Source organism: Mesocricetus auratus, unplaced genomic scaffold (assembly GCF_017639785.1).
Source record: "Mesocricetus auratus isolate SY011 unplaced genomic scaffold, BCM_Maur_2.0 Super-Scaffold_100676, whole genome shotgun sequence".
Taxonomy (NCBI): domain Eukaryota; kingdom Metazoa; phylum Chordata; class Mammalia; order Rodentia; family Cricetidae; genus Mesocricetus; species Mesocricetus auratus.
Window position 1 is genome coordinate 186870538 of NW_024429266.1, and position 122227 is coordinate 186992764.

At 42.4% G+C, this 122227-nt stretch overlaps 4 protein-coding genes and 1 long non-coding RNA gene across 8 annotated transcripts; 2 read left to right on the plus strand and 3 right to left on the minus strand.

The window, feature by feature from the left end:
* Nucleotides 1–7416: 7416 nt before the first annotated feature.
* LOC101822348 (ovostatin homolog) lies at nucleotides 7417–55346 on the minus strand. 2 transcript variants are annotated; one of them, XM_040737943.1, is made up of 36 exons: nucleotides 55201–55346; nucleotides 54709–54892; nucleotides 54050–54206; nucleotides 52606–52658; nucleotides 51846–51866; nucleotides 48283–48451; nucleotides 47749–47833; nucleotides 46065–46182; nucleotides 44955–45066; nucleotides 44548–44657; nucleotides 44061–44219; nucleotides 42992–43219; nucleotides 41888–41942; nucleotides 40992–41137; nucleotides 40297–40446; nucleotides 37410–37580; nucleotides 36563–36701; nucleotides 34670–34772; nucleotides 34004–34232; nucleotides 33081–33210; nucleotides 30311–30429; nucleotides 29026–29077; nucleotides 22745–22828; nucleotides 21708–21884; nucleotides 20427–20508; nucleotides 19655–19811; nucleotides 17125–17199; nucleotides 15757–15922; nucleotides 14796–14998; nucleotides 13566–13775; nucleotides 12551–12675; nucleotides 11950–12040; nucleotides 9900–9968; nucleotides 8489–8588; nucleotides 7772–7846; nucleotides 7417–7567 (listed from the first exon to the last, which is right to left on the minus strand). In XM_040737943.1, the coding sequence occupies exons 1-35, from the start codon at nucleotides 55287–55289 to the stop codon at nucleotides 7794–7796; spliced, it is 4371 nt and encodes a 1456-aa protein (XP_040593877.1). In that variant the 5' UTR covers nucleotides 55290–55346; the 3' UTR covers nucleotides 7417–7567; nucleotides 7772–7793. The 2 variants fall into 2 exon arrangements, with proteins under 2 accessions (XP_040593877.1, XP_040593878.1); XM_040737944.1 differs by lacking the exons at nucleotides 7417–7567; nucleotides 7772–7846; nucleotides 8489–8588; nucleotides 9900–9968; nucleotides 11950–12040 and adding an exon at nucleotides 12047–12385.
* Nucleotides 30648–31261, minus strand: LOC101838802 (mitochondrial pyruvate carrier 1 like). The gene has a single exon (XM_013123622.3). The coding sequence runs from the start codon at nucleotides 31249–31251 to the stop codon at nucleotides 30829–30831; it is 423 nt and encodes a 140-aa protein (XP_012979076.2). The 5' UTR covers nucleotides 31252–31261; the 3' UTR covers nucleotides 30648–30828.
* A 12144-nt stretch (nucleotides 55347–67490) lies between the features above and the next one.
* LOC121136912 lies at nucleotides 67491–95425 on the plus strand. The gene is made up of 3 exons (XR_005874101.1): nucleotides 67491–67657; nucleotides 90982–91038; nucleotides 94459–95425. It is a non-coding gene; the product is annotated as an uncharacterized LOC121136912 (long non-coding RNA).
* Nucleotides 86031–94675, minus strand: LOC121136911 (killer cell lectin-like receptor subfamily B member 1A). Of its 2 annotated transcripts, XM_040738425.1 has the most exons (6): nucleotides 94571–94675; nucleotides 92600–92698; nucleotides 91515–91589; nucleotides 90617–90771; nucleotides 90167–90282; nucleotides 86031–86908 (listed from the first exon to the last, which is right to left on the minus strand). In XM_040738425.1, exons 1-6 carry the CDS (start codon nucleotides 94653–94655, stop codon nucleotides 86761–86763), a joined length of 678 nt encoding a protein of 225 aa, XP_040594359.1. In that variant the 5' UTR covers nucleotides 94656–94675; the 3' UTR covers nucleotides 86031–86760. The 2 variants fall into 2 exon arrangements, with proteins under 2 accessions (XP_040594359.1, XP_040594360.1); XM_040738426.1 differs by lacking the exon at nucleotides 92600–92698 and having other exon boundaries at nucleotides 94571–94670.
* A 13575-nt stretch (nucleotides 95426–109000) lies between the features above and the next one.
* On the plus strand, nucleotides 109001–115876 carry LOC121136913 (killer cell lectin-like receptor subfamily B member 1A). 2 transcript variants are annotated; one of them, XM_040738427.1, is made up of 6 exons: nucleotides 109001–109133; nucleotides 110912–111010; nucleotides 112021–112095; nucleotides 112854–113008; nucleotides 113343–113458; nucleotides 114997–115876. In XM_040738427.1, exons 1-6 carry the CDS (start codon nucleotides 109049–109051, stop codon nucleotides 115142–115144), a joined length of 678 nt encoding a protein of 225 aa, XP_040594361.1. In that variant the 5' UTR covers nucleotides 109001–109048; the 3' UTR covers nucleotides 115145–115876. The 2 variants fall into 2 exon arrangements, with proteins under 2 accessions (XP_040594361.1, XP_040594362.1); XM_040738428.1 differs by lacking the exon at nucleotides 110912–111010.
* Nucleotides 115877–122227: the final 6351 nt, after the last annotated feature.

The following is a 122227-nucleotide window of genomic DNA, read 5'->3' on the forward strand; positions in this document are numbered from 1 at the left end:
TACACAAACCACATCTGCTAATAACCCAGATTGCAATTCAGTACTTGTTGTTAAATTAGTTTTTCTTTTAATGAACTCCTGTGTTTAGGATAATTCTTGAACTTCTTAGTTCTAGACTAAGCAATCAGACTGCAGAGCTACTGTCTACAAATTGAAAAATAATCACCTCTAGTTTTCCCCCATGCTGTCTCATTTATGGCTGTGCAGTTGTCAGCAGGATGTGGATAGCAATTGGAAAAGGCAAAAGACAGTGTTCTTTCTTTCTTTCTTTCTTTTTTGGTTTTTACGAGACAGGGGTTCTCTGTATTGTTTTGGAGGCTGTCGGTAAAGACAGTGTTTTTAGGCAAAAATGGTCATTTATACATGAGTGTAGAAAATTCCAGAATGACCCAGAAGAACTAATTTCTAATGTCCTTATTTTCTCATACTAGAAATAAATTTGAGTGAAATGGGTATTCAAAGCTTGAGATTAGCTGAAGATTCCTTGATTGTAAGAGTTACACAAATATTGATGTTTTAAATTGTCTTTTTCACAAGAAACTTGAAGGAATGTCTTCTCTCCAGGGCACATCCAAAGTACATGTGACATTGGGAAGAGGGTGTTCACATCATAAAATAACAGTCATATCTAGGGTCAACTGTAGGTCAGTGATGGCTGCAATAATCATAAGATTATTGATCATCCACAATTTCAAGGATTTCAGAAACGATGGTGAAATAGAGTGAGGCCAAAGTTGAATCTGAATGGCAGACTTTTTTTGCCAGATGTCAAACATAACCGTGTAGAGCCCAGGAGATAGCTCAGCAGGGTCAAGGCACTTGTGCCCAAGCCTGGAAACCTGAGTTTGAGCAGCAGGACTCACATGGTAAGAGAGATAAGTATCCGTGACTCTATGCTCTGACTCTGCACCTAGACTATGGCACTTGCCCAACCCCACAAGATAAACAAATCAGTGTGTAAAATGGTAAACCCCATGGCATTCCAACAACTATTGCACATTCATCAAGATGAACAAATTCATACTCTATTAACCACAAGGCTTTAACAGCAATGACAAAAAGATGCTGTTCTGAAAAAAAAAAAACCAAATGTGGCTGAATTATAGCATTAAATACATACACTAACAAGGGTTTATAAAATATCTTTATTAGTATTGATTCATTGTCCTCTTTGCATCTCAAGATCGGAGTGTTAGAATCTATTTTATAGAGCCATGAAAATAAGTAAAACCCCACCATTACATTAGTATACCATCGCTGGGCAGTGGTGGTGCATGCCTTTAATCCCAGCACTTGGGAGGCAGAGGCAGAGGCAGGCGGATCTCTGTGAGTTTGAGGCCAGCCTGGTGTACAGAGCTACCCAGAGAAACCCTGTCTGGAAAAACAACAACAACAACAAAAAACCCCCCAAATATTACTATATCATCACTACAAGATTAAAGTTTGTGTATGTTGCCGGCTATAATGGTGCATGTCTGTGACCCTGGTATTCAGGAGACTGAGCAGGACCCAGCTTCAAGGTTAGCCTGGGGGCAGGTGTGAGTTTAAGCCCAGTCTCAGAAATTTGCTGACCCTGCCTCAAAATAAGTAGTAAAGAGCAGACTAGGGCAAGGTGTAATCCCAGCACCTGTGTGGCAGAGTTGGTGTCTTCACCGCTGTTAATTTTGGTATGTTAAACAACCAGTCTTTTAAACTATCAGAATAAAACTACTTTAAAAAAACTGTGGAAAACATCATTACCTTTGGACATAGTTCTACACCAGTGTCACTTCCCGAGCTGTGTGTTTGCAGAGTGTTGAGCAACTGTGAGTGGGCTGAGAATGAAAGTGTCCTCCCCATGTCAGTGTACATTGGGGGAGCTACATTTTCAATTACTGGTATCCTGAGACATAGACTGAAGCTCACTTGAGTACATGGCTTTGCACACAAGGGTTCTAAGGGAAAACAGAAGTGGGAATAATCATTGTCATAACTCATCCAGCGCGGTAACGTGGTGTGTTTTCTCCCATTGGGAATCTCACTCTGGCAGAGAGCAGCGTGGAAAATGAGAGGGTTACACAGTGTGTTTCCACCCTTCAGCTCTCAGTGTGTGCTCCTGAGCCGGGTCTGGGAGGGAGGAAGAAAGGCAAATGGGACGTGAGGAATGTGCTGTTTTTATTTATCCAAACCACCACATTCTACTCCCAGGCCCCCCTGGGCTTGCAGCCATATCATAATGAAGAAATACATTCAGTCCAACTTCAAAAGTCCCTATCATTTATCACAGTCTCAGCAATGTTTAAAAGACCAAAGTTCAAAGTATCTGAGACTCATGGCAATATTTTTAAAGATTTATTTATTATGTATACAGTGTTCTGTATGCATAAAAGTGCATCAGACCTCATTATAGATGGTTGTGAGTCACCATGTGGTTGCTGGGAACTGAAGCCAAGACCTCTGGAAGAGCAGTGAGTACTTTTAACCTCTGAGACATTTCTCCAGCCCTCATGACTATTTTTTAACTGTAGCCCTCTAAAAGCAGCAGGACAAGCTGCCATGCCTGATGTCAGAGGGCTCTTCAGATGTCCAGTTCCTTTCAGCTTTGTTGACTGTGACACACTTCTCAAGTCTTGGGCTGGTTCCACACTCTGTATGTGGCTCCTCTTGACAGGCATGCTACAGCTCTGGCATCTCCAACATCTTGGAGTCTTCAATAAAACCCAGGCTTCACTTTCACAGCTTCACAAAATGTTCTCTCTGGGTCTGCATGCGCTGACACATTCCTGACCTCAGTGGCTTTCCTTAGCTGAGGAGGGAGATCCCATAATCCCTTCCTAGTACGATTGGCTCTAAAGTCAAACGATTTTGGTCAAACTCAGTGACCCAAACTACGAAGTTCTGCTGCTTACTGGGGTTGGAACATGACCCTCTTCTTCTATTACATTTGCATCAAGTTTTGTTGGTGATGATTGTACTGACTAGTTTTATGTCAACTTATTTGAAAGAAGAGAGTCTTAACTGAGAAAATACCTCCATAAGATAGAGCTACATGGTATTTTCTTAACTAGTGATTGATGGGGAGGGACCAGTACATTGTGGGTGGTACCGTTCTTAGGCTGGTGGTCCTGGGTTCCATAAGAAAGCAGGGCGAAGAAGACAGGATGAGCAAGTCAGTAAGCAGCACCTCTCCATGGCCTTTGCATCAGTTCCTTCCTCTAGGTTCCTGTCCTGTTTGAGTTTCCTGTCTGACTTCCTTCAGTGAGAAATAGTTATATGGAAGTTTAAGCCATAAACTCCTTTATCCCTAAGTTGCTTTGGTCATGGTGCTTTGTCACAGCAAGAGTAACCCTAAGACGATGGTTTCCTTCACTGCTTGTATTTCTTCCATTTGTTTTCACGAACTGGAAGCTTAGCTGGGTCTTGCTCTGAGATCATCAACTCCCTTTATTCCATTCAGCATCAAGGTTTTTTTTGAAAGTTTTTATCTTCTTGAGCACTGGACTTAGCTTTATTACACTTCCTGATGCACCCTTTCTTCTTAAGTTGTACAGCTTGTATTTCTCTTTGTCCAACTTGTTCCTTTTCATTAAGGATCAGCATAACAGGAATTACTAATAATCACAGGATCCAGTCAATAGCTGGCTGTCTTGAAATCTCCTTTGCCACACCATTAATCTAAAACTCTTCAATTTAGCCTCAGGCAAGAACAGTCTTTAGGTCACTTACTAATATTCTTCCCCTGTGAACCTCTTTAGCTGGACCCCCACAGTTCAATGTCTTCCATGCTCCTACTAGCTCCACTTTCTAGACCAATAGTTCCACAGCCTTCCGTATTTCTCTATCAAATAGCAGAGTTAGGCCTGTTACAACAATACCCAAGTTCTTGGTACCAGGTTTTGTTAGTCACTGTTTCATTGCTGTGAAGAGAAACCATGACAATAACCACTTTTATAAAAGAAAACATTTAACTGGAAACTCGCTTACAGTTTTAGAGGTTTAGGTCATTATCATCATGGCAGGGAGCATGTCAGCACATATGGCACTGGAGAAGTAGTTGAGAGTTCTGTCCTAATCCACAGAGACAGAGACAGAGACAGACAGAGAGATAGAGACAGAGAGATTGATCTGAGTGAGGTGTGGGCTTTTGAAAACCTTAAAGGCTACCCTAGGTGACACACTTGCTCCAACAAGGCCATGCATCTTTTTGTATTATTACTTTAATTTATAAATAGCTTGCTTCACATGTCAATCTCAGTTCCCTCTCTCTCCTCTCCTCCTACACCCCCCCAACATCCTCCCCAGCCTCCCACCCTATCCCCACTTCCTTCCACATAGGGGATATCTAGAGTCTGTCATTTCACTCAGGGCAGGTTCCAGGTACTCCCCTAAGAGTCCAGGCTGAGAGATCATCCCTCTTTGTGTTATGGACACACGAAGTCCTTTTGTATGCCAGGGATAAACATTGATCTACTGCCCAGGGTCCCATAGGTTGCCCAGGCCTCCTCACTGACTCTAACACTTAGGGGTTCTGGATCAATCCCATGCTGAAGGCCATGAATCTTAATCCTCTTAATTTTATCAAAGAGCCCCACTCTTTGATGACTAAACTTTCAAATATATGAGCCTGTAGGAGGGCATTCTTATTTAAACCACTACACATGAGTTTTTTATTTGAGTTACTACCAGGATGAGGTGGGGGTTACTTACAGGAAGCAGGGATAACTCAAAAGTAGCTGTATCTCCAGAAAGGATGCCCCCATGGGTGACAACTCTCAAAAAAACTGTCTCTAGAGCTCTCTACACCACCTGTAGGCATGGTCTTAACATCTTTGCTTTCCACAAGTGGTGGATCTCCACCCATGGAAATTGCTTATTCCTTTTGTACTGTTGGGTAGGGGCCTCAAAAACTTTTAAATTTTTACTCTCTTGGATATGTGACCTTTTGTTTCCATCTTGAGGTTCATGAGCCTTCCCTTCTGTACTGGAAGGAATGTGCCAATTTGGAGAAGGAATATGCCATGTAACACACTATCTTCAAGTTTTCATTGTACATGTTTTTCATATTCTTGGTTAGATTTGTTCATATATATTGCATACACACACACACACACACACACACAATGTGTAGATAACATTCTCTCCAAATTGTTATGAACCTATAGGTTGTCCTCACTAACTGTAGTCAGGTGGTCATATTAGAACGAGGACTCGGGTACCTCTTCTACCTAAAACCCTGCAATGAGTTACAGTTTTGTAAGAGAGAAAGCTAAAGTCTTAGCGGTGACCCTTAGTCCGCTCCTAGTCTGGCATCTGGTGCCCATCCTTGATTTCTTCTGTTGCTTTATTCAGACTTAGCTGCTCTTTCTTGATGACACAGTGCATCTCTGCCCTATGAACCTGTTTATTTTCCTTGCTGACCTTATAGCCAGGAGTAATCTTTCCTGAGGTATCTGTGTCATGAACTCCTTCATCTACATCAGGCCCTTGCTTAAATGTCATTGCTGCATGACATTATCCCTGAAGCCGTGTCTCATCTTTCGATCTTTCCTGTCCCCATCTCCCTGTTCTGGATTCTCTAGTCCTTACAGCTCCCACAACATTTATCACCTTCTCATTTTTTATAGTATGTTTATGTTATATCTGTGTGCAGTTTGATTACATTATAAACACACTGCTTATCTTTGCCGTCAGAAGGTAGGACCACAAGTGTGACTATTCCTATGCTTTCATTCACTGTTATCCTGAACACCAAGGGAGTGTTCCGCCACTGTCAACACTCAAGGCTAGGGCTCTGTACTAGGTCAGCAATGACATGGTGGACAAACAGGGAGCCCTCCTTAGTTCTTCAGGAGGCAGATCAGCAATTGGCCAGCTGCCTGTTGTCATCATCAAGCCCTTCTTCCATGCCTATAACCTGAGAAACCATTTAGATGTCCATGTAACTACTGAATGCACACATTGATCTTTGTTTAGGAAAAAAAAGAAGTTTCCCATGAACATATCAAACAACAGACAAGCAAATTACCTCAATTTTCCTGGAAATGCTATGCTATAAGGAGTATATTTTGCTTGAGTGGAATCTTTGAATATTCAGACAGACTATGTTTATTTATTTTGATATTTTTATGAGTGCTGATGGCCCACTTACATGCTTGACTTGCTGTGTTTGATAAAATAGAAGAACGGAACTGAAACTAAGTGGAATAAACTGAATCACTTACATATTGAGGCAAATGCTCACTGTGGTGTCACTCAATAGGCATATTGGTTAAATGTGTGTAGGTACTATGAGCATGATACTCTGAGCAGAGGAACTTCACGAGAAAACACATCTACCCACTTAAGTGCTTTATATTTTCAAATTTTGTTGTATCCTGGTAGTTTAGGACAGCTGTTCTCAACCTGTGGATCATGATCCCTGGAGGGTGTCAAACAAGCCTTTCACAGGGGTTTCCCAAGCTTATCAGAAAGCACAGATGTTAGTTGGGCATGGTGGCTCATTCCTTTAGTCACAGCGCTTGAGAGGCAGAGGCAGGTGGATCCCTGAGTTTGAGCTCAGCCTGGTCTAAAGAGTGAGTTCCAAGACAGCCAGGGCCACACAGAGAAACCCTGTCTTAAGCAAAACACAAAAAATAAAAAACCAAAAAACAAATAAACAAACAAAAAAGAGAATCTTAAAAAAAGAAAACAGATACTTACATTATGATTCATGGCAGTAGTAAACTGTTATGTTACAAAGTAGCAGAGAAAATAATTTTATGATTGGGGTCACCACAACATGAGGAACTGTATTAAAGAGTCACAGATTAGGGAGGTTGAGAACTCCTGCTCTAGGAGGTCTTGGTTCCAAATTCTTTAACTGCACAACTGGAGAACTGGGTAGCCTTTCCTTGTCTGTAAAGAATCTTAGGGAAGCCAGAGTTCTTAGAGGTGATATAGAAATTTTTTGTTTCTATTCTTCAGCTTTTTGTCCTCAGATTTAATTCATTAGCAGAGCTGGAGCGCTAAGTCAGACCAAGAGTAGGTGTACAGTATTGCTTTCCTGGTACAAGTGATGCTCTTGAAGCAGTACAACAGTTTTAAATGACAAAATGCCCTTCAGTTAACTCCTCAACCTTGTGCTCAGTAAATCTTCACTTCATTCAGGGCTCTCTCCTGCTTCCTAGCTGCCCCAGTTTCTGATCATGCCCTGAAAATGCGTTATTGTGTGTGACAGAGTCCTTTTTAACTTTAACCTAATGTCCCCCACCTCCTCTTCTTCTACCTATTTCTTTCCCTCTTTGGGCTTTGGAGGGTTCTAGTTCTGAATAGTTTAGGTGCCCTAACTTGAGTTTAAAGATGAAAACAAAATGAAGGAAATTACTCAGTTGCACTCAAACAAAGCCCTGAGATTTCCATAATGAAAACTAGGAAGAATAGAAAACAATGGCCTCAGACTTGAAATGACGTCATTTAATGGGAATAAAGGAAGTGAAGTTGTCAAGAATCATTGTGACTGAAGACTCTTCAGGATCTGAGGTGGCTGGTCATGGCTCTCTGTTAGGGTGGTGACCTGGAGAACGGTTTATTCAAAGGAATAGTTTCCTACCTGGGATTTAAAACATAGTTTAAACAATAAATACACACCTGTATATGTCTCCATATATAAATACATTTGTAAAAATACTTAACTATAACATGCATGCTGACATGTAAGTATCTGTACATATATGTTTATGATCTGTCAAATTATTAACAAAAATGAGAGGCTTTAAGAGGCGTATGCATGAAGGCCTTAATACAATGTCCTTACTTTTCTCTAGGCTCTGCTTTGTCTATTGGGAATCCGAATTGCTACTGATGCTGTAAGACTCAAGGGCATATTCATCTGAAAAAGAAGAAGAGCATTTCTGTATCAAATCTCCAACTGTGTGTAACTAGACTACAGCAGGCCACACAAAGACATTAAACCTTATCTTTCCAATAATTTTTCAAGAGAAGTAATCACTCATGCCTTTTATCGATTCTTAACTATTTTACTAAAGCATGTCATGTGATGGAATGCATTAAAATAGTAAGGACGACTGTTCATCTACTCCTTGACAGATTTTCCATGCTGACCTTTCAGAGGATGTGTCATGATTGCCACAACACACTAAGTGTTTTGAAGCGTAATTCATTATATTTTTCCAATAAGGGCTTTCCCTTCCACTCTTAAGTCAAAACTATAGAAGCAGCATGCAATAGCAAAATTTTGATTCGGTAACAACAACAATGGAAAAGGCTTGGAAGGTTAGTATCATTTATATTTCAAGGATGAGTCTTTTCACAATTCATCCAAGAGATTCTAGGTGTTAGGATTCCTTGGGAACTGGCATTGTCATGATCCACATCATGGAAAAAAAAAGTTGGCATAATACAAAACCATCACTTGTTCACTTTTGGAAGACAGAGTGATGGTTTGGGGAATGCAGTGATTCAGAGAGTGTGAGCTACAGACATGTTCAATGGCTATGACATGGTTGCTTACCTTTTTCATAACTGTAGACCATGACTGGGGCTGGCTGGATGTTGGATACAATGTTGGTTTGCTTAACAGAGAAGGTGAGGCTGGTTGGTGCCCTGGAAACCTATAAAGACACGAATGGTAAACAAGTCCTAGCAGGTCTGAAAAAAGAAAATCCTGAGAAACTTACTCTACATGCTCATGACCTCCCTACTTAAAACTGAAAGCCCATCACTATCATATATAATAGCAAAAGTAACCAGACAGCTACCATTAAATCATGTAAATGTTTAAGTCACACTGCTTAGCTGAACACAGTAGAGAATTTTTTGGTTTGTGAGAATGGGAATAACGTGTTCATGGAAAGGATGGCTCTAAAATTCACATCACAGTTTGGAATGCCCCACCCCCCAAAATAATAATAGAATTACTATATGATTCAGAAAGCCTACTAGTAAGGATGCTTCCAAGATTATTATCTTGAAAAGGCATTGCCATGCTCACAATTGCCACTTAAACATTGGTCACAAGGTACAGAAATAACTCAAAACAACCAAAGTCTGTCTGTCACTAGATTGATGGATATAGAAACCATGGCACACATACAATAGGAAATTACTTGACATTTCTCTAGGACAGGGAGAGTCAGTTTTCTTCAGGTGTGTGGTCTCTGGTAGGTTTACCATGTTACAGTGGATGGTTTTATACCCATGTGTGTATGGATAGCACTTCAGACCCACTGGGTTATTAAAAAAGATGACACAAAGTTGGGGGAGTGTGTGTGTGTGTGTGTGTGTGTGTGTAAGGGGAATAAAGAGTGACTATGATGTTGTATACGTGTAGGAAACTCAGTAAGAATAAATTTTAAAATATTATACTAAAAAGGTAATTATATGAAGAGAGGGTTGTTTGTTTATAACAACTAACCTGCAATGCAAACGCATATCAAAATGTCACAGTATACACTTTAAACATAAACACTTTTTTTTTTGGTTTTTCGAGACAGGGTTTCTCTGTGGCTTTGGAGGCTGTCCTGGAACTCGCTCTGTAGACCAGGCTGGCCTCGAACTCACAGAGATCCGTAAACATAAACACTTTAAACAATAAAAAATCCTTAATTGGAGTTCAAGCTGAAGAATAATTATTCATCTCTGTAAATGACTACACTACGTTCTGTAAGGGATGAAGATGCCTCTAAATGTGAGAATTATCTCGTCGGACAACCATGACTTACACGAAATAATTTGTTAATACAAAGGATATGATTAGTGAGGCAGAACACTGACTATATTCAATGTCTCATTGAAACAATAGGCCCTTTCATATACTTATATAATAAATAGAAGCTTTTAGACACCCTTCAGAAGACAAAGCCATAAAATAAAACTCAGAAACAAAGCATTAAGGAAAAAAAAACTACTGTTGTTGAACTTACATTTCTCAAGTAGAAAAGAACATGGCCATTCTTTGTGTCTGTCTTCATCACTTGGCCATTGTGTTTAAGCTTTGAAGAGATTCACAGGAAGGGGTGAGAATCAGGCATTAGAATAACCAAGAGTCCTCATCCAGAAATGAATACTGTGCCTTCTATTTAGGGAAATGTCACTTTGCACCTCAGTGTTTCTGTGCACACATACAAGGGAACTTGGTAAAGAAATACATGATGAACCCTGGGCACAGTTACTGTGTGTCAGTGCAGAATAAGAATATAATTCCCTGTCTGTGCTACTGGTGTTATGTTCAGGAAGCTGTCTCCTGTACCAATTTGTTCAAGGGTACCACCCACTTTCTCTTCTAAGAGGTTCAGTGTGGCTGGATTTATGTTGAGGTCTTTGATCCATTTGGATCAAATGGCGATAAACATGGATTGATTCGCATTCTTCTACACCAGTAGCACAGACAGTGAGATCAACAATTAATAAATGGGACCTACTGAAACTGAGAAGCTTCTGTAAGGCAAAGGACACAGTCAGCAAAACAAAAAGGCAGCCCACAGAATGGGAAAAAATATTCACTAATCCCACATCTGACAGAGGGTTGATCTCCAAAATTTACAAAGAACTCAAGAAGCAAGTCTCCAAAACACCAAAGGACCCTATTAAAAAGTGGGCTGCAGAACTAAATAGAGAGTTTTCAATAGAGGAGTCTAAAATGTCTGAGAGGCACTTGAGAAAGTGCTCAACATCCTTTGCCATCCGGGAAATGCAAATCAAAACAACTCTGAGATACCATCTCACTCCTGTCAGAATGGCTAAAATCAAAAACACCAATGACAATTTATGCTGGAGAGGATGTGATGAAAAGGAGACACTCCTCCATTGCTGGTGGGAGTGCCAACTGGTTCAGCCACTTTGGAAATCAGTATGGAGATTCCTCAGAAAAATGGGAATAAACCTACCACAAGACCCAGCAACTCCACTCTTAGGCATATATCCAAATGATGTCCATTTATACAACAAAGATGTCTGTTCTACTATGTTCATAGCAGCTTTATTTGTAATAGCCAGAACTTGGAAGCAACCTAGATGTCCCTCACCCGAAGAGCAGATAGAGAAAATGTGGTACATCTACACAATGGAGTACTATTCAGCAGAAAAAAAATAATGGAATCATGAGATTCGCAGGCAAATGGATGACACTAGAAGAAACCATCCTGAGTGAGGTAACCCAGTCACAAAAAGAGAAACATGGCATGTACTCTCTCATATATGGATTTTAGACATAGATCTGGGGAGTGCCAGCCTACAATCCTATGGCCAGAGAGTCTGGGAAACAGAAACTTCATTTAGTGGCTGATCGAAGAAGAGGCAGACTCCCTTGGTTAAGTACTGAGCTGAACTCAAGAAAGCCAGTAACAGAGAGGGAGGACTGATGATCAAAGGGATTAAGACTGGGCTGGTTTAACCCCCAGAAACAGCTGACCAGACAAAGGTTAACTCTTGAATCCCAGGTATCAGCCTGGGAATCCAGCATGGGACTGATCAAGACCCCCTGAATTTGGGTGTCAGTGAGGAGGCCTAGGGAATCTATTGAGCCTTGGGCAGCAGATCAGTACCCATCCCAAGTATACACACGGACTTTGGACTCCCATAGAACAATGTGAGGTGCACTCTCACCCTGAACTCTCGGGGAAGGGTCTAGGCCCTGCCCTATATGAAATGACAGACTATGGACACCCCCATGGAGGGCCTCACCCTCCCTGGGGGAATGAGGGGGATAACGGGGGGGGGGGTTGGGGGGAGGGCACGGGAGGAGGGGAGGGAATGGGAGAGGGACCTGGAACTGACTTGTGAAGCAACCTCGTTTCTTATCTAAATTTAAACTGGAAAAAAAAAGAATATAATTCCTCCTGTCCCAGTAGAGACAAACTACAAATATGAAACCTGGAGAGGTGTGCTTGGATGATGAATTCCATTGTTTAGTTAGATTTTTTTTTACGCATTCTCATTTTCTCTGTGGTAGGGAACAGGGCCACTCTTATTTACCTCCTCGATGGATGAGAGGACAGGAGTAAACCCAGAGAGCATCTTCACATCCACAAGGACCATGTCGGAGCTTTCGCGAGCTCCCGTATACCTGCAACGACAAAGCAGACGTATTTCTATGTGGATTTAGAAATGCGAGCTCTCCCAGCGAGGGTGGCGGGTGGACAGATGTGCCAATAAGCTGAAGCCTGGAGAGCTGGCAAAAGCTTTGTTCTCCAACGTCAAAGAACCAACGCGACTGAGCCGCAGAGGACGGGATGACAGTGCACAGAATGGCATTAGCTGGTGTAGACGATGAAGTCTCCTCAGTCTCACAAAGTCAGAATTTACAGACAACATTTCCTTGCTTATGTTATGCCTGCTCCTGTCAGCTTTAGATTTGTCAAACACCGGGGGCAGATCTTCCACACTGGTGATGTCAGCAAGGCAGCAGCACCTAGGTTATAGCCGAGGAGTGAGAAACATATGTTTACAGACCTTGCTGAAAATCTAGTTGCTAACCCAGGAGCTACAAGAACAGTGAAGTGACTGTGGTGTAGACTATCACCCACCAATACGGGGCTCACTCATCATTCAAATTTGTTCAAAATGTGACACTTACATGAGGGTCACTGTGAGGTCAAACTTCTTCTGGAACACATCCGAAGAATTGCTTTTCCCCATTTTCAAGGAAAGAGAAAATCCCGATGCCTTCTGAGGAAACGGCACGTTGTACCTGAGGGTGGCCTGGAAAGGATTGCACCTTGAAAACCATTCTGTAGTAAGAACTGAAGGACCTGTATTCTGTCTGACTCCATCGTTATCACCAGGGAACCAGGATAAACTAAATGTAGTTTTCGTGAGGTGAGGCATGATGATGTCATTTGATGAGGATGGACTACTCCAAGAAACTTGTTAGCCAGCTATGCTTATGCAGAACTGTCTAAGAAGAAATCTAATTATTAAAAAAGGTTCAGCTTGCATTCTCTGTGCTTGTATGAATGTGTATGTATATGGAGAGAGAGGATCATGGAATGGAAAAAAGAGCTCTTATTTGAGAGGGGATAATGGAGCACATATGACATGAAAGCAGAAGGGGGTATTGTTGGAGAGGGAGGGTCCAATAAAAAGGGTGAAGGTGGAGGTATCAGGGAAGGGAGACAAATAAGAACAGAACATGCATGAAAATGCTACCACGAAGCCTATTGTTCTGTGCGCCAACTTTGTTTTTTAAAGACGTATTTATTTTATGTGCATGGGTGTTGTGTCTGCATCTGGGCACCACATGCGTGCAGTGCTCAAGGAGGCCAGAAGAGGGCAGCATATCTCCTAGAACTGGAGTTATAACCACCATGTGGGTGCTGAGAATCAAACCAAGGGACCTCTACAAGAGTATCCAGTGATCTTAATCACCAAATCGTGTCTCTTGTCCCTGTGTTAACTTTTAAATTAATGAAAATTGGAATAACTTCTGTATAACATAGCTTGTATTTCCTGCTGTTGATTATAAATAAGTGAGGGGAGTAGAGATAATTACAGTAAGAGTCAAGATGACCAAACACTGCACATGTAACTGAACAGTGGTCTGAATTCTTGCAGGTAAGCTCAGTTCTCCCTCTGAGGAGGGATTCCATTACCTGGATAAACGTACAGCCTTCTCCATCTACATCCACTGAGTATTGTCCGTGTCCTTTGGATAGTTTTGAGCGTTGTACCAGAAGGCGGTTATCATTGTCCACGGGGAAAACCTCTTCAGATTCTTCAGTGCTCAAGGTGACGGTGTTTTGAGAGTTAGAGCCAGTTAACTTCATGTATTGGGTTAGGGCAAGAAGGCACACGGCGGTGTCCTGCATGGAACAGGGGTACAAGGTCAGTCATTGCTGACCACGGACTTTCAGTCACTCCCCACCAACATTATTGAAGCTGGTGATGGGGCAAATGATGATGCCCCGCATGACAGAGGATGTTTACATGTGTGAGCATGTGTGAGTTGCTGCCAATTCATTTTTTTTAGCAAATCTTAATTTGATTTTAGATTTCGAAAAATAAACAACCATCCCCACTGCTGAACATCATGTCAAATCAGTCAGAAAGTGACAGTGTGATACAATGTGATGACTACACTTCTGTCCTTCATATTCATAGAGGGACAGAAGTCAGAAGGGAGCCTTTGGAAATTCATTAGCCTGCCATCTCATGGGGACTCAGCCTTAAAGCAGGAGAGGAAGGGACATTGTCCTTGTTAGATGAAATCCCAGTCTTCAGTTTTTCCTGTTAGGGAAAAACTGCTTCAAGACCATTCAGTTTCCTGTCCTCCTGCCTTTTTCTTTTCCTGATGTGGAGACCACAGAAGCAAAGAGAGATCTTTATTCCTAATTGACATGTGGTTTGACCACTATACCATTAGCCATCTACGGTAGCAACACCCTGCTCTTACAAAGAAAATCCCTTCTAGATTTACATTCTGCTTTCCATGTTGCAATAGAGACATAGACAACCTGAATTCCTTAAAGGAGAGTGGTGGTCCTCATTTATTATCTAAAATAGTCTCACAAGAGTGTCTGAAACACAATGATGAGCCCATGACTAAATAAAACAGGATTCGGAATATCAAATGTGGGGGCTGGAGACTTGGCTCAGTGGTTAAGAGCACCGTTGCTCTTACAGAGGACCTAGGTTCAATTCCCAGAACCCACACGGTGGCTCACAACCATATGTAACTGCAGATCAAGGTAACCCAACATGCATACAAAGCATTCACACACATAAGGCTAAAAAGAATTTAAAATGTTCTTCATCCCTTTACTGTTATCCTCCAGAGTGGCATCTTCTGCATTAAACACAGGCACTCCTGTCAGGCTAATCACCTGTGTGGCAGAGAAGCCTCCGTGGGAGTTCATCCTCTGGGCAAGCCACTGCACGATCTTACTAGCGTAATCAAGGTCCTGAGAAGTGACAGCCAACAGCACGTAGCATGTCTTCTCAGTCTCGCCAGAAAGTGCCGAAGGAATGAACGATGGAGAGCCTTCTGGTTTGTGTTTCTCTTCTTTCTCCCAGTATATCATATTATCTGAGCAAACAAGCAAAAAAGGTCTCTCTAAAAAGAATTTTCACCGTCCTTAAAACAAGCTCCTCTAAGTTACCCCTTCTGAGGGGACTTCTATTCTTTGGATTTCTGTTGTGACCTGAATTTTAAACTCATATACTGAAGCCTTGACCTCAGAATGTGACTGAACTTTGGGAGGGGCTCTTTAAAGTTTTCTAGGGCGCCGCATGGTCCAGTGTGGTGGTGAGTGTGAGACAGGAAATGCGGACACACAAAAGGGTGCCGAGGCTGTCCACACACAGAGGAAGCACCCAGGGCAAAGGGCAAAGCCCCCACACGCCTGCTATCTGGGTCTTAGACTTTCCTGAGTGTAAGTTGGCCAGTCCGTGGTATTTTTCTATGACAGACCCTGGGAAATAAATATGGTGTCTCCTTAGGGTCTTAAGTAGTTTTGGAAGTAACCATTATTGTCTGCAGCATGCTCAATTTCCTTTACGTCACCTGTCTGAGAAAAAAAATTGGTGGACGAGAGAAAGAGGGAGATTAAATATCTGTTGCTCTTTGAAGACGGTGCTGACTGGCTCTGTAGGAGAAGCAGGAGCACCTTGGGGGAGGGAGGGAGGGAGGGAGGGAGGGAGGGAGGGAGGGAGGGAGGGAGGGAGGAGGGAGGGAGGGAGGGAGGGAGGGAGGGAGGGGGAGCTCTGATCCATGCCCTTGATGAGGTCTGCACTTTGTTTTCAGGAGCTTCCTGTCTAGTGAAGACAAATGGTAGCGAGACTTACTCATTTTTGTAGCAGATTGATCCAGGATGGACAGTAAGGATTTTACTTGCTGTTCTTTTCCAGCCAGTGCAAACACATAAGCCAGAATAGCTTGAGTGTAGCCATTGGCGACGCCATTTGAATATGCCTCCTCCAGGCAATAAAGACCATTGCGGAGGGCAGGAAACTAGTGGGGAGGAGAAAATGTTTGTGATCCCTGAACTTTTCATGAGCTCACCGCTGAATATGTATGCTAACCACCGCTTACAATGCAGTTTGCAATGTACACAGTATATCCCTGAGGCACATTTTACATACAAACCTATCATATGTATTCACATACTCTATTTTTAAAGAATCAGAAAAATAAGCTTGGACTATTATTAGTATGGGGAAAACAAAATTTAAGGAGTAAAGTGAGTTTTAATATTAGATTGGCAATGTTTTACTTATAATATAAACTTCTGTGTGGCAAAACTTACAGTTATATGTGTGTGGATGTGTGCGCATATCCGTGTGTATGTGCATGTGTCACGGTGGTCAGAGGATGGGTTTGGGTGCCAACCTGAAGACCGCCAATTACCTCATTGGAGATAATGTCTCTTTTTGGCTGGGGCTCATGGATTATGTCAACCTTACTGGCCAGAGAGTCCCAAGGATCCTCTATTTTCTGTCTCCTCAGAAACAGGATTACAGTTATGTGCTAGCATGTTAACCTACATTTGTACACGGGTTCTAGAAACAGAACTCAGGTCCTCCTTATGCATGTGAGGCAAGCATTTTCCTAACTGAGCGATCTCCCCAGATCACACATGGTCCTTTTAAACCTAAAATGTTTTACTTTCATGCTTTAAATAGAGGTTTGTATTTCAAGATGCACCAACGACCCTTAACTCACACAGCATCTCTTTTAGGAACAGATTTTGTAACTGGATGGTCTGTGGACTGAAACCATACTGAAAATGCTTCAGTGGCTTGAAAACTAACTTCTAGACTGCAGCATCACTGAGAGCAGACTCCTTTGCTTTTGGTTCTGGGTCTTGCTGTCTAGATCCTTTTGCCTAGATTTTATGGACACTGGAGTTACAAATGAACACTGCCACAGCAGATATTCATAATCTGAACTTCATGGCTGTAGTTCAGGGAACATACACACACCTGAGATCTTGTGAAAATGTTTTTCCCCCCAAGAGTGTATCCAACCTGGGGGAAACCTCAATCCTATGGGTGAGCCAAGAGAACTGTGAATCCCATCAGTTTCAAGGATGGTAGTGGATTAAATGTTGTGTTGGTAACTTATCCTGTCTAAGAATTTCAAGTCATCCTGAATCCAGGTTCTGTCAATGGTACATTCAGCTAAATGAAGCCGGAGATGATAGGAATCCGTACACTGGAATCAAATCCAACTTCAAGGAACGCCCCGACAACGTATGCAGTGAGCACAACATCCTCTTCATCACTGCCCTGAAAACAAAGGAACAGTGAGCCATACCGGAAGGCCAACACAAAGAACAACTGTTTCTGGATTGAGACTCTCAAGGGAAAAAAATGCTCGCACAAACTTGTTATTCGCAAAAACACTTTAACATGTAGTTTTTAGGTTAGGTAAATAGTAGTCATGCTATCTGGGTGAGATTCCACTAACACTCAATGGAGTAATTACGTAAGAATTTTAAGCACACGTATGTTGTGCATAAGTGCATAGCATTCTGTGGCCTGTGCTTGGCCTGAATTCTGAGCAGTTCACATGGCTGTTTTGGTATGAATCTGAAGATAGACTGAAAGGAGATGAAAGACTTCGTGGAAACTCCGGCAGTTACGGTAGTGTCTTACGCAGGCTCTGCTGCTGTGACGAACACCATGACCACGGTAGTTTGCTTGTAATTGGTCCCCATGAGCTCACAGGGAGTGGCACTATTAGAAGGCGTGGTTGGAGTAGGTGTGGCCTTGTTGGAGGAAGTGTGTCACTGTGGGGGTGGACTTGGAGATCTCCTATGCTCAAGCTACCTCAGTGTAGACAGTTGACTTCTCATCGCCTGAGAATCAGATAAGGAATTCTCAGCTCTTTCTCCAGCACGTGTCTGCCTGCCTTGAGGATGAACTAAAGCCCTGAAATGTAAGGAACTGCAATGAAATGTTTTCTTTATGTGAGTTGCGTGGCCACGGTGTCTCTTCACAGCAATAGAAATCCTAAGACAATGACCAAGAGCAGCTTGTGGAGGAAAGGGTTTATTTCACCTCACAGACTGTAGTCCCAGGGGTCAGGGCAGGAACTCCTGGCTGAAGAAGAGGCTATAGAAGAACACTGCTCACTGGCTTGTTCCCCCAAACTTGCCCAGTCTGCCCTGGGGTGGCATCAGTCACAAAGGTCTGGGCTCTCCCACATCAATCACTGCTTAAGAAAATACACCACAGGCTTGCCCAGAGGCAGTCTAGTGGAGGTATTTTCTCAATTGATGTTCCTTCTTCCCAAACGACTCCAGACTGTGTCAAGTTGACATAAAACTGTGGAGCACATGCTATCAGGACTCTTATATGAGTATAGTGCGAATTAGGAGAATTAAAAAAACACTTGGGATTGCACACTGATCATGTATAAAAATTCCCCGGAGAAAATTGGCATTAAACCAGAGACTGAAGTTTTTGTTGCAGTTTGGTTGGCTTTTCTTTTTGCCATGTTGTTGTTTTTTACAGAGTCTCACTAGGTAGCCTTGGCTGGCTGGAAGCTCCCTAGCGGACAAGGCTGGCCTCAATTTCACAGAGATCCTTCTGCCTCTGCCTCCTGAGTGCTTGTATTTAAGGTGCAGGCCGCCAAGCCTTGCTTTTACTTACTGAGACAGGCTCTCATATAAGGCACTTGTTAGTTGAGGACATCCTTGAACTTCTGCCCTTCCTGTCTCTGCTTCTCAAGGGCTGTGGTACAGGAATGAGCCGCTAAACTTGGAGCAATCCTGGTAGGGTTTGTGTGGTACACTTGGGGCTCAATCCAGGGCTCCATGCATACTGCAAACACTTGTAAATGAAGTTCCTAGAAGGAAGTCACAGCTTCCTCTGAACAAGGTTTAACCACTGGTTAAACCATCAGTGGTCGTCGTGGAGAGGTTGGAATGCTGCAGGTCCAGAACCAAATTCTTTAGCCTCCTAAATGGCCATTCCTTGTGTACCTCTGTGACTAATGGATAAAAACTGTCTGGAATACATTAACTTAACCAGTCCCCAGCTCCCACCAATGAATAACTGTCATCAGACCTCTGAGTCCTGGGGCCACGCCTCCCTGCTTTGCTGTGATCACCTCGTCAGTATTTCCACCAATGTAGCTGAAAAGTTCTCTGGGTTATGACTTTCTTTGTTCTGGTACCTAAAACCTTAGTCAAATTGTTACAAAGTTGACACATGGAATTTGGAGAAAGCTCCATCTGTGTTTCTGGACCATGGTCACTCATGATTGGCTTCAGAGGAAATGATCTCCTGTTCTCTTTGAGGTGAGAGCTGTGTTTTTGTGTTGACACACTCTACCAGCTGAGCTGCATCCCCAGCCTGAGACCATGATTTAAACCTCAGGATGGAAGCACAGAAAAGAATTCTTCACACTCAAGACCTCTTCCTGTCTGACTCCAAATTTCCAGTGGCTTTCTGTGCCGGGTCCTCCTTCTTTTCCTCTTCCCAGTTTAAGATTGCAGAAGCCTGACTCTGTAGAAAGACCAAAGGCTGAAGAAGGCAAACAGAAGACTCGGGCAGGGTTATGTCTAGGCTCTGGTTAAACAGGACTGATGCTCATGGAGAGGATGCAGGGGCCCTGTTACTGCAGAAGACTCAAAAGGCATAGCATTCCCAAGGATGATGTACTCCAGGTGCCGGAGAGTGACAGAGGCAGATGACAGAGAAACAGGGAGAGAAAGCCTCATTGTGAGTCCCTTACCTCCCCAGCATTGGTGACAAGCTTGTCATTCCTTCTAAAGCACCCATTTGTTCTCTGTGTTTTTGAAAGCCAGATTAAGGTCTGTTTGGGGACCGAGTCTTCAATGAAAATATATTTCTTCATCCTCTCAAATGTCTTGAAAGTGAGAGCACTGAGCCTGTAATGGGATCACAGCAGAAGTTAGGGGGACGGATGATGTCTGCCACTCAACAGGCACGTCAGTGTTGCTCCCTTTGGGGAATGCGTCCACACGGACTGTCCAATGTAGACAGTTACTAGTCTTGACTGATAGTAGCCCTTTCTCTGGGATCAGTAAAATATGATGAACAGAGAATTTGTAGAAATTAGAGCAGGTGGAGTTTTGCTACCCAAAGGTCTGTGTAGTCCATTTGATTACACATACCCAGAAACAAGGACTGGTATGATCGGTAGCCCGGTGCTATGGGGCATCTAATTTCCTTTCCCTGAATCTAAATGAGACTAAGAGGCACAGAGTAAGATGTGACACTTGTCATGGAGCTGCCGGGCTGTGACATCACAGAAAACCATCACTAAATGATCACACAGCTGAGCAAGCTGCATGAGACTATGCAGATATTGTTGCATCAGACTGGAAATAATACACTTTGGGGCTTTGTTTTGTTCTCTGTAAATCCACTGGGAAACTCACTTGGCTGGAAATCTCCCACTGAGCACTAGTTACTGTCACCTTCTTGCAAATCCTGCTTAGAAGAAAACCTGTATTATTGAAAACAAAGTTTCTATCTCTCACCATATACTTCCTTTCTGATTGCTCTGGCAGAACATGTTGTATGAACCATCGGAGTTTTTGAAAGACAAATGCTTCTGGTAACCTAAAACACAACATAGTAGCAAGCTGATTTTTAGCCTTGGAGAGAAGGGATAGAATGGCGTAGACTGGGTGAATGCAAGCCCTGGCATGTGCTAATGTAATCACTTCAGCTTTGGATCCTGAAACTTTAGGCTCTTTACATTCTCTGTGTAGACAGAGAATGGCTTACTTAAAGGCTGTTGCAGCACTATACTTAGCAATCAGTACCCGTCCCTTAATTAAGGTTATTTTACTTCACTGAGTTTTACTTTCCTAAGAAGAAAACCCAAGCTGCATTTCCTCCTGGACCTGCCCTCAAGCTTACATTTTTATGTTGCTTGTGTACCGTATTTCAACACTCAGATCCAGTCACTTCACTGCGTTGGAACACAGCCAAGCAAGCAGGTCTAGAAGATGGCAAATTAGTCATTTTCCGCCACTATTCACAACCACGACAAATAAGCTATTATGGTAACTATGATACCTTTTCAAATGAGTTCGTTGATATTAACTCCATTATCATCAAGGTCCAGGGAGCATTTCAGAGGGAATGGAAAGAATGCAAGAGCCAGAGGAGGAGGAGGAATGCTGGGGAATGCTGTCTCCAGGGCATGGTGTGGCTATTACAGCTGTGAGCTCACATCAGCTGTGGTTACCCATGCAAGAACCACATAAGATAGAGCCCATCAAAAGCCTGGCATAGATGGGCTAGACGGTCTCCAGACACAGTTCTATACTAAGGAATATTTGCTGTAGGCTGGAGCCTCATTGTTTATTGAGGGTGTGGCCACTGCTATGTGTCTCCTATTCCATGCCCATAAGGGCTGTGCTAACTGGGCTTGGCGGGTTATAATAATAATAATAATAATAATAATAATAATAATAATAAATAGACACAAAGATAGCAGGGGTCATGTTGGGGAGGGTGAGGTGGGAGTTGAAGGGGAGATATAGGAATGGATAAGACACTTTGTTGTTTGCATGTATGAATAAAGAAAATTTAAAATGAAGATGAGTTCACAATTTGTGATGGTTGTACGTCATAAGGTTAAATGATGGACACAGATTTTAAAGTAAAAAAGAGCACAGAGCTAGGACCCAGAGCACCTAAAAGGTTCACTTTTGTCTCACCAGGAGGCCACAGAGTAAGACTGATCACATTTTGATGTCAGTTGCAGTTGGTTTCGCCTCTGTTGGCAGAAACTACTCATCCCCTCTCACCATTGGTTAAGAGAAGCAGCGCCTTGGATTTGACTTCTTCTGTCAGCTGTTGGGTGGCTCTCAGGTAGTCGAGTATGTAAGTGTCAGACGCTAGCTGGGCAATGTTCTGCTCACCACACCCATAGGGCGTGTGGAGAAGGCTCTCCAGGTTCTGCATTGTGACTCCTAGAATGTCCCCTAAGGACGGAAAGGGAGAGTCATGCACTTACCTTCATGCTGAGCCGCTGACTAGGCATTAGAACCTGTGGCTATTAATGCGTGATGGGAGCAGAAAACATTTAAAGTTGACTCTAGAAGGTGCAAACAGGAGGCTGGGGAGGTGGCCCCATGGTTAAGAGCCCTTGCTACTCTTGAAGCAGGCCTGAATTCAGTTCCCAGTTCACTTCCAGGGGAATCAATGTTTCTGGCCTCCTTGGGCACTGTGCTTATGTGCACATACTGCCCCCTCTATAAACACAATTTAAGATCAAATAAATAGAGCACACAAACAAGCCAAAATTTCCTCCTGAGAGGGGTTTCGTGTATAAAATGTTCCTGAAAATCTCATCTCTACAGCATGGAGGATGCTTAGGAAGTGTGCTCACTTGCTGGCTTGTTTCTAATTTGTGGTTTTAGATACTGAGCTGATGAAATACAAGCTATAATCCATCCCTCTCCTACAGGCTTCAATTTTGGTGATAGATGAACTAACCTTTACTTTTAGGAAACATCTCTCTCTTTTATTTAACCAAGAAAATTCCCAGTATCACAACATACCATAATCTCCAAGAGGCGAATTTAGCTTTCATATTTACAGATCATAACAGGGTCTCCTGTTTCCTGAGCATTTGCTGTTACCCACCATTGGGAGCGAGGCATAGGGATGCAGGTCTGGAAATTCCCTGCCTTCAGATCTCACGTGGAAACAGGCACAAAGAGTGGTCTGAACACAATTCCTGCCCTGATAGCTTAGAAAACATCTCCATTCTGCTATTTTAGAACTTTTGTCTTTTAGAACACCTCAATCAAGACTTTGATACAGAATGTAATAAACTCACCCACAATAGTGACAAAGGATCTGACCGACCCTTCCACTGCATTGCTTGGCAATTCTAGAAGTATTTGCTTTGAGACTTTGGTACCTGAAAGAAAATACCCACACAAATATGCAAAGACTTCCCTCTACAAGCCACAGCAGCAGACTTTTGGAGCAGCTGTACGAGGAAGTTTAGTTTCGCTTATTAGACAAAATGAGATTGTGAATTTGAGACAGTGAGATGGCTCAGGGGGTGCCTGTGCCACCAAGCCTGATGACCTGAGCTAGTTTAGAATGACAACACATTCAGAAACTGATGTATGCTTTGTCTTAGACAGTGGTCTCCATTTTCTATCAGTTCAGTGCTTAAACTGCATATGGAAAAAAATGAAAGATATAAGACTCATAGCTCATGGAAGGAATGCTCAACATTAAAATCAAACTACCACTAACCAGCTAAAACAATACTCATGATGGCCACAAATCAGGGGACTGAGATCCAGTAATGAATCTATAGACTACTTTCAAAACAAGAACATAAAAGCAACCACTATGCTAGGGTTAATTTGAAAACTGAGTTCTCCATTGATCAAAATTGTGAGACAATCATATGAACAAAGAAATCAAAGCATACAAGATACAGGAAATAGTCAGAGGCAGACTAATCTTGTTAGACAAATGAAAAAAACAAAAAAATAAATGTAATTCATTAATACATCAAAGAAAATAAAACATTAAATAGAGATTCCTGGTTTTCATTTCCACCAATGGGACCAGGTGAACCAGGTCCTGTATCTGGGCCTGCCTTCCAGTGCCTGGGGACTGCCACTGAGCCTCCCCTCCTGGCAGGAGCCTATACATCCCAGATTCCTGGTCTTCTTTTCCACCAATGGGACCAGCTAAGCCTGGCTCTGTATCTGGGCCTGCCTTCCAGTGCCTGAGGACTGCCTGGGGACTGCCACTGAGCCTCCCCTAAAGGAGAGAGCCTACACACCCTAGTTTCCTGGTCTTCTCCTCCACCCATGGGACCAGGCAACTCGGGGCCTTTTTCTGGGCCTGTGTTCCAGTTCCTAGAGACTGCCACTGAGTCTCCCCTCCTGGTGGGAGCCTACATACCCCAGATTCCAGGTCTTCTTCTCTACCCACGGGACTAGGACTAGGACCAGGAAGAGGAGAACTACCAGAGTATTGGACTTGCTTGCACCCACCTAAAGGGAACTCTGGTCCCCTAACCACCAGGCCAGGAAGAGGCTCTTTCTGCACCCACTAGAAGAAGGTATGGGAAGGAGACAATACAAAAACACACTCAGCAACAGAAAAACAAATATGACACTGCCAGATTCTAGAGACGCCACACCAGCAAGACTCCAACATTCCAATGCAAATGAAGCAGAAGAGAATGACCTTAAAAGCAACTTCATGAAAATGATAGAGGCCCTCAAAGAGGATATGGGAAAATCCCTCAAAGAAATGGAAGAAAAATCAAATCAAAAAATGTAAGAAATGGGAGAAAAAGCAAACCAAAAAAATATGCAAGAAATGGAAGAAAAAACAAACCAAAAAATCCAAAAAAATGCAACAAATGGACGAAAAGACAAGCAAAAATTGCAAGAAACAATTCAAAAAGTGAAAGGGTTGAAAACTGAAATAGAAACAATAAAAAACACAGTCTGAAGGAAGGCTGGAAATAGAAAAGCTGGGCAAATGGTAGGTACTACAGATGCAAGCATAACCAACAGAATACAAGAGATGGAAGAGAGAATCTCAGGTGTTGAAGATACATTAGGAGAAATTGATTCATTGACCAAAGAAAATCTTAAGTCCAACAAATCCCTAACACAAAACATCCAGGAAATATGGGACACCATGAAAAGACCAAACCTAAGAATAATAGGTATAGAAGAAGGTGAAGAAAACCACCTCAAAGGGGCAGAAAATATATTCAACAAAATCATAGAAGAAAACTTTCCCAACCTAAAGAAAGACATGCCAATGAAGGTACAAAAAGCTTACAGAACACCAAATAGAGTGGACCACAAAAAAGTCCCCTTGCCACATAATAATTAAGACCCCAAACATACAGAATAAAGAAAGAATATTGAGAGCGGTTAAGGAAAAAGGTCAAGTAACATATAAAGGTAAACCTATCAGAATTACACCTGACTTGTCCATGGAAACTCTGAGAGCCAGAAGGTCCTGGATAGATATTCTACCAACACTAAGTGACCGTGGATGTGAGCCTAGACTACTATACCCAGCAAAGCTTTCAATCACTATAGGTGGACAAAACAAGATATTCCATAACAAAACTAGATTCAAACAATACATATCTACTAACCCAGCTCTACAGAAAGTTCTGGAAGGAAAACTACAACCAGAAAAACATAGTCAACAGCCTATGACTGTTTACCAACAGCCAAAAGAAAAAAAGGGGTGGAAATCCACATATAATTCCACCACCATCGACCATTCCAAAGCAAACAAGAATGAGCAATCAATGGTCATTAATATCCCTCAATATTAATGGTCTTAACTTAACTCACCCATAAAAAGACACAGGCTAACAGAATGGATTCAAAGACAGAACCCATCCTTCTGCTGCATTCAATAAACACTCCTCAGCCTCAAAGACAGACATTACCTCAGAGTTAAAGGTTGGGAAAAAGATTTTCCAATCAAATGGACCAAGAAACAATCTGGGGTAGCAATCCTAATATCTAACAAATTAGACTTAAAAAAAATCAATCAAAAGAGATGAAGGAAATAATCAAACTGAGGGCTGAAATCAATAAAGTAGAAACTAGGAAAACAATACAAAGAAGCAATGTAACAGAGTTGGTTCTTTTAGAAAATCAACAAGATAGACAAATTTTTATCCAAAATTACCAAATGGCGGAGTGTGTACATGCAAATTAACAAAATCAGAAATGAAAAGGGGGACATAACAATGGACACTGAGGAAATCCAGAGAATCATCAGGTCATACTTTGAAAACCTATACTCCACAAAATTCCAAAGTTTAAAGGAAATCAACAATTTTCTGGATAGCTATCATTTGCCAAAATTAAATCAAGAACAGATAAGCAATTTAAATAGACCTACAACCCCTATGGAAATAGAAGCAGTCATCAAAAAATCTCCCAACCAAAAAAAAAAAAGGAAAATTCAAAGAACAGCTTATACCAATTCTTCTCAAAGCATTCCACGCAATAGAAGCAGAAGAGTCTTTGCAAAACTCTTTCTACAAGGCTTCAATAACCTTGATACTCAAGCCACACAAAGACACGATTAAGAAAGAGTACTTCAGACCAATATCCCTCATGACCATTGATGCAAAAATACTCAATAAAATACTGGCAAATCGGATCCAAGAACACATCAAAACAATCATTCACCATGATCAAGTAGGATTCATCCCAGGGATGCAGGGATGGTTCAACATACGAAAATCCATCAGTGTAATCCACCATATAAACAAGTTGAAATAGGAAACCATAGGATCATCTCACTAGATGCAGAAAAAGCCTTTGACAAAATCCAACATCCTTTCATGATAAAGGTCTTGGAGAGATCAGGGGTAACAGGAACATACCTAAACATAATAAGAGCTATATACAGCAAACCAACAGCCAACATCAAATTAAATGGACAGAAACTCAACGTGATTCTGCTAAAATCAAGAACAAGACAAGGTTGTCCACTATCTCCATACCTCTTCAATATTCTACTTGAAGTTCTAGCTAGAGCAATAAGACAAAAAAGGAGACTAAGGGGATACCAATTGGAAAGGAAGAGGTCAAACTTTCACTATTTGCAGCTGATATGATAGTTTACATAAGTGATCCAAAAAACTCTACCAGGGAACTCCTGCAACTGATAAATACTTTCAGCAAAGTGGCAGGATACAAGATCAACTCAAGAAAATCAGCCTTACTATATACAAACGATAAAAGGGCTGAGAAAGAAATCAGAGAATCATTGCCCTTTACAGTTGCCACAAATAACATAAAATACCTTGAGGTAATGCTAACCAAACAAGTGAAAGACTTATATTGCAAGAACTTTGAGTCTTTAAAGAAAGAAATTAAAGACATCAAAAATGGAAAGATCTCCCATGCTCTAGGAGAGGTAGGATCAATGTAGTAAAAATGGCAATCCTGCCAAAAGCAACCTACAGATTCAATGCAATCCCTATTAAAATCTCAGCACAATTCTTCACAGACCTTGAAAGAACAATAATCAACTTTATAGGGAAAAACAGAAGACCCAGGATAGCCAAAACAACCTTATTCTACAAAGCAACACCTGGAGGCATCACCATCCCTGACTTCGAGCTCTATTATAGGGCTATAGTCCTGAAAACAGCTTGGTATTAGCACAAAAATAGACAGGTAGACCAATGGAACCGAATTGAAAACCCTGATATTAACCCATATATATATATATGTATATATATATATATGAACATCTGATCTTCGACAAAGAAGTTAAAAATATACAATGGAAAAAAGAAAGCATCTTTAACAAATGATGATGGCATAACTGGATGCTGGCATGTAGAAGAATGCGGATAGATCCATGTCTATCACCATGCACAAAACTTAAATCCAAATAGATCAAAGACCTCAACATAAATCCAACCACATTCAACCTCTTAGAAGAGAAATTGGGTGGTACCCTTGAATGAACTGGTACCGGAGACTGTTTTCTGTATATAACACCAGAAGCACAGACAGTGAGGTCAACAATTAATACATGGGACCTCCTGAAACTGAGAAGCTTCTGTAAGGCAAAGGACACAGTCAACAAGACAAAAAAGCAGCCCACAGAATGAGAAAAGATATTCACTAACCCCACATCTGACAGAGGGCTGATCTCCAGAATTTACAAAGAACTCAAGAAGCAAGTCTCCAAAACATCAAAGGATACAATTAAAAAGTGGGCTACAGAACTAAATAGAGAATTTTCAATAGAGGAGTCTAAAATGGCTGAGAGGCCCTTGAGAAAGTGCTCAACATCCCTAGCCATCGGGGAAATGCAAATCAAAACAACTCTGAGATACCATCTCACTCCTGTCAGAATGGCTAAAATCAAAAACACCAATGACAGTTTATTCTGGAGATGATATGGAGAAAAAGGAACACTCCTCTACTGCTGGTGGGAGTGCCAACTCATACAGCCACTTTGGAAATCAGTATGGTGATTCTTCAGAAAAATGGGAATCAGCCTACCATAAGACCCAGCAATTCCACTCTTAGGCATATATTCAAAAGATGCACATTCATACAATAAGGACATCTGTTCCACTATGTTCATAGCAGCATTATTTGTAATAGCCAGAACCTGGAAGCAACCTAGATGCCCCCCAACCGAAGAGTGGATAGAAAAAATGTGGTACATTTACACAATGGAGTACTATTCAGCAGAAAAAAACAATGGAATCTTGAAATTCACAGGCAAATGGATGGCACTAGAAGAAACCATCCTGAGTGAGGTAACCCAGTCACAAAAAGACAAACATGGTATGTACTCTGTCATATATGGATTTTAGACATGGATCAGGGAGTGCCAGTCTTGGACACAGAACCTTCAACCAATGACTGATGGAAGCAGAGACAGACCCGCACAGCTACACACTGAGCTGAATTCAAGGAACCCAGTGACAGAGAGGGAGGACTGATGGGCAAAGGGGTTAAGACTGATTTAACCCCCAGAAACAGCTGATTTGAACAAGGGGTAGCTCTTGAATCCCAGACAGATGACTGGGAATCCAGCATGGGACTGATCAATACCCCCTGAATGTGGGTGTCAGTGAGGAGGCTGAGGCAGTCTATGGGACCTTGGGTGGTAATCAGTATTTATCCCTGGCATACAAATAGACTTTGGGTGCCCATTCCACAATGAGAGATGCACTCTCACCCTGGACTCTTGTGGGAGGGTCTAGGCCCTTCCCTGGATGAAATGACAGACTCTGGACACCCCCATGGAGGGCCTCACCTGGGGAAAGGAGAGAGTATTGGGGCGGTGTTGGTGGGAGAGCATGGGAGAGGGACCTGGGATTGACATGTGAAGCAACCTTGTTTCTAATTTAAATTTAAGAATATATAAATAAAAAACAAAAACAAATTAATAAAATGTAAAAAAAAGAGAAAAAACATGAAATAAAGTAAAGCCTACAAGAGAAACTTAAAATGCATGTACATGGTAAGTGGGCTCATGGTTTGTGACTTGTGCACAGGTCAAGGAAGTAGATTGCTTACAGATTTACCTAGGATCATCTAACCATCTGGAGAGCTGTCTTACCTTCTGTGCAGATAAGGAAACTCTGGCTTGTTTCTTTTTCAATACCTTCAGGCTGTTAGAGAGTAAGCAAAAATGAGAACAGAATAATAAGTTGGGTCATTTTTCCATGAAGGAAAAGAGACCAAATATCAGTTACCAGAGACATGGCTGGCCCAGGGTTGTTCCTGAGAGTCATTTATTATCCCTATCTTATTATGTGGATGTCCCTTTACAGTGTCAACACCCCTTAATGCCCTCAGTTCCCATAGGTTGTGCAAATATAATCCTATGTCGAGAGGTGTTGGTGGTGCATGTGTTTAACCCCAGCACTTGGGAGTCAGAGGCAGGTGGATCTCTGTGAGTTTGCCACTATAGGCTCCAAAGCAATACAGAGAAACCCTGTCTCAAAATACAAACAAACAAACAAGCAAACAAAAATTAACCCTGTGTCATTGAGTGACATTTTCAACTGCTCTGCTGATTTTTTTTTTTTGGAGACTAATGGGAACTGCTCATAAGCAAAGAGCACATGGATTTCTCTCTTGGACTTTAATATGTTGATTTTTTTTGTGTTCTGACAAATAAAGATTGCCTAGAGATCAGAGGGCAGAGCTAGCATTAGTTAACCACAGAGGTCTGGAGGTCTGTACAGAGAGGAGACAGGAAGTGACAACACAGGGCAGAGACAGGAAATGATAAGGCAGGGCATAGACAGAATCTTGCCCTTTCAGTCTGAGGATGCAGAGAGGTAAGAGGTGACTGTGTCTGTTCCTTTGCTCCTTTGCCTGTCTGATCTTTCAGCTTTTGCCTCCATATCTGACTCTGGGTTTTTACTGATAAGACCAATTAGGGTCACACTTTATCTGGTGTCCAACACAGGGCTCCAACCCAAGACCCTGGGATTAAGATCATACTTTACTTTAGGATCAGTTGAAAAGAAGTGTGGGGAGCAGGAGATGTACAGGCTGCTTCACGTCAAGAAGAGAGTCAAGAAATCACAAAGCATGTTTCAAGGGGCCTCATCATCCTTAGTGAGGCTCTGTTGGTTGGTTGGGTTGGGAGATGTGGAGAATAGAACCCAGAGCTATGCCCAGCTACTCAAATATTCTCCCACCAAGCCACCTACCCAATAGGGGCTGAGGAATTGATTGAAGACAGGATGGATGTGTAACACTGTAATTTGTTCAAAGCAGAAGGTTTATGTCAAAAGTAACTGTGGTCAATTAAGCCTTTTCAAGAATGTCCTAGTTTATCTCTTAGACACTGTTTCTCATCTGGAAGAATTTGGTATTTCATATGTACATACCTCTACCAGTAAGCCTTTGACTACGGTGTCTTTCCAGTTGACATCTTGTTGCTTACTGGCATCATTGGGGCAGGCACTACTTTGTTTGGATGCAGCCACTATCGTAATACTTACTTTACCTGGAAAATATTGCCAAGCATAAGATAAAGGATACTGATACCTTCTCCAATGGGAGACGCTTCAGGTCTGTCAATCATGTCTTGACTGAGATGAACCAAACTCTACCATCATACCAAAGTTTAGATCTACCCGCTTCTTTTCCTATCTGGAGAGAAGACAATGGTATGTTGTTCTACTTATTTCAAGTTACTCATTTACTCCCTTAGAACTTACAAAGTTTTGTTTTTTCAATTTGATTCTTTTTTAATTAACCAAACTGCAGGTTTTAATTGGGTTTGTACTGTTTCAGAGTCCAAACCAAAGTTTTCCTTGGCCTTTCTTTAGGAGGAATAGAGTCCAGCGCTTGCAAGCTGCAAAGTCTGGGTCAGGCTGCCCCTCCCATCCCCCAGTCATGAAGCTTATTTGGCCTTTGGGTTGCGGGCCTTGGCCCCACCAGAGTAGTAGTGTACCAGGCAACGGCTCCCCTGAATGCTCTGTGCCACCACATTGGTAAAATGGCACGCCAACAGCAGGTAATTTCGAGGCTGGACCCGGTAGGCAAAGCGCATGAAAGCCATGGAGTAGAAGATGAGCGCTGTCGTCATGCGGCCGCTGATGATGTCAGGGGGAGCCTTCATATCCTTGAAGGCGGCCAATGGAAGGCCCCAGTTGGCCACAGGACCCCAGAAGTGGGTGCTGGTTATGTAATCCCGGAACTCCTTGGTCTTCACATATTCCTGAGTTTTCCGCACTAGCGCTGCCAACGCCGCCATGGTCGCCTCAGTCAGAGGAGTGCCAACGGTCGAGCTGCCAGCCAACAATGGAGCACCGAATGCCAGCATCGCAGCCAATGCTGACGCAGCAACAGTCAGCGGCCAACTTACAAAGTTTGAAGACAACATTCTATGAACCTGTGCCAACACCTTGATATTGTTTATAAAGATGATATTGGGCAATAAACACCAGCTATTTGGAGGTTCTCTTCCTTCCTTTCTTCTTTTTTGAGATAGGGTCTCACCATGTGTCCTGGCTCTCCTGGAGCTCACTTACATAGACCAAGTCTAGAATTCACAGAGATCTGCCTGCCTGTTTGAAGCTTCTGAGGGCTGGGACTAAAGGTTTGCACCACTATTCCTGGCAGTAACTAGGGCTTCTAATGTTTCCCAAGATCAAAGAAAAAATACCACCACACGTGGTAATAACTGGGGTTTCCAGTGTTTTCTAAGATCAGGAAAGGAAAACAGTAAGATCTGATACAGCACAAGGGCCGCCAGAGATAGCTGAATGCTGGCAAGAAATCGTTGATTTTAATTTCTGTGGTATCACAGTATGTAATCAAAACTGATCTCTAGTATCTTGGTATATAGAAGCTGGAGGATTGGGAAAGCTTACTCTCAAGGCTTAACATTGCCTGTGTGCTATAGACATAAGAAGCATATTGTTTGTTTCTTTGTTGTCAGTTTTGCTCATTTCTTTGCTTCGCACTGTCGGTGAGCGTCCCAAAGACATAGCAACAAGTGCAGAGTGAGCTATTCGAAGATCTTACATAGACTAAGAATCAAGAAAGCTTAAGTCTAATAGAAAAAATGGTCTGCATTGAATCAATATCACAACTGAACTAAAAAAAAAACCTTATACTCTCCACTGATGATAATACAATGAATACAAGGAATTGAATAAAGGAATTATATTGACATAAGTTTGAAAAGCTTTCCCAGACTAAGCAGCATCTACATTTAGCCTTTCTGGTTCACTAAACTTTTAACTTCCTCCTTCTCCCATATCATCAACAAGAGACTTCTTCTGAACTGCCAGGCACTAGAGAAAAGTCCTCAGTATTTGATTCAATGGTTGGATTTGGGTATCCAGTGACCTATTTAGTACATTTAGCTTAAAAAATAATCCCAGTGACTCTCATAATTGATGATTGTGGCTGTGCAGAAACTTCTGTAAAAGTGGCATTTTATGTGACTATTGGGTAATGCAGCAAATGCCAGAATCAGGGTAGCATTAAAGAGATGTGGTCTTTATTTGGGATATGATATATGGACTTGGTAAGTCACACACATCAGCATTTGTGCCATATTTTAATCTTATTATATTTTTTATGTGAATGAATGGAGTTTTGTTCCACAGAGTATTAACAACAAGCAGCTATACAGGGCTGGAAGATGGCTCAGTGTTTAAAGCCACTTGCTGCTCTAGCAGAGGACCTGGGTTTGGTCCTTAGCACCCATATAAGGCAACTCACAACCACCAAGTTCCGATGGAACACCCTGTTCCCAATTCCCTAGGCACCCACATGCACATGGTGCATTACATACATTCAGGCACATACATAAGACACAGAAAATAAAATACTTTTTTTTGGGTTTTCCGAGACAGGGTTTCTCTGTATTGTTTTGGAGGCTGTCCGTCCAGCCCAGCCTCGAACTCACAGAGATCCGCCTGCCTCTGCCTCCCGAGTACTGGGGTTAAAGGCATGCACCACCACTGCCCGGCTAGAAAATAAAATACTTTTAAACAAGGAAATTATAAGAATTTTGAATATAGGGAAATGAATAAAGGAAATTAAAAATATGATGTTGAAGGAAAACATGGTTCTTCAGAAAATCTAAGAAAAGCAGAGGTCGATAAAATGTGGATCAATCCATGAAAGACTGCTGCTTACCCAGTGTCTTTGGTATAATTGTCCAGACATATGTTTTCTGCTCTCCAGCCTGGAGAACATCACTGCCATTGTTACTCAGGGTGGTGATATTTGCTTCATAATTCTCAGATGCTTCTAACTGAACAGAAATCTAAAAACAGAATAATGGCCACAGGGGTAGCACTTTAATTTCTCTCTCTCCTTTCCTTGAAATTCTACAGTTTATTGCACAATGGTTTCTTCAATGTCGTCGAAGAAGTTGACATTTTCATCTTAAGATTTTCTTTATTTTAACTTAGCAAAATAAAAAAGATGCCCAAGGACTCATTCATAAATTCACAAAATAGTAGAACATGTATAATCACAAAATGTCATTCTCACTTTAATTTCAAGTCATTGTGATTTGAAACAATTATTTCTGGGGCTACAGAGTTCACTCAGCAGTTAAGAGCACTTGTTACTCTTGCAGAGGACCTGGGTTCAGTTCTCAGCATCCATGGGGTAGCTCACAACAGCCAATAACTTCAATTCAAGGGGTTCTGATGTCCTTTTCTGGCCTCTGTGGGCACCAGAAATGCACATGGTACATGTGCATACATGTAGACAAAACAATCATACTCAGAAAATAAAATAAGAAATTAAATTTTTTTTTTGGTTTTTCGAGACAGGGTTTCTCTGTGGCTTTGGAGGCTGTCCTGGAACTCGCTCTGTAGACCAGGCTGGCCTCGAACTCACAGAGATCCGCCTGCCTCTGCCTCCCAAGTGCTGGGATTAAAGGCGTGCGCTTATTATTGATTTATTATCCCTAAAGATTATAGAAAGAAGTGACTTCCTTTTAGTATGAATTTTCATTTGTTAATAAGCTATGGTGACATTTAATGAAAATAATAGTGAATACTTTAGCTTGCTGGATATTTGTTTCCAGGTCAAAGGTGGTGACTTACCTCTACACATGTAGTCAGGTAGCTAAAGACATTGACAACCACATCACTCTGTTCATGTTGGACAACGGAGAAGGGTGAGGCAATTTCAATGAAGAAGGGCTGGAAGATGTGTAGATACGCTTTGGGTGAAATGCCGAACCCAGCTTCCCCGTTCACACAGAAGGCACTGGCTTCCCATTGGGTTACAGTATCGGGGACAAGGAACGAGATATTTGCTGACCCTGAGGAACTGAGAAGACAGACTGTGGGTGACATCTGTCCTCTGGATACCTGAGTTTATGCAGAACATACACAAGCACAGTGACTGAGGTTACATATGTCTAGCTGAGTGTCTGTAGAATTGAACCTTAGAAATGCCACATTTCTACAAATACCTTTAAAAAGTTCAGGTAGCATATATATACCTGCATGAAATTTATAGGAGTGAAGGTTTGGTGGGAAAGTAAAGCTGTTTAACAGAACAAATAAACAAACCATCAAATGTGATCAGGATATACAAATGAATGACTTTTTTTGTTTGGTTGGTTTTTTTTTTACCAATACTTTATCACTTTATTGCCCAGGAATAAAAGTTAACAAATCAAAAGAAGAAAAATAGAGATAGAGACATACAGGGAAGAAATTAAGAAAAAAACACCTAAGAAGTAACAGAAAAATGAAACTCACTCTACATTGATGAGGTCCCATATCCAGGTCTTGGGGAAGTGTGTCCTGACTGTCTCTTTGATGGCCTCTTCTGCATGGTTGATGCTGTCTACGGCGTCACGAACTAAAATGAGAGAGAGAGAGAGAGAGAGAGAGAGAGAGAGAGAGAGAGAGAGAGAGAGAGATGCAAAGAAATGTCTTATGCAGAAACAGCAAAAGTATGTGCTGTCCTTCATTGTCACATGCCTAGTTAAGCTGTGTGTGTGTGTGTGTACATTCGTGCATGTGTGTGAGTTTGTGTGTGTGTACATTCGTGCATGTGTGTGAGTTTGTGTGTGTGTACATGCATGCATGAGTGTGAGTTTGTGTGTGCATTCGTGCATGTGTGTGAGTTTGTGTGTGTGTACATGCATGCATGTGTGTGAGTTTGTGTGTGTGCATTCGTGCATGTGTGTGAGTTTGTGTGTGTGTGCATTCATGCATGTGTGTGTTTGTGTGTGTGTACATTCGTGCATGTGTGCGAGTTTGTATGTGTGCATTCGTGCATCTGTGTGAGTTTGTGTGTGTGTGCATTCGTGCATGTGTGTGAGTTTGTGTGTGCATTCGTGCATGTGTGCGAGTTTGTGTGTGTGTGCATTCGTGCATGTGTGTGAGTTTGTGTGTGTGTACCTTTGTGCATGTTTGCGAGTTTGTGTGTGCACATTCATGCATGTGTGTGAGTTTGTGTGTGTGTGCATTCATGCATGTGTGTGAGTTTGTGTGTGTGTACCTTTGTGCATGTTTGCGAGTTTGTGTGTGTACATTCGTGCATGTGTGTGAGTTTGTGTGTGTGTGTGCATTCATGCATGTGTGGGAGTTTTTGTGTGTGTGTGCATTCATGCATGTGTGTGAGTTTGTGTGTGTGTACATTCATGCATGTGTGCGAGTTTGTGTGTGTGTGTGTAATTTGTGCATGTGTGCGAGTTTGTGTGTGTGTTCTAGGGATCAAACTCAGGTCCTCATGACTGCACAGCAAGCAGTTTACCCACTGAGCCATATCCCTGGCCCTTGAGTTGAGCTCTTAACTTTATCAAAGCTAGTATGTTTCAACATGAGTGACACAGAAATTTGCTCCTAGGGCCTAACACTGATTACTTCAAATCTCAACCCGGTGCCACTATTTTGATGCTCAAATTTCTATATTTGTTAAAAAGTTCCAACAAAGAACAAATCACCTTCAGGCAAATCTGGATGAATTAAATCTCTGCCCTGAGTCTTGGTTGACATGCCAATACCTGCCAGCTATGCCACTGGCATTGTTTTTGCAGTTAATATTTCTAATTCTCCAGAGTATTTGTCTTTATAGGAGTGGCATGTAGGCTGCATAGGATGCACTTTGTCAGTGTTTCTACATCAAAATAATAACTTTGGAGCTGGGCATGGTGGTGTATGCTTGGAAACCCCAGCATTGGACAGGTAGAGTCAGGATGATCAGAAGTTCAAGGTCATCCTTGACTACATAACAAGTTTGAGGCCAGCCTGGGCTACGTGAGACCATTTCTCAATACAAACAAGTATTGTTGAGTTGTCTTACACCATGTCTAGTTGCTGCCTGTATTACCCTGTATAGCCATCTTCACATCTATTTTGGGGCCAGCCTGGACTACAGTGAAAGACCCTATCTTAATAAACAAACAAAAAATTTAAAACATTATGAAAGGCAGAAAAAACCTAAACTTTTTCTTGTATCAGAAGCTAGTTATTTTTTATGATCAAAAATATTTCCAGCCTTTCTTGTTGAATTGTAGAAATTCTAGTTCTTGTTCCAAATCATTACAATTCAGCTACAAGACCTGTTTGACATGGTTTTATCTTACATACACCCAGTCCAAAGAATTCTACTGTTACTCCAATAGGAAGGTCTAGGTTACACACAGGCAGAAGCAGCTGGAGCACCGTACATCGTTGGTCCCTTTGGGCCATCAAATGTCCTCAGTATGTGCAGGTTTTCCTGGGATGAACATACTTCTGGTTTCCGGTAATGGAAATTAGTAAAGATTTTCAGACCCATGTCCTTTCAAAGAAAGAAGCAAAAAATTACTTTCCTCAGAAAACCATGAAAGGCCTAAAGTCACAATAAACTGACAATAATATTCTCTGTGTTAGTCGTGATCCAGTACCATAGGAATCAAGTCTTCTTAATTTGACTTACATAAAAATTCACAGTTTGGAAGAAAACTAATAATCACCATATTTATTATTATTAATATTTTCATGTTTTTTTCCATTTACGCTTAAGGGAAACCAGGAAATCAGGGCTACTATTGTCTTAACAGCAAACACGTATGCACACATGCATGCGCATGCCTGTACACAGTGCCCATACAATAAACAGCAAACTGGGACTTGAACTAAAGCTTGTCTGACTCAGTGTCCTCTTCTTAAACTGCTATGATTCTGATTATAAAGATCTTGTATGACCCCTGAACATGTGTAGCTGGTAGCCTCTCTTTATGTGGAATACAGACTGTAAGTTATCTTCTCGGTTTAACTATTGATGCATAAGAGGTATTGCAATAAATTGAATACCATCTCTTGGGTTCCATGGTTTTAGCCACATAACTTCTTTTCAGCAAACAGAAAAAAGCCAGAAGGATTAGCATGTCTTTTTATGAATATTCTGTCAGCACAGTATAGAAAGGATCTACCCAGTGAGAGAGATGAAGATGGGGGATAACTAAAGCTACAATAGGGAAAGTTGCAGACTCATCTGTGATCTTACCCTGAGAAGATTAGCGATGTCTCCATCCCCAGCATTGCTTGCAGGTGTATAATAAAGTCCATTGTGGAACAAATCCTTCTGAGGGATGCATGGGCCTACTCTATCATCATCCAGGTTGAGACCATGGTAGAAATAACCATATGAGTAGATATTTGGAAGCAGGTTGTATACCTAGGAGAGGAAGATATGGTCCTTGGTGATTTTAAGCACTTATTATATAATTACAGGATTAGAAAATTTTGTGTCATAACCATTTATTTCTGAGTCAACCTTCCAAAAACTCAAATGAGATCAATTGTGTTTTATGTAGTCAACGTCATTTGAAAAAATTTCTGGCAGGATTTGGGATAGCAAATAGAAAGAAAGAGGTCATGGAGAACTCTCGGTTGTTCCAAAGCCTAGCACACAGATAACAGCCTGAAGTTATAATAGTAGAATTCTCAGACCAGAAGGATGATGTCAGCTGCTTGAATCTAATTATTAACATATTAAAACCTTCCATATAAAATACAGCACCAAGCAATGAGCAAGCTGTCAAAGTGCTTTATAGACTTGTATGAAAATATTCTTATGAAGCCCAGTGCTATGTGCAATGAATATGCAGGAATTAAAAAAAGTCAACAAGGAGTGAGATCAACAACTTATTCTTTCACCATTATGAGGGACAGTGAATATTCCTGCAATCTCCTAGCTGTAGGATTAAGCATACCATGTTCTGAAGGTTTGCAAAAAAATGTATGTAAAACTGAAGGAAAGCTTAAGAAACTACATGCACAAAGGGAGAATGACACAAAGACATTAGAAGAGACACATACCAAATTAAAAAGAAATATAGCAACAACTCATGTCAGCATATGAACCGTCTTCCCTGGACGCAATAACTCCTAGTGAATGGGAAGGGCTCGAAATGAAGGAGCAGCTTCTACTCACTGAAATGCACGACTCACGCGGTGGCAGCTACCTCGTGGGTGTAACTGACAGAAACTAGCGTGTGAACTGGCCCTTGCAGATAGTGCTGGAAGGAGGGAGGATGTATCAGGGTGAGACAGAGGGCACACTGCAGCTAACGCAACCTCTCAGCCGTTTAACTACACTAATGTGAGTGACAGATTTTAAAATCCTGCTAAAAACAGCAGCGACAAAATTAAGTAAGAGTGATGTAGCAGAGCATCAAACCCAAACCAAACAAAACCTCCCCAGAATCCACTTTACATTCAGTTTATAACTCAGCAGAAACGATGGGTGAGCCAGTAATTAATATAATAAAACATAAAGGAACATAACCGTTGTCTCAGAGAGCATAGTTCATAAGTCATAAAGACTTCCTTCGTTTTCAACAAAATGAATCTGGCAATCTACATAAAACTCTTAATCTATGGGCTGGGAGAGATGGTTCAGAGGTTAGGAGCACTGGCTGTTCTTCCAGAGAACCTGGGCTCGATTTCCAGCATGCATAGACATATATGCAGACAAACTATTACACACATAAATAATAAATATTTTATCTTGATCTTTTGAGAAACGAGGCCAAACTGGCACCAATTGAGAGACAATACTTAAATGGGCCAACTTTTATAAAACAAACATAGAAAGTTGTCAAGAGGCTGTCATATATGAGTCAGCAGGAGCTCAAGTTCCACTATGGTTTCTACTGAGGCAAGAACAAGGAAAGGGAGGGAGGAAGGAAGGGAGGGAGGGACAGAGGGAGGGAGGGAGGAAGGGAGGGAGGGACACAGGGAGGGAGGAAAGGAAAAAGGAGGAAGAAGGGGAAACAGGGAGAGAGGGTGAGAAAAGAAATTTTCTATTTGATGGCAATGTAATACACACAGAGAAACAATGAAAAATATAATTCACTTAAAGGAATTCAGCAAAATGTAAATTACTATGCATCTGGGTACATAATTAACAGTAGAATACTTAGTGGAAGAAAACTTGTGTATAACAGCAACAGAGTTATTATGACACAGTTGTGAATAAACAAAGATTTACATAAGAAAATTATTTAAAATATAGCTCATAAATGACAGGAAAAGTATGAAAACAAAAAAATAAATAAAGCCAAATTATGAATTAGAATGTTCCCCCATTAGGGGGCAATGATGAAATTGATTTGTAGACCCCATGTACTTAGAGTAAAAGTACCAGTTAACTTTCCCTCCTTGAGCTAGAGAACTTAGAAGTAAGCTGATATTAAAAATCAACTGAAATAGCAAAGGGGTGTCCTGGAGTTGAGATGCCTGGGGTGCCCTCGCCATAGGAGTTGATTCCTACCAAAAATAAATCTCTATCGTTAAAACTGTGGGACAGACATAAGAAAAGAAAAACCAATGGAATAGAATGTAAAATTGAGGAAATAAACTTAATAGACAGAAATGCAGTCCAGGGTAAGGCAGTGTCTTGTATCACCTGAGCAGAAATAACTCTCGACTGGATATGTTTTACTTAAGAAAAAGATGAACTAGAGAAATATTTCCTATTAAAGGAACCAGGACTCCCAGAAAAACAAAACAAAATGAAATGAAAAACCAGTTTTCAAGGCTGGTACAAAGAAGATAAAGATAGGCCTGGGTCAACCTCGGAAATTACTGAGAGCTGAGAACAAAATCCAACATCGTCAAAGGCACAGAGACCAACTGAAAAATTCTCACTATGATTTTAAAATATCACATTGTTTTAGAGTCCTTAACCTTTTACAGTTATCTATAGAGTTCTGTATTACTATGAATGCCAGACAGGAAACCCATGTAGTTAACGACCTATCCTAGTTACTGAGGAAAGAAGAGAGAAGCGAAGACTTGATGTCCCCAGCATGTCCCATCACAAGTCAAAGTATCCCACAAAGGGCAGGGCCTGCATCCACACGGCTTGGGGGAACAAGGGTGCTTACACTTTCAGGCGACAGCTCTTGTTCGGGTTTCAGCAGAAGCACACTTTTGTCCACTGCTCGCAGGCCACAGAAGGAATCAGGGGCTGCTTGAAGATGTAGCCTGGTGGTGGAGCCAGGTAGGTCCTGTTCCTTTGAGAACTTTATGCTAACCTGAAGTAGAGAAAGGACGGCAGTGAGGACACACGAAGAGGATGTGAATAAATCTTGTTTTTCCCTAACAAATCCCGACAGATTTCTGTATGTGTGTTTTCCTGTGCATTCTCAGTTCCCTGTAGGAACATCTCCTTTCACCATGCCCGGGATCCCCATGACCGGGCATCTTGAAGATGACTTTTCACCACTCCCATTCCTTAGTAACTTAACTGTGGGATTACCGTATGAAGAGTACGAGGGGGTCAGACAGACGGGGCTGTCGGGATGGCTCAGAGGGGAAGAAGGCTTGCTACCAAGGTGAACAGCTTGAGGTGGATCCCTGAGACCACATGGAGGAAGGAAAGAATGGAATCCTGCCAACTGTCCCCTGATCTTCATGCACTCACTTCATGGGCACACATGCATGTGTGCACGCACACACACACGCACACACACACATGCACGCGCGCACACACTAAATGAGTAGATTAATGTAAAAACAAATTTTATAAAGGAAGTGGCGGGAGGCAAAATGCTCACGCTGCTGAGAGAAGAAACATCACCTTGTTTTTAAAGCACTTGTCAATCTGGAGCTTGACACTATCCGCAACGATTTCCCCGCTGGGGTGGAGAGTGTAGACAAAGAGGACAGCCAGCGGTGCCAGATCAGCGTTGATGCCGATCGGGAATGAGAAGTTTCCATTCCAGGCTGGGGAAACAGGCAATTCACAGACGACATGGTGCTAACTCATATCTGCGTTTGCTTAGGTGAAAGAGAATGGTTTGCAGGTAGAAAAAGTAAACTGGGTCCTATTCCAGCACAAATAAAAAGCGGGGACTTACACACAGATGAAGATCACATTACAATAGCGACGTCTTAGACATCACTCTGCTACAGTGGACATGGTTAGCTGACCGTGTTGGTACCAGCTAATGTTTGCCAACTTGACACAAGCTACAGTCTCCTGGGAAGAGGAGACCAATTAAGGAATTGCCTCCCTCTGATTGGCCTGCGGGCATATCTATAGGGCATTTTCTTGACGAATGAGTGATGTGGGAGGGCCCAGTCTGCTCTGGCGGTGCCATTCCTGGACAGGTGGACTTGGGAGGTATAAGGAGACAGACTGAAAGTCAGTAAGCAGTGTTCTCCCATGGTTTCTGCTCCAATTCCTGCCTCCGTGTTCCTGCCCTGACTTCCCTCCATGATGGACATATAGGATGAAGTAAACCCTTTCCTCTCCACGTTGCTTTGGCCCGTGTTTTATCACAGTAACAGAAAGCAGACGAGAGCAATGATAGAAAGGTAGCAATCTCCTTGTTCAGTCTATCCCGTATGTTACCTCAAGTCATGATATCTACTACTCTCCAACTGCAAGTGGGAATAAGTGCCCATCCTAACTCCCAGAAAAAAAAGCATGGAGATAAAGTGGATTTTTCAAAACAAGAGCATCGTATCCACCTTGGCTTCTGACTTCCTTCTGTCCGCTGAGAAAGATGCTTCCTCTCACCATCACCTGTGCCAGACAAAGAAAACCCTGCGTGAGAATTGCAGCTAACATTGTAACATGTCACCGTGGACTGACCCGTGTGAGTACTGCAGCTAACATTGTAACATGTCACCGTGGACTGACCCGTGTGAGTACTGCAGCTAACATTGTAACATGTCACCGTGGACTGACCCGTGTGAGTACTGCAGCTAACATTGTAACATGTCACCGTGGACTGACCCGTGTGAGTACTGCAGCTAACATTGTAACATGTCATCGTGGTCTAACCCATGTGAGTACTGCAGCTAACACCATATTGTGTCATCGTGGACTGACCCAGCGATTGTTCTGTCCTGTAACAAGATAGCTTCCACAAATGGATATTAAAAGGGAACTTCAAACATGTTAGGCCAGAAAAGAGAAAACACAAGGAACTTTGTGAAGCCATCTAATTCATGTGCAAGCTGGTGGCTTTACCTGCCCATTGTTTGTCATCTGCCTCTGCTCCATGCTGGGACATGGAGTGCCTACAAAGCTGACAGGTCACTTGATAACACACGAAACTCTTTAACAGCGCCTCAAGCCTACTAACGTAGTTTGTGAGTCTAACTGATTCCACAGTTGTTTCCAGTTAGTGGATCGTTTCCACTTAGAGAATGTGAACAATGTGTCCAGGGTGGACATAAGTGCTTGAGGACTAGGAAACAGCTGGGAGATGGAAGTGGCTTAATTTCCAAGTCTGTTTTCACCCTCCAGGAAGCCTTCATGAGAGGGAATGAGAGCAGCTCCTTTACTGCTCTTCATTTTGAGCTTTCCATGTTACTTACCCTCAAAGAGGCTCATAAATATTTGACGTGAAGCATGACAGAATGACTGAAGAAGCAACTTTTTCAGGCTTAGGGGAACTCAGGTAGCCTGGGATTGTTTTGTAAGCCTGTTCTTGTGTTCTTAGCAGAGCCAGGACTACTTAGCAGCCAAGTGGGTACATAGAGCTCACTCAGATTGATGAGGCCTGAGAGACGACACCTCCTGAACCAGGTGATGTGGAGCAGACAGATCCACTGACTGAGACTTACCAAATAGAAGAAGTTCACGCCTGAGGCATCCTTGTAGGCCTCAGGATTTAGGGAGTACAGTACTGAAACCATCTTCTCTTGACTGCATGGGAGCTGCTTTGGCTCAGGAAGGATCTTCAGGAAGCTGTTGGTTCTGGAGTAAAAGCGTGAGACTGAGAAGTAGGCATCCAAATACTCAGGGTCCAACCAGCTGGGACGATGGCAGATTCCAGGTCGGACATAAGTGGCCTGCCATGACAGAAGCAAAGGGAAGACCTTAGAATGACGGGCACTTCCACAGACAGGGGAGGCACTTCAGATGCAAGGCTTCTTGTCTCTTTGGAGCAGGGAGGAACCTGGACCGTAGCTGTCACTGGGGAGACTGGTGTGATGGCTCAGCATGTGAGGGTACTTGCCACCCAGGCTGATTCTTGGGGCCGTTGTGGTGGAAGGGAGAACTCACACAAGGGGAGATAATAGCACCATTCTCTCTTTCTTGTATATAAAAAAAGACATGGCTATGCGATTGTCTAATTGGGTCAACAGTGAACTATTATGCTCTTTACTTTGTGTGGTGTGCTCTGGGTGTTGGGAGATGGTGCCTATGCAACCTAGTGTGACCTGCAACTCAAGATCCTCCTGTCTCAGCATCTTGGGTGCTAGAATTACAGGCATCACTACTATTAATTTTATTCTCTGACTTTTAATTACAGTCAGAGAATTGGATGTAAGATCTGTATCCACTACCCGTATATGAGTCGTGACCAACTGTTTAATCACAAACTTCTATGTGAGTTTCAGAAAAGAGCTCTCACAGCAACTCTCCATCCTTGCACAGCATTATGTAAGGGAAAAGGTCAGGTTTTCTCACACCCCAACTCTACCTCCACAGCAGAGATACTGGCCACGATAGAGTCACTGTAAGAGAGCACCAGCATCTCACTGTCTGAGCTCTGCTCTTACTGAGTCCTGGGTAGACAAGCAAGTTACAGAAAATATGCTACCATCTAAGAACCTTCTCATGCTCCAAGTCCCTAGCACTGGGCCTCGATGGGATTCCTCACTCTCCACCCACCCTGGGATATCTTACTTTCAGGCTGATCTGTGCATCGAATATCTCTGAAGTGTTGATGGAAAATTGAGCTTCCCCATTCCCATCTGTTGTATAATTTCCTAGAAACTTGCCATTGAGCTCCAGTTGCAAAAGCTTTCTCACCATCGGTGCATTACCGGGACCAGAAAACCTAAGCTGCACAGAAGCAGAAATGTTAACACTCTTATGACACAAAACTTCACATTCCTACAGGGAATTTTCAGTCTGTGACAATAGTGGCCACTTAACAGAAATTTCAGTGAGTGGAAATATCCATCCTACTACTTGCACTTACATATAAAACAGGAGAGGCTATCATTTTATACATTGCTTTCTTTTAGCCTAGAACTTTGCAAACATATCAGACCTAGTAATATCCATAGTGGATCATGGACCTAGGAAAGAGTGTCTAGAAAATTCCAAGTGATAATCTGTGAACAAAGGAAACCAAACAAGGTCCTCTTAAAAGTCTGGGCAAACCTACGGTTCCAAAATAAGTGATCCCTCTCCTGTAGAAAGAATCCATGTTCTCAAAGCTCACACTGCCAAGCACCGAAGTGATAAACACGGGGTGTGTTTTACTGATCTGCACACCTGTAAGAAATGATGAAACAGCATCAGGAAGGAAATAATCATTTGAAGAAAACCCACCAGGGCAGGGCATGGGTCTCAGTGGTAGAATGCTGACTGCCTAAGCATGTGTGAGGACCTGGATTCAATGCTTCTGTTCCCCGCAAAAGCCATCTTTAAAAGATGCTTCTTTTTATCCCTTCAAGCAACAATTAATTCATGATTAACAATGATACTGCTACTTAAATTAAATTAAGAATGATTTTTTTCCTCAGTGGGTCACTATGTATTCCCAAGCTGTCCATAAAATTCTATTGTTACCTGTTCCAAGTTCTGTAACCATTACATTAACATTAAATATCATGAAAAATCCAGAGCGGTATAGCTGGAAGACTTTTGTATTGACAGTTTGAGAAATACAGCCATCTTTCAGCTGAAAAATAAACAGGTATAATGAAAAAGTTAGGGATCTGAATTTTGGCATGGGTGCGTCCTACCCTGTACACCCAGGCCTCCCTCACTAAGTTACTGGACCAATAGAGAAAGAGTTAAAGCCGGAAGTTGACATGAGAGAAGAGGAACATCCAGAGAAGGGAGACATCTATACTTTACAGATTCAAGGACGCTTTCCTGGAAGTAATGTAGGCCTGAAACAGTTAAAGAATTAGAATAAAGCTGAATAAGAACCTGCCCCTGGAATAAACGCTAACAACAGATGGACCAGCACCCTTTAAATGAAGGACAGCAACACCTGTGAAGGTCTATTATTTTGAAATAGAGGAAAGGGAATTTTTCACAACTAAGAATGTTAACTAGAAAACTGTAATTTTAGTTATATTTTAAAATATGAAATATTTACTAATTTCAAACTTTAGACATTGGAAGGCTACACTAATTTATTTGCTCCTCAAAATTTGGTCTAGGCAGTTTTGTTACATCCATCATGTAGATGAATAAAAAAGGAATCTCGAAAAGGAATTAAAAAGATGAAAATTAAGATCAATGACTTACAGATATGCACAAAAATATATTAATAATGATAAACCTGGCAGAACAGGTGAGGTTTTAATAAGCAGGATTTAGAATGGAGGAGAACAGAAGTCTAGAACAATGCATACAGAACACTCTGGGTTGCAGGAGTTTCCAAATGAATTGCCCGGGGAAGGATTCTCCAAGGAAAGATCATGGACAACATCCAGCTAGTACAGGACATAGGGAGGCCAATGAGCCCCTCTGTAGCTCTAAAAGCCTACAGGCAAAAGCACCTAGAAGTCAAGGCACTATTTTAAACATTGCATTATCTCCATTTTCTTAGCTCTAACCTCCGCTAACCATACAGCAAAAGCACTGTGAATCCTTTTTGTAAGAGGAATAAAATCATTATGAGAAATGAGTGAGAATATTCTTCGGGAGCAAGCGCATGATCTGTACCTGTTCAGTGAACTGCTCACATATTTCATTATTATTGCTCTTACAATGCCCAGAGGAGGAAAACTCTCTGCACACTCGGATCTGAGCTTTTCCCTGCACAGACTGGCCATAGGTGTACCTAGTGGGAAAAAGTACATCCATGATCACAAGTAGGCAGTACATAGTGACATGTATGGACGTCATCAGAAATCCATGTGACGTCCTGAAGCTGAGCACTTCCATCTAACCACCTTTGAGGCTATTTTCTCCACAGAATTTAGGTGAAATTGACTTATGAAAGGGGACCTGGCTGGTTTCCAAAACAAACAAACAAACAAACAAACAAAACCAAATTCACAGTGACATTCAGTTTTAGATTACCTAAAATATCAGGGAAGAAAAACTATATGAGTAAACATTTAAATGTATTTAATCTGGCAGAAGGATTGGAAAATGAGCTTTCTGGAACACATCCAGCTACTCTGCACTGAAACTAAGAGAAACGACCTGATCTTTCCCCGAGAGAGACAGAGTCCACAATTCTCTGGGGAGAAGGCCCCTGCCCCATCATGTGTTCACCAGGCAGCCCTTTCTAGACTGCAGCTTCAATACATTCAGAGTATCCGAAGCTTAGTGTTTTTATGTCACCTGTTAAAGCATTCAGCAGCTCTCACCAGGTGGTTCTTCATAGGATGGCACAGTTATTGGCAGAATAGATGTGAAGCCAAACTGCCCAGGTGTAACTGCTGTCATCAGAACACTGCCAAAGCTGATGCTATCCCAATACTTAGCTCATGACACTGTGGGGATAATTTTTGTGGCTGCCACCTAATAAACACTATTTTATATTATTGTTATAAATTTGAAAAAAAGATCACAAAAGGATAAAGGGCATCAGAAATAATTTCCCAAATAGAGGATAAATGTTCCCAAGAGCAGATAGGATGTTTTTGTTAGGAAACTCAAATAAATTCAAAGTAAATTATAAACTTCCTTATGTCTATGAAATTTTGTTAGCCCATTTTCCTTCCTTCCTTCTTTCCTTCCTTCTTTCCTTTGTTCCTCCCTCCCTCCTTCCCTCCCTGCCTCTGTCCCTCCTTCCCTTCCTTTTTGAAAATGAGAGCATTCGATGATGATAAGGGTCAGGGAATCCAGTACTTTCACACCGGTTGCTGGAGTTAGGTGAGCGACATGACATTTTTAAGACTAAAAGATCATTATATATTTTGACTTGGTGATTACTGTTAGAGAAGTCTTTCTTAAGTAAACAATTTTCAATTCTAAACCAGGACATTATACAGTTTTTCAGAAGATATCTATCACCAATGTATTAATTACTAGAAAACACAATGTAATAGATTACATGTTATATAGTATAACGATAATTAAGTAAAATTGTTATTTGTATATAAAGATATGATTACAAGGCAAGGAATTAGAATAGACAGACTAGCAAAAATATAGAGCTGTGTGTTTTTAAGTGTTAGATTATATGCAAAGAATAAGTATAATCAGGGAAATTTTTTCACAAAGTGTTATAGGAAAATCAGCTATAACGTGATAGCAATTGGTAGAACATACTGTAGTTTGTTTTCATGCTTTCTTTGTTTTTCAAACATTTAAAATTTTCTACAATTATTTTAATGTAAGTATGTAAATAGCATACTTTTATCCCTGTGGGGATAAATATAAAGTATATACTTACTTTGCACATGCAACCACTTGGAATTGATTGTCTGCAATAGTTATTGTCTCTGGTGCACTGACCTCAACTTCAAATTTGGGCAATACTGAAACAAAGAAACACACTTTCAGCTGACAATCCCTGGAGAGCAAAGCTACTGCAACTAGAACAAACTGTTTCCATGCATGCCATTTTCCTCCAAGTGCCCCGAGGTACACCCAGGTCTGTGGTTTGTTTGTTTGCTTGCTTTTGGTGGTGGTGGTCTATCTATTTTTATTTATTTATTTTGTCTAGCCTCAAAAATTCACCTTTTTTATGTTCTAGCTATTAGATCCTCTCTAGGAGAGTTATCTGAATTTCAGGAAGTGAGATAGCTCTGAACTAAGGGAGGGCCAGGCAAGGATCAGAACGAGGCAAAGAGAGAACCAAGGATGAGACAGAAAAGCAGACAGCAGAGACCCAGTCTGGCTTCAGCTGCTTTTGCCTGGATCTAGAAAGCTTTGTTTGGTTGCCTTGAACTTATCTGCAGGAGAATCAAAAGCAATACTTGGTTACCATCTCGATTAACGGTGAATGGATACACCACTGTCATTCCTGACTGTTTTCTTATGACAATTGTGTAATCCCCAAACATTGGTTCTGGAGTCAAACGGAATGAGAGCTGGGTGATGTTTCTCAAAGTGGTCACGTTTTTCCACTGAAAAATCACGTTGTGTTCAGGATCCTTGAAAACAGTAAAGAAGGACAATCAGAGGTTGCATGTGAAAATAAGCTTTCCTTATTGTGAGTGCTCTCCATAGTTACTGGAAGTAAAGAGTGAACTACACTAATGCTTAGCTAATAACCTCAAATCCCTGATACAATGTGACTACTTCAACATAATCGATGTTTCTGTTAAAACTAAAATTCATATGAAAAATAATTTATAACTGACAACCTTGATTTTATCTTTCAAAAGCAGAGTAGTATAAGCAAAAAAATTAAAAATTCAGCATAATTAGTTCAGAATAGTGTTCCCAAAGCAAAGTGGACTCATAACCGATTACAGAAGGGGTTACTAATCCTAACAAACATTTAAAATGATTGCCCCAGGGGCTGGAGAGATGGCTCAGTGGTTAAGAGCGCTGGTTGCTCTTCAAAAAGACCTAGGTTCTAGTCTCAGCACCTTCGTGGTAGTTCATAACCATCTGTAGCTCCAGTTCCAGGGGAGATCTGACTCAATCTTTTTGGCTCTGCAGGTATTGCATGCACGTGGTGCAAACACATCAGGCAAAATACCCATGTATATTAAATCAATACATTATTAATTTCATTAACCATTGATTTTATTTACTTTGATTAAAATATTATTTTAATTAGTTAAAAGTAAAAATTATTTTTGTCACAGATTTACACCTCTAAGTTGGTCATGGATTATCTGATTACAACCACATGGATCATATGGAAAAACAAAACAAAACAGGATAGCCAAAACAATCCTGCACCTGATTTCAAACTCTACTGTGCAGCTACAGTAATGAAAACAGCTTGGTATTGGCATAAAAACAGACAGGTGGATGAATAGAATAGAATCGAAGACCCAGGTATCAATTCATACACCTATAAACACCTGATTTTTGAGAAAGAAGCTAAATTTATAAAACAGAAAAAGAAAGCATCTTCAACAAATGGTGCTGGGATAACTGGATGTTGACATGTAGAAGAATGCAAATAGATCCATGCACAAAACTCAAGTCCAAGTGTATCAAAGACCTCAACATAAATCCAGCAACATTGAACCTGATAGAAGAGAAAGTAGGAAGCACCCTTGAACACATTGGCACAGGAGGCCACTTCCAAAATATAACACCAGTAGTACAGACACCAAGAACAACAATGAATAACTGAGACTTCCTGAAACTGAGACGCTTCTGTAAAGCAAAAGACATGGTCAACAAGACAAAACGGCAGCTTACAGAATGGCAAGAGATCTTCACCAACCCCACATCTGACAGAGGACTGATTCCCAAAATGTACAAAGAACTCAAGAAACTAGACATCAAAAGACCAAATAATCCAATAAAAAAATGGGGCACAGATCTATAAAGAGAACTCTCAACAGAGGAATCTCAAATGGCCGAAAGACCCTTAAAGAAACGCTCAATATCCTTTGACATCAGAGAAATGAAAAAAAAAACAACTCTGAGATTCCATATTACACCTGTCAGAATGGGTAAAGTCAAAAACACATCTGATGAAAGCTTATGGTAGAGAGGATAGGGAGTAAGAGGAACACTCCTTCATTGCTGGTAGGAGTGCAAACTTGTACAGCTGCTTTGGAAATCAGTATGGTGGTTTCTCGGAAAATTGGGAATCAATTTACCTTAAGACCCAGCAATACCACTTTTTGGCATATACCCAAAGGATACACACTCACACCACAAGGATATTTGCTCAACTATGTTCATAAAAGCATTATTCATAATAGCCAGAACCTGGAAACAGCCTACATGCCTCTCAACCCAAGAATGGATAAGAAAAATGTGGTACATTTACACAATGGAGTACTACTCAGCTGTAAAAAAACAATGACATATCGAAATTTGCAGGCAAATGGACAGAACTAGAAAAAGCCATCCTGAGTTAGGCAACCCAGATCCAGAAAGATAAATATAATATGTACTCACTAATAAGTAGATATTAGACATAAAGTAAATGACAACCAACCAGTATGCCACAACCCCAGAGAACCTAGGCATCAAAGAGGACTCTAAAAAGACATACATGGATCTGCCTAGGAAGGGGGAAAAGACACGATCTCCTGAGAAAATGGGAAGAATGGGAAAAACATATAACTCAATAAAAACAGAAAGAAATGCAGCTACATGGGATCTCTGTGATTTAAAAGGCAGTCCGTTGTCAGAATGCAGTCTCCATTTGATTTCAGCACACTGCTACACACACAAGCTTACTTCCATAAACATTTTATATCTTCCAACTCTGATTAAAGAGATCATGTTTAACCGATTATACAAGGGAATAAAACTGTCACTATTTCAAAGATTTTTTTTTTTTGGTTTTTACGAGACAGGGTTTCTCTGTATTGTTATGGAGGCTGTCGGTCCAGCCCGGCCTCGAACTCACACAGAGATCTGCCTGCCTCTGCCTCCCGAGTGCTGGGATTAAAGGCGTGCACCACCACCACCCGGCTATTTCAAAGATTTTTAATGATTTGTTTTCCTTTACTTTAAAATTTAGAACATTCAATATCCTAGACCTCTTTCCCTTTAGGGATACCCACGAGACCCCATGGTGGCTTAGATGTGAGTGGATGTCACAGAGCTGAATAAATTATTTCCAAAAGAACCAGATGTCATGGGCATTAAGGCTAAAACCCACACTGGGTAACACCGGTGCTCCTCTGAGTGTCCACACTGACTCGCTGTGACTTGTGAATGGTGAACTTGTACTCATCTAAGCCAATGTTAACCAATCTTAGGGTTCTCTTGGCAGAGCACAGCATTAGCTGGATCAGATGTGAAGAAACTGGTGAGCAGTGAAGAGAACGTAAGACTGGCTAACTTGAAACTCATGTCATGTCAAGGGGGTCACCCATATGAAGACCTTAATGCATCCAAATATTAGACAGGTCAGCTGGAAGTTTGCAAGCATCCGTGTTTGCCCACATAACTATGACTTATGAGCCTAGATCCCATATTAACTTCCAGAGTTAACTAATGATGGCAGCACATACTGTATGCAGAGAAAAAGAATACAGGGATTGATTGCTATTTACAAGCAAGCTGCAAGCCAAAAATCACATGACAAGTGCAAGACATGTAATAAAAATCAACAAGGTATGTTTATTCATCAATGATTGTATGGTTTAGAATTATAACATAGAGTGGGAAAAATTAACAAGCTTCTATTTTCAAATTCCTGGCACATTACTCTTGGGGATTCATGGCCAAGAAACCAGTACTCCTAGGTATCCTCAGAGTTTTCAAAATTGTATTTTAAACCTACTTTTAACATTTTTTCAATCATCTTAATTTTTAGTTATGTAAAACTAAAACCTGGAAGCATGCCATTCCTAACCTGAATGTTTTAAAATTGGATATGGAAAGTAGATTTCTTACCTGAAGGGTGATTAAAGGGTACTGAAAGAAAAAAACATAGATTAATACTTTAGTGAGACATTCTTTTGCCAAATAGTATTGCCCCGCAGGTTTAGTTTTTAATTAATTCTTTTAGTGAGTGTATAAATAATGGGCTTTGTTATGATATTTTCATACATACATATCATTGTATCATGCCTGAGTTCATTTCATATCACTCCCTCCTGTCTGACCCCTCCCCCTTTGCTTGTGTGTGTAAATATATAGCTATAGTCTAGACTCCATATGAGAGAAATCATAGTATTTTTTCCTCCTCTCCCCCACTACCCTCTCTGTCCCTTCTCCCTTCAGAACTCTTTCTCTACCTTCATGGTATTCCATTTACTTTCACATAGTGTGTGTGTGTGTGTGTGTGTGTGTGTGTGTGTGTGTGTGTATGTGTGTGTGTGTGTGTGTGTGTGTGTTTTGGATATAATTCTGCATATGAAAGAAAACCTGGCATTTATCCTTTGAGTCTGGCTAATTTGACCTAACACAATGAACTCTAGTTTCATTCATTTTTCTGCAAACTACACAGTCCCATCCTGAACACACACCACACCTGCTCTATCCATCCGTCTGCTGATGGACATCTAGGCTGGTCCCATACCTTGGCTGTCATGGCTTGAACAAGCATGATTGTGCAATATGCTGACTTACATTCCCGAAAGGTGCTTTGTATAGCAATGGATTTGATTGATAGATTTTAGTTTCATTGTACCATTAGAAATTATGAACTCACCAAGTCATCAACAGGTTTGAGCCAGGTGTTCAGGGTCACAACGCGAAAGTGGACTAAAAGAAGAGAGAGTAAGGCCATAAAGTGTTTTCCTTGTGATCCCCACCTTTCAGCCATGATTGCTCTTAAATATATACGTAATTAATCACTTTGCTGTCACACCCTTTGAGGTCAGGAGTCCATTAGGGAAAATCTCTTATTGCATTTATTTTCCCTTCATTAATGATCCTTATTGTCCCCATTGCTGACACCAACAACTGTTAGAAACTTTTACCCTATAAGATGTATGACTGGGACATCTTGGAAAAAAATTAGTGGCAGAATTAATCCGTAGAAGCACAACTGTGAAACATTTATTTTCCTCGAAAATGATGCTAAAAATTTTGTTATTTTAGCAAAACTATAATTGAAAGATGTTGGCTCTTTTGAATGTATCACTCATTCTAATAATTTAGTGAAAGCAATAAAGGGGATATCAGGAAGTGAAGATCTTTCTTTAAGAATTATCTTTGTCATATTACATGTTATAATGTCATAATGAAATTCACTGTCTTGTGTGCTGACTTAAAATTAATTATAAAAGTGAAAGAAACCTACATGAACTGGCCATTCAAAGTACAGTCAAGACTCTTTGGAGGAACTCCCCTGCCCCAGACACTGTCATATCAGTCAGAGTACAGTAGAAAATTCTTGGAGGAAACAACCTCCAACACATCACACCAGCAGGTTCTACAACTGCCAGAAATAAATGTCTGTTGTTTAAGACAAAATAAAGACTATTTTCAGCTCTTTAAAAATAATCATAGAAATAAGCAATATTGATCAGAACAGAATGCACTGGTGATTTCATTTCTAAACCCTTAATTTCACAAGTGAAGAAATTAAATCTCAAAGACCAGGATTTACTTGTCGAAAGTGAATCATTGATTAACAGAGCCAATATTTGAAGCAAGTTGCTCTGAATTACAGCTTGGCATTCTGTCTGCCACAATCTGTTTGGAACAATAGTAAAGAAAGCAGACCCCATCTGATTTGCACGTATTATACCAATAAACATAAAAATACAACAATAGAATCCATAGATGTGGCTGTTGAGATCTTTGCTGTGACTGGCACTACTTGTACAGTGACTCTCCTCTCTTCCCTGAAGGTCCCAAGAAACTTTCGTCATCTGAGGATGAAATAATTGACTACAAAAGAGAACTAATGAACTTGTCAAGTAGGCATGTTATGGATCAGTGGTTTAGATCAAACAATTACACAGGCCATCTGTTCTGGGAACCATTGTACCATGAAGCCTTGTCAGTAGGATTTGTATGCAACAGAAGGAACAGACTGAGTTTCATGATCTAAGGGGTGATGGAAACACAGCAGTCAATGACATTAAAGACGAGCTTTACTAAACTTTACGTGTTCGTTTGGAGAACGTGTTTTTAAAGTGGATTACCAGTGTCTCCAGGTTTGTAGATGGGTGTATCCGTCTGCACAAAAGTTGCATTCTCCTCAGCGGCGATTGCTACAGCTCTCCTTTCAGAGATTTTAAGAGTGTTTCCCTGAGCAAGTAATGTCACAAAGGCCAACTGCTCCGAGGATGTCTGAGATACCTGTTCGTGTAGAGGAGCAGAGAGGGGAAGGTGGCGTGTCTTAATTTAGATGGGCAGACAGGCAAAGCCATGTATACTTTTTTACTTCCTAACAGAATACTCACTGGTTACCTGTTGAAATTGCTTAACTCAGTATAAGGGTCTTTTTTTAATAAATTCAGGTTGCTATCTTCTGTCTATTTCCTTTTTTGTTGTCCTGCACCAAAGCCCTCCATCCTTTAACCTACATTTTTCCTTTTAGACTCTGTGAAACACATTCACTCTCTAAAATAGCCATCGCCTCATCATTTCCTGTAATAGAAAAATTGCCAACGACTGCAGCAGCAATATATGCTGCACATTAAAGTTTTTCCCTTTGTTTTTTGCTTCTCTTGAAATTTCACACCCCACCCCCGGGGTTTGCAAATCACTCCAAATTAAGATTTGTTACTGAAAAGCAACTGTAAGAGAGTTAAGTTCACACCCCACTTGCGCGCCTGCTGCACTATGTTTGGTGCCTCACTTTGAAATTGGCGCAAGCGTAGAAGTGGCCCGCTTCCACAGACTGGTCAAAAATAGTAGTATTGGATCCATCATATTCTAGGATGACACTCAAGGACACAGACTCGTTGAGGTTTGAAAGATGAAGACAGGCTTTTTCCGGGGAAAAGCGCTGGACCACAGAAGAAACCCACAGGATGTATCGCCTGCACAAAGAGAACAGCCAGCACTCTGTCAACAAGTCTAGAGAACATCCACAAACAGCAACTCATGCTACTGAAAGATTTCCCAAACTGTGTAAGTTTCACAGGCAGGATTACGATAAACTGGATGCCCACTGTGGTGTCTTAAGGGCATCCACTCTCCTGGTATTTGCTCAACTCTTAGAGGGCAAACCCACACTCACTTGCTGAAGTTGAAACAGAATAATGAGCCAACCAGATTTTAGCATGGAATCCATTTAATGAGATGGCATTGCCAGCACTTTTATACAGAGAGTTTAGAATTCCCTTACGGTTCTGAAGCCACAGCATCAGTGAGATGAAGCAGAAGAGCACTGAGCAAAACGGTAGGCATCGTTTTGCCCCAGCGGCTGCCGGGCATCTTTAGAAGAAGCGTTCTCTCCTCCTCACACAGGAAGTCAGCTACCTAGGTGCTCCGCTTTCTTTCCTTTCTCTTGTTCTCACCCCGTGGTTGCTTTTATAGACTCACAGAATAGGAGATCAATTACCTTTTGGAGCAAGCATCATGAGACTGATCACATTGCCTCTCCTGTTACCTCGCCAGGGGGTATCCGGTTTATGTGTAACTTCCTGCTAAAAAGTTCGCTGGATGTGCCAGGAGTCAGCAGTGCAAGTTGGACAGGAAGAAGAGAAAACAAAGAAAGTAGGTGTGTGACACCTAGAAGTTCATACTCTTTTAATAGTCCACATGGGGCTGGCACTGCATCACCACGGGAGAAATACTTGGAAGGCAGTATCTCTACAAAACACTATCTCAATACTGAGTCTCAAAAGGAAAATATGTTCAGGGGTCACACATCTCAATATAGACTCATTTTTATGGATAACTGAGTGTGCTAAGTTATTCATTCATAATCTCAACGCTGTAGAACTCAGCGTTAAAATGTTGGTTTGTAGTCAACATTTAGCATGATTTTCTTAGTAAGGTTTACATACCATGTTCACTGTCTCTTCTATAAAATGAAAAATTTAGAGAAAATATAAAAACACATGAATCATGGCAAAAACTAAATATCAACAACAAAAATATCACAGTCTAATTGTAAGTGGATGGCTCATGACAGTGAAATGCTGAGACGAACCTTTTATCATGATGATGATGATGGTGATGGTGGTGATGGTGATGGTGGTGATGATGATGGTGGTGGTGGTGATGGTGATGGTGATGATGTTGGTGATGATGATGGTGGTGATGGTGATGATGGTAGTGATGATGATGAATGATGATGGTGATGATGATAATGGTGGTGGTGGTGGTGAATGATGATGATGGTGATGATGATGGTGATGGTGATGATGTTGGTGATGATGATGGTGGTGATGGTGATAATGGTAGTGATGATGGTGGTGATGATGATGATTACAGGGTCTTATCCTGTAGCACATGCTGATAGCCTGAAACTCCCTGTGTAGTGTAGGTTAGCAGGGCTCAAATTACTAGTAAGAGTCATCATATCTAGCTGAACCTGGTAAACTTTCTAGTGAAGTCTATGGTATGGCAAATCTCCCATATTCTGGGACTTTTTAAATTAAACATTCCTTTTACTTCAAATAGTGAAAAAGTGAGTGTGTGTGCACTGAAGAACTCTAAAATGGACAGGAAAGGCAGAAGCTGGCTTTACTCTTGTGGAAACCTACTTATCTGATGGGTACTTTATTGAACAGTAAAAAATGACAATCTGATTTTAAAATGGGCCAATTATCTGAATAACATTCTCAAGTGTAAATCGTGAATAAGAACATGAAAATGCCCCAAATCACTATTACTATGAAAACGAAGGTTAAAAACCACAGTGAGGGGACTGGAGAGATGGCTCCATGGTTAAGATCACTGGATGCCCTTCCAGAGAACCTGGTTTGATTCCCAGAACCCACCTGGAGGCTAAGAGCAGTCAGAAGATCCAATGCCCCTTCTGACCTCTGAAGGCACTGGACACTCATATAGTGCAAAGACACGTATGCAGACTAAGCATCTGTACACATACTGCTAATAAAGTAAAACCACCATTAGATATCTGCTCCAGTTACAGCAGCTACTATCAAATAACAGATACCAGCCAAAGATGTGGAGGAATGGGGAAATCCTGACATTATTAAATTTAAGTGCAAATTAAATCACCATTATGGAAAATATTCTTAAATTACCTTAAAAATATAAAAATGGAATCATTACATAATCCAGAAACACTAATCCTGGGCATATATCCAAAGGAAATAAAGTGCTTATGTGAAAGAGATACTTATACCTCATATTTATTACAGCACTTTTTTCAGCAGTCAAGTCATGGAATCAACTAAAAAAATCCATGGGTGTATGTTTGGATTGAAAATGTAATGTTAGTCTGTCTACCTAATATATATTGACATACAAATCTGATATTATTCAACTAGAGAAATGATAAGGTTCATTATCTTGATTGAATGATCATATAATATACATATGTACCAAAGCATAACATTAAATAAAGAACTATGATAATTAAATATGATACTTTAGTGGAAATGAATACTAAAGCCATAGCCATCACACACTGTAGAAGCAGCCATTTACAAATAGGGCTCAATTTTCTGTATTTAAAGGCATAATGAATCAAATACTAAGAAAGAAATAAAGACAGAAAGAAGGAAGGAAGAAGTGGGAGAAAGGAAGAGGAGGTGGGAAGAAATAAGGAAGGGGATAAGGGAAGAGGGAGGTATTTCCAACAGGAATATATTCTTGGGGTAGTGGCCTTTTATACTGTATCATACCATCAGGGGGTGACGGCAAGCATCTTGCTTTCAGTTAACAAAATATTTGTGATGCCTAAATAAAATAAACATAGGAAAGGCCAATATCCCACATGCTTGTATTCTTGGTAGGTCCTGTTGAGCCTGAGGATGTACAAGAAAAAGAACAAAATCAAATACACATGGTTACATTAAGTCTCAGGAACCTGTCCCGAATGATAGCACTCCGGACATCACAGGCCCTCAAATGCTGTCTTCCATTTTCTTGCTCCCTTTTCTCATCAAGGAGGGCCATAAAATCTCAGGGCTCCTGTCTCTTGAGAGGAGTCATAGAAATGAGAGCTCCCCATCCCCAAAGGCAGCCCTGAAGCTGAGATGGTCCTTCTGAGCTGGCTCCTTTGGCTTGAATGTGCGCAGTCGCCCAAGGGTCCATTGTAATGAACACTTGGTCACAAGAAGGTGCTGTTGGGAGATGGCAGACCTTTGCTGGTAAGGACCAGTGGGAGGTCTTATGTTGTGGAGATGCCCCTCAGAAAGCATTGTGAAACATCAATTTCTCTCTTTGATTTCCTATTTGGAAATCTAAGATCTTCCACTCACAGGCACCTCAGTCTTGGTATGCTGAGTATCCAAAGCCGTCACCACCGGTCAAACTAGTGGACTTTGAGACTCTTAAGCACTCAATAAACCCTTCTCTTTATAAAATGTAGTATTACTAATAAAAACCCAGAGACAGATATTGAGGTTCAAGTTGAAGACCAGAGAAGCAAATCAACCGGGGTCTAGAGAGTTCTCAACCGTATCAATGCTCAGATGGAAGGGACAATCCACTGAACATCAGATTGCATCAGCACTGCTCTCCACCAAGCCTCAGAATCCTAGACTGCCTTCCGAGACTTCACTGAGCTCCTTATATACTCTCCAGTGCTGAGATTAAAGCTGTGAGCTGTTTCTCTTTTAGACTGATTCACTCTAATGTAGCCCTGGGTGGCCTTGAACACACAGAGATCTGTCTGCCTCTGTCTCCTGATTCCTGGGATTAAAGGTGTGTGCCACCACTATCCAGCTTCTATGGCTAACTAGTGTGGCTTTGTATTCTGATCCTTCAGGCAATCTATATTAAATCACAAATAATATGTCACCCCAATAAAATTTGCTGCCTCAGGTGTTTTTTTGGTAGCCATGCAAAGCTGACTAATCATTGCCTATAAAAAGTTCTCTGATCCACTTCAACTGATAGTGGATCTAAGGATCTCATTCTAGTAGTCATGCTTGGTTCCCAGAAGCCAGGAATACCCCACAAAGAGACAAAGAAGAACCACAACATGGACTTTGTGGTGTTGTTTCCTCTGCTAGCACAAGGTCACATACATTTAGTCCAGTCACATTTCTGTGTTTATCGTTCATCATGTCTAAGCATTAAAATAGACAGTTCAGGGCCTTTTTGTCTCCGTTTCTCAGCTCTTTCATGTCCTATAAAACTCTTATTCAGTAAGTCTGTTATGTGTGTTTCTTCTCAACCTGTCTTTTAGAAGTGTTGACTGTGACTCTATTATCAGTGAGGACAGTAGTACAAATTTCTGTCTTTCACTACCATGTAAGTCGTTAATGTTCACTACTCTTCTTACTCTGGGTTCTTTTTGTTGAGTGCATACTAATCTACTAGTGTTATGGTAGATGATAGACATGACTAGGTAAATACAAATGGCTGAAGTGATCATCTTACCAGAAAGACAAAGATTTAACAGCTAAGCACACAGGTGACTATTGCAACCAGCATAAGTGACGTAGCAGAGAAATAACTACAGGGTATGAGATAATGCATGTTGTGAGGGCCTTGGGGCTGTACCAAGTTATTGTGACAACCCCATGAGCAATACCAAGAATAACTCACTGTCTATTCAAGGAATATGCAAACATCGATGTCAATGCCAATTGATACAAACAATAATTTATTTTGGAACTACAATCGGTGTTCTGTGGTATCACATTAACGCTGTGAATGAGAGCATTACCAGAGAGTTTAATAAGGAGGTGTTTTGGGGATTGGAAGTGTTAGAATGATTAGATATTTTGCAGGTAGAAAAGAAAATCAAGACCAACCCAGGATACACAGTAAGACCATGTTAGCAAAAAAAATGTCATGAATGTAACGACTCTTATATTCCACAGAAAACAGGAAGGTGGATTTAGAATGCTGGGGAAAAAAACTCAAACCACAGAAAGTGACAAGTTTATCCTGGCATTCCTGAGAACATCTTGAACTTCAAGTTCCCCTTTATGAAATGGTAAAGTCAACAGAACTACAGTATTGCCCAAGACCAGTAACCTATAGGCAGCTAATTATGCTTCAAACTAAACAAAGCTATTCAGTTCCCGGTGTGGCACTCCTTTGAAAGGGAACTTGTCTTTTCTTCCTTGAACAATAAGCTGTTTTACAAGGCGAGGGGCCCCTTTGTTCTCAGATACTTTTAACTCTTGCTTCACTAGTTGACAAGAAATTTCCAGGTGTGATATGCGACTATGGACTAGGGATTGAAGAGAGGTAATTGGGGAGAAGCAGGTGCTTCTGAGGCAGGTCAAGCCTCCATCCACCGGGCTGCTCTGCAGCACCAAGAGCTTTCCAATTTCATAAACAGAGCTTTACTCCTTCCATTTGCCAAGGAGCCACTAATCCAAAGTATCATTCTGCCCAGGCAGACCAACAAATGTGAAATCGTGTTAAAGATGACCAACAATCCATCAGTGGAGACATTTCGGATCTGTGACTTCGGATTGACAGTAGAGAAAACACCACACGCTTGGAGCAGCGGTTATATAAGTTGGAGAAATGCTGTGAATGAACCACAAAAACCATAATGAATCTTTGTGTAGCATGCAGTTCATCTCCAAAGCCACCGTCCTTCTGCAGGAAGCTGCAAACTTGATTGGTGGGAACACAGACTTGGCAAAACAGTCACCTTCGGCTGACAGCACCTACTCAACACAGACTTATTTGTTGGCTCAAAAAATATTTACAGATATGAATTTCAGGAGTTGAGATTGGGTAGAAATTAGGAAAGTAATGAAGCGGACAGGCCACAAACAAGCTGAACTCTGATCTGAGCCTGTGCACTAATTTGAAGGAGAAGGTGTGACTTTTCTCTCTATATATAAAAGTGAGTTCTCCTGAATTAGACTCTTTCCATATCAATTCCCAGAGTATAAAACTAAGTTTCAGTACTTTGGAGGGCAGGGGAGGTACTGAGAAGTTCTGTCCTATTTTCTGTATATCCTTTCTTTTTCTTGCTACAGGAAGAAAAATTAAAATTAATTGAAATAGTCTTAGCTGGGTGGGTCTGACCTACTCCATTAAGGTCTGGGCAATCTCCAATCAGCCGGAGCACCCTTTTAGCCTGGGTAGTAAGTTCACAATGGTGATGTATTATTTATGATTTATTAAAGCTTGCCTGAAGATTCAGAAAGCAAAATCAGCCACAAACCATAGAAGCCAGGCACACACCTTTAATCCCAGCAGCCAGAAGCTAGGAGATGGTGGTACATACTTGTAATCCTAGGATTCAGGATTAAGAGGTAGACAGATCTCTCTGAGTTCAAGGCCACCCAGAGATACACAAGATTGAATCAGTCTAAAAGAGTTAACAGATCACACACCTTTAATCTCAGCACTAGAGGGGTATAAAAGATAGAAGCAGGGTCTTCAGTATTCAGTAGATGAGGCATTCATTCTCCAGCCACACTGAAGACAGGAGCATTCAGTCTCCAGCTACACTGAGAGGCAGTAGTTTGAGGCTTGGTGAAGAGCTCGTGCATGGATCAGCCCTTTCAACCTGAGCTAAAGGTAAGAATTAGTGGCCAGCTGCTTTGCTTTTCTGAACTTCAGCTTGAAGCTTGAACCCCAATATCAGTCTCTTGGTCATTTATTTTTCATGTTACAGTTCACTGCAATCTTTTGATATCCCAAAGGTTATGTTGAACATACCGATCTTTCTGCCACTACCGAATCGCTGTGCCACAGTGAGAATGTGTTTTATGCTCTCTTGCCTAGCCTGAATTTGCCTCAGGCCAGTTCTGATTTCCACTTGATTCTGACATTATTCCTGTGACAGTAAATACCAACCATGTTCAGCCAAACTGCTATGATAGATGTGGTGCAAGGTATGACATCACTTACAATCAGTTTCAATGGCTCTATAATCCTTTTGTCGTTGATCATAAAGTTCTGATCACACAAAGCTGGTACAGGGTCCCATCCCAAGATCAATGGCCCGAGGAGCATGGCCGCTGATGGTGTTATCTCCAGTCCCGATTCCAGCATCTCAGATCCAAAGGGCGATGCTCTCGTCCTATTGCAAGGCTGACACAACCTGAAGCATCAGCTCAAAGTCAGGCAGAACTTGGCCTTACTGCGCTGTGAGGTCTCAGTTGATAGCAGTGGCCCACACACATGGCGGGAGGGGCTGGAAGGTCGGCTTTGTTTAGCGGCCAGTTGTAATCTTTTTCTTACTTACAATGAGGTGGCAGTCTACCGGACCTCTAACAGTGGAGCCAGCGTTGATTCCTAGTGCACAAATGGACTTTGGGAGCCCATTCCCTAGGGAGGGACACTATTGCAGCCCAGATACAAGAAAGAGGGCCTGGGCACTCCCCCAAAGGATTTGACCGACTTTGATGGTCCCCCCCTCCCCCGCGAGGCCTCACTATTTTTGGGGAGTGGGTGAGGGGTGGGTGGGGGTCAGCGGGGGGGGGGCATGGGAGGATGGGAGGGCCAGGGAATGGGGGGATTGATATGTAAAATAAGATTGTTTCTAAAATAAAAGAAAAGAAAAAAGTATGAGATCCGAGGCTCCAGTTCCCTGCTGGGAAGTCCTGTCTTCTCTCACCCTGCCCCACTGACAAGCACTTTCCCTACTGGGCCATCTCCCTGGTTTTTCTTTAAAAGATTTTTTTTTCTTAACTTGTGGGAATTAGAAGTTTGTCATCTTTGGTTGCTTTCCCAGTTTTATGTTCTATTGCATTGTGTAATTGTCTTAAGATAATTTCACAGCGTGCCCTTCCATGTTGAAAGAAATACCCAGCTAATTCTGATGTAATGGGAAGCAGCAGTGTCTGACCCAGAACCTCAGCATTCCAGTCTACCCCCTCTAAAGGCCCTCACTGCGTCATTTGTAAATTGACCTGATCTTAATGGCCAACGTGTCAGCCATTTGATAGTTAAATCCATTTTAGTGTAAAATAAGTAAATATTGAAAATATTGGAGGTCAAAATTAAAGCACTTCTAGTGGTAGGATTTTAGGTACACAAACCTGTGAGGTTATTTTGTGTCAGAAGAACGACATTGAATTAATTACACTAATTTTCTTTTTTAAGGTGAGATCTATGAAGTGATATCATTTCTGTAGAAAACCTAAAGGAAAATTTAGCTCATCTTCTCAGTAAATGAATACCTTATGGTTTTCATACTACTCAAAATTTGCTTTTCTAAAAAAAATTAGAGTATCAGCCTCTAATAGTTTCTCATATAATTTGAAACAAAGCTCATAGAACGTGCCAGTTCTTTAAGCAACCTGTGGGTTTCAGTGCACTACAGAACGTGGGCAAGAGAGTCCCGACATGTGAAGAAGTCTGGCCAGTGTCAACCTGCCACATCTACACTATCTAAGAACTTGGACAAAGCATGGAAACGCTGTTCTTGGCGTTTCCATCCTGGGTCTTCTGTTTGCAAATCCACCCTCGCCTCCCAGTCTATTCACTGAACAAACATTCACTTATTTCTTGGATTGACATCTTGGAAAAGCTGTTGTTTGCTCATGGAAGACAGACCTGAGGCCTCTAACAATCCCTACGGTCAAGAGTGGTTTCATTAGTTAGCCCAAAAGATGCTTCAAACGCCCATTGACTATTTGACATAGACAAGGATGGGGTATTTGATTGGGTAGAAGGGCTCTTTGTCTTAATTGCACAGCCAGGCTGTCAATGTGACCATCAGAAGCCCAGAAAGCATCCTTCAAGAGGTCCATAGAGCCAAGGCTTTCTTGTGAAGAAAGAATTTTTTTTGCTGGAAGCTTCCTCGCTGAGGGAGGGTGAGGGACCCTTGGTGCAAACCCAGGGCCTTGAGGGCAGATCTCGTACTTTGGATTCCTGCTGTTTTATAATGAGTGACATTTTGCCATTAGATGTCTTTGGCAGAAGAGTTAACATTAACGGAGAATTTGCAACAGTGCACTTTTGTGGTGCTGTTCCTCGTGTGACAGAACTGATAAAAGTGTCTTAGTGTTTGAGTGTGACACCTGACATACTTTCCTGTTGTGGAATGCTATCCTCTTGAACATTCAGCAGCTGAGACCCGTACAGCATTGGGCCTATGGGGACACTGTGGAGTGGGCATTGCCCTAAGCTACACTTCTTCCTGAGAGTAGAAGCTTTGCCATTGCTGGAGTTGGTATGTCTGGCTTTCAATGGCTCCTGCTCCTGACTCTGGCTAGGAATCGAGTGGGACAATCCCGAGAGAAGAAAGCATGATGGCAGCCATGAAGGTACCATGTATTTTAAATGCAGGCACCCAACAGGAGGTTCCTTTGTTTGTCCAAACAAAGCTAATTTTGGAGTAGACTTTCTTACTGCCCTTAAGAAGCGTTACACACTAAAGATGGATCTGATGATGCTGGAAAATCATGTTCCTTAACAGTTGGAAGTAAACAAGTACAAACTGTTGGTTTTGACAGTATCACAAAGAAGCAAAGCCAGCTGAGAGCATTGCAAGACATTTCCCTGTGGGAGTGTGCTGTGAGTTGTGCTGGTGAACAAGGAAGAACTGCTGAAGTCTGCCCCAATATTCGAGTTGTGAATTTGTCCATAAACTTGTTGTCATCTTGGAATGAAGTGATTCTCATTGTGGAGAATGGAGATTGTCTACTAGTGTGATGGTAACAATCCAACTGGAATGTTATATAAACCAGAAACAAAAACTCCGCCCTCACAAGAGATGTGTGTTTTGTTGGGAAAGGACCATTTGGTTATATATTAATAGAATAATAAAGGCTTTGATTGCTAGAGACTTTTCTAAAAACAAAAAACAAACAAGCAAAAAGAATCTTTTCTTTCTGGTAGAGGAAGGTTGACGTCAAAGCTTACAGCCTTTCAGGAGAGCACAGGCATAGTTCCTGGGCCTTCGGGTTGGTTTATTTCATTTATTTTTATTTGATAAAAAGTACACTTTAAGATTTTTCTTTTTGATGTTTTAAATGTTCTGCTAGCAATGCTTTTGATTTCCATGTTTTCTGTAACTGAAACATTGATGGAGGCCAGGCATGGTTATACACACCTGTAATCCACTCAAGGGCTGGGCATGTAGCCAAGTGGTAGATAGAGTACTTGTCTAGCATAAGTTAGGCCTTAAGTTCCATCCCCAGTGGAAAGCAAAGCCAGAAGGTGAAGTAGTTCAAGGCCAGTCTATGTTACATGGTGATAACACTGATGAACCAGAATTGAGGTAGAACTTGGTGATAGAGGGTTTGTCTTGCACATCTAAGGCTCAGGTTTTGAGCCAGCATCCTACCTCAAAACACACAAACACACACACACACACACACACATACACACACACACAAATTCAGTGTTTCTTCATGTAGTGTTTAGTGTTTCTATTTTTATTACTTACTAACCAACTTTTCTCAATGCAAGAATACAGTTTCCATTTAAAGTCTTTTATGTTCTATTCCATTTATTTGTGCTATCATAGATGATTTAAAAATTTCTAGCCCTCTTGGTGACTCATACCTATAACACTAGCACATGTAAGGCTAAGGCAGGGTGACTGCCAGTCTCTGGTCAGCTTGACCTGAGGCATAGCAAGACACTGTCACAAAAAAGTCAAAGCCTAAGTAAGGCTATAGCTCAGAGTCAGGGTGCTTGTCTACGTGCAGAAGGCCCTAAGTCCCACCTCTACCACCACAATACATCAGTCAGTCAATCTCCGAGTTTGTAAAACTCTCCTTTTTCATCAAGTTTTCCATATTTCAATGCGAATAGCAGTGAATCAGTTATTTAACTTAATTCCATGGATCAGCATTGAAGACAGTTGTGCCTACAATGACTTTTAGCATTGTTTAATGATACCAGTTGGATGGGCTGTAGGTTCTGTATTGAAATTAGTTCCCAGACCTGCAGCCTGGACTGTGTGTGAGAAGCTTGCTGTCTCTGGCCTCAGGCCTCTTTGCAGTTCTGAAACTAGGGTCTGCCAAGATGTGTGTGCACAGGAGAAAGGACTGGATGACAGCTAAGGTCATTTAAGTTCTGCTCTCTGTGCTCACCACTAATTAGCAAAACTACGAAAGCGTCCAGCCCTTGCTTCTGTTATTAGACAAAGCAATTTCTAATTCAAGTTCTAAAAATCACTGCTGAAATAAACTTGTTTATACAGCACAAATTTCAATACACTTTAGGTATTTTGTTCTTTAAGATTCAAGAAGCAGGGGCTGGAGAGATGGCTCACTGGTTAAGAGCACCAATTGCTCTTCTTGGGGGCTTAGATTCAAGTCCCAGTGCTCACATAGTGGTTTACAGTTGTCTGTTACTATAGTTCCAGGGGAGGTCTCTCCTGGCCTATGAGGCACCAGACACTCACGTGGTGTAATACTCACATGTTAAAATAAACAATTTTCTTTTAAAAACATTGAAAGAGCAATTTAAGAATTTGATGATTTGTAAAAAAGTTCCGTAAGTGTGGAAAAGTTCAAAATGACTTCCATATGAAATGGTTATTACCAACAATCCAGTTCCAGTATTTTATATTATTTGGCTTTCTTTTATGTTATGATACACCATGGCCATGCTTTTCATTCTTCGGAACTGCACATGTTATATTGACTACGAAGTTCCTTTCTCTCCGTGAGCCAAGAAACACTTGCAGACATTACTGCCTTGCTCTGCATGGCATTAGAGATTGACCTGACTGGGGTGATGAGGGAATGAAGGAAGGATAGACAGACAAGACAGACAGACAGACAGGCGAGCAGGCAGACAGACACACAACACACACGCACTAAAAGCCTGAGATTGGGTGGGCTATGCGCTCTGATGGAGATGCAGTCACAACACCCTGGAAACTCAGTGTGCTTCTCTTGTGCACGTGAGTGGAGGAAGTGGGTTTATTGTCTACAACTGAAGGAAGAGCGGGCTTAACTAATCTTTGTAGGAGGTCTGTGCAGGGGAGCAGTCTCAGACTGTGAGAGCCCCAGAGAAGGGAGCAGTGGCCCATTTTCTGCACACACTGTTCACATTGGCACATGCACTAAGGCAGGCTTTGCCATGTCTAAGGGTCTGAGGCAGTGGGGTCCTTGACATCATGCCGTGCCCATGTCAACTACCCACATTCACTCAGGACTTCATCAGCTCTCCACACAGTACACTGGACACTGTGCAAGTGATAAGGACACTTGTCCCGCTGCATGACAGGGACTCTGAGCTTGCATAGCCGGGGCTTTTCAAACTTCTATCAGTATCTTACCATCAGTGCTTATATTACAAGATGCATACTTTGCTTTTGAAAACATTGGAGATTTATACTGGAATGCATTCATTCAGTAATCACTCACAGTGCTGTGTTTTCTCCAAGGACAGGGTTAATGCAAATCATCACTGGCACATTGTTCTGGGGAAGAACACACTGCCTCAACAGAGCAAGACTGTAATAAGTGTGTGTTAATAGAAGTAATAAGGAAATGCCAATTTTATTGCTTGAAAAGTGATCCTCAAAGAACGCAGGCTCCTGAGTCAGGGACACTTTTCCTTTAAATGGCACTGCTCATTCTCTCCCTGTGCCTTCTTCATTGTGGTTGGCCCAGGGATTATAAGGAAGTGCATGAGTATTTAAGAAACTTTAAATTCTGGGGGTGAAAAGTGGAATGTTAACCTAAAAAAATTATTTGTGTGGATGTCTTGGCTGCGTGTCTGGATGCCTCAGAGACTAGAAAAGGACGTCACATTCCCTGGAGCTGCAGGTACAGAACCGTATGAGTGCCATATGAGTGCTGGGAAGAGCTCGTAACCACTGAGCCAGCACTCCAGGTCAGCCTATGGTTTCTTTAGATGACAATAGGTGAAAGTCAAGGTGATTTATGCTGTTATGACTAATGCAGTACCATTGTTTTTATTAGATGACAGATTAATGAGGACAAGGAAGAAGGCAGAGGAAAAAAAGAGAAAGAAACAAAGACAGAATGAAGGGGTTGGGGGTGGGTGGGAAGGAAAAAGCCAATGCCATGTGGTGGCTCACACCTATTATCTTAGCACTTGAAAGGCTAAAGCAGGAGGATTGCCATGAGCTTGAGGTCAGCCTGGACTGCCTGGTGAATTCTAGGCCAGCCTGTCTCAAAAAACAAAGGATAACAAGAAAAGGTAAGGACATACCTATCTGGATCTCTAGTTCATACTGATTCTGATCTAATACTTCAGTTCTGTTCTGGCCTTCTGACTTGACATGTTTACAAGTTCATTTTCCATTAAAATGCAACGTGGCTCTCATTATCAACAGTGCCTCTATTGACTCAGGCACGTTAATTATTTGTGATTTGATAAATCTTCAAACTCCCCCAAGACATCTCTCCATCTGCAAGTCTTCCTCCCCCAGCTGTGCTCCTGCATCTCTTCATCTGTACCGCCCCCTGCCCCCTTGACTGTGCTCCTGCCTGGCACCCCTCCCCTGCCTCAGCACCCTGCCTGCTTCCATGAGGACTCCCCAGATCCTCTCTATATAGATGGATTCTGATGCCTCCCAAACTGGAGGAGAAAGACAGGAAACAAAACAGGGATGAAAAGGGAACATGCAGAAGGAAGAAAGAGAAGGAATTTGCTTTTAGTTGTCATTTTATCTAGGTGCTTGAAGGGTCATTTTTAAAAAAAAAATTAAATTCTGCTTCTTTGATCTGTCCTTGTAAATTATTGTCTTTTAAGATTCATTGTCTAGCAATGCTAGTTAGACAATCACACAATACCGACCACCTACATCAGTAAGGTAGAGTGATTTTCTTGCATTGTAAAGCTGTTCAAAGTTTGGAGAAAGAGAAAACAGATGAGGTCTGACCTATGAGGCCCTGTAGAGATGGCTACCACCTCTGTCTGTAAGGAGAGGTACCTTATTAAGGTGCCATTTAGGGAATGGGTTTCAATTCTATATCTTCCCTCTTGACTTCACTAACAGGTCCTTCCGTTAGGAGGGCACCTTTTGTCCTCACCACCTGGCACTCCTACCTACTGCCTGGATGGTAGCATCTGCCACAGACCCCGGGAAGTCTCCCTCTGCCTCCCACTATGGCCCACTGCTGGGTCTTTGTCTTCCTCTTCCAGAAAGCCATGCTTCTGTGGGTATCTCATTTCCATAGATCTTAAAACTATGAGTGACCAGATTTTTATCCTTCATGCAAGTTAGTCTGAGTTATCCTGCATGAGCTAGATTGCCTGGTCCATGAATTCCAGCCAGAAGACATGGACTCTGGGGGGCCCAGAGACAAAGGACATGGGGATTGCAGTTTTCTCTGGTTCTACTTGTCTACCCAAGTCCTGAATAGTCTCTCCATATCTCACTGCCATGTTGCATAGGAGTATTTGAATGTATTTTGAGTTTTCCGGGCATGTAGTGATCTACCTGCATCTTTTTTTTAAAAGATTTATTTATTTACTATGTATACAGTGTTCTGCCTGCATATTAGCAGACTGTACATTAGATGCTTGTGAGCCACCATGTGGTTGCTGGGAATTGAACTCAGGACCTCTGGAAGACTAGTCAGTGCTTTTAACCTCTGAGCCTTCTTTCCAGCCCCAATCTATCTGTATCTTAAACAGCAACGGTTTCTGTTACGTATTTTCCATTTCTGTTTGGGGAATTACATTTCCAGATTATAACTTCTTAAGAAGGGACTGACTCAGATGACTGCCTGAATGTCCCTTTCCCATGGACCCCTTAGTTCACCGTATTGAAACCTTCTGTACTGGCATGGAGAAGGTCTTCTTGAAAAATCCAAATAAGAAGCTGGAGTTTTAGAACTGTCCCAAAAGGGGTGGGTGCGCATTGCAAATTAAGATTTGTTAGTATTTATTACTTGAAAAGAAGATAGGATGTTATAGTATGAAATTCATAAAGAAACATTTGCTGCTCATTTTAGGTGTAAAATTGAGTGTCATTGGGCAAATTGAAACCTCTTGAAAAATCAATGGTTTTTGTCTGTCAAATGAAAAAAGCAACAATATCCACAACATGCGTTTTAAATAAAGATCAAATGGATCGTTTAAAGACACAATATTTAGAATGTATTTGGCCTGCTGCAATAATTCAATAAATACCAAGATTGATGAATTTGTAGAGATTTTGTGCCCAAGCCGAGCTGGGACATGGTGGCCTTTTTGCTGTGGTAGAGTGTGGCCACTGCACAATGTTCTGTCTCTGTGATTCCATACATGTTTATACAGCCTAGTCTATGGGTAGCTTAACTGATATTTCTAGCCAAAGAAAATGTCAGTTTGCTTAGAAAAGCAGGTGGTGGCTCACTGGCTGCCAGGCAGTGGTGTGCATTGTTCCAGGAAGAAGGAGGACCATAAATATTTTTGCTGTGTCCTGGACTCTGCCTAATTGATCTGTCACTGTGCAAATGATTACAACAATGTTTGGTTAATCCAATCCAACCCAAGCACAGAAACATTGCTATCATGCTTCCCCCTTCTTCCGGGAGTCAAAAGCTTGGGAGGGCTGGGATGTGGAGACTGAAAAAACAATACAAAACAAAAATCCTCCAACAACCCCCTTCCAACAAAGTCTAAGTGTCACTCAGATCTTCCAAAGGCCAGCAGTTTTTTTTTTTTGTATAAATAAGGAAGTTCTCATTTGGGATTAGAGAATATCAGAGTCCACATGGCGCTAATGTCTTTGCTAAGCCTTTTATGGTCTGAACTGTATCCGGCTTCCTGTGTTCACTGACCTGTGATACCCTTAAGTATTAGAAGCACAGGCAGACTCTACAGATGTCATCATTCCATATCAAAGGGAAAAAATGGAGTTTTTAATTTTCAGGTAAAATGATTGTTTTGTGAGTTAGCCCTGACCAAAACTAATATAAGTAAAAATGTATAATTGTAATTTTGAAGAAATTATGCAATCACACAAACTACTGCCTCACAGAATAAGACGTTTGTGGGGTCCAGATACATGTGGCTCTTTTTGCTTCCCTAGAGTTCAACCCCATTACAGAAGTAAGATTATGAACAAATCCTCTATACATCTGACAGACTCATCTTTCTCTTATATCTGTGCCCACTTTTTCCTGAACTCCTTTTTTTTAAATTATGGTGTGAATACTTGACATGAAGTCTTCCATCTTAGCAAGTTTTGAGTGCAGAATTCAATATTATTAATTAGCACAGTGTTGCATAGCAGATTTCTAGAATTTACCATCTCATATAACCAGAATTTTATACCCATCAATAGTAGCTCCCCACCCCTAACCCTTCACCTCCATTCCACTTTCTTTTCTATGAGATACACTAGTTTGTATGCCTCTTCTAAAGGGAATCAGATGACGCTTGTCCTTAAGAGTAAGTAGAATCTGGGGCTAGAGAGATGGTTCAGTGGCTAAGAGCACTAGTTGCCCCTCCAGAGGACCAGAGTTCAATTCCCACCACCCACGTAACAGTTCACAGCTGTCTGACTCCAGTTCCAGGAGATTCTGACACACTTTTCTGTCAAGCATGATGTGAACAGACACAGTGAGTTCCAGGACAGCAAGGTTACACAGAGAGGCCCTCCTTCAAAAAAACAAAATGAAGCAACAACAATGATAATGATAAGCATAAACAAATTTTGTTAAGAAGATTAAGTGGAATCCCAGTTACACGCCTCTGACACACAGTATGCTGGGATGTTTGCTTTAGTACTTAAATGACTACCAGCAGATTCTGAACCGGGCAGGGCCAATCAGGAAGTGCTGAACCTTCGAGGTCGGTGGACTCTATGGAAGTCCCACTTCAGAACAAACTGAAGGTGGCCTCGTGAAGGTCACGAAGAGTGGGCTCTGCCTTTCAGGGGCTCCATTCACATGGCTTTAGAGTAACACAAAATTTCCATTTCTTTCTTTTTCCAATCACTGTTTCTCAATCACAAACTCAACAACTTCCGAAACAAGAGCAAATATTTAAAAATGTGTTCCCTAGTTCAGACCCAGTGGATGCCTTCAAATACTTCTTCAAGCACAAAGGTCTTTGTTATCAGAGGTTTTGCTCATACTAAGCTCTGTGTATAAAATCCTTGAATCCCTCATTTCCTAGTGTTGTGCCCAAATTCTGAAACCCCCAAATCACCAAGAGACCCATTTCGATGCAAAAGCCAAGTCTTTTATTGTAGTTGTCTAACAAGCTAACCCCATTAGCTCAGGCCTTTCATCCATTCATCGTGCTGAATGGCTGGAGAAAGACCCAGGGGAACCAAGAGGCAGGGGATATTTTGAGTGGCATGAGAGGAGTGTCTAGGGGTATGCAGCAATCTCAGAATTGCATCCAGGCTTAGGCAGCCTGTCCTGTGTTGATTGGTCAGCTGGTTGTTATGGCCCATAGGCCCTTCCAGGGCGGTTGCTATGCTCTGAACATCATTATTGTGCACTTGTACATAAAGCACACCCAGAGCCGTAAAGCACAGCCCTGCTGGCTAACTTCTGATTGGTTCCTTGCCACGATGAGGGCATCTGACCAACATGTCTTTTCTGCAGTCTGTCAGGGCTGCTAAAGCAGAGGGCTGGTCCCATCACTAGGAAGCCTGTACCTTTGGGCCAAGACGTACAGCAATATGGTTGAACAAAATGCCCAAGTCTACTTAATAGCAGAAAGAAAAGCCTGTCTTTTCCTGCTTTCTGTTTCTAAGCACAGGACAATTGTTCAGTATGTGTTTTTACACCAATGACTGTTTATATTAATATTATGGAGACACAGAGCAGATGTGAAGTATTCAATTACTATTTATGAACAATGTTTATTTTTCAAGTAACCATTTTTGCTTCTTCAGTAAGAATAGCTTGTAAGTTAATTTTAATTTTATTTTTATGTGTATTGATGTTTTGCATGTAAGTATATATGTCTGTGTACCAAATGCTTGCAGTGCCCATGGAGGCCATAAGAGGGCATCAGATCTCCCGGGATTAGAGTTACAGATTCCATTAGTCAGTGTTCTCTAAATTACAAAATGTATAGAATGACTCTTTAATTATATAAAGGGGATTTATTGGAATAACTTAGAGGCTGCAGTCCAGCTAATCCAGGAATGGCTGGTTGTAAGTGGAAAGTCCAAGAATCCAATAGTTGCTGAGTCCACAAACCTGCATGACTCAGCTGGTTCTTAGTGTATGCTGGAGTCAGAAACAGACTAATGCCAGTGAAGGGATGGATGTGCTAGCAAGGTTAGGGCAGGCAAGCAGGCAAAGAGCAAAAGCTTCCTATGTTATGTCCTTATATAGACTTGCAGCAGAAGGTGTGGTCCGGATTAAGCATGTGTCTTCCTGCCTCAAGATCCAGATGAAACGTGTGTCTTCCCTCCTCAAAGGTCTGGACTAGAAGTAGATTCACCTATTTCAAACCAAACCAAAAAAAATCTCTCACAGGTGTGCCCTCCATTTCTGGATTGTAGTTCATTCCAGGTGTAGTCAAGTTAACAACCAAAATTATTATCCATCACACAGATATACAGTTGTGGGCTGATATATGGATGCTGACAATCGAACTCAGGTCCTTTGGAAGAAAGGTCAGGAGTCTGGAATTGATCCTTTGTTGATTGTGGTGCTGAATGAATATGGTGGCATGTTGGTGAGCCAATTATTAAGAATTTTACTTTATTCACATTATGCATAAAATAAAAACACCCTCTAAAATATTATATAGCAAAGTCAACTAGGCAGCTGAATGGATTGGTCTGAAGTCTTGAGAAGAGACGAAACCTAACAGATATGGATTTTTCCAGCATGGTGGCACACACCTGAAATCCCAGTACTGAGGAGGTAGGGGAAGAAGGATTAGGAGTTCGAGGTCATTTCCGGCTACAAAGGGTGGGGCTTCATGGCACCTCCTCTATCCATGATGGATGTTCGAGGGCCTAATCTTGTGCAAGCATCCTTGGCTGCTAATTGCTCATGATCAGTACAGCCCCGGCATAACCAGACGGCTGTGTTTATAGCAGTCCTCCCCATCTCCAGTTCCTACATCTTGGTTTTTCTCTTCTGTGATGTCCTATTGTGGTTGAGCACACAACTGTCACTTACTCTCAATACTTGGGCCACATAACAAGCTTTCACATGAGACATTGCCTGTTGCAAAAAGGAGATTCTCTCCCTGAGGCTGAAAGCTACACTAGTCTATGGGTATAGTAGAAGCAGTTTGACAACATATCCATTTACCATTTTGGCAAGGTTTTAAAATCTCATGGCTGTGTAGGGGCCTCAAATCTGTGGAGAGCAGTTAGTTACCCTCTCAACACTCATGCCATTATCACACCAGTGGACATATCTTGCCTGGTAGGTCAGAATGGTATCATGTTGGATCTCTGGCTGGGTTGAGATCTGATGAGTCTGCTTTTGTAGCAAACACCTGCTACACAATGTATGGTTGCCAGAAGGAAAGGAGCGTGTAGCTTTGTTCCAGGTAGATTTTTTTGTAGCCTGTGACCAAGGTGTATGACATCTTCAGCAATAGGGTCTTATAATCTAACGCTGGGGCCAACCAGGAGTAAGGGCACTAGCTTGTTTATTTGAGGATCCCCTGAGGCCTTTCTGGCCATCAATCCACAGGGTGGTATTTTTCACATGGCATTGGGATTTTAATTTTAAAACCCATGACTCTAGGAACAGCTTTATCTATCCATGCAGGATACCTCCATTCCAAGTTCTTTTTTAAAGTATATTTTTCATTAGCTCATAAAACAGTAGGTTTCTATGTGACTTTTTCACAAAAGGATTCCCTTCTAGGATTTTAGATGTTATTCTTTGGAAGTGAAGAAATGATCTGCAGGTATATTAAGGTTCTTATTCCTTATCTCACCACACACTACTATCTACTACTGTAACCTACCGAGTGCTTGGCCCTGCTTAAGAAACGCTCCCAGTGTTTAACCTTTGTTACAAAAGGCTTTATCTAGTCTTTACACAGATCCTTTGTAGGTCCCCTCAAGTAATACTAATTTCATTTTATTCAATAACAGAATATATTTAAAAACTAAATAGATTTAAAAACATAGTTAAAGTATCAAGGAGGCTGTGCGATCACAGATTCACATTTAATCTGGAAACATGACCTTCGATCTGAATTCAAGTCAGTGTGTGGGACTGATTTGAATATCTTCTCCCACTTGTCCAGGCTAAGAGGGAAAGGTCATCCTTTGTACAAATAGAGGTATGGTCAGCTTTATTTTTGTTGCTGTTGCTTGCTCACTTGGAAAATGACTTTCCACTAGAAAGATTACTAAATAACTTCATGAAAATTTACCCTTTATGAAAACAACTTCTAGTATTCAGCAGGAAATAGAACTCATCCCCCCAAAAAAACTTAACAAAGTTTCAGAAATTATAGATCTCTTTATCCTAAAAGGGAGTTACTGCATAAACTTGTGAGAGAGAAAAACTCCACCACACTCTGTGTTTAAGGCACATCCCTATGGTAAACAGGTGGGACTAGATATGACAGTGTCTAGTATCAATACTAGATTGATCAATACTATTGATCAATATTAGATCAATACTATTAATACAGTTTTATCACTAAACACAGAGAAGCGACGTTTCTGCAATCATCACCCAAGCACATCCCTTCACGACTCGAACATGGGAGTTTACTTTTCCTAGATCGACACCAGGAAAACAAAAGCCACCATCACCACCCTTTGAAGGAAAGGACCTCATCACTACTGTCTCCAGCAGCACAGCAACCATGGAGTATTTAAAATACACATTACCCTTTTTCTAGCAGTATGTTTATAGTAAAGGATACTGATAGCATTGCATATGTGAATACATGCGATGGAGTCAGCTCTTCCTTGGAGAGACCATCATTGTGTTGGGTGTTCTTATTATTGATGAATACATTAGACACCTAAGACACCCTGTGACTTAGTGAGGGTCAGTCAGCTTGGGTGGCCGAGTTAGGACCTCAGTCCAGAGAATCTTCTATTGTATGTACTGTATGTATAGGATACATAAAAAGAGGAGACTTTTTAGAAACAGGAGGTAGCAGCTGCCACAGCTTCTTCCTTGTCCCTACAGAAGCATAAAGAGTCATAAGAAATGGCTTGGTGCTGACGTTGGAGATCAATAGTGTTCACTCAGATACTGAAAGGTGAGACTTCAGTGATTGAAACAGTTGCTGGAAACATCGAATGCTGTAACAGCTTAAGTAACTGGGATAGGGGTCCGTGTTGGAGTGAATGTCACAAAGCTACCCGCCCAACAGGGCGGGGTCAAGGTAGAGATAAAAGGAAGTGAAAGAAAAAGGGGCTTCCCTTTTTCTGCTGGAAGCCAGCCACGCTTCTGACTCCTGGTCAGTGCGACTCTCTCTCTCTGGTAAATAAATATAGTTTTCCCTATATAGTATGGAGTATCGTTATAGGTCCGTTTAGACCAGAAAATCCCCCTTCTTTATTTATGTGCATGAAAAGTAATCTATGGCTCTGAAACATCACTAGGGCCATCAGCCTCATGAACAGGACTTGGAGCTGAAGGGGCAATGGAGATAAACTTGTTTTGATTATTGGCTGCATTAATAAGTACTATCTGATGCTGAACAACACCCTCCTCCCGAAGTGTTAGATTGAAACATCCCTTACTTTCTGGCCATCTGTTATAGCGAGAGGACTCACACGGTTCTACCGTGTAATTTTCTCATAGTGTCCAATAGAGTCACAGTCGGGTGACTGCTCTGGCTCGGGGGGGGGGGGGGGGAGGGGCGGCGCTTTCCTGACTTACATAGCGGTGAAGAAGGGCACCTATCGCTCCGAGCTTCATCTGGGACTGCTGGCCAGAGCACAGTCCTTGCGGCTTCACTTCTCTTGTTGGGATCCTAAAACAAGCGTCCCAGGAGAAACAGGCAGTGCCCCCTTTGAGTTCTGGGGCAGCATCACCCGGCATCTTCCCCACCCCCATTCATTGAATCCTAATCCCGTTCAAGAGCTGGAGCGTGGACTCTTCCCTGTGGAAAATGCCAAAGAATTTGGGACCCAGTTTTTAGCACTGAAATTGAAATGAGGGGAAAACAGTTACACATATCCAGAATGCCAGAAATTCTGTAATGAATTTGACTTGGACTCTTCAACCAACGGATGCCAGTGAAGGAGGGAAGGATGGATGGCTCTTTATTGAGAGACTGAAGGGTCAACAACTAACTGTAAACTGGGAATGGACTCTGGTGTTGGGGGAGTTCCAAAACATATTAGTGATAGTTTAGTAAAACTTGGAAAATTCACATACATTGTATTGTAGAATATGGGGTTGGTCTTTTTGTGTCTTAGTTTTTCCCTTTGCACAGCTTTCAAATCATTCGGAAAAAAGGAATCCAGAGGGATGTAAATGACATTTGGAAAAACTGTTATGATTATTAGGTCTGTATGGGGAGGATACCAGTGAGCACAAAACATTCTTCATCGTTTGGGTAAACGTGAAAACGCCTTTCAAGTGCTTCGCTTTCAACGTTGCAGCTGTCTATTATGGACACAAGGTGGCGATAGACTCACTTTTGAGTTTTTGTGAAACCATTCTGTAACCCAAACTGCACCTAGAAGTAAATACTTTCTATGTAAAATCCTCGCTTGCCCTGAGAGAGTTCACAATGAGTAATTAACACGTAAATCAGCTGGAAGTCTAAGAAGCAACAATTGGACTGGAGAGAGATCTGGGCTCAAGTCCTGGCGCTCCTGCTGATTACTTTTGTGACTTTACTGAGACCATGTGGCTTTCAGGGGCAAAAGGGGGAGACAGGTTTTGAAGATTAGGGCTTTTCTTCTGGCTGGAAGAGCCTCCATTTCCCGTTTGGTTACACATACACACAATGATAAAGAAGATTGAAATTTTCGATGTATCTGCAATTATAGATGCTATTGTGGGTTGTGAGAACTGAGTTGCCACGGGGCAGGAGTGTAAAGGTGCCCTGTGCTGGTGCACGGTGGGTGACTGTAGATAAAGATAAAGCACTTAAAAGGGGGAAAAAGCTAAAAGAACAATTGAATGTTTACATTGTAAAGAAATGATAAATGTTTGAGGGTAGCTGCATGTACCCTGTTTCAAACATTATACAATGTACATATGCATCTCAACACAGCATCCCATAAATATGCACAATTGTATAACTTTTTAAAGATTGTGTGTGTGTGTGTGTGTGTGTGTGTGTGTGTGTGTGTGTGTGTGCAGTGCCTACAGAGGCCAAGAGAGGGCATTAGATTCCCTGGAACTGGAGTCATGGGAAACTATGAGCCACCCCACATGAATGCTGAGATCCTTTGGAAAAGCAGCAAGTTTTGGTAACCACTCAGCCATCTCCCCAGCCCTGATTTTATGTTTTATATATTGGCTCAAAATTTCAATGAAAAGATCAAATGTGTGGATTTCTGTGATTTTTTTCCTCTCCTCTCCTCCCCTTCCCCCTCTCTCCCCTCCCCTTCCCTCTCCTCTCCTTCAGGGAAGGCAGCTGTCTGGGGCCAATTATTTCTCTGGCTTCTGAGTCTCCTGCCCTGAACAGCAGTGATGGGTCCTACCAGGGAGGCAGTGTAAAGTAACAGATTCCCAATGAAGAGACCGCAGTGACAGGGCAGATTTTTGAACTGGCAAGACTGAAATGTTACATGTGTCTTATTGGAAAAGAAAATAGACTAGCCCTTTAAGGAACTATGCCACGATTGCCTTATTCAGGGCTCCTTCCAAGGAGTCTACAACCTTACAGCACACTTTCAGAGTTGCAGCTGTCAATTCAGCTTTCAGAAATGTAGAAAACACCCGGACCTTCTTCTTTCGTCCTTTCAGAACCTGCAATTGTTTTGTCTAAGTGGATGCTGTCAAATCACCTCCTATGTCTGTTTATACCCACAGACGTGGGCTTGCTTCTCTTGGCTTGACCAGAGCTCTCTGAGCAGCGAACAGCTCTCAACTGATCAGAGTGCTAGGAATAAGACTGAATGTCTAGTCAGTGACTGCATGCAGGGCTGCCCTCCATGCATGGCAAGGGCACTTACGAACTCCCAGCAGCTGTGGGTACAGCTAGGACAGATGATTTCCGCCCCTTACTGAGGAGCTAGTGGCGGTGGCCAGATGCCCAGGGAGAGACGGTCAGTCTTTTTTGAGCTTTCTCATGCTTCAGTGGATCCCTGCTTATTGTAAGGTGACTTCATCTCCTTCCCTAAAGACAAGGCAGCAGGTAGGGTGGGATCTTGACTTGATTTACATAAAAGAATATGATGAGCTTGAGTTCTGAGTTGACATCTATTCAGTGACCCCATAAACAGCCCACCTGAGAACTGAGGACCTACGAGTGTGTCAGCCACATGGTCTCTGAGCTCATGTCCCATGGGTGGTGGAACTCAGCCTAAAGCAGCCAGGTCTCAGACAAGCAATCAAGATTCCACAGATGCGTGATTAGGCTGAGACTTGACGAGGACAGACACCCAGTTAATCTCATCTTACACGCAAAGCCACTGGATGCTGAAATGATGGTTCATGCAGCAAAACTCAACAGTCACGGGCATCAGAGGACAGCTGCATTTGTACTTACTTATGCAGTTACAGCTTTGTGGTTCAGATTAGACAGTTTTGTTACATTTGAAATGATTATGGGTCATTTGCTACTGATTTATTTTTATTATTCATTTGGGCTATTTTTGTCTATGTGTTTAACTGGCAACTGTGGATCCTAATTTAGGAAAACATATAACTAGTTCTAAAGTAGCCTAGTTATGTGCTAGCCAGGTGACGAGTAGTGTGAAGAAAATGCATACATACATGGTATATCCCTTTTACTACTGTTCTATGCTGTAATAAAACAGCGTGATTGTCTTAGTTAGGGCTACCACTGCTGTGATGAAACACCAGGACCGAAGTAACTTGGGGAGGAGAGGGTTTATTAGACTTATGCATGCACATCTCAGTTCATCATCAACGAAAGTCGGGACAGAATCTCAAACACTGCAGGAGCTGATGCAGAGGCCATGGAGGGGTGCTGCTCACTGACTTTCTCCCCATGACCGGCTCTATCTGCTTTTGTATAGAAGCCAGGACCACCAGCCCAGGGATGACACCACTCACGATAGGCTGGGTCCTCCCCCATCAATGACTAATTAAGAAAATGCCCTATAGGCTTGCCTACCTCCCATCTTATAAAAACATTTTTTCAGTTGAGTTTCCTCTCAGATGATGTTAGCATGTATCAAGTCGACATAAAAATGTCCTGCACAATTGACCTCTTGCCAGCCTGACACACAAACACATCACCCTTAAGCCACAGTTTTTCCTTTCTTGTTCATCCCAAAGATATCTGTTAAAAATAGAAATAACTCCAAGTCCCACAATCTTTACAAACTCAAACACATTAGAAGTTGAGTTTCTTTAAAATAGCCAATATCATGCTGGAGAAATGCCCCAGTAATTGAAGGTTAGGCTCACAACCAGAAATATAAAAAAGCCAACCTCTTTTAAAATACAAAGTCTTTTAAAACTCAAAGTCTATCAATTGTGGGCTCCTATGAAATCAAAATTAAGTTAAATATTTTCTTACTTCAAGGGGGAAGAACCAGGGCAAAGTCACAATCAGACAAAAGCAAAACCAAACTTCCAACAGTGTAAATAACACGTTGCTGAATGTCTGGGTGTCACTCACAATCTTCTGGACTCCTCCAAGGAGCTTGGATCACTTCTCTGGCTCTGTCCTCTGAAGCTCACAAATCTTTTCTCCGAGGTTCATGCCAGCTCCATTCCATTCCTGCAGGTGTCCTTGGCAATCATCCCTAGGTACTGGCATCTCCAAAATGCTGGGGTCCTCTGCTGCAGCTGGGCTGCACTTTCACCATCAGCCTCTATGAGGCTCTCTTCATGGGGCCAAGGTTCAACTTCTCTGCATGACCCCTCCCTTCATTCCTGGTCCATCCATGGCCACTGAGGCTGCACCTTTACCAATGACCTCTCCTGGCCTCACTGAGTGCCAAGCCTCAGCTGCAGCTACTCTCCATGACCCCATTGTGCCTTCAAAACCAGTACCACCTGGGTGACTCTTACACTACCAAGTTCAGCTACCAGCTCAGGGTATAACGTTGGCCGCTTCTAGAACACATCTTCCCAGGAAATTTCACCTCGATGATGCTGGTCTCGTCTTAGTCACTGCTAATTTCTCAGCTCCATCTGAGCAACATCGAGTATCCCAGCAAAGTGAAGGTTTCACTTTAGTTGTTCTGGTATCGTGTTAATCACAGCTGATTCTTCAGCCCCAGCTAAACAGAACCACAGGACCTTAACTCAAAATAACAATTGACCCAGTTAGAGCCTTTAAACTTCCCTCTGAGACCTCACAAGCCAGGCCTCTATCTTTTGCATTGCCCTCAATATTCTATTCTTCCACACTCCTACAGAACAGATCATAAGCAGTGGACACTCAATGGATTTCCTTGCACAAAGTTCCAAAGTCCTCCCACAATCCTCTCCAAAACAACACGGTCAGTTCTGTCACAAAAATACACTTCAATCCTGGAACCAATTTGTCTTAGTTTGGGTTACTATTGCTGTGGTGAAACACCATGACCAAAGCAAGTTGGGGAGGAGAGGGTTCATTTGGCTTAGGCTTCCACATCACAGTTCATCATCCAGTCTTTGTCAAGTCGACACAAAACTATCCAGTACAGAGACCAAGGCAACTTACAGAAAGAAGGTCTTGTTTGGTTTACAGATCCAGTGGGTTAGGAGTCCTTCACTCACGGAGAGGAAAGCATGGCAGCAGCAGGCAGGCATGTTGGAGCTGGAAGCTCACATCTCGAACTGCAAGCATCAAGTAGAGACAGCAAACTGGGGATGGTGCATGGCTTTTGAACACCAAAGGTCACCCCCAGAGGCATTCTTCCTCCAAAGCTGCATCTCCTAAACCTACCCAAACCATGACACAAACTGGAGACCGAGTATTCAAACACCCGAATTTCATCTTACTTCTGTTTTATTGTACTGTGTATAGTGCAGCTCTTTGTGGACTGTGCTGGTTTGAATGAGGTAAGAATGTTCCCCATAGGCTCAGGTATTTGATAGGTATTGTTTAAATTTGGTTTTATCACGGAATATCTTATTTTCTTCATCTATGCTTATTGAAAGTTTTTCTGCGTAAAGTAGTCTGGGCTGGCATCCATGGTCCCTTAGTGTCTGCATAACCTCTGACTAGGACTTCCTGGCTTTCATTGTTTTCATTGAGAATTCAGGTGGAATTCTGATAGGTCTGCCTTTATATGTTACCTGGCCTTTCTCCTTTGCAGCTCTTAATATTCTTTATTCTGCATGTTTATTGTTTTGATTATTATATAGTGGGGGATTTTTTTGGTGCAGTCTATTTGGTGTTCTGTAAGCCTCTTGTATTTTCATAGGTATGTCTTTCTTTAGGTTGGGGAAGTTTTCTTCTATGATTTTGTTGAATATATTTTCTGTGCCTTTGAGTTGTACTTCTTCTATCCCTATTATTCTTAAGTTTGGTATTTTCATGGTGTCCCAGATTTCCTGCATGTTTTGTGTTAAGGATTTGTTGAATTTAAAATTTTCTTTGACCAATGAATCTATTTCCTCCAAGTTATCTTCAATGCCTGAAATTCTCTCTTCCACCTCTTGTATTCTGTTGTTTATGCTTGCATTTGTGGTTCCTGATCATTTACCCAGTTTTTCTATTTCCAGAATTCCCTCAGTTTCTGTTTTCTTTATTGCCTCTATTTCAGATTTGGTGTCTTGAATCATTTCCCTCACTTGTTTTTTTTTCTTCAGAGACAGAGTTTCTCTGTATTGTTTTGGAGGCTGTTGTGGAACTCACTCTGTAGACCAGGCTGGCCTGGAACTCACAGGGTTCAGCCTGCCTCTACCTCCTGAGTACTGGGATTAAAGGCGTGTGCTACCAATGCCTGGCCTAATTTTCTTCACTTGTTTGATTGCTTGTTCTTGATTTTCTTTAAGGGATTTGTTGGTCTCTTCCAATCTTTTGTTTGTCTTTTCCTCCATTTCCTCTTTAAGGGCCTCAGTCATCCTTATAAATTATTTAAGCAGTTTTCTTCTTCATCTGAGTTGGGATGTTCAGGTCTTGCTGTTGTAGCACCACTAATTTCTAGAGGCGCCGTATTGCTCTTTATGTTGTTGAGTGTGCTCTTACCTTGTTGTCTGTGCATCTCTTCCTCTATTGGTATATGTGGAGCTTGTGCTTCAGGGGGTCTCTCTTTCTCCACTTGGTATAGCTGGGGGCTGTGGCTCCATTGACCACTCCTTCAGAAACAAGTAGAGCAGAGCTTCTGGTGAACGCTCCTCCTGGTGGAAGTGGGCCCAATGCTCAGGTGGTCACTCCTTGAGGTGCAGGGAGGGCTACAGTTCTGGTGGATGCTCCTCCTGTTGGAGGTGTAGATGGGGCTGAGACTATGTAGTAGCAGGGTGTCTCCTACCAAGAAATGGCAGTGGATGCTGGCTGGGACATAGGTGCTCTTTCCCAGAGGAACTTTTTGCAATAGTTTCTGGAAGCTGCTGCTGGAAAGTGCTGCTGTTGCTTCACCTGGTGATCACTCCTCACTCCTGGGGCTGAGGCTGGGGCCTCCCTCAGACTCTGCCCCTGCTTCCGAGGCTCGAGGCTTATTTGAGGCTGCTCTGGGCCTGAAGCTCTGGCCTTCCTCTGACGCTGCTTCTGGGCTAGGATTCGGGCCACTATGACTCAGGTGTTTAATACATGATCACCAGTTTCTAAAAATTATTCAGAGTTTCCAGTAGATGAGGAAGAAATTTCAGGATACATAAGAGAAAAGATGAGATATTGTTACTGTTTATATTCTAGGTACTCTGCATACTTCAGCACTATTAAGACAAAGGGATTTTATGAATTAACTATCAATCTAAATCATCCTGTAATATTCCTTGTAGTCCCAAATGACAAATTAAAACAAGTCAGTAACAAATCCTAGTGTGGATTTTTTCCTGTGTTTCTCATGAAAACCATTGCTGATGAATAGAAATATCAAAAACTAATCATGCAAACAAAACGAGTCAAATGCAGAGGAACGACAGTCAGCTGGTGTAATTAGTGATAGTTGCTGGTTGAATGTCTTTGCCCAGAAATGTTTAGTTGCCTGTTGGATAGTTTTATGTCAGGTTGACACAAGCTAAAGTCCTTTGAGTGGAGGGAACCTCAGTTAAGAAAATGCTTCCATAAGATCAGGCTGTGGGCAATCCGTAGGGAATTTTCTTAATTAATGATCAATGAAGCAGGGCTGAAACCATTGTGGGTGGTGCTATTCCTGAGTTGATGGAACTGGGTTTAAAAGAAATCAGGCTGAGTGAGCCAGTAGGCAGCACCCCCCACAGCCTCTACATCAGCTCCTGCCTCTAGGCTCCTGCCCTGTTTGAGTCCCTGCCCTCATTTCCTTCCATGATGAACATTGACATGGAAGTATATGCCAGATAAAACCCTTTCCTCCCCAACGTACTTGTTGATCATGGTGTTTTGTTACAATAATAGATACTCCAATTAAGACAGTTGTCATGGGCTATCTGCTTTCCAATGTAATATTCTGGGAATTTAGGATGAATTTCAAAGGACACATGCACAGCACGCTCTGATTTCATCTCCCCAGGTATATGGGAAAGGGGCCTGAGGTGGTGTTGGAGTAGTGGACAGCAGTGTAGTCAAACTTGGGGTTCAGCTCAATAAAATGCTGACAAATAATTCCATACTCTGCCTTAGTCTTTGAAAAGTAGTCCTTTGAGGAAAAATCATTGTTGCTACCCAGTTTATGTACAAGGCAACACCCATTATCAATAACCATATATGTAAATGAAATAAGTTGCCAATAGTCAGGCCAGGGTAGAGAGTTTCCAGGTTTTTGATGCCTCATTAAAGGAGTAGCAAAGTGGCTGGGAAACTTTACCTAAAACAAGGCTATAGCTAGGATTGGAATACAGATTAAAATACACTGTAGAGAGAGCATCCAGACACAGGAGTGAGTGCTCTAGGGCCCTGATTGTTGCCTGAACTTCCTGTTAGGGAGTACTAAAGGAGAGGGCTTTGGGTTACTAGGAGATTTGGATGGTTCTCTTTTTTGACTGACAGCCCTTCCTGTAACATGTCTGTTGTGGAATATTTCTTTAACTATGCAAAGAAGTGTTGCATCTGTTTAACTATGTAAAGATGTGTTGCTGTTTTACCTTGCCTGCCTAAGATGCCCGATTGGTATAATAAAAAGCTGAATGGCCAATGTCAAGGGGGGAGGTATAGGTAGGACTTCTTGGCAGGGAGGGTAAGTAGGAAGAATAATATAGGTTTGGGAGTGGGGGGTGGTTGAAGAAAGAAAAGAGACACCAGAGAGATGCCAGAGCCCAGGCAACGAGACACAGAGGAAGCAGGAAAGTAGGACATACAGAATGAAAGAAAGGTAAAAAGCTCCAATGCAAAATGTATATGAATAGAAACAGGTTAAATTAAGTTAAAATAGCTCATGGGACAAGCACTAGCTAAAGCCAAGCATTCATAATTAATAATAAGTCTCTGTGTCTTTATTAAGGAGCTGGCTGGTGGCCCAAAGAAAATTCCAGCTGCACACATCTGTTGTGAATAATATGCATGTTCAACTGTGCTAGGCATAAGATGTAAAAAGGAGATTCTCTTTACTGGTTCACTCTGGGATACATTTGCCTTATTGAGCATGCACCATACCAGTATAGACCAGACTGATTCATTTCCATAGTTCTCAGATGCAGTAATAATATGTTTGACTAGAACTGCCAATGTCTGATGGTCCTTAGGGGACTGAAAACCTTCCTCCGCTGTATAATGTGGGTTTGCAGTGCAGCTCTATGGATTGGTGGTCTTGGGTGCTAACAGATTGCTAGGCACATTGCTTAGAGAGGAGTGTGTGTGTATGTGCATAGTGTGTACAGGAAAGGAGCCAACGGTGCTAAATGCATTACGAGAAGAGAGGTAGGTGCATAACTCAAATGAAGGAGGTTCCCGGGTTACAGAATTGTTCCCCATGCTTGCCAGCCTCAGTAGTTCACTCCAACTAATTCCAAGAGCAGTGTCTGTGTTGTTGTTTCTGACCAACTTTCTATCTCCCCCAGTGTGGTAGCTACTTTTCTGTAGTTGTGACAAAACACCATGAACAAGGTGAGCTATAATAGAAGGAAGTCTTTATTGTGGCTTTTGGCTCCAGAGGATTGGAGTCCATAATGGCAGGAAGAAGGCAGAATGCATGGGGCTGGATCAGAAAGCCAAGAGCTCACACCTTGATCTGAAAGCGTGAAGCAGAGCAAAGGACACATAGGCGAGGTGTTTACTCTCACAGGGCACCTCCAGTGACACGCTTCTTCCAGCAGGGTTGTTCTCCTAAACCTTCCCAAACCCTCCTCATGCTGCTACTGACAACTGGGGGCCAAGTGATAAAATGCCCAAGGCTATGGAGGACATTATCTTTTAATTCAGCACATCCAGGCTGGACTTGAACTCATGAAATCCTGGCTCAACCTTCCCAGTGCTGCAAACAGAGATGGATCCACCAGTCCCTGAATCATGAGCATTTTAATAATGATTTTGCAAATTGTTTTCTGTGCTGTTTGCAGATGACACAGACAGTGAGAGTCACAGACTCCAGGATAGAATCCAGTGCTCCTCAGCTGCCTGGGCTTCTTTCCACAGAACACTTCTCTCAAATGTCATATCAGCATCTCTGTCCCCTCACAGAATAAAGAAACTGGACACGGGCATCTGTGGGAGTCACAGAGGCTGTAGAGTCCATGCTTTGTGCTACTAACTGTGCACTGAGGGGAGGGGTGGTCAACGGCCCAGACAGGTCGAGGGCAGAGATCTGGTGTGGACAGTAAAGTGATGAAGATGGGATTCACAGTCAGGAGTCAGGACACAGGGTCTCAGGGATGAGTGTTGGTTCCTTTTGGCAGATCCACATGTTGTCTGAAGCACAGTCTTCAGAAACCACTCTGTCCTTTGAGATGGAGGTACAGCTGTCTTTTTTAGCTTCACCAGTGATTTGTAGTCTGAGAGGAAGAGAACAGCCACTCTTAGTGTTTAGGAATTCCTCATAATTAACTCATCTGTCCTTGTTCTCTTTGGAATTCAAAGGAAACAGTAGGCTGCACAGTTGTTAAGTATAGGAAATACAAACATAGTGATATAGACATTGAAGGTAGAGCTGATTCTAAAACCTACAGTTTCTTCACTGGCAGAGAATCCTTCCAGCAAGATCTTCATAATGAGGCAGAAGATGGAGATGGTGTGAAGGGACAATGACCTCCTCACATCATGTGACCTCCTCAATCCCAGTACTAACACATCGTGTGAAGAACTTTTTTTTTAGTTTCAGTTTTCTTTAATATATAGGGTTGGGGCTGGAGAGATAGTTCAGTGGTTAAGAGCACTGGCTGCTCTGCTCTTGCAAAGGACCTGAGTTCAGTTCCCAGCACACACATGGAGGCTCACAGTGTCTGTAACTCCAGTACCAAGGGATCTGATACCCTCTTCTGGTTTCCATGGACACCAGGCATTCCTGTGGTATACATGCAGACAAACACTTTTATATGTGAACCAAAAATGAATAGTTCTCTCAAAACAGTATAATAGCAGAAAAATCACAAAGTTATATATATATACATATATATATATATATACAGACACATATGTATGTGGTTTAACTAGCTAACACTTGGGGAACTATTTTGTTGTTGTTGTTTTTTCAAGACAGGATTTCTCTGTGGCTTTGGAGGCTGTCTTGGAACTAGCTCTTGTCGACCAGGCTGGTCTCGAACTCACAGAGATCCGCCTGCCTCTGCCTCCCAAGTGCTGAGATTAAAGGTGTGAGCCACCAGCGCCCGGCTTTGAGGAACTATTATATACACAGATGTATGACAAGAGTTACACACAGTAGTTGCTCAATGAATGTATTGAATACACAGTGTGTGTTGAATATGCAAAGGACAGAGTGTTTTCTGAGGACTGTGCTTCAGACAACATGTGGATCTGCCAAAAGGAACCAACACTCGTCCCTGAGACCATGTGTCTCCTGACTGTGACTCCCATCTTCATTACTTAACCATCTACAAGGGGTCTAGATCACAGAATTGGATGCAGAGAGGGAAGGATGCTCAGTTCCTGTGATACGGAGTCACAATTCCTTTCATTCTCCTCCCTTAGGTTGGTAAGTACTTGAGGGACACATGGGTTTCAAACATGCGTGTAAGGGAGCGATGAGTTCTAAGCACACTAGTGAGTCCTAAAAAGACAGTGGCATGTGACAGTGTGCAGGCCTTCATGGAGGGTGTCCTCTCTTTGTTTAGTTCTTAGTGAGCCCTTGGGCTTGGGAGGTGAATGTGATGCCATCCTACTGGTCAGCATACCAGCCCAGCCATGATTTTCCTCTTTTATTTCTTCCATCCTCGGGATCTTCCTTCAGCTTTTCAGATAATTTCCTTAGGGCTGATCTGTTTAAGTCAATGACTTCCTTTCACAATTCCTTTAAGGCTTCCCAGGCCTTTGCATAGAGGATACATGAAAAGTTCTCTAACATTCCTTATTAATTCCAAAAACAATCCTGTGGGGAAACTGTACTCTCTCCTTTCCCTTCCCTGAAGCCAGACTTCCTTGACTGACACTCTCTACTGAGCACAGCAGCCACCAGGCTTACCAATGGATTTTGTCTAATCACAGTGTCATTTATCCTCAGAGTAAAAGGACAGATGAGCCCAGATTAATCCATATGCCTCACATATATTTCTGTACCCCAGTCTTTTTATGCTTAACAATTCTATACTTAATAAACTGCCAGTGCATTTTAAGTAAATGTTTCAGCATTTTAAATTTCAATGTCATGTGTTCTGAATAATGAGAAGTACTTTTTCTTGTAAGATTTGCTTAAATTTATTCAAGGAAGATTAGTAAAAACAATTCTCAATATCATTCCTAAAAAAACTCATAAGAAGAATCATGGTATACAAATTGACTGAGGGCCATGGTAGCGCACGCTTTTAATCCCAGCACTTGGGAGGCAGAAGAGGTGGATCTCTGTGAGTTTGAGCCAGCCTGATCTACAGAGTGAGTTTCAGAACAGCAAGGGCTACACAGAGAAGCCATATCTCGAAAAACAACTACAAAAAGAAATTAGACTGAATTCTACATACTTTGCTTATGAAAAGAATAAATATCCTGTTCTTGTTATACCAAAAATCATGAATTCTGCTACAATATATAACTGAATTCTGAAATGTCATCTCTCTCATTTCACAATTACCACGACAATCTCACACAACAAGACAACGACAACACACCAGAGAGCTAATGGCATTCTTTGTGACTTACACACTTATAGTTTTGGGATCCAGTAACCCAAGAGGTCATGTGAAGGATAGCTGTGACACTGTTGAAAAGAGACTGGATCATGGGTGCTCCATCAAGGAATTAACCCATTGCTAAGTTCCCAGCCAAATAAAATGAGGCCTCCTGAAAAGATGTGGATCATGGGGGGCTTTGAAGGGCAGGTCTGTGCTCCCCATCCCACGCCAGGGGTTGCCATCTCCTCTGCTTCCTGCCCGCTATGAGGTGAGCAGCTTTGCTGTGCCTTTATACAACCACACTTCTGCATTGCCCCAGGGCTACAACAATGGAGCAGGCTGGGGATGGACTTGAGGCCCCTTGAACTGTGAGCCAGAATGATTCTCAAAGGCTGATAATGCCTGTTGTCAACACAGCTCCTCAAACGATTGTAATTTCACAACTCCAGTTACAGTACATTGCAACCTGTCACAATGTGGTCATATCTTCAGCTGACAAAGCTCCCTGCTGACCCTGCTTTTCCTGTCACACTCATTCCACCCCCAATGCTTGTGAGCTGAGAAACTGGCCTCAGGACACACTAGGGCTCATTTTCTCCACAGCATAAAAAGTACCACTTAAGAAATTCTTTGGAAAATATTCAAAGTGTAAGAGGAAAAAAAGAAAACATCTGTGTGTCAAATAGGCATTTTGACTCTTTCCACTTAAGTTAGTCTAGTCCCCAGCCTTAGGAGTCCATTGTATACATACATAAATACATAAATACATACATACATAAATACATACATACATACATGCATGCATGCACACATGTGACCTTAAAAAAGCCTCGTATCATTTCATACATGGAATTGTCAGCCCCCTTTGGAATCCTATATTCCGATGGTTCTGAACCTCTCTAATCTTGGGTATCAGTGTTAGAGCCCTGAGATGACCTGCATGAATATTAAGTTAGCTCCTCCAGTACTCACACATCAGAACTTAAAGTTGAGCCGTTTATCCACCTCCAGTTCTTGTCTGGCCATGTGTGATTCAGTCCAATCCAAAATGCACTGCCTTTTACATTTGCTGAGTCCTTTACGAATCTCTACAACAAAGCAGAGGAGAGGACAGCCTGAGCCTGTGTGCTGAGACTCACATTCCACCAGCTCCTGAAACCTGGGTCACGTGTCACCTGTATCCACCCGAGTCCCCAGCAGAGTTCATTCTTCCTCCTTTGAGGGACCTGTGCCCCAACCTATGATCCCAGGACACGCCCCTCACATGCACAGCTACTGGCTCCCATGTCCCATCTGTCTCACAGACTATGAGCTTCCACAATGTAAATCTCCACTTGCTTTTCATGGAAGAGCTGTGAAGTCTAGAGATGTTGGTGTAGCTTCAAGAGCACGCTAACATTTCTGTTTTATCAAAAAACTTACCAGTTCCTCTTGGTCTTGAATGAGCAGTAAAGTGGCTCCTTTCATAGCACAGTCAGCTAGACCTTCCTTCCAAATGTTGCTTTCTTGAGAAAAATGTATGCATTTATCTCTGTGTGGAAGCCAGCCTTTTGTGCAGCTTAACTTAGCTGGGCTCTCTGAAGTGAGAAAGAGACATGGTGTATTTTTCTCCCTGTTCTTGCTGTGTGTAGCCAGTTATATACACAGTTGCTTTATTAACACACACTTATAGTGAGAGATCTAACTACACACCTGCGGTGCTGACCCTGCCCAAATGGGTGTTATGTGAGGGTGTGGGATCTGGTCTAGGGTGAGTGACAGGTTTCCTCTCTCTTGCTGTTGGTCAGGTCACGGGGAACAGCCTGGGAGGATCCTTGGAGCTGGAACCTGTGGCAGCCTCCTGTGTAAGTATAATCTCCCCGAATAAACTTCAGCTAACTAAGTCTAGTGAATCTTGATTCCCACAAAATACACACTTTCATTAACACATGCAGGGACAAGATTGCTGTTATGACATATTAAAGAAATACAAGGAATTAATTTTTGTTTCTATTAACTAATCTTAGAAAGTTAACTGTTTGACACATTTGTTAAAAACAAATATCATAGTTGAGTGTTTTTTATTGTGCTAGCATGCTGAGGCAGCATGGCCAAGTGGTTAACATTTCAGCCGTCAAGGTCACACAGTGTCAAAGAAGGTCCCAGCATTACCACCTACCAGACATGAGACCCTTAAGAAGTTTTTATGCAGTATTCTAACATAAGACCATGGTACTGTAGTGTCTTCATGGGTAAGTGTTTTAAGCATTGGCTGATGTAAGCCACAGTAAAAAGCAAATGTCAGCTGTTATTCTTGGGAAAGTCAGGCTGCAAAAATTACCTGTTGGATTAGTGATGTTCTCTTGAATGCACTCTCTGCATTTTCCTATTGATGGTTTCTGTATTAAGACTCGCACTAGTAAATAAGAAAACACACAGGGAGGATTAAGTGCTGAAATGAAGGGGGAAATCCAGCTATTTCAACAAACCTGAGCATCTGGACTGGGGATGAAGTATCATCAGCTGGAATGAGGAACCAGTTTGGAAACAGAATGTATAAACAAAGAAGAAACACGCAGAACATGTGGATTCTCACCACTGCGAGCCACATATCATCTAATGGCCTTACAGAAACTCTGAGATCACACACACTCACGCCTGAATTCTCATCTTCAGAATGAGTGTCATCACATCCTCCAAGAAAGACAGCTCACTGCCATTGGGGTTTAATAGCCACTCAATAAATTAAAAACTTGAGCCTTTTAGTTATCTTTGTTGTTGTTTTTGTCACAATTAAGGATCTAAGTTTCTGGATAAACTGTGTTGTTGAGTTTTGCAGTCAGCTAAGACCACACACAGACAACAAATTCTCAACACAAACCAGATTTATTAACATGGATGGAGGGGAGAAGGGCTAACTCTGTATTGGACAAAGACAGCAGCAGGTGTTTCTGCAGGAGTGGATTTTTAAGGAGAAAACAGGAAATCTGTGTTAGGATGAGTTGTTAATCCTGATTGGACAGGTTTGCCAGGATAGCCAAAAAATGAATTTGGATTGTTGGATCTCAGTGCTCAGTCTCAGGAATGTTCCATGGACAAATAAGGGAAGGGACCTTGGAGACTAGCTTAAGAATGTAATCTAACAGTTTAGCCAGGAAGAGGAAAGGTGAAAGGGCAAACCTGCAGGTGCCTTACTTGTCATTCTTGGGCCTGAAAGAGAATCCTTCATGTGTGTTAGCTCCTAGTGACTCTCAGAGAAATCCAGAGGTGTCAAAGAAATGAGAAGCTTCTGCCCTGGACATGGGACACTGCCCTGGAACTACTCATGTCATTGACCTTCCCACAGGCTCATGGAGCCCAAAACATGGTAGGAGGCACTGATGTTTAGAGGAACAATTCTGACCCAAAAGTTCTTCTCTCACTTACCTAAAACACTCATCCCAATCAGGGTCAAGAGAAGAAGGAGGAGCCCAGCACAACTGAGTTTCAGGGCCCACCTATGGGAGCGCGGGCACCGACAGGCATCTGTGAAGTTAAACACTTGTTACTTGTCTAAGTTGGTTGAGCACATCTGGAGTAAACATTAAAAATGGTTTGGGTTCATGGACAATTGAATTCAAGTAGAGGGTGGCCTGTGGATGTGAGCCTTTCTCTGCCAACTTCAAGCAGAATTCCATGAGATGAATTCTCCGTTAGGCTCACGAGTTTGCCTTGATAAAGTAGGAATGAAGAATAATGCTATGCATGTACTGGGCACAAAGGAATATTGGGTGAATCAAGCTTGGAAGATGTAAAGATGTGTTGAAACCACTGAGTGCTGTAAAAACTAACAGCACCTCCTGTTTCAGGGAGGGTGTCAAAGCGTTTCTAACGAGGGCCTTCTTTTATTCAAGAGACAGTTTTGATGCTGACTTTTGTGGTAATTGCGACCTTTGGTACTAATGACATATGGTTCTTTTCCTTAACATGGGGTCTCCTTCACTGCAATGTACAATGATCATCTCCAACTTGGATTAAAGCTATGGCATCCAAAGAGTGGCATCTCATGAGTCCACATGGTATTTTCAATATTTCAATTGTATTAGTGCCTTCTATTGGCTGAGTTCTACAGCCTCCTAATGGATGAACTGGAAATGTGGCTAATATAACACTCTATGTACCCATTTACACACACACACACACACACACACAGAGAGAGAGAGAGAGAGAGAGAGAGAGAGAGAGAGAGAGAGAGAGAGAGAGAGAGAGAGAGAGAGAGAGAGAGAGAGAGAGAGAGAGAGAGAGAGAGAGTCCACATCATGACTGTAGCTTTCACGGTATTCTTAGAGTACTCTTACAACTGTTTTTGTTGTGCTCTGTCCTGTTTCTGAGAAAGGGTGGTCCATTAGTTCAGGCTGACCTCAACTCTCTGTGTGGCTGAACATGACCTTGAGCTTCTGATTCTCCTGCATCTACCTCCCAGATGATGGGATTCTAGGTGTGCCCCACCCACAGCTGGGGAAAACAAAGATTTGCCTGTGTTTATCACAAATAACTGTCTCTGAGAAGTCATCCCTCTAGTTAACAAAATCCCCCACTTCCCCCAGACCCTTGAAGAGATACAATGAAGCTTATTGGGTGGTTCTAAGGCTTTTCTGATTAAAAAAATGTTTGTTAACTTCATAGTTTCTGACAAACATCCTCAAAAAGTTGTGGTTCACATTCTTGACACAATACAGAAAGATTAAATTTTCACAGCCATGGTATTAGATAAGGAAGCTCAGTTACACCACCGACTCTCATACTATTCCATGACCATTTTAGACTCCTTTTCTCTCTCTCTCTCTCTCTCTCTCTCTCTCTCTCTCTCTCTCTCTCTCTCTCTCTCTCTCTCTCTCTCTCTCTCTCTCTCTCTCTCTCTCCCTCTCTCTCTCTCTCTCTCTCTCTCTCTCTCTCTCTCTCTCTCTCTCCCTCTCTCTCTCTCTCTGTCTCTCCATCCATCCACATGTCTGTCACTCATGTTTTAAGTCTCTGGGGGACAGGGTGCTTGCTGATTCCACAAATGCTCAGTGCTAGAATACTGTGGAGCTGAGTCATGGTGTTTGTGTTCTGTAGAGAAGTTTGGACCAAGCAAGATGCTTTATAGCGAGTCTCTCTGCTGGAAGTGTTCCTTTCCCTGTAGATATAAAATATCTTTTCTTCAAGGTCTTGTGACTAAAGCTGAAATAATGGCTGCCCAAGTTTCACACTGAGTAAAAGTGCAATGTATGAGCCTTTTATCTCTAAAGTTGTGGCCATTTACACAGGTCAGCACAGACAGTCAACTGCTCATCTTCAAAGCAGCAACTGAAAACTGTAAGAAGAAATCCTAACTCTGGAAGATATTGTAATGCCTAAAGGAGAAGTGAAGCTACTGACCTGGGGGAGGAGATGGAGGTGCTGCACGCTGAGCCCCTGGAGTCCCGGATGCCTTTAAAATCAAGTAGACCCTCGATGTGTCCATTGCAAATAGGAGACATGACACTGAACCTGTGAGCAGGGACAAACTCCAAGTTCTGTGAGGTGAAATGAGCAAAGGGAGGTCCCCTGTGAACACTCAGCTGTGAGTCCACGCCCACCCACACTGGTAGCTGAAGGTTTCTCCATAGTTACTGACCTTGGTGTCTGTGCGGCTCCCACAGTTTACACACTATTGCCTTTTTTCTTTCTTATTATTCCTCACTCATACAATACATCCCAACTACAGCCTCTCCCTCTCTTCCTCCCAGTTCACCCCCACCTTCCTTCTCCCCCAGACCCACTTTTCTTCCATTTCCCTTCAGAAAAAGAGCAGACCTTCCAGGGATATCAACCAAATACAGGATAACAAGATGCAGTAAGACTAGGTACAGATCCTCATATCAAGCCTTGACAAGGCAACCCAGTAGGAGAAAAAGGGTCCCATGAGAAGGCCAAAGAGTCAGAGTCACCCCCAACTCCCACTGTTAGGAGTCCCACAAACACTCCAAGCTGAACTACCAAGGAAAATATGTAGAGGACCTAGTGTAGACCCACACAGGCTCCATGGCTGCTGCTTGAGCTTGTGTGAGCCCCATGAGCCCTGCTTAGTTGATTCTGTGCTCCGTGTTCTCCTGGTGTCCTCTACCCCTCTGGCTCCCACAATCCTTTCTCCCCACCTCTCCTGCAGTTCCTGGAACTCCACCTAACATTTGGCCATGAGTCTCTGCATCTTCTCCCATCACATGTATTTTCTTAATAAAACAATTTGTATCATGTAGTTTCCTTTTATTAACAAAACTCAAGGGAGACCTCTTGTTGTGATTCCTGGAACCAACCATTTTGAGTTATTCTCTAAGGGCAAAGCTCAAGGTGAGTCAAAAGTAATATTCTTCCTCAACTCAAATCTTAGTGACCACTTTCCCCAAATTACCAGCAATTAAGATATACAATATGTATTATGATATTTTGTAAAAATAAACATCAATGTGTGAAGATTCCTAGTTTAGTTGACATGGATTGCAGCTCTAAAATCCTCTGGAAGCACCTGAGCTGTGGAGGAAGCTGTGACGTGTGCAAATGAGGACAAGAGTGTGGGAAACACTCATGACTGACACGATGGGAAGATCAATGAGGAGGGAGCCGCACACGCTGCTCAGCCTTGTTCTGAAGACCCCTGTGGGTGTGACATCACTCACCAGAGTGAAAGGACTTCATCTGTCAGAGCTACAGAGAGAGGAGGATACAGGTCTATGGGATGGGCTAACTCCTCCAAGGATTTCCAGGCCTAGACCCTTAGGGCAGGACTACAAATGCCAGACATTCTCAGATTATAAGTGAATAAAAAAAGTAAAGATTTCCTAAAATCTCTTTCTGTAGTCAGTGTGGAATTGTACCAGGCACTCACATGGCAGTGGCATCAGCGTGCTGGCTGTGAGTTCCTGCAGACAGGAGGTGTGTACTCATTGTATGGGCTCACTCATTCCCCAAGACCACTAATGTCTATAAAGTGAGGGGAAGCCTGTGTGAGGGTCTCACAGCACACCCAAGAGTCTGTGAAACCTCTTCAGCTGTCACTATTTGATGACACTCAATGCCAGGCACAGGCTTCTGCCTTATACTCCATCTATTTATTTGTTTTTTGCACTGTGGATTGAATTGAGGGCCCCTTGAGTTTAAGGCAAGCACTCTCACTAAACAATGTTCTTGGCCCTTGGTGCTTTGCTTAAACTGTAGGTTTTAGCAATTACACAAGATATTCCAGAGTTTTCCATCTTGAGTCATTATTTTTTGCAATCAAACATACAGAATTTGTGAAAATATTCTCAACTCTCAGCACATAGCTTTAGGTGGCAAATGTGTGAATAAACATTGCAATTATTTAGGTGTTTATAACCACCTAGCAACCCGGCAACCAGTGACAACCATAGGGAAGTATTAGAAAAATCAAGAAGTCTGAGGCTCTTAGCAGGAGATTCAAAGGATGCTTTGTGGAGGCTGAGGTTTAACTAAGTTCTGAAGCTGCCCGTGGCTACTAGGAATCCACAATGGCCCTGTGAAACGGAACAGACCTGAGGTGAGATGTTCTTTAACAGATACAGGCAGAAGTGTGAGGTTACCACAAGTGGCCAGAGTTTTATGTGTCTGTGGGCAGCATGCAGTATGCAACAAAGTGGGGTGGTTTTGCCTGGTATGGGATCTGGACCATCATTAAATACCTGCATAATCTTACACAGTAAAAATCCCTATAACCATCGTTGTACATATAGAAATAAGACCCTCTGAGGATTCCTACTTGAAGAACTTATCTAGCTGTGCTAATGAAGCCAAAATGGTACTTTCTCTGCAAAATCTATCAGAATTCAGTTTTGTCTTGATTCTGTCACAGTAAAATATAAGGATAGGTGTAGGCAGAGTTTTTGTAGGGACTGCTAGACACACACACACACACACACAATAATACTTTTTATATGACTAATGATTGTAAGTGATACTGGATTTTATTAGCAATAGTAAGAGTCATACTGAGAATCTCAACAAGAAATAAAGGCAAGCTTTTTTTTTTTGCCCCCAGACAGGGTTTCTCTGTGTAGCCCTGCTGTCCTGGAACTTACTTTGATTCAGAGATCAGCCTACCTCTGCCTCCCAAGTGCTGGGGTTAAAGGCCTGTGCCACCACTTCCTGGAATAAACACAAGTCTTTAATTAAAAGCTGTTTGATATTGAACTCAGTTAATAATGGTAGTTGGGACATGTAGAAAATAGAATAAAAATAATATAAATAGCATCACTCTTGAATGAATCAAAACATGAAAACAAGAGTGCTAAAATAATAATTTGGGCAACAAGGTGAAAATATGAAGCAGAAAGTGGTAATTATGAGGTTAGAGCTTTCACTTCAAACTAGGAAACACAGAGGAAAATGAAACACAGGTAAAATGACTCACCTAGATGAGTACCGTGTTCCATGGGGTGAGTGGTGTAAAGATCTGTACACCTCTGTGTGGGGGGGGGGAGTCTAAAGACTAACTGAAAAGTTGAGGCACCAGCCCATTTTCCTTTCCTTCCTTCTTTTCTTTTTTTCAATACTGTTAAATTCTACTTATCCTGTCTTGTAAAGAAAAATGCCAAACAGGTCTAAATATATTTTGGAAATCAAAAGGCTATTGAAGTTAAAAAGCAGTGCTGTAACTCAGAGAACCTATGGAAAATATGTCTGCTTGTGAAATAATCTTTTTAGAAATTTGACAAATGAACTGCAATAGATTTGTCATGGAAATTTAAAATATTTTGTTGAATTTTTTCATGCTTGAACAGATGATTTTCTCCATTTGTTTGCTTCTAAGAAACAAAGCAGACATTTCAAACATACCTTCTTTTTTCTGCAAAATCCAGAGACTTCAGACAAGTTATTTTATGAAATGTATAAAATCACTTTAAAATTGCCCAGCATTTTTTCATGATGCCTACTAGCTTCTATGGTAAAAATATGTACTATTTTTTCAATAGTAAACAGGCATAGGTCTAAGTCATAATTTTAAGACCTCCAGTCTTCTAAATTGTAAAGATATAATTATCTGACTCACTAGATATTCATGAACATTTTTAATATATATATGTAATTTTTACAAACTTAGGTACATAGTTTATTGGACAGTAATTTAATATCAGTTTTTCTTTTTCTTTATTCTTCTCTCATGCAGTGTATCCCAAATACAGCCTCCCCTCCCTCTCCTCTCCACATCTTACCCCTCCTCTCTTTTTTTTTTTTTTTTTTTTTTTTTTGGTTTTACAAGACAGGGTTTCTCTGTACTGTTTTGGAGACTGTCGGTCCAGCCAGGCCTCGAACTCACAAAGATCCGCCTGCCTCTGCCTCCTGAGTACTAGGATTAAAGGCGTGTGCCACCATCGCCCGGCTCACCCCTCCTCTCTTACCCAGATCCACTGCTTCTCCCTCTCCCTTCAGAAAAGAGCAGGCCTCCCAGTGATATCAGCCAAACATAACAAAACAAAATGCAATAATGCCAGGTACAAACCCTAGTTGATTGGATGAGGCAAACCAGTAGGAGGAAAAGGGTTCATATGGACACCTGTTTTTTGATAAAGAAGTCAGAGATACACACTGGAAAAAAGAAAGCATCTACAACAAATGGTATTGGTCTAGCTGGATGTCTGCATGTAGAAGAATGCAAGTAGATCCATATTTATCGCCTTGCAGAAAACTCAAGTCCAAATGGATCAACATAAAACCAGACACACTGAACCTGATAGAAGACAAAGTGGGGAATAGCCTTGCATGCACTGGCACAGAAGACAATTTTCTAAACAAAACATTGCTAGCACAAGCACTAAGATAATGGGACCTCATGAAACTGAAAAGCTTCTGTAAGGCAAAGGACACTGTCAATAGGACAAAACAGTAGCCTCCAAAATGGTAAAAGATTTTCACCAACGCCACATCCAACAGAGGGCTAATATCCAAGATACATAAAGAATGCAAGAAACTAGATGTAAACAAACCAAACTATCCAATTAAAAACGTGGTATAAGCCAGATGTTCTTGGTACATGCCTTTAATCTCAGCCCATTGGAGGCTGAGGCAAGAAGAGCTCTGTGAGTTCAAGGCCAGCCTGGTCTACAGAATGAGTTCCAAGACAACCTAGGGCTACACAAACCCTGTCTTAAAAACCAAAATAAAAAAGTGGGTGAGGGGTGTATGTACACAGATCCAAACAGAGAATTCTCATTAGAGGAATCTCAAATGACTGAGAAACACTTAAAGAAATGTTCTGCATCTTTAGTAATTCCATCTTACACCTGTCAGAATGGCTAAGATCAGTAACACAAATGATAGTTCATGCTGGTGAGGCTATGGAGCAAGGGCAATACTCCTCCATTGCTCATGGGAGTGCAAACTCATATATCCACTATGGAAATCAATATGGTGGTTCCTCAAAAATTTGGAATTGATCTATCTCAAGACCCAGCTATACCACTCTTGGTATATATACTCAAAAGACACTCCATCCTGCCATAAAGACACTTAAGTATTTAACTATATCCATAGCTGCTTTATTCATAATAGCCAGAAATTGGAAGCAACCCAGATGCCACTCAACCAAAGAATGGATAAAGAAAGTGTAATATATTTACCTAATGAAGCATTATTCAGCTGTTAGAAAAAATGATGTCATGAAATTTGCAGGCAAATAGATGGAACCTGAAAACATTGTTCTGAGCCAGTGAATCCAGACCCCGAAAGACAAGAGTAGATAATTGATGCAGCTCTCCTGTGTCCCGTTCTCTAGGGGGAAACACCGCATACAGGATTCCCTCCTCTCAATGAAGCAGAACAGCACACATTGGGTGTCCTAGCTTGTCTGGGAGGCATGCAGAGCTGGTTCTGTCCTGCCTTCCTTGGATTGCTGATAGGAAGCAGTGTTACTGGTTTTGTTAGAGAACTTGAGATTACAGTCTGTAGCCCAAGAAGCCAGATTTAGCCACCCATCCTTGAGAAGCCAATTTAAACAGCCAAATTAATAGTGTGTTGGGGGGGGTCAGAAAAGGGAGATTTCTTCAACATGGCCACAATGTGAAGAAGAACAGATTAGTGACCCTGCCCCTGCCAAGTTATAGTTTTGGAGCCCAGAGCACAGTGTGTTCCAAGTGCAGTTCCCAGGCAGATTCTAGGGAGAGTAAGACACGAGGAAAAGGGTGGAGGAGTGTCATCATTTAAACTGGACTGACTGGTGAAGCGTTCCCTTGGGTAGAGAACATGTGTAAAGCCTGCCAGGCATGACTTGGTTTTCAAATGCTGTAACCACAGCGGGAGCTAGTGTAGTGCTGTACACCTTTAATCCCAGGACAGGAGCAGAGGCAGAGGAAGTAGCAGCATCAGAGGAGGAGGCAGAGGCAGAGGCAGTGGATCTCAGTGAGTTAAAGGCCAGCCCGGTCTACATAGCAAGCTCCAGAACAGCCAGGGCTATGCAGAGAATCCTTGTCTTAAGAAAAACAAAAACAGTAAAACAAAAAAATTCTTCGCAGATACAAAGAAACAGGGAAAGATGGCCCCACTGAATGAAGAAAAGGATGCTTCACAGACTAAAGCATCAGGGATGAGAGAGCTGCTTGATAAGAATGAAAAGAAAATGTCCTGGAGATGCTCAGTCAGCCGATAGAACTACAGAGAAAGCAGTAACGGAAGACAGGGAACTGGTCAATGGACAAGACTATCTAACAATATAAATAGAACCACACAGGAAGACAAACGGCACATGACCACCTCAGTGAGTGCAGAAGCAGCGTTTGACAAGATTACACACCACATTATGCTGAGATGCCTATCAAACTGTGGGGGAAGTCCATCCCTGAAGTCAACGACAGGCTAGTGAGATGGCTGTTTGGGGAGAGGCTCCTACCAGCAAAGGCAGTGAGTGGTCTGAGTTAAGTCGTCAGGACCCATATGATGGAGAAGGATGACTTCCACAGCTGTCCTCTGTGCTCTGACCCCCACAAGCACACTTCGGCACTCATATGTGTCATGCTTGCACACACACACATACGTACACACACACACACACACACACACGCCAGTGCTTTTAAACATTTTTTAAATCTAAAAGCTAGTGACTAACATCATACTCAGTGACATAAGACTGAAAATACTTTCCCTAAAGCAAGAGTATCTGCCCTCCCCACTTCTGGTCATGATGACATGGGTATACAGTATAGTGAACATATGATGTATTTGCTGTGCCTGTACTGAGCTTCCTATTTGCACTGAGGAGTAGGTGTGAAATACTTCCTGCATTGGATTTTCTATGATTTGCATGAAGAGTACCACCATCTGGGCAGCTTAAACACTGAGAATTCATATTCTCAAAGTTCTGGAAGTCAAAGTCTACAATCAAATTGTTCTCAAAGCTGATTCCATCTGAGGCCTCCCTCATGACTTCAAAGCGATCTTCTTGTTTCTCTGTGTTCCTCCTCCCCACTATCTGTGCCCTAATCTTTTTGTCAACAGCCATAGCACATTAGGGCATAACTTAAAAGCTTAATTTCAACCAATGAACCAAGACCCTGTCTCCAATACTCTCTTATTCTGAGGCATCAAGGATTAGAACCTCAACATAGGAGTGGGAGGGATACAGTTAATAACGTATCCTAGTGAATTTAAACCAGTCCAGTGGTAGCATTTACCTACAGATGACCATTTAAATTGTTAACACTCTAAAATATTTATTTATTTAGTGTTTACGTGTGGGTGTGCACATGCTATGAAGTGAAACTCATGAGAGTTGGTTCTCTCCCTCCACCCTGTGGGTTTTCGTGATCAAATTCATGTCATCAGGTACGGCTGCAAGTGCCATCACCCTCTGAGACAACTCTTATCTGTAAATGATTTTGTCTATATGTAAGTATATATATGACATAGCTGAATGAATGGTTATTGACATACACAGGACAAAAGATTTGTGACTTCCCAATGTCAAGTGAAGCCACTGGTTAGTATCAGACTTTAAGAGCAAACTTCTAACAGGAAGTGCTCTTTCTGACTTGTCCTATAATAAATGACACTGCTACTCAGAAAACATTTCAAAATCATGATGACATGAGACATTGGGTAAAAGCCTTTGAAATTCAAGGTTCAGAATTTTCTACTGTAAACAAAAGCAGGTCAGTTGTCTTTGTGCACAGGAAACACCAACCACAAAGATCTCCAAAGAAGCAGGGTTTTGTAATTAGGATCAGTAGACACATTAACCATTTGTGTACTAACAAGCATATTACATCTTCCTGGAGTCTATGGACATCAATATTGTTTATTTCTGTAACAGATGGTCCTATAACTCTGTTATCAAAACCAAAGATCATAGATGGAGGATAAGATGGGGAAAAGAGCCCTGGAAGTCACTCTTCTCCAAATTCCCCTCCTATGGACAATGTGGCCCCCTTACCATGTGGTTGGTCCAGTTCAACCACTCAGAAAACAGTCACTACGCATCTACTCCAGTTGCAAGCCACATTTATTCGTTGGGAGGGTTGGGAGGGCTGCACGGAAAAACTGAAGTTTGGAATACACATCATGATGACAATGTGTGTGCAAAGCTGGACCTCGAGAATTAGAAACAAGGGTGAGGGGAGGCTGCTCGTGTGATGCTGCACAGGTAGATAGATGGTTTTGTTGTTAGGAGTGGAGGAAAAGGAAGAGAATTTACCTGAAGCAAGGGAAGTCAGAAATCAATGACCAAGGGTCTTTGATTGTGGGTTTATCACAGGATAGAAACTCACATAAACAAATGCATGTTATTTATCATTGAACAGTTATGACAAATTCACAGGAAAGGCAAATACAAATAATCTCTGAAACCTGATATCACCTGTTACCTCTGGGAGGCGCCTCTGTTTATACGGAAGATGGCTCACTTAATCAGGATGTGTTTTTCCTTGACTGCTCAGATTGCTTTGGTTAAACGGTTCCTGTGTGAATATTTGACTTCTGTGCTGTTTGTTCTGCAGAAGTATCAGTTGTATACATGTCAGATTTCCTAGTTATTTAACAATTACCTTCTTATGGCTTTAACTTGGCTGACAGGTAACTACATCCTATTATCTCTTACATAGCATCCTTTATCTAGACCCCTTTGTCTTCCATGTCTCTGTTAACTGCTGCCAGCACATTTACTTCCTGTTTTCATGCTCATTCTCTTAATTTAATCGATCACAGAAATTCTCTTATCAAAGTCAAATTTGTCCATAACTTAACCAACTATTATAAGATTGCTATATGATTTAGCATATTTATCCCAAAATGTTTACTCTGATATGAATGCCTCATCAGCTTTCATATTTATTTTCCCTTGATTTTGGTGCAGTTTGTGATAAAGGAATGTCAGAACAGCGTCTAGGCTGTGAAAATGTCAGCAACCAGCTCGCTGAGGGTTCTTTCCAGCCCCCTGGATAGGCAAGAAGCTCTTCCATCTCTGGCCCTGGCAGCTTAGTGGGTGTTGGGAATCAGCAGCAACAGACACCCTCAAGTGTCTAGTCCTTGTGCAGATCTCAATGATCTTGGGCCTCAGCCCTCAAGGGTTCAGTGCCCAGGACTCTGTCCTCTTAGAGCTTAGCAGAAGAAGCCTGTGTTACAGCTCTCAACCTCAGGTCCGAGACTCTCAAGTCTGTGAAGATTTCCAGCTCTTTGGAACTCTTACGGCAGCAAGTGTCAGCTGTTTGTCTTCACCTGCTCCTTACAGCTCTTTATCCTTCTTCAGCCTCAGCTCTGCACCCTTCGTCCTCTTTCCCCTTCTCCCTCCTGCCCCGGATGCTCACAAACTATCAGCTGCTGACGGGCAGCAGCTGTCAATCATCAGCGGCCTTGTGTGTTCACAGGGTAGCCTCACTACACTCAGCTTCCCTGTCCCTGGTGTTCTCTGGTCTGCGCTGTCCCCCCTGCTCTCTGTTGTCCCTGCTGCTAACTCCCTAGTGTTACCGACTCAGCCTGAACTGCTTAGAAATTACACGAAAAGGGCACTCGGGAGAAGTCTTTTGGGACAGGCCTGAGGAAGCACGGGACTGCATCTGCCTGCAGACTTGGTGAGGCAGAGCAAGCTCAGATGGTCAGAGAACTGAGTATGAGTAAGTCCTGAGAGCTCAGCTCAAACAAGACATCCATGTCAACAAGACACCTCAGCCTCCAACGCCAGGAGAATTCTGTGCGATAGGGTTGGAAGACTGACTGTGGGAGCCGAAAGGTGGGGGGAGGGAGGTGGCCACCCCTGTCTCTTTTTTGCTATAGTGCCTATTGAAGTCCTTCACCCACTTTTTTTTGGTTATTAAAATTTTTTAAACTGCTGAAGCATTCATGAAATCTCCACACACAGTCCATGGCACAGATAGATGGAAATCCTAAACCTAATTCTGACCAAGAAATGGAAAGTTGGGGATGAGATGCTCGCCGCGCCACGGAGTTCCTTGAAGGAGGTGTCTACAGCTGAAGGACAGCAAGTGTTCTGGCGACAGAGGGCCACTGGGCAAGAAGCAGCGGTGCCCCACGCACTGTTTCATCTTCAGATTGAGCTCTTTCCCCACCCTCACCCGGTCTCTCCTGGAGTCCCGCACGTGGACATCAGTGTCTAGCCTCCAAGTGTTAGTGGCCCCAGCAGATTCCCAAGGGTTGAGTTTTGAGACCTGCCAGTCATCCCTGAGGAGGCCGCCTCCGTGAGCTACCTGCCCCCTGCACTGACCAGCTGTGAATGCCCAGGGTCGACAGGGCAGAGGAATGGAGAGGACAGATGAATCCTCGTGTGGGCTGAGCAGCAGAGCCACAGGCCCACGAGGGGTGGGTAGCCTACTTCCAGACCGAACAGCAGGGCACGATCCACGGAGGGAAGGGCTTCCAGGCTTGTGAGGACGCGATTTCTAGAGTTAAGGGCAGAGGGCTTGGTCGTAAATACCACTAGGCAAGAGGACAGAGGGAAGGAGGATCGGGAGTGCAAGGCCAGTCTGGGATACATATCTATCTTCCTTCCTTCGTTCCCTCCCTCCCTCCCTCCCTCCCTCCCTCCTCCTCCCCTTCCTTCCTTCCTCCTTCCTTCCTTCCTTCCTTCCTTCCTTCCTTTCTCTTTCAACATGTAATCATGGCCACACACCATTCCGAAGCATCTCTCCAACAGCCACAAAGCCTCTCCTTCCAGTCCAATCCAGTCCCTTTCTGGGCAGCCAGCACCCAGCTCGCACCAGCTCTCCTCTCCTGCTACACTCTGTCCCCTCCTATCTGAATGCTCAGCCCTCCCCCTCCTTTTCGCTACCTCTGCAGGTACAAGCAGACATCACCTAGATCAGAAATGAAGGCTACAAAGATTTGGGACTTACCCAGTGTTTGTTTTTACCTCCGACTCAGGCAAATAGTTCCTTAGGGAACACAAATGTGAATATGCTCAACAGAAATGGTCCGCCAACGGTTTTGAAGTACTTCAGAGAAAGATTGAAAACGCGCTGCAGACTGGAGAAGCGGTTCAATCTTTAAAGGCTGTGATCAGACACCAGCTGTCTCTCAAGCTACTTTGTTTTTGTTTGTTTGTTTGTTTGTTTGTTTTGTTTTCTTAACAGGCCCTGTCTATTTCAATAAAAAGAAGACTATTATCTGTCAAAAATAAAAAAGAAAGACTACTTTCATTTTTAATTCATTTGAAATTCAACTTTTAAGCCTAACTTGATTCTACTTAGTTCTTTTACTTTTTAGAAAATTAAATTCATTCCAATTAATTAAAGTCCAGCTTGAAACCAAGAACGTTTCTTGGAGTTACACATTTTGAAAAATACATAAAGCTCCACTTCCCTGTCTGGTCTGCATAATCCTTGTTCTGGGGTTACAGGTCCTTAGTGCCCTTTGCTTCATTTTTAGGCTTCAGAGCAGTGTGGGGCTACAGGAAATACCCAGTCAAAGAGACGGTCGTTTCCCACAGGCCACCTGCCCCACATCCTTAGGTAGGGCCCACACCACCTGTCCCACATCCTTAGGTAGGGCCCACACCACCTGCCCCACATCCTGCAAAGGACCCAGAGGACTGGCCCACATCCTACATAGGGTCTATTCCCCCTGGCCCACATCCTACAGAGGACACAAACCACCTGCCTCACAACCTACACAAGTTCATCTTCTCTTGCTTATTGCATTTCATTTAACATAAATACCTAGTTTTATCCTTATTGTATCTGGTGCGTTTCCCCATCTGCTCCTCCTTCCCCTCCCTTCTTCCCCTCTCCCTCATGAGCTTCTCTCAAGCCACCAGGACACAGGCACTCCCATCATCTTTTACCTTTTCCAAGGCCTTGTGCTTAGCTGTCCCCCAGGATTCACTGTCTTCCACAACAGTTGGCCATTTGGCATTCCCAATAGCTGTATACCAACTTCAAGATCACCAACAGGCTTGGCAAGCATCTCTCCTTTCTCCTCTTTCCATCCCATTAATCCCTCTGACCACCTTTGCACATAACAGAGCAAATGGAGTCAAAAGTGCTGTTGAAAGCTGGGTGTGGTAGCACATGTCTTAGGTAGATCAGGGACTAAAGGAAACCAAAGGGATATGAATGGGAATGGAAGAAGTCAAAGTATTCCTATTTGCAGACGATATGATAGTATACATAAGTGACCCTAAAAATTCCAACAGGAGCCATCTATAGCCCATAAACACTTTTAGAAAAGTAACTGGATAAAAAATTAACTCACAAAAGTCAGTAATCTTCCTATACACAAGTGGCAAACAGATTGGGAAAGAAACCAGGGAAACAACACCTTCCACTATAGTTACAAATAATGTAAAATATCTTGGGGTAACTCGAACCAAGCAAGTGACTATTTATGTGATAAAAACTTGAAGTCATTGCAGGAAGAAATTGAAGATGATATCAACTTATGGAAAGAACTCCCACGCTCATGAATCAGTAGGATTAGCATAGTAAAAATGGCCATTGTATCAAAAGTAATATATAGATTTAATGCAATCCCCTCCAAAATTCCAACACAATCCTTCACAGATCTTGAAAGGACAATTCTCTGCATCATATGAAAACAAACAAAAACAACAGCAAAAAAAACCACACACACACAACGCCACAAAAAAAAAACAGGATAGCTAAAATAGTCCAGTCCAGAACAATAAAAAACTGCTGGAGGCCTCATTATTGAAAATTTCAAGCTGTACTATAAAGCTACAATAATAAAAAAAAACAGTGTGGTGTTGGCATAGACACACTGATCTCTGCGATAGAACTAAAACCACAGACATTAGTCCACACTTATACCTGAGTTTTTATTTTATCAAGAGGCTATAAATACACACTGGAAAAAGACAAGTTTCACTGAGACTTAAGTGTACTAACAGAGTCTCACGCAGGTTTCCCCTTTCTGGAGGATGAGTGTGATCCCCACCCATTGTGTACACAGCTCCTGTCTCCTGGAACTCACAGCCAGCACACTGATGCCACTGCCATATAACTGTGAGTGCTTGGTACAATTCTTCTGTGACCACATAAAGTGACTTTAGGAAATCGTCCGTTTTCTTCTTCAATTGTAATCTGAGAATGTCTGACGTAGCATTGGTAGTCCTATTCTAAGGGTCTAGGCCTGGAAATCCTAGGAGGAGTTAGCCCATCCCATAGACCTGTATCCTCCTCTCTCTGTAGCTCTGACAGATGAAGTCCTTTCACTCTGGTGAGTGATGTCACACCCACAGGGACTTCAGAACAAGGCTGAGCAGCGTGTGCGGCTCCCTCCTCATTGATCTTCCCATCGTGTCAGTCATGAGTGTTTCCCACACTCTTGTCCTCATTTGCACACGTCACAGCTTCCTCCACAGCTCAGGTGCTTCCAGAGGATTTTAGAGCTGCAATCCATGTCAACTAAACTAGGAATCTTCACACATTGATGTTTATTTTTACAAAATATCATAATATATATTGTATATCTTAATTGCTGGTAATTTGGGGAAAGTGGTCACTAAGATTTGAGTTGAGGAAGAATATTACATTTGACTCATCTTGAGCTTTGCCCTTAGAGAATAACTCAAAATGGTTGGTTCCAGGAATCACAACAAGAGGTCTCCCTTGAGTTTTGTTAATAAAAGGAAACTACATGATACAAATTGTTTTATTAAGAAAATACATGTGATGGGAGAAGATGCAGAGACTCATGGCCAAATGTTAGGTGGAGTTCCAGGAACTGCAGGAGAGGTGGGGAGAAAGGATTGTGGGAGCCAGAGGGGTAGAGGACACCAGGAGAACACGGAGCACAGAATCAACTAAGCAGGGCTCATGGGGCTCACACAAGCTCAAGCAGCAGCCATGGAGCCTGTGTGGGTCTACACTAGGTCCTCTACATATTTTCCTTGGTAGTTCAGCTTGGAGTGTTTGTGGGACTCCTAACAGTGGGAGTTGGGGGTGACTCTGACTCTTTGGCCTTCTCATGGGACCCTTTTTCTCCTACTGGGTTGCCTTGTCAAGGCTTGATATGAGGATCTGTACCTAGTCTTACTGCATCTTGTTATCCTGTATTTGGTTGATATCCCTGGAAGGTCTGCTCTTTTTCTGAAGGGAAATGGAAGAAAAGTGGGTCTGGGGGAGAAGGAAGGTGGGGGTGAACTGGGAGGAAGAGAGGGAGAGGCTGTAGTTGGGATGTATTGTATGAGTGAGGAATAATAAGAAAGAAAAAAGGCAATAGTGTGTAAACTGTGGGAGCCGCACAGACACCAAGGTCAGTAACTATGGAGAAACCTTCAGCTACCAGTGTGGGTGGGCGTGGACTCACAGCTGAGTGTTCACAGGGGACCTCCCTTTGCTCATTTCACCTCACAGAACTTGGAGTTTGTCCCTGCTCACAGGTTCAGTGTCATGTCTCCTATTTGCAATGGACACATCGAGGGTCTGCTTGAATTTAAAGGCATCTGGGATTCCAGGGGCTCAGCGTGCAGCACCTCCATCTCCTCCCCCAGGTCAGTAGTTTCATTTCTCCTTTAGGCATTACAATATCTTCCAGAGTTAGGATTTCTTCTTACAGTTTTCAGTTGTTGCTTTGAAGATGAGCAGTTGACTGTCTGTGCTGACCTGTGTAAATGGCCACAACTTTAGAGATAAAAGGCTCATACATTGCACTTTTACTCAGTGTGAAACTTGGGCAGCCATTATTTCAGCTTTAGTCACAAGACCTTGAAGAAAAGATATTTTATATCTACAGGGAAAGGAACACTTCCAGCAGAGAGACTCGCTATAAAGCATCTTGCTTGGTCCAAACTTCTCTACAGAACACAAACACCATGACTCAGCTCCACAGTATTCTAGCACTGAGCATTTGTGGAATCAGCAAGCACCCTGTCCCCCAGAGACTTAAAACATGAGTTACAGACATGTGGATGGAGAGAGAGAAAGAGAGAGAGAGAGAGAGGGAGAGAGAGAGAGAGGGAGAGAGAGAGAGAGAGAGAGAGAGAGAGAGAGAGAGAGAGAGAGAGAGAGAGAGAGAGAGAGAGAAAGAGTCTAAAATGGTCATGGAATAATATGAGAGTCGGTGGTGTAACTGAGCTTCCTTATCTAATACCATGGCTGTGAAAATTTAATATTTCTGTATTGTGTCAAGAATGTGAACCACAACTTTTTAAGGATGCTTGTCAGAAACTATGAAGTTAACAAACTTTTTTTTAATCAGAAAAGCCTTAGAACCACCCAATAAGCTTCATTGTATCTCTTCAAGGGTCTGGGGAAGTGGGGGATTTTGATAACTAGAGGGATGACTTCTCAGAGACAGTTATTTGTGATAGACACAGGCAAATCTTTGTTTTTCCCCCAGCTGTGGGTGGTGCACACCTAGAATCCCATCACCTGGGAGGTAGATGCAGGAGAATCAGAAGCTCAAGGTCATGTTCAGCCACACAGAGAGTTGAGGTCAGCCTGAACTAATGGGCCACCCTTTCTCAGAAACAGGACAGAGCACAACAAAAACAGTTGTAAGAGTACTCTAAGAATACCGTGAAAGCTACAGTCTCTCTCTCTCTCTCTCTCTCTCTCTCTCTCTCTCTCTCTCTCTCTCTCTCTCTCTCTCTCTCTCTCGTGTGTGTGTGTGTGTGTGTGTGTGTGTGTAAATGTGCACATAGAGTGTTGTATTAGCCACATTTCCAGTTCATCCATTAGGAGGCTGTAGAACTCAGCCAATAGAAGGCACTAATGCAATTGAAGTATTGAAAATACCATGTGGACTCATGAGATGCCACTCTTTGGATGCCATAGCTTTAATCCAAGTTGGAGATGATCATTGTACATTGCAGTGAAAGAGACCCCATGTTAAGGAAAAGAACCATATACCATTAGCACAAAGGTCACAATTACCACAAAAGTCAACATCAAAACTGTCTCTTGAATAAAAGAAGGCCCTCCTTAGAAATGCTTTGACACCCTCCCTGAAACAGGAGGTGCTGTTTGTTTTTACAGCATTCAGTGGTTTCAACATGTCTTCACATCTTCCAAGCTTGATTCACCCAATACTCCTTTGTGCCCAGTACATGCATAGCATTATTCTTCAGTCCTACTTTATCAAGGCAAACTCTTGAGCCTAACGGAGAATTCATCTCACGGAATTCTGCTTGAAGTTGGCAGAGAAAGGCTCACATGCACATCCACCCTCTGCTTGAATTCAATTATCCATGGAACCCGAACCACCTTTAACGTTTACTCCAGATGTGCTCAACCGACTTAGCCAAGTAACAAGTGTTTAACTTCACAGATGCCTGTCGGTGCCCGCGCTCCCATAGGTGGGCCCTGAAACTCAGTTGTGCTGGGCTCCTCCTTCTTCTCTTGACCCTGATTGGGATGAGTGTTTTAGGTAAGTGAGAGAAGAACTTTTGGGTCAGAATTGTTCCTCTAAACATCAGGGCCTCCTCCCATGGTTTGGCCCCCGGGAGCCTAGAGGAAGATCAATGACATGAGTAGTTCCAGGGCAGTGCCCCATGTCCAGGGCAGAAGCTTCTCATTTCTTTGACACCTCTGGATTTCTCTGAGAGTCAATAGGGGCTAACACACATGAAGGATTCTCTTTCAGTCTTAAGAATGACAAGTAAGGCACCTGCAGGTTTGCCCTTTCACCTTTCCTCTTCCTGGCTAAACTGTTAGATTACATTCTTAAGCTAGCCTCTAAGGTCCATTCCCTTTTTTGTCCATGGAACATTCCTGAGTCTGAGCACTGAGATCCAACAATCCAAATTCATTTTTTGGCTATCCTGGCAAACCTGTCCAATCAGTATTAGCAACTCATCCTGACACAGATTTCCTGTTTTCTCCTGAAAAATCTACTCCTGCAGAACCTCCTGCTGCTGTCTTTGCCCAATACAGAGTTAGCCCCTCTCCCCTCCATCCAGGTTAATAATTCTGGTTTGTGTTGAGAATTTGGTGTCTGTGTGTGTTCTTAACTGACCGAAGAACTCAACAACACACTTTATCCAGAAACTTAGATCCTTAATTGTGACAAAAACAACAACAAAGAAAACTAGAAGGCTGACGTGGTTAGTTTATTGAGTGGCTACTAAACCCCAATGGCAGTGAGCTGTCTTTCTTGGAGGATGTGATGACACTCATTCTGAAGATGAGAATTCAGGCGTGAGTGTGTGTGAGCTCAGAGTTTCCGTAAGGCCATTAGATGATATGTGGTTCACAGTGGTGAGAATCCACATGTTCTGCGTGTTTCTTCTTTGTTTATACATTCTGTCTCCAAACTAGTCCCTCAGTCCAGCTGATGATACTTCATCCCCAGCCCAGATGCTCAGGTTTGTTGAAATAGCTGGATTTCCCCCTTCATTTCAGCACTTAATCCTCCCTGTGTGTTTTCTTATTTACTAGTGCGAGTCTTAATACAGAAACCATCAGTAGGAAGATGCAGAGTGTATATTCAAGAGAACATCACTAATCCAACAGGTAATTTTTGCAGCCTGACTTTCCCAAGAATAACAGCTGACATTTGCTTTTTACTGTGGCTTACATCAGCCAATGCTTAAAACACTTACCCATGAAGACACTACAGTACCATGGTCTTATGTTAGAATACTGCATAAAAACTTCTTAAGGGTCTCATGACTGGTAGGTGGTAATGCTGGGAACTTCTCTGACACTGTGTGAACTTGACGACTGAGATCTTAACCACTTGGCCATGCTGCCTCAGCATGCTAGCACAATAAAAAAACACTCAACTGGGATATTTGTTTTTAACAAATGTGTCAAACAGTTAACTTTCTAAGGTTAGTTAATAGAAACAAAAAAATTAATTCCTTGTATTTCTTTAATATGTCATAACAGCAATCTTGTCCCTGCATGTGTTAATGAAAGTGTGTATTTCGTGGGACTCAAGATTCACTAGACTTAGTTAGATGAAGTTTATTCGGGGAGATTATACTTACACAGGAGGCTGCCACAGGTTCCAGCTCCAAGGATCCTCCCAGGCTGTTCCCCGTGACCTGACCAACAGCAAGAGAGAGGAAACCTGTCACTCACCCTAGACCAGATCCCACACCCTCACATACACACTTGTGACCACAACCATTTGGGCAGGGTCAGCATCACAGGTGCATAGCTAGATCTCTCACTATAAGTGTGTGTTAATAAAGCAACTGTGTATGTAACTGGCTACACACAGCAAGAACAGGGAGGAAATACACCATGTCTCTTTCTCACTTCAGAGAGCCCAGCTAAGTTAAGCTGCACAAAAGGCTGGCTTCCACACCGAGATAAATGCATACATTTTTCTCAAGAGAGCAACATTTGGAAGGAAGGTCTAGCTGACTGTGCTACAAAAGGAGCCACTTTACTGTTCATTCAAGACCAAGAGGAACTGGTAAGTTTTTTGATAAAACAGAAATGTTAGCGTGCTCTTGAAGCTACACCAACATCTCTAGACTTCACAGCTCTTCCATGAAAAGCAAGTGGAGATTTACATTGTGGAAGCTCATAGTCTGTGAGACAGATGGGACATGGGAGCCAGTAGCTGTGCATGTGAGGGGCGTGTCCTGGGATCATAGGTTGGGGCACAGGTCCCTCAAAGGAGGAAGAATGAACTCTGCTGGGGACTCCGGTGGATACAGGTGACACGTGACCCAGGTTTCAGGAGCTGGTGGAATGTGAGTCTCAGCACACAGGCTCAGGCTGTCCTGTCCTCTGCTTTGTTGTAGAGATTCGTAAAGGACTCAGCAAATGTAAAAGGCAGTGCATTTTGGATTGGACTGAATCACACATGGCCAGACAAGAACTGGAGGTGGATAAACGGCTCAACTTTAAGTTCTGATGTGTGAGTACTGGAGGAGCTAACTTAATATTCATGCAGGTCATCTCAGGGCTCTAACACTGATACCAAAGATTAGAGAGGTTCAGAACCATCGGAATATAGGATTCCAAAGGGGGTTGACAATTCCATGTACCAGCCTTTTGTAAGGTCATGTGTGTGCATGTATGTATGTATGTATGTATGTATGTATGAATATATGTGTGTGTGTATGTAGGTGTGTATGTGTGTAAAATGAACTCCTAAGGCTGGAACTAGACTAACTCAGTTGGAAAGAGAACTTGTAGGCTCACATAACTATTCTTCTTTCTCTCTTACACTTTGATGTTTTCCTAAGAATTTCTTAAGTGGTACTTTTCACTTTTAACACTGTGGTGAAAATGAGCCAGTTTCTCAGGTCACAACAGGTGGGGGAAGAGTAAGTGTGACAGGAAAAGCAGGGTCAGCAGGGAGCTTTGTCAGCTGAAGATATGACCACATTGTGACAGGTTGCAATGTACTGTAACTGGAGTTGTGAAATTACAATCGTTTGAGGAGCTGTGTTGACAACAGGCATTATCAGCCTTTGAGAATCATTCTGGCTCACAGTTCAAGGGGCCTCAAGTCCATCCCCAGCCTGCTCCATTGTTGTAGCCCTGGGGCAATGCAGAAGTGTGGTTGTATAAGGGCACTGCAAAGCTGCTCACCTCATAGCGGGCAGGAAGCAGAGGAGATGGCAACCCCTGGGGTGGGATGGGGAGCACAGACCTGCCCTTCAAAGCCCCCCATGACCCACATCTTTGCAGGAGGCCTCATTTTGTTTGGCTGGGAACTCAGCAATGGGTTAATTCCTTGACGGAGCACCCATGATCCAGTCTCTTTCCAACAGTGTCACAGCTATCCTTCACATGACCTCTTGGGTTACTGGATCCCAAAACTATAATTGTATGTGTAGCTCACAAAGAAGCTCTTTGGTGTATTGTCATTTTCTGAAACTGGAAGCAAGTCACCCCATTAAATGTTTTTCTTGTAGGAATTGCAGTGGTCCTGGTGTCTCTTCATAGCAATAAAAGTCCTCACTAAGACAATGTGTTAGTAGTGGAAGGAGGAGGTCACATGATGTGTTAGTAGTGGGGTGAGGAGGTCACATGATGTGTTAGTAGTGGGGTGAGGAGGTCACATGATGTGTTAGTAGTGGGGTGAGGAGGTCACATGATGTGTTAGTACTGGGGTGAGGAGGTCACATGATGTGTTAGTACTGGGGTGAAGAGGTCACATGATGTGAGGTAGTGGAAGGAAGAGGTCACTGTCCATTCAAACCATCTCCATCCTCTGCCTCATTATGAAGATTTCTGCTTGGAGGGTTCTCTGCCAATGAAGAAACTAAGGTTTTAGAATCAAGCCGGCCTTCAATGTCTATGTCACTATGTTTGTATTTCCTATACTTAACAACTGTGCATCCTACAACTGTGTTTTTTTCCTTTGAATTCCAAAGAGAACAAGGACAGATGGGATAATTATGAGAAATTCCTAAACACTAAGAGTGGCTGTTCTCTTCCTCTCAGACTACAAATCACTGGTGAAGCTGAAAAAGACAGCTGTGCCTCCATCTCAAAATACAGAGTGGTTTCTGAGGACTGTGCTTCAGATAACAGGTGGATCTGCCAAAAGGAACCAACACTCGTCCCTGAGACCCTGTGTCCTGACTCCTGACTGAGAATCCCATCTTCATCACTTTACTGTCCACACCAGATCTCTGCACTCGACCTGTCTGGGCCGTTGACCACCCCTCCCCTCAGTGCACAGTTAGTAGCACAAAGCATGGACTCTACAGCCTCTGTGACTCCCACAGATGCCCGTGTCCAGTTTCTTTATTCTGTGAGGGGACAGAGATGCTGATATGACATTTGAGAGAAGTGTTCTGTGGAAAGAAATCCAGACAGCTGAGGAGCACTGGATTCTATCCTGGAGTCTGTGACCCTCACTGTCTGTGTCATCTGCAAACTGCACAGAAAACAATTTGCAAAATCATTATTAAAATGCTCATGATTCAGGGACTGGTGGATCCATCTCTGTTTGCAGCACTGGGAAAGCTGAGCCAGGAGGATCGTAAGTTCAAGTCCAGCCTGGATGTGCTGAATTAAAAGATAATGTCCTCCATAGCCTTGGGCATTTTATCACTTGGCCCCCAGTTGTCAGCAGCAGCATGAGGAGGGTTTGGGAAGGTTTAGGAGAACAACCCTGCTGGAAGAAGTTGTGTCACTGGAGGTACCCTGTAAGAGTAAACGCCTCACCCACTTGTCCTTTGCTCTGCTTCAAGCTTTCAGATCAAGGTGTGAGCTCTTGGCTTTCTGATCCAGCTCCATGCATTCTGCCTTCTTCCTGCCATTATGGACTCCAATCCTCTGGAGCCAAAAGCCACAATAAAGTCTTCCTTCTATTATAGCTCACCTTGGTCATGCTGTTTTGTCACAACAGAAAAGTAGCTACCACACTGGGGGAGACAGAAAGTTGTTCAGAAAGAACAACACAGACACTGCTCTTGGAATTAGTTGGAGTGAACTACTGAGGCCGGCAAGCATGGGGAACAATTCTGTAACCCGGGAACCTCCTTCATTTGAGTTATGCACCTACCTCTCTTCTCGTAATGCATTTAGTACCATTGGCTCCTTTCCTGTACACACTATGCACACTCACCCCTCTCTAAGCAATGTGCCTAGCAATCTGTTAGCACCCAAGACCACCACCCACATAGAGCTGCACTGCAAGCCCACTTTATACAGCGGAGGAAGGTTTTCAGTCCCCTAAGGACCATCAGACATTGGCAGTTCTAGTCAAACATATTATTACTGCATCTGAGAACAATGGAAATGGGTCAGTCTGGTCTATACTGGTATGGTGCATGCTCAATAAGGCAAATGTATCCCAGAGTGAACCAGTAAAGAATCTCCTATTTGCAATCTTATGCCTAGCACAGCTGAACATGCATATTATTCACAACAGATGTGTTATGGAAAGTGTTTAAGTTACTCAGGCTTGTCAATCAAAATAGAGAACCATCCAAATTAATCTCTTAGTAACCAGACCCCTCCTTTTGTACCTTTGGTGTCTCTTTTCTTTCTTTCTCCCACACCCTCACTCCCAAGCCTAAATTCCTCCTCCTGCTTACTCTCCCTGCCTGGAAGTCCCTCTTCCCTCACTATTGGTCATTCATCTCCTAGTAAACCAACCCTGTGCCTTAGTCAGGCAAGGTAAAACAGCAACAGATCTTGCACAGATAAACAAATATTCCACAACAGACATGTTACAGGACGGGTTTTCAATCAAAAAAGAGAACCACCCAAATTAATCTCCTAGTATCCAAACTCCCACTTTTGTATCCCCTAAAAGGAAGCTCAGGCAACAATCGGGGCCTAGAGTACTAGCTCTTGTGTCTGGATGCTCTCTCTATGTGTATTCTAATCTGAGCTATAGCCTTGCTTTAGGTAAAGTTTCCCAGCCACTTTGCTACTCCCTAAAGGAGGCATCGAAAACCTGGATATACTCCACCCTGGCCTGACTGCTGGCAACGTATTTCATTTACATATATGGCTATTGATAATGTATGTTGCCCTGTACCTAAACTGGGTAGCAACAGTGATTTTCCCCAAAAGGACTACTTTTCAATTACTAAGGCAGGGTGTGAAATGATTCGTCAGCATTTTGAGGTAACCCATTGATAGAACTGGACCATAAGCATGACTGCTTTGCTGTGCACTACCCCAACACCACCTCAGGGCTCTTTCTCATACACTTGGGGAAACGAAATCAGAGTGTGCTGTGCATGTGTCCTTTGTAAAGCATCCTAAATTCCCAGCATAGATGTTGGGAAGCATAACAACTGTCTTAATTAGGGTATCTATTATTGCAACAAACCACCATGGTCAGCCAGCACATTGAGGAGGAAAGGGTTTATCTGGCTTACATCACTGTTAATCGTCAAAGGAAGTCAGGACAGGAACTCAAACATCGGAGGAACACTGAGGTAGAAGCTGATGCAGAGGCCATGGAGGGATGCTGCCTACTGGCTTGCTTCCCATGACTTGCTCAATCTTCTTTCTTATAGAACCCAGTACCACCAGCCCAGAGGTGGCACCACCCCCCAGGGCTGGGCCCTCCCCCATAGATCACTAATTAAGAAAATGCCCTACTCGCTTGCCCGCAGCCTGATCTTATTGAAGCATTTTCTTAATTGAGGCTCCTTCCCCTCAAATGACTTTAGCTTGTATCAACCTGACATAAAACTATCCAACACAACAACTAAATATTTCTGGGCAAAGACATTCAACAAGCAACCATCACTAATTGCATCGGCTGATTGTCGTTCCTCTGCAATTGACTCGTTTTGTCCGCATGCTTAGATTCTAATATTTCTCTTCATCAGCAGTGGTTTTCTTTTTTTCTTTTTTATTATTTTAATTTTAAATAGCTTGTTTTACATGTCAATCCCAGTTTTCTCTCCCTCCCCTCCTCTCACACCCCCCATCCCCCCCATCCTCCCACCCTATTGCTAATTCCTTCCATATAGGGGATATCCAGAGTCTGTTATTTCACTCAGGGTAGGGTCCAGGCACTTCCCTAAGAGTCCAGGCAGAGAGAGCAACCCTCTTTGTGTTATGGACACACGATGTCTGTTAGTATTCGAGGGACAAACATTGATCCACTGCTCAGGACCCCATAGGTTGCCCAGGCCTCCTCAGCAGTGGTTTTCAAGAGAAACACAGGAAAAGGAAATCCACATCAGGATTTGCTATTGACTTGCTTCAATTTGTCATTTGGGTCTACAAGGAACACTACAGGATGATTTAGATTGATAGTTAAGTCATAGAATCCTTTTGTCTTAACAGTGGTGATGTATACAGAATGCATAGAATATTAACAGTAACAATAGCTCATCTTTTCTCTTATGTATCCTGAAATTTCTTCTTATTCTACTGAAAACTGGATACTGCTAAAGGCCGTGCCTGGGTCTGTGACCTAGCAACAACCATGGTTTGGGCTGATGTCTGTGGCTCCTGTTGCCACCAGGGATTGTGCAGATGCCCGGGGTCTGCGTAGCCACCTGAGATCACATTATTATCCGAGGGCCTTGCTGCTACTGGGTCCATACTGATCTGGGGGGCCCATGCTGCCACCACAGCCATGGTGACGTGCAGGCATGAGCTGACTCTGAGGGCCACGACTGAGTCTGTGGTCCTGCCGCAACTGGAGTCCGTGATGATGTCCAGAGCCCATGTTACCACAGAGGACCATAGAAACCATTGTGTGTTGAAATCTGTGGGACTCCCTGGCTCAGGAATTGCTGGTCCTGCCCCTTGCTGTACACTGCAGCAGGAGAGCCTACCCTGTGCCCTATGAGAGAGCTGACCCCCTGCACTCAGGAGAGATGGCCACACCCATCTCTATGGGCATAGGAAAGCTGCCCCTGATGGCATGGGCCTGGGAGTGCTGGCACTGTCCCTCACCCGAGGGGGGCCGTTCCAGTGGCCAAAACCGACCATTCAGCTACCACCCAGACCACATCCTGGGCTCTGGGTTGGCCGACTCTAATGTCTACCTCATCTGTGACCTGCTGAAGTGCACATGGGACTGGCCCTGTGGAACAGTAACTACAGGATCTCCACGATTTGGGGCGACTCAGCTCTACTGTATTGCCTAGGCGAGGTGCAGGGGCCACTCTGCTCAGTGCTGCAGCTGGTGAGAGGCAGGTGTGGGAAGGCTGACCCTCAAGACACGAGAGTGGCAGACTTGGCCGCCACTTGCTGCTTACTACACAGGGTGAGCTGGCTAGGGCGGTGTTGGAGAGCTCCCCCTGGTGGTGAGGATGAGGAAGAGCTGGCCGGCTGATCAACCAAGACCCAGAACCAGGACTATGAGTTGGCCCAATCCATCATTTACCCCGTTTATGATCTGATGGAGCACGTGGAGGGGCTGGTCCTGCAGACCCAAAGTGTTAGGATCTCCACGACACAGGACAAGAGCAGGATATCCAGAGAAACCCCAGTGAGAACCTGTCGTTGCCATGAGGACCAGCTTCCAGCACTCAGGGTTTGAGGGGTAGCCCGGGGAGCCAGCAGACTTGAATTTTCTATCTGAGGGAGTAAAAACTAATTCTCAGGGGCCAGTGAGGGGGCTAAACTTAACTCTCTGGATCTGGGGGAAAAGGAAAAAATGCACACACTCTTAGGGTCTTTCTCTATTCTCTCTCATTTCTCTATTTCTTTTCTTACTTTTATCTAGTGTCTCTATTGATGTCTTCCTTCTAACTAACTTTTTCCCCTTACAGATAATATATCCTATCAATAATTTTCAAACAACATAAAAATTACAATGTGGTTACATTCTCTTTTTCAAGTGAATGATTACAATGAATACAAGTAAAAAACAGCATGTTTCCCATATCCTTTCCATGATTAATCATTTTACATATTACAGGTGAAAAACAAATTGTCTCAAGAACCCACATACACTCACACCCAAGCAACCTGGTATAGATTAACAGGTGTAAGCAGGCAAGGCATTTTCTCAGCCAGTTCTCTTGCTGGCAGGCTGCATTTTCCAGTTGCAAAGAAAGGACCAGTTATTTTATTACTTATCTCAACAGGTAATCTTACAAGGAATCTTAGAAGAATCACAAACCTAAACTTTTATATATGAAAAACAATCAGCTAGCTCTATTTTAAATCCTCGGGGTGCATACCCACTCATGAATAGTTTTTTTGTATGAGGCAGCTGAGGGCAGAAATGGGATCGACAAACCTTTCTAGAAAGAAAGGCACATCAGCCAATAATCGGGTTGCTTTTTCTCGTTCCCTGACCTTAATGTGTTCCTCACTCGACTATGTGCCTTTCTATACTTTAGATTCTTTCTCAATGTTTTTTTAAATCCTCAAAGCTATTAACAAAAACATCTTAACCTAATCTTAAGTCATATTTAAAGTGTTGTTTCAGCTATGATGCACACTGAAACCCATGAACACATCTCTCAACATTAAGATTAAAAGGACTTGAGCTAATTTAACTTCTGGGACACAACTGTTTTTCTTTATCATTAACCTAGGCTGTGATCTCCTCAAGAGAAACCATTCGTGTGACATTTCCTTGCTTTTATTTTCTATCCTCCGCAGCCCCTGCTTTATCAGGGGTGGGGCAACACTATATCCTTTACCTGCATTAACAATCCCCCTAAACTAACCTCTATCATAATCCCTTACTATTTTTGTTAGAAGCCCTTAATCATCAAAATTCTATTTACACCAAGACTATTACTGTATAAAGTTATTGCTTTATTAAATAGGACTGCTCAGGAGGAAATTATCTTAATCATCATCATCCATGGGTAAAAATGCCCAGTAGAACAGGATATTTCCTTGAGATGATCCCACTACATTAAAGTCAGGGTGGATCTCCTTGTGCCCTTTCTATACCATGACAGACACCAGAGAAAAATGGTTCACACCCTGAGATATTCCAGAGCCCCAAGAAAACCCTCTCAGACTAATCAGTACCTAATGCTCAGAGGCTCCCCCAATGACTGGTCTGAAAACCTCTGGAGGTAAGTTATGTCTGTAAGAGGAGCTGTTTGGTTAGGACACAAGAGGGGGGTCCCATGTGGCCATAGATCCTGTGTCTGGGATCCATGTGAGATGTCACTGGACTCTCTTGGTCTGTCCAGATGTATAAATGTATGATGGCTGCCCTCTCTCTCTCTCTCTCTCTCTCTCTCTCTCTCTCTCTCTCTCTCTCTCTCTGTGTGTGTGTGTGTGCTATTGATATATAGAATAAATCTTCTCACTCGTGCCATTGATGTATACATTAAGCCTTCTCATACATGCTATTAACATATAGAGTAAACCTGTTCCCAAATGCTAGGCAAGCACTACCCCCTTTTGTAGATTTTGTTCTAGAACACGGCCTCCATGTAATTGCCAGGTAGACAGGATGATAGGTGAGTACCATCACATAGGACACATCATTTGTCTGTATTAAAGTATATTTTCAGGGCCAAGAACATGGCTCATTTGATAACGGCACCTGGCACTAAGCCTGACACCCTGAGTTCTACACTCGGATTCACATGGTGGAAGAGGAAACCAACCCCAGCAAGTGGTCCTGTGATGTTCACACTTGTGCTGTACCATACAAGCATACAAAGAAATAACTAAGTGTAGTAAAATGTAAATTTCTAATAGACTGTGTCTGTGTTGAGTCTGTGTTTTTATTGTTAGATGAACGCAAGCATATCTCATTCAGGAAAATACTTTTCTCAGTGTCCTGCTCTTATTTCATTTAGCCCTTTTTGCTTTGCAGTCCAAGTAACTAAAAACGACTGTCTTAGTTACTTTTCTATTGCCGTGACACAATGACCAAGGCAACTTATAAAAGAAGGAGTTTATTGAACGCTTACTTAAAATTTCAGATGGTGAGTCAATGACCGTCATGGTAGGGAGCATGGCAGCAGGCGGGTGTGGTGTTGGAGCAGTGACTGACAGCTTTCATGTTGAGACAACAACCAAGAAGCAGAAAGAGATAACTAGTTGGGTGTGGTACCCCAACACCAGTGACATAACTCTTCTAATAAGACCACACTTCCTCCAACAAGACCACATCTAATTCTTGATTCTCCCCAGTTTCACCAACTGTAGACCAAGTATTCAAATACATGAGCCCAAGGGCACAATTCATATTCAAATCACTCCAGTGTCCTTGTCTGGGGTTCAGCTGGTCTCTGCCTCCTCTAGGCAATTCTGCTGGTCT

Excerpts from the sequence above, each read along its gene's own strand:
- LOC121136911 (XM_040738425.1), bottom strand. The coding sequence starts at position 94,655 with ATGGACACATCGAGGGTCTACTTGATTTTAAAGGCATCCGGGACTCCA. Across the intron at positions 90,772-91,514 it reads GAACATCACTAATCCAACAG|AGAGCCCAGCTAAGTTAAGC; the intron begins GTAATTTTTGCA and ends TTCTCACTTCAG. Across the intron at positions 86,909-90,166 it reads TCAACTTTAAGTTCTGATGT|ACTACAAATCACTGGTGAAG; the intron begins GTGAGTACTGGA and ends TCTTCCTCTCAG.
- LOC101838802 (XM_013123622.3), bottom strand. The coding sequence starts at position 31,251 with ATGCTGGCATTCGGTGCTCCATTGTTGGCTGGCAGCTCGACCGTTGGC.
- LOC101822348 (XM_040737943.1), bottom strand. The coding sequence starts at position 55,289 with ATGCCCGGCAGCCGCTGGGGCAAAACGATGCCTACCGTTTTGCTCAGT. Across the intron at positions 13,776-14,795 it reads GAGGCTTCTCTGCCACACAG|GACACCGCCGTGTGCCTTCT; the intron begins GTGATTAGCCTG and ends TGTTCCATGCAG. Across the intron at positions 8,589-9,899 it reads TTCTTTTCTACTTGAGAAAT|GTTTCCAGGGCACCAACCAG; the intron begins GTAAGTTCAACA and ends GTGTCTTTATAG.
- LOC121136913 (XM_040738427.1), top strand. The coding sequence starts at position 109,049 with ATGGACACATCGAGGGTCTGCTTGAATTTAAAGGCATCTGGGATTCCA. Across the intron at positions 113,009-113,342 it reads TTCAAGACCAAGAGGAACTG|AGATTCGTAAAGGACTCAGC; the intron begins GTAAGTTTTTTG and ends GCTTTGTTGTAG. Across the intron at positions 113,459-114,996 it reads TCAACTTTAAGTTCTGATGT|ACTACAAATCACTGGTGAAG; the intron begins GTGAGTACTGGA and ends TCTTCCTCTCAG.